Raw genomic sequence first — 136,582 nt, forward strand, 5'->3', positions numbered from 1 at the left:
TTCCATTGTAATCATTCATTCGATCATTTAGATTTATATCAAGGAATTTCGTTCCACTAAACTATTGGGAATGGGAAGAAAAGATAAATTTTTTTAATGGGACAAATTCTTTATTCTTTAAAACAGGAGGCACGTCCTGATACTTTCAATGTCTAGGCTCAGAAAAATATTTTCACCGAAAAAAAAGAAGTATATAATATATAAGCGGGAAAATCGCGAGTGGAGGGGAAAAATTGTTCGGGGGTGGGGCATATTTTGGGTATTGTAATATTCGAAAAATTTTTTCGCTCTTTTTTGTCAGCGTTTGTGTCCACATCTGCTTCATTTTTGTTCAGTCAATGTCATTTGTTCAGATCTCATTATGTAAATTTATTTGAAATGGCGATGATAAAAACATCTTGGGGAAAAGGAGTATAATTGACGTCCGGTTAGAAGCTATTCATTAACGAGAAAGTTGCATACTTTCATCCAGTCATATTCAAAAATAAATATCATAGCCGTCAGACACTTGTCTATTTTTACTACTGCGATCGGGCATTCACTTCCGCGAGGGGAAAAAAAAAATCGCACACGCCGGCGAGTTGGAGATTCAGTGGAACAGTGAAATGACCACTAAAACTGTAATTGATTGCAGGATTGCAGATCACTCGTCATAAAGACATTGAAATATGGGTCATTTTACGACGCACTGGCGTCCCATTCCTGAGCTGTGATCAGCCCAATGATTCCTTTGCAGTTTTAGACATTTAATAATTCGGTATGAACCATTTTTACGAGTTTATTAGTTTAGAGATACCTGAGGGGACATTTTTTTTTCCAGAACTCCACAGTGATTATTCACACAGGTAGAACGGTAGGTAGAAATTTTATTGTAGGCCCCATTTATTATAATTTCAAACGTTTCTGGGTTAGTCCTTTTCCCGAAATACACAATGACTCGCTATAATAAAATCTCGTAAAAACAAACTTGAAATACCGATTATTGGTTTTATAGGAGACAATATACTAAACCGAAGACGTTTTATATGCACAACTGAACTTCTAATTAAGTCCTGTTCTACTTCCACATCAGACGATGCCTGGAATAAAGAGTGATAGAGTCACAATGACCGTAAGAACGGTAGAGTGACATTTCAATTTGTTGTAAAAAATTGACGTCCATTTATCTAAAAACAATATTACAATTTCTCTCCCACTCCACATTCCGTTTAACATTAATTACAAATTTTTTGTTCATGTCACTCATTGGATGTAGAAGTTACTCTTTGAATTTTCCCTTGCAATTCGAAAACCCACTTACATCACTCCCTGACCCGCGACTCTCAGCTTTCGAAATGGTTTTCCCTCACAAGTATAAAAATTGCAGAATCGAAAAGCCATACGTGGTTACTATGACTCATCGAAAACTTGTCACGCGTAATGCATCCACGTCAGCCAACTTTCTACGATGATTCCTCTGAGTCTAGCCAGGGTGAAGGCAATGCACAAATCCCCACAATATCATGGTGAATCAATATCTCCACATTGAGCATGATTTTTCACCTCGTTCATGCCTGACTCCCGTAGATTTCCCCGAGCTGCTATCTGCCCTGAGAAGCCGCTCATTAACTAATCGCCACCGTCTTGTTTCAGTGAACCTATGTCGACGCTGATACTTGCGTAATCACCTGCTAAATTCCTGGTGCAATGCCGGAAAAATCGTCTGACCGTAACATGCAGTCCAATTGAAAGAGAGTGAAAATTCCATGAGTTCCCTGATGCAAATGATGATATTATTCATTCAATTACACTAAATCAGCTTTCAATTTTTCATTTCAAGGAAAAATTAATTTCCCTATCCCAGCAAATGGCGTTTCCCTCGCCCCTCATAAATACCGAAATTATCAAAAATAACGCGTACCAGACCAGTCGTAAATAATTCACTGTACTATTTATCGTTCATACGTGATGTAGCAAAAGGGTTGTTTCAATGAGCGCGAAACCGCGGAGTGTGCGTCAGCAGTAATTTAGCTAGATCGAGGAACAAGTGTCAGATGATAAGACAAACTCCAAGATTTGCCAAATGGATGCCAATTTGTCCCTCAAAAGACGGGACACCGTGCGAACTCTTATTTAATCCAGTCATTACTCTGGAGGGAATTAGTCGCCCGCAATTAGTCCCCCCAACGAGACGATGAGTCCCTTCGGTGCGGTCCTTAGTCCCTCTCAACCTAATCCAACATTATTTTAGGTTTACGATCACCCTATTCACCTCCTGCTGGGACACAACTATATCTCTCTCCCCTCCATTTCCACAATCTCCGTATCTGGTGTTATTGACCAACCAAACTCACACTCCGGTGAATGAACTCAGACGACAACCGCGGCCTTGCAGATAATAGGTTAAAGAAAGGAAAGATAAGAATGAGATTGAAGGTTTTTTTCCATTTCATCACTTCAAGTTCATAATGTCAATGCGCAGAAGGCGGCATATCTCTCCAAAGGCTTTTTTTATGATTAGGCGGAATAGATTTGATACATTAATTCCTATCGCTCCGTCACGCTGAGAAATAAAATTGTAGTGGATTGAAAGCGTACGTTCTCGATTGGAATTTGCAAGGAATTTGTTTTCGACAGAAATCCACCTCATGCTTGAATCAATATTTTCACGAAATTGCCAATTCATGAAAATAACCATTCGTTTGCCCCTCAAAAATTGTATTCGCAATCGATTATTGAATCGATTTTAATGAACGTAATATGTAATAAGTAATGAATGAATATTTTAATAAATGACTGTAGTAATTTCGGACTGGAATGACGAAAAAAGAAGATTGATTGATGATCAATCGCGTAAATACTTGATCGACGCTATTTTTCGTACTGTAAAATGGTCATTGTACTATAACTGACGTTGACATAATTCCCACGGAATTTCAATAGTAAAATTCCTGGAAATTTGGAAACTCGAGAGTGATAAAAGTTTCGAAGGAATGTCCATAAATTTGAAGTGAAAAATGTTGAACAAACTGTGTGCATCTTGTTGCCTGTTTGCCTATTCATCCGTAATAAAACATCAAACTATGGACGCAGATGCCTTATTAACGGTGTAATTACCTCCCACCCACCCCATAAATTCCGAATAAACTAAAATACCAGAGTAAAAATGTCCGTACCTGCTTTTCTCAGTCTTGGTACACACAGCACACATCTTTAATACATATAAAATCCAGAGGGGGATAAGGAGACACGCCGGCTACGGCGATTCGAACGATACAAATAAAGCACAGTGGCTTCTTCCTGAACGGGGGCTTCTCCCTTGAACCAACGAGTAAACTCATGTGCACCGCATATTCCCCATGTGTACTTGGTAGTTTGTCGTTCTTACGTCGACTCTCTGTACTCTCTCGCTCACGGCTACGACGCCGTGTTACTGGGATAAAAGGTGAATGTACTCACGTTAATTCCCCACCGCCTCCTTCTCTCCTCCATTTGCTCTCCGTTTTGCTCAAGTTTCTTCTCTTTCTTCTCCCAGGCACTAGTTTTAGATACAGCATCAATCGGCCGTTCCAGCGATGGCGCTACGACGGAATCCAGAAATGAAGGTCAATATCATAAAAAAAAATTAAAAGAACAGATGAATCTCCTGGTTTCATCCTCACTTTGTTCGATTTCGTGAAAGAAAATGGGATTCAAGGAGCAATTTTATTTCACTTTACACGGTGGGAAAGTTACGGTTGAAATTGAAATTTAAAGTTAAGAAACTTGACATTTTTAACAATGTACTCACTTCTTCACCATTTTTTTTTTAATTTTGAAGATAAATTTTGAAACTGGATTTATATTGTAATTGAGAATTCAAATGAATTTGTGATTGAAAGTTCAAGAAATTTTTAATCTTGTATCCGCTTCTAATACGCCCCTCAAAAGTTTTCATCTCATTATAATTTTTTGAGTTTTGTTGCACCATTAACATAATTCAAAGGCATAAATTTCATCTCGAAGTTATTTAAAGAAATAAAATTCAGGTATTCAATAAAGAATGTATCAGGTTTTTTTTTTACTGATGCACGGGACATTTTTCCACTCAATCAAGTGATTCTCATACATTTTTCATTAATAAAATGTTGTATTCTGTGAACTTTAGATAAATGAGGTATTATATGATGTTGAATTAAATTTTCTTGATGCATTACGTTGAGATGATGAATTGCTGATTTTTTCGAGGCTATTTGCATTGTCTCTCGTAACCGGAGGAGAAAGACATCTAATCACATTTCGATGGTGAAGCACGCGACATTTCCTTGGTACTGTGATTTATGGTGAGAGAGTAATTTCCGAGGTACTTGGCACACCTTTAATTACTTCCTCACCGGAGGAGAGGAAGCACGTGACATCACATTCTTCGTTAATTCGTCGATGAATGGAGGAAAGGGGGATCCAGAGGAATGTACCGGGTATCGATTTTTCTTTGACCTTTTTTTTTTAAATCTTTTGAATATGTTTTTGAATTTTTTATTAAGTTTTTTATGGTCCTGACGAAACACTGACGATGGTGCAAGCATTCTCCGGGGTTTACGCAACCGGCAAGACTCGATTTCTGGGGATCTTCACAGCCAGAGTAATCTCTGTTGGACTACAGCATTATTGCCTCACGCAGTGCCTCTGAAACATAATCCAACGAGCCACAGGGATTATAAACACGATCCGATGCAAGGGCCGATTTCTAATTAAAACCAGAATGAAGTTCTCAGTATCTTCCGTTCCATCATCGACTGATAAGAACTGTTACCACAAATTAATTCAGTCCCGATCAAACTGCAAGTCAGATCGCCAGGAGTAAAAAGAGTTGATTAAAAAAATAAATTATCGTGAGAATTCTGAAATCTCCCTCTGCGGATGATATTCAATTGCCAACTGCGCAAGTAATTTTAATTATGAAGATCAGACCTGTTTCAGTGGAACGCTCTATCAATCATTGATTTTTTCCCTTACTTCGGAATGATAAATTCAAATGATGAGGCTTTGAAGGATTGGTTATTCATTACTCACCGATTGTTGATCAATCATCAATAATTAACAGTTCTCGCTGTATCTTTGAGCTTGAGCTTTGTAATTAATGTCGGTGCCTCTTTTTCTCTCGTGTGGGTCAATTAGAATATAGAATGTCACGAAATTATGACGCAAGTCGGGAAATCAGAGAGTAGATTAGGAAGACGGAGAGAATTCGGAGATATTTAAAATAAAAGAAAATGAATAACAGATAAGAAGGAAATTTCTGGAACGCGAACAGGAGGTCGTGTCACTGGGATTACAACTTGACGCCAGTATAATAAAATTACATCATATTGGGGAACAAACTGTTCGAGGGCATTCAAGTATGAAAGGTAAGGCAACAAGTGAAAAATTTTAAGTGAAAAATTTTATTGAAAAATTTTGATAAATTTTGAAAATTTTTTGTTTTTACAAAAAAATTTTTTGTTATTACTTGATGAATTAATTCAGTCTCTTGTAAATACTAATTATCAATTATTTTTTGTGAGGCGTCTGTTTTAGGGAATAGGGGAAGAACGAATGTCTCTCTGCAGCGTATTGAATAAAGCGGAATAGAGGGTTAAAATAATGTCGTTTCAGTTTCAGTTGTTCATCGATTTAGTTATTGAAAATATCCACTAATGAACAACACGACAAGGAAACGCTGTGACAAGGGTGCAACTGTCGAGAGTACAAGGCGAAAATGTATCATAGCAAACAAGAATAAGGAAGAGACAACTCTGTAGAGGCCAATTGTACCAAGACCGTGCGTGTGGCAGAACTTTAACATTGCATTTTCTCCTCTCTTTTTCTCCACCTCCACCTCTTCATCTCCCGTGTGTATATACCCTGACCTAACCACTTCGTCTTCTTCCTCTCAACCGTCTACGGTATTATACGTGATCTAACGCCAACTCCGTAAATGAAATCGCACGTCATCCATAATTAAACGGTGGAAAAGAAAAAAAAAACCTCAGAAAAATAGCCTGAAAGATTGAATAAAACAGTGTAAGAATGAAAAAAAAATCTCAACCAGTAGCTGGACCTATTGACGGTCTCTCATATTATAACATTGTAATTTATGGCGAATTACCGTCGTAACCTGCACCTATATTTTTTATCCAATTTTTCATCTCCCTCAATCTCAATCATATCTTTCATTCGTGTTCAACAGTCAATTAACCACTGAGTATTAATCGCCTGTTATGAATTAATTCATGCCTCGATGAAAATGCCGAACGAGAGGTTATATGTTCACCATTTAGCATCGATGATTGCGATAGGTCGGCTACAAACTCGATACTTTATATTCCAAGGACTCGGAGCGCTACGAAAATGCCCGGATACATAATACATTTTTGCCATTTTTTTTTTCTCCTCTGCCCCCCTCGCACTTTTTATGCTGAAAGGGGCGTGGGTGTACCCCTGACACTCACACTCCCAGCAGAATGGACAGACAATGGTGATATAATAGGTACATATGTGTCTCTCTCTCGGTGAATCCTTTTATCTCTGTTTCACGTAGCTTGTACAACCCTCCACACACCGCGCCTTTATCTTTCTCTTCCTCAATGTATATATCCTCTCAGGTTTGCCAGCCAGGAGGGGGGGTGATGGGGGCCTGAGGCCCAGGGGGGCCCCACGATTGAAGAAAGACGCGGTGTTGAGCGCGAAAAGTCGGTACTGAGCTACAACGCAACCAACGAGAGCAAGACTCTAGGTCGGACGTTCACCCTGACAATTCCGCTGACAACTCTGGGGACATTGTCTCTGCCCAATTGTAGTAATGTCACGAAATAATCCAATGAATTTAATAACAACACTTACAGATTGTATCATTTAACAGATTTATTAACACAATTTACTTTAATAAATTCGCTGACTTGTCTCGATGCAATTAGGATGTATTTTGCAGGATTCTCTTTATTTATTTTATATAAATAGATTCGTGGGTATTCGTCTTATAGAATGATATCAGAATGAAGTATCAAGGTAAAGTGGAATAATACTATCAATTAATTTAATTTCCACTCTTTATTCGATTTTAACTCGGATTGTTTGAGATTAACTTCAGAAAAAGGAGAACCAGTACCCTGGGACCATTTAATGCGCATCTTCTCATCGTGCTTTGTCTCAAACTTTGTGTGGACTATTATGTATTACTGTTGCGTGAGCCTGAATAAAAGTTCGATAAAAAAAAAAACTTTGTGGGTTCTCTGTGGGCCCCCTGACTGTATCCGCAAGGAACGGGGGCCTTGGTTAAAAATCCATCGGACCATATTTCAGGGCTACGAGGATGAAGAGGCCTATGCTCATGGAATTTTGATTCGGTGCTAGATTTTTTTTTTCTTTCGCTAGTGGAGTAGCCAGAATAGGGTCCTCCGACACTGGTAGCAATTTATTCAAATTAAAACGATAATTTTATTTCATTTCTCAAGGCTATGGGTTTTGAGGTGATTTAAGACGCGTCTGATTGTTGACGTTATGCAGTACAAGGAGAGACAGACAACTCGACGAGAAAATAATTTCGGAATTGACTGAAAAATCAAAGTGCCACCATCAAAATCCTGGGTTAAGGTGATATGCGATAATTCTTCATTTGAAATTCAGAATAAATTGTGTCGTTGCAGAATTGAAGCCGAAGTTCCTGAATTATCAATGTTCATAAAATATGAAGTTTTGGGGCGTTGGGGAGTCATCATCGTTAAAAACGAGAGGATATTCAGGGAGGGCTGGTGAAACCAGTTGCAGAGGTATCTCTCTTTTTTTTTTTCAAAAAATAAAAAAAAAGCTTGAAACGAAATTAGCACTCATTTGCGAAAGCTGTTGAACTCAGACTGAACCCAGTGCGACTGGTATAAATAAGTACCTAAACCAGTCGAGTTAATAATTCCGAGGATTATTGTTAGTCCGGCATAACTCTGATATCGATAATGCCCATCTCATCAGGCATTCATTGATTCTAAATGATTTTTTCATGATAAACTGAGGAATGCAATTGTGAGATATTGCGGTGGCCAACGAAATAGTCGAGCGAGTTGAGAGAACTGTGAGCCTTGGTAGAAGCGCCGGTGAATAAGCAACGATAAGTAGGTAGGTGGGTAGGTAGGTAGGTAGGCAGATAGGCATATAGTATATACATATATATACCCGTATATATAGTAGAAAAGTTTGGTTCGGTATCGTGAGGAGTCACTCGTTAGGTTAGGTGCGTTGACCTGACGCGATGTTGAGGAGCGTCAAGATACCGATACAATCATATGATTGGTGAATTTTTTTTTTTTCCCCTCTAACGATATGACGAATCATCACAAATGAAACAAATTGATATCAATCATCGACAACTCACTATCTATTTTATTAATGAATAATCATTTTCATTGCTTAAATTACAATAATTCTGGGGTATTCGAGTGCCTTTCAAGCGTTAAAACATTATTTATATCTAGTCTTCAGAGATCACTGATCTTTTAATCCATAAAAAATGGAGGAAAAAATAATCATCGTATCCTGCCAATGACGATAAATCATACCCACGATCAAGGCCAACATCCTGCCCGACCCGAGTGTGGAGAGTCATCCCTGACTTTCTCGCGATTAGTACCTATACAGGCGTAAATATTTTTCTCCCTCATTTGCACTCATTTTTTTTATTCTTTTTTCGTTTCACATGTTTTTTCTTTCTGAGGTCTGGAGAAATCGCAGGAAGTGGAGATAGTGGGTGAAATGTCGGTGCAATTTACTGGCAATCGAATTTACGATGGGTAAAAATGGAAAATAGGAAAAAAATAGGGAGACTCTCGCGTAGATTTCTCGGCCGTTTCACTTTCCCATCAGTCGGTGTCAATGAAAAATCAGGGGAGAGAATCATTCCACAGGTCCAAGGTATAAATGGCACATTAATATAGTGAGAAAAAAGACGAGGGTGATGGAGACGGTGTCGCCTTGGGGGAAAGTGAAATCAGTGTTTTCTCGTGGTAAAACACACCTATTCGTTCTACTCCCCGGTCCTAATGCAAGTACATCTTACTGCACTTTCATTTAATTTCCCTTTTCCCCTCATTCCTTTTATTTTTCCACACCGACATCATAAAAAATCCATTCATTACGTTCAACTCAGCAATAAACTGAAAAGTATCTTTTATTATGCGTAATCATGACAAATTGTGATCGGTATCCGCTTCATATGACTCCAATACCTCATACAACAATCATCTAAAAGTATTAAGTATAATTATTATCGCCGTCTCTTTGTAGTATGCAAAATCATTTTTTACTACTGCTCTAATATGCAATGATTGACTAATAAATTCATCTCCTTATCATTATTCTTGTTCACAATGCTAATGATTGAATAAATTATTCATCTTTTGATAATAAAAATGACAGGACAAGAAGTGATGGAGGAAATACGTACGTGCTCTGCCGCACGTCTAACGACTTGTCCATTTATTTTCTCATGTAAGTCCCACTGCGGCGATGGCTCGTATTTTCACGAGAGTGAAAGACCCAACGAAAGTTTTTCCCCCATTAAACAAAAGCGAATTCAACCACACGTAGCGAGTAAAATGTATGGTAAGGTTGGAAAAAATAAAGGAGAGAGAGGGTCGAGGGCATTATCGAGGTCTGGAGCGAAACTGGCACAGTGTCAAGGTGTGCCACAGAGCGTTCAACCATTCACGACGTTCCGCCAATATTCCAATCCCAGTTAAACCCATACTTTCACGACTATTTTCCATCTATTTCTCCTACTTAAGTTTTTCCCTCTGGGAACATAAACCAAAAACGGAGATAGTTATAGCATAAGTGACTAATGCGTCGCGACCGACTTGTCGCGGATAGCATTTGCTGACTAATAATAGTACATCCGGAGAGAAAGGCGGGGAAAACCGGAAAAAATAAAAGGACAAGTCGGACATACTGCCGTTTTTTCTCCCTCATTTTCTTGTCAACGCACTTCAAACTGATTTTTATCGTTTTAGTGGTTACACTGGAAAATTGCGGGCAATTACTGTTTTTTTTATGTTAAAGCTGTGCAATGATGGAATCAGGATTATCAATTGGCGACTTTTTTTCGAAATTATATTTTATTTTTTTAAGAATAGCTATCATCAGTATTCGCGAAAGCGTCAATCATTCGCGTCATCGCCTTCGCTTGATTTATCATGACTGCGTGAAATCGAAAAAACATTCTTAAGAAAGTCCACATAAATTTTTATTTCCGAGTGTTTCCAAAAATTTTTCCAAAAATGGGAGATAAATAATATCCATCATAATTTGAATATTCATCTGCGCGAATGGAAAATAAAAAATCAACCCCAATCCTGATTCCGAGTTTACATAGCAAAACGAATGAATTATCTCACATTTCACATCGCTAATTGCCTGAATTAGCGATCGAGAGGGCAGAAATGGTTGATTAACTCGAGGAAAACGAGAATAATCCAAATAAATCCGGGGACAATTGGAGGGGAATAAATACATGACGGGGACTAGTACCGATCTCCATAACTCGGAAGACACCCAGTATCTTCCTCACATCTCACTCCATGATTCTTCATTCCATCGTGTTATCGGTCCCAGGTGGTGGGCACACGTGCGCACATACTCGTCTTTTATTATTTTCGACTTAACCGTCCAGAGCATTTAACGAATGCACGCACGTAAGTTACCGCTTGCACGCAATGTGTACATATACATAACGAAACTATAGGTTCAATTGGTTTTTTTCGGGCAGTGGCCGGGAAGTGGAGTTGGGAAGGAGGAGCTCTTTGAGGAGTCGAGTGGTAACAAACCAGGTTCCCAAATAATATTCAGCTGGGGTATTTCGACAGTCGATGTGCCAGTGTCATTAACCCCAGCCGTGACAACGGAAATCAATTGTCCTTACTGTTAGGAGTCACGAAGGTGAGAATCGAAAAATGAATAGAGGCGATACTGTTTAAAATAGAGGAGATGTCAGGTTTCCATTTAGAAAAAAAAAATTTTTTTTTTCTCTATTCTTCATCTAGCGGTCGCCAATTGGGCGTTGCCGTGTGCTCCGTACACCTCGTGCACATAAACTCAAGCCACGATTGAACCTGGAATGCCACGTGGGACACACTTCACTTCCCACATCTTTCTCTTTTACTGTTTCACTCTTTCTTCCTTTCAACGTCATTTCGTCATTGCCCATTGGATCCCTTCTTTCTCCGTAATTCTTTTTACGACTCCAGAGAGAAAGAGGACAGTTTGAATAGAGAGTGGAGATATGCGCCTCCACGATAGCCAATGCCTTTCAAAAAAAAATGAGGTACACGTGGATGCCCTCCTAGGGACGTGCTGCAATAGTCCCTTTGGGAATGGCCTCCCCGGTACTTGACTCTGTTACTCAACACTGTTAGAAATTTCTTGAAAGTTCAGTCACACCCGTCTGACTCTTCAATTATGTCAGTTTGAATTCTCTTTTAATTCAAAACGTACACTCAATGCAACATTTTACTTAAAAGATTCAAGATAACTGGCTTCATATTGAATGATCATTGATTTGCGATGGAAACTATTGTTTAATTTTCCAAAATTTCAATTGAAATTTCAAGGAAAAAAACTTGCAATTTCTTCAATATTCTGGTAATTCTCAATTTTTTAATTCATATGGCACTGAACAATTGAAATTGTTCAATTCAAAGAACTTTGCGTTCTTGTATATTGCAGAAATTGACCGATCCGTTAATGAGGAAATCGCATATCACCTTATCGTTATCAAAAATCTCAAGTTTTTTCAGTTAAAACCCATCGAGGAGACTGCTCCTCTTTAACTCGGAAATTTTAATAATTTCGTTGACTCGAGTCTTTTTTTATCAATCTTGGTTTAGGAATAGAACTGAAATGATTGAATTGAAAATAAACGTTATAAATTCCCGGGGCGATAAAACTCGATGGAGAAAAAAAAAATCGCGATTATTTTGCATAATTTCGAGTTCTGACGTAGGTGTGAGTGTTAGAAGTGAGCGTTGGCAAGCTATATAAATTTGCTGACTGAATACGAAATTTGAATTTGGCAATTCCGGGTTGAAGGAGAATTCTCTGTCTTTCTTGCACTCATGAGGATGTCCGCCAGGAAGGTGACTTTGGCACGTCAAGTAATTCTCTCACCACCCACCGAGCAAATACCCGGAGCGTTAGAACTTCCCTGACCTTGAGTATTCCCCATTCCGCTAAAAAAGATATTTTGCATACCTGTCATCCCTCTTGGTATAGCACACACCCATCATTAGACTCGGAATAGACTTTAGCGAGCCTGATTTACATCTACCTTCGGACCAACCGAAAGAACTCTGAAATTTATGGTCAAATAGGAGAGTTGCATGGACCAACCTTTCTCAAAAATTCTCTTCATGCATTCAACGTATTCTTATTCCTGCTCTTTATCCTGGCCTCTGCATTCGACAAGTTTCTCGATTTTCCGGCACTGGTCCCAAGATCATGAGCCTTTTTTCCAAACCTCGGAAAACCTGTTGACGTGAATTGGTTTAATTCTAGTCCCTTGTGATTCAAGATAGTCTCGATAATTTTTTAAATGTTTCCATACTAACCATCTCCCTGGGACAAGTCATTCCCAAAAAATCTCATGCCATAAAAGTCCAACGGAATGTTACTTCACATCTTGATGGCATGTAATCCAATAGGCGCGCTGGGGTTATTATAACATGAACCCGTACCGAGGGAAAAATAAATTTCCAGGATAAAGTCTATTCTTACAATAAATCTTGCTCTAAAGATTGAGGCCAATCGGTCCATTCTTGTCAGAAGAATTATTCTCCGAATATGTCACCCGAGTTTAGTACAATCAACGTTTTACGACTTTTTTTCGAAATGGAAAAGATTTTCCGGGATTATTTCTCCGAAAATGAATACCTCCCAAAGTTCACTTTTGGAATTTCTTACTGGGGAAGATAGATACGTCAAAAGCAATTAACGATAAAGGAAGTCAATATTCTTAAAATGACCAAAATTCCATGAATTTCCAATTGAAATTGGATTCAAACTCGTATAATTGAAAATTCAGACGATTTTATGGATAGGGTTATAATTTATAGATTATTTACTAGCAGCCTCTTCGGAATCCAATCGAGAAGATCCCGCCAAGAATGATCTTGATCTCAGAAGTGGATTGTTTTTACCAGAGCGATTCATAGCTCTTTCTTTATGGGTTTGCGGTACTGAGCCCAAGTATTACGCTCACTATAATACGTTGTTATCGATTCCTGTGATTGGAGAGTGATATCCATAAAAAAATAGAATGCTCAACGGTTTCCGAAAAATGCAACTGTTTTCGTTTAGAGAACTGACCGTTGGCGAAAATGTGCGAATTCTAGTCAACCCCTTTGAACTGAAATCGTCGACTCAAGAATATCCCAAGTTTATGCAGCACTTCATGAAGCATCGAACCTCTTGAGAACTGGGTCTCTTCCTGGGAGTCTCGTGATCCCCACCGGCATCTTCTCGCATTTGCACTTGGTAACCATCAGACTCTTCGATACCCTGGAAGAATTACAAATGCTTTTTTCTTTTTTCATTTCACGGTTGCTCCTTTCCCGAGTGGAATATACGAGGAACAACCATCGCCGGTCATGGTTAACTGTATTTTGACTTTGTGGCCTGAATTGCGGTAACACGGTAACTGGCTGTGCGACACCCTGAGTAACGGACCTCATGGATACTCTCCTCCCCCTTCTGAGAATATCCTCTCTTCCAGAAACCAAAGACACATATGTACACATGCACTCAGTTCTTAAAAGGACAACGACAGTCAATTGGTATCGGGATTAGCCCGATAGATAATAAAATTCTCTTGTAATTTTCAGCAATGCAACTTCACTCAGGGGAATACACAACAAGAGCAATAGTCCTTGATATCATAAGACATGCCCATTTTCCTGAATGAATAAGTAATACACATCAATATTGAACCAACATTGAACCAACATTGAACCAATCTTGAGCCAACAATCGTTCCTTCCGAAGGAACAGCCAAAAATACAACTTCTCCTTTCTCTTCAGACTAGACAACAATCATATAACTTGCTGGTCAGTGTATATATTACTTAATTGCACAGTAACAGAATGCAGAATGAATTTTATGTCGATGTGTGGTGAAATCAAAAATCCTTTTACTTTAAATTTCAAGAGCAATTTTCTGCGAGTGTATGAAGAGTTCATCTAAATTCAGCGTGTGGTCAGGCACATTAAAAAAAAATATCAAGTCTCACTAGCACTTAGCATTACCCAAAGTTCACGACGGTATGAACCCACAAGGACAACTATCCAATTTAAATTCGTAATTTGTGCACGACATCCTCCATATTGATCAATATTTTAATTACTCAATTTCTCATGATAAATCAGCAACTAAATTATCAAAACTACTCTCGAAATTTCAAATAAGAGAATTTTAATTTTTCTACAATCCAAAATAGACAGGAGATTAATTCCCATTTTTTGCGTAACAATCAGATAATTTCTTTCAATATTCAACGACATTCTAATTTCCAAGTTCATAGGATAACAGAAATGCGTGGTAATAATGAAAATTCAAAAAATTAATGAACAAATTAATAAACTGGAACATGAACCAATCAATTTGAATTCCCCAATTTTAAAATAAGATTTGAAATTCTGGCTGTCCTTGAGGTATATATAGACGTTCACCATAAATATCGAGACGATGAAGAAAAAAATGTAATGAGCAATATAATTTTAAATTAAAAAATGGCGGACGACATTGAGATAATTGTGAATTTATTGAAAATTGAAAAAATTTCTTGGAGTGGAACGGCCACGGATCGTTGAGAAGGATGCATGTACTTCATAATTTGCTCACTTGTTCTTTTTATTCTATGCAGCAATGAGTAAAGTTGGTACACCAGTGGCCTATATAACGGCGTAAAAGATACACGCGAAGCACTGGTGGTTTAACACCGTAGTTTTCTCGCATCTCGTCCGGTGGTTCACGTTGCAGGAGTGTATATATACAATATATAGGTACTGTTAGGTAATGTTGCCCAACAACTGCACTCTGGGTCTCAGGAGGAGACGGGAACATGGGGAACGATGAGAGGTGCAAGGGGAGATGAGCAAAGGAGAATGAAATGAGGACGAAAACGGTAAGAGGCAAGAGGGAAAAAGGGTTACATCCCGACGTGAGATATATTTACTTTCCTCCATCGTTTGACGTGCACAAGCTCAGGACCTTGGGATTTAACCCACTGATGTGGCTTAGGATCTCTCTGCTCAGAACTACATCTTCCTCAGCTTTACAGAGATAACTATGCTATATATAAAAGCCCTTCCCTCGAGAGTTCATCGATACAATGTCATTCATTGAATTGGTATTTATTTCATATGATCATAGATAGAATTTTAGGCAGTGAAATTGAATCCCGGATGAAACAATTCTACTTATTTGCGAAAGAGTCATTTTCCATCCCTAAAAAACCTAGATCGGCATTTCGGGGTGTAAGAGAGAAAACATTTTTTTTTGTATAGTCGAAATTGAATATTCGATTTTGATGAAATAAATTATTATCATCATACTCACTTTTCTTAACCCAATCACTCAATGGAGATACATCCGTTTACTCAGTTTTTGCGAGCACCATTTCTCCTTGAATGAGGCTCGCAGTTCACAGCCTCTCACAATTATCTATTCCCGGTTCAAGCAGCATTGAGAGAATTTCTATTTGCCCAACTTTTTTTTTAATATTTTGTTTTCATTCTGGAAGTGGATCCGCTCCTTCCGCCCATTGTGATGCCCTTCAACGAGAGACAAGGATCTGAAGCAGGAGGAGAATCACGTGCGAGGGCACGCGACACGTGACTCAATGATTCACAGTCGAGAACTCAAAGAAATTCACGATGGAAGCGGCATTTTCTGTTGTAATAAATACCTGACAGTTACCCCTTTTTTATCCTGAGAGAAAGGGTCCACCTCCTTGATCACTTAACCCTTTCTCCTCTATTCCACCTTCTACGCCTCTTTCCTGTCACGGCAGCTGGCACCGAGATAACCCTTCGCCACAGCCACGAAAAATCAGACTATCCGCTCGCCGAATGGAGGAATCATCAGTTTCTCAAATTCCATCATCACTGCATTTCCGGAAAAAAAAAACTGGATGGAGCGTGTGGCATCATCGTTATGACATCTGCAGCGTGCCAAACGGGAAATGAATAAAAAAAATCAAGAGTCCATCGGCGGTATGTGCCGCCCTTTTTTTAACAATCTATATCGATTTCTTCCGGGAAATCGAGATTTATTCTGTTGATTTTTTTACAAAACCGTACCCCGGAAGTTCCCGCGAACACGTAATGGGTCCTTAGGTCCTTGAAGGATCGAAATACCATTTTTTATCCCTCGTCCAGGGCCACATGTCGATCAGCCTGTCAATATATTCAGAATGTAAAAAAAAAAATAAGATCGACGCGTGCCCCGTGATTTTAACCGGAAAATTCTCAATCCCATTGTCGCTTCTCATTTATTCAAGCATAATGCCATCCAAAAGAGGTATCGAATGACGGTTTATCCACGCGTATTGCCCATTCTCATGGAAATGGACAAGCGGCATCAAAAGGTGTGCGGAAAAAAAAAGAGATTGAAGAATAAAAAAATGCAGATGTCCAAGATGGACATGAAGGGTTTTGCCGTCCGCTTACTGAATGAAACAAGTTAACAATGGGAAGGAGTTGGTTTTTGTGGTTGAGAGTGGGCAGTGTCCAGAGGCAGTTGGAAAAGTCTTTGACCAAGGAAAAATGTTCTTTTAATTGGCAATTAGTTGCACGAAATCGACTCTCAGCTGTTCGGGAGGACTTCATGGGTGATCGGCGGTAGGACATCGTCAGAGGGCACCCGGGGCGCGCGGACAATTTCAATGGAAAAGGAGCAGATCCCGGTTGTGTCCGGTTTATAATCCTCAGGACTGGACACGTGTAAGTGTCAAGAGGTTCTTTGAGGGATCAGTACCATTTGTGAATGAAATATGACGGATGACTGCCATTTTTCATTCTATAATTTGACGGACTACCGTTCGTTCGCTCGCTACACTTTTTTTCCACCACTGGATTCACCCGGGGATCAGCTCCTCCGTCATATCCGATTTTTTTTTTGTTCATTTTCTTTTTTGTTTCAGGGATTATTATCATTGGATGTTTCGAGAACAGTTATGTGGAAGTCTGGGTCACGAGGCGTGGCTTTGAAAGGAGCGATAGGGACACCGTCAACTGTCCCATAGAACGACAGTCCCATTGGCCAAGAAACGTTTGCACTTGTGCACAGCACCGCTAGAATAATTATGTACTGAACACTTGCATTTCTTGGTGGTATACAGCCATGGTGTTGGTACCTTCTACGTAGTCAAGCATCTAATCGTATTGATGGCATGCATTTTATTCCGTCACCGTAGTATGAGAGACGCACAACCCTTCGTGCATCAACAAAAACCCATTGCGTGATCTGTCAATCGTAAATTCTTTTACTGTGTTTTATATACTCGTTTTCACTTCACTTCCTTTCAACATTGCTACTAGAAGTAAACGATCATTGAATTTCGATTGAATGGGATTTGGGTGAACGATGAAAATTTTATTCGGGTTAGTGGAGTACGTGATTTCAGTAATTTGTTAGTACTGAGTCAACAACAGAGAGTTTCAGAAAGTTTTCATTCGATTTGAGGGAAAGATTCGAGAAATTTCCACTGCTGCACGTTATTTGGAAAATATTCCAGCCGTTGAACAACAGAAGAACTTCCTTTAATTTACTTTGTCTTTTTTCACTAATTGTCTTCAAAAGCAAAATATTTTCTTCATCCACAATATATTTAATTTTTGTCTATAATTTTATAAAAATTTCAGCATGAATCAATCCGTCATATTCCATTCCTCTAAGAAGCGAAAACAAAAAAATAAATAAATAAAAAAGGGTAAGTTGATCAGTTTCAATATTTCCACTCGGAAATTATGGACTCGAAATGTTTCCTGCTGAATAAATCACCAATTAATCACAAGGCCCTGAGTTTGTAATTTTGGGTTACTGGGGAGTATGAAAACTGAAAACAACCCAAGATAATCTTCCCGAGATTTCCTAGAAGTATGACGAAGCCTCCGAAGAGGTGATTGCACAATACAAAGATCCAAGAGAGAGAAAGAGGGAGAGAGAGAAAGATAAAAAAAACATTGGAGTCCAGTTATAACCACTGGTCACTGACACGAATAATAGCAAAATCCCTGAAGAAGAGGTTCAACATGAAAGACGTTGGGAGCCTAATGCCCCAGTAACCATCTCACCATGATTCGCCTTGAATTAGCAATTCAAATAATTAACCATCCACCTCGAAAAGCTCCGGTGGCTTCTCCCGATGATAATTCGTTGTTTTCTCGAGAGAAGATAGGAGTGAGGGGAATTATTGGAGGAAAAGTAGGTAGACTGTAGGTGTAGCTGCTGTTATCTAGGATGCGCGTGTATATTCACATCTAGGGAACCTTAGATGGTAAGAGGAGTGAGAGATGCTGGGATGGGGATGTTAAACAGCTTGTTGTGTATGTATCCTCACGTTGGAAACAAATGGCGAACGGTTATACATACAGCGATGACTTTTTGACCTAAATTCTTCAACAACGTGCTGATGCCTCGCGTCACGACTCGATGGAGGCCTTGACCATGGCTTCACTCATGTGCCCATTGGACAATCAACCTGGGGCTATTTAAAAGCATACATGCACCACAGGAAATCGAGATTGTTGTTAGCACCTTCGTGTTGATTTTATGTTTCTCAGTCCGAGACTTGGAGATGTCCGAGTGCCTTTTACTGTTTGATTGTTTGGCTGTTGCTTCCCGCACGGAAGACACTACATATAAATGGAATAAATATTCATTATACGGATACATTCCGGCAAGAAATGCAGTATCGCATATAATTACCCGCATATATATATATATATATATATATACTTTTCCCTCCGGTTTTGCAGGCAATTCGGTGATGCATCTCAATATAATTCGGCAATGATTATTTTCCTCTGAGAAAGTCGTGAAATCAGTGGAATCTGTCACCTATTTATTTCGTATAGATTATGATCATATTATTCAAGCTATTATATTTTTTGATATAATAATATATTTACGTACGGAAATATTATTTACATAGCATATATCGCTGTATATATAGAATTGTGTGAAAAATACATTGCATGTGTAAAATGAGTCATAGATCATCATGATATCGTCAAATATTTTCTTCTAAGAGAAAACTCTTGTTTTTCGCTAGCAAAAGCTTTTAAAAGATTATATAATTGTTTCTCTAATCTTTAATACGCGCGTGAAAATTTCTTCTTCAAGTTCTTCAAAAAATGGAATCAAAGCGATCCTCGTGCCGATTGTACGGCGTGAATAGACGCATCCTGACGTAATTCAATCCCTCGTAATTGAATACCCGGGGGTAAAGAAGGAGGAGAGATGCAAATAGAGAGAGATCTCCAGTATTTGGAGACATGGAAAGTTAAAAAAATGGCACACATAGGGGCGTTTTTGGACAGTCGGACCGAACGTGAGTTTTTTTCCGACTGCATTCGAACAAATACATTACCTTTTTTTTAAAAGCGGCGCTCGGCGTGGGGCCCACTCGAGAAAAAAAATATGTAACGGTATCGTGGATTCACGGGAAGATACAGGGGAAGGGCCCAAAACGTGCGCCGAATTTTTTCCATTTTTTTCCCGGCACTTTGTCAATATCGGGGGTGAAATATCGAATTTGATGGGGTATTTTTCGGGAATAACGAAGGGAAAGTACAGATTTTCTCGGAAGAATGTTGCGGGTTTTGTTTCGGGGAGATGGATGAAGTGAAACGGTGGAAGTGATGGGGATAAGAGAGTGAAGAGTCGATTCTATTCTTCGGGCTTGGAACGTGACGCGAAAGCAAAAAATCACAGGCGCCTTCTCACGCATCTCATTGTGTGCATTTTGCAAGTAGAAAAAAAGTATTTTAAATGGAAACTCTCGCTTTGTTTACGGTGTCTGTTGGCAATTCTAAATCTATCCTAAATATTTATTTCCATTACTGCTATTCATTTTTATCATTGCCCTATGGGTAACGAGAAAAGAAATAATAGATCTAAACAACTGTTTTTTTAAACGGTCATTGAAATTACTATCTGATATAATTTCCACATCGATCCCTTTAAAAATTTTAGACTTTTGTTTAACAAATTATTACTCAAGAATAAATCAGCAATTGTTCAAACTTTCAATTTTAATAAGATATGTAAACCAATTAAACAGTCGGGAGTGTATTTACTCAAGTTTGTTAATTTTTATTGATTTTCAGGGATTCGTTGGAAAAGTAGATAATATTTTATAATTATAGTAACGAATTTATTTTCTAAGTGGAGTTCACATCTGGGAAAAGGCCGGCAATTCATGCATACTGTGGGATCCCGAGAGGAAAAAAAAAATGGTCAAGATTCTCTCGCCCTCTCGCCTGGTGCAATTGGACGAGACACTTCCGGGTCCGATCGAGATGGCGCCCTCCACGCGATCTGAATTTACGATGGAGTTGTGGAGAAGTCCTCATGTTCATCCCCCCCGATCCTCACCGCTTCCATGAAAATTTCCCCTTCGTAGTCACCTGGAAAAGAAGAAAAATCATCAGAATTCAACTCGACTTCCAAATAATTAAAACAAGATCATTCCTGGAGATATTGAATGACCGTGGGAAATTGAGTGAAAAAGACATTGGTGGTTTCGATCCAGAAGTTGTGAGTGCACATCTCAGCTGGTCTCGGAGAAGAGTACGGACCCCCCTCTCATCACGAGTCAGCTGACTCCTTATATTCTCATAGCCCCCAAGGAAGAGAGACGCGGGTCAACTCTTCCTCCCACTCTCATTTCATCTTGCCTTCCCTTTCCTCCCTGGGATTTCAAAGGCAGCGAAGAGTCTCTTCGCCTTTCTTGAAGCATCGAACCGAGAGAGGGCCGTGGATGTGCCCTGGTGGAAAAAGCGTTTCCAATTCTACTGGCATCCGGTGAGTTTGTAATTTATCCACCAGCCATCCCATCTTCATCATTTTTTCCCCCTCCTCCACCACCTACCCAAACCCGCCATTTTGTCGGTTTTTCCATTTTCTCAGCAGTAGAAAACCAGTGGAACGCATGAGACACCTCTTGCTCACTATTGTGTCTCTAATCTTCTCTATCGATTATTCCATCGACTTTTGCATAGTTCAACGTAATCGGGCCACTGACGAATCCACTGTTTACCAAATCTCTATTATACGAGTCAGAAAAAATCATCGCAATACCCGAAAGAAAATCTAACGGTTGACATGAGATTGCAAATGACAGCAGAGTATTCTCATGTACTCTTACGTGACGCCTCGTAACCGCAGACTCTTGACCGATCATGGCCCCAAGTTATCCTCATTCACAGAAAGCCGTCGACTTTTCACTGGTTACCACAAATTTACAATTTTAATTCAACGGACTCACATGCTCGTAACACGTTTTTATAAACAATCTATTACGCCTGTCGGTGATTGAGAATTCAGGATCATTTTTTCTTGAATTGAATCTTCGTAAGACGATTTTTTTTTTCAATCCTCTCGAAGCGTTATGTACGAGTTTTACTACCGAGTAGAACGACTTCACGTGAGCCAATTTTATGTAAAAAGTTTCCACCATTTTTTTAGCTCATTGCATTTTTTTTCATTCTTGTTATCTACGGGGCATCATCACTCTTGTAATTTTATTTTCATGTTTAATTGTAAATCTAGATTGAATACTCGTATTCAAAAGGTGCATTTTTCGATTGATTAGGTTTTATAATTAAGTTCAATGAGGGAAGCTCCGGAAAAATTGCAGAAAATCTTCAGAATTGGAAAACTACAATACCACCACGTAAATTTTCCTAGTGACATTCTCATTGAAGATTCAAATATCTCCCTATGCATCGCATAAAAAAATTCAAAATTCCCTAAAAAATAATATATATTCCCTAATCGACGATAAGAAAATACAAGACACTGAATTTTCCGGGTTTTTTTTTTTCGAGTTGATCAAACAGGCACCCCTGAAAATTTCGATGAGACATCAGGACTGAAACGTCTAAAATCATAGAACTGACCGGTATTATCCATATTTTCCATAATTTTTCCCTGGAGATGGCCACCGGGACGCTGGGAATAGTCAATTAAAAAGATCCACAGACAGAAGCTGAAGGAGGAGGTCGGTGGGAGGTGGAGGGCCGGTTGCGAGAGGAGCGGAGCAACCGAAGCAACATCCACCGTCAAAAAGGTGAGGTGGATAGAGAGAGAGAGAGAGAGGTGGCAACGCGAATGAAGGGAGGGAGGGGCAAGGTGGGAGGTGGTAGAGGACGAAGAAAGAGGAGGTAAAGTTGGTATCGCGGATGGCGATGGCAGAGTCAATGTCCTAGCGCTCGCACTGGGTCACGGCGAGTTGCGGCCAACGACCCAACGGGCTTCTCTTTGCTTTGCACAGTGGAGCTTCTCTCGGTATACCCACTGCATATACTGGGTGCTCGATAGTACACCCGACGTGGCTCATCACCAGAAATACAACAATTAATGATGAATCATGAAAAATCATCCTCACCCCCCGTATGACCAGCCCTCTGCCCCTCACTGCTGATAAATTCCTGAGGACCATCGAGGATTAATCACAAGTGTGAGAAACTCCCCGTGAAATACTCGAATTTCTCCCCCCTCCAAAAATAATTGCGATGAGCGAGAAAATTCACCCAGCAATTTGCATCGAATTCGAATTCGATGCTCACCAAATGAGCTACAATGCCAGAGAGGGTTGGTCCCAACGTCTGAATTCTCCGAAGAGTTAACGGGCCCAATCCTGGAGATGTGAGGTAAAAGGACGAGAGGAGTAAGAGAAACGAGAATGAGAGCTCGAATTGGGGGATTGTATGTACGTGTGGGCTGGGTGTGGGGTAAGGGGAGTTGAGAAGATGGGAACAAGGAAGGAGACCCTCGGGGTGTATTCACCGATGGTTATAGTCATCGACTGGTCTGCTATCTCTTGAGTCGACCGAAATTATACCGTGACCCAAGAACGTCAAGTTTAACCGTTATATCCTTGTTAAATCCTTTGATTTGTGCGGCCCAATTTTGTTTCCTTCTTTTCCTCCCTTTGTACCACCACTGCATGATATCTCGCCGCCCACACGTTCTGGCTCTATCAGGATACGTGCGACTTGTTTACGATCATCAATTTTAGTGGTGCGATACCTCGTACCATCGGGGCACTGCCCCGCGGTTAAAGCCACGACCCATCACATCGCCCAATGAAAATATCGACGGCAGTCGTTATTGGGTAACGCCGGTGAAGCCAACGAAAAATTCAAATGCACTTGTGATCCGACGCAACACACGCGCCTACTTGGACTTTCACTTCCTTCCTTTCCCCCTCGGTCGCATAGACACACTACTTTTCCTTTCAGGCCCTTGACTGGTGCCCCCCGACCATGCCCATGTCGAAGCGCCATCAAACTAAAACCCGGCTCTTCGCCTTCGTACTTAACCAGACGCTATGGCGCGCCACCACACCACCATTCTTCCCTCTATTCCCTATTTTTTTTTTTTACCACCTCTCGCATTACACCGACTTATCAATGTCAAGTTCATCGTACTACATTCAACCTCATCTCTGTAAACATTCTCCCACCGTGGATTTTTAAAAAAATATCTCATGGAAACAGGTAATTTTATACCACCATAAATTTCACCTGGAAAGATAAAAATGTGCAAAATGTCCATTTAACCAGCCCCAAGGGGCTGACTAAATTTAAACTTATTGTGTGTAACATTGAAATTCCATGAGCGTGTTTACTCAATCCTCAAATATCTGGTTTAGCGTGCATGTAGACGCGTGGATGCCTGGTGGCTAGGTTGTGCCAGCCCCCAAGTGCCGGCAGTAACCGCAGTACACCAGAAGCTAACACATACATACAGGCACATAGGGACATACACACATATACAGCATTGGTTGAGTACAGAGTGAAGAAGAGGAGAACGAGAGAAGTCCGACGACTGCATCATCGAGTTCACTAACGAGAGAAAGAGAGTTGGAGGATGAGGTGGTGAGGGGATGAGGGGATGAGGCGATGAGGAGATGAGGAGATGAGGTGATGAGGGGATGAGGGGGTAAGCCGGCAGGGGGATGCCGGGGGGCTTGAAGAGCGGGCAAAAAAGGAGGAGAGAGAAACAGCCGTGGAGTAAAAACGAAGGAGAACGAGAAAGAGATGATGCAGTTGTGCGTTTGCAAGGAAGGCGGAAGGAGGAACAGCGAGGGAACCGGTCCCGGTCACTGGGCCACCAGCCGGCCGTCGAACCCGCGCCACACTGTCCCTTCTCTTCGCCCTCCCCCTCACCCTCGCCCACCTCCTCGCCATCCTTACCAACCCGACACGTCTCCTACCAACCCCACCCGCCCGCCAACTTTTCCTCCTCCTTTTTTTCCCTTCTTCACCTTTCCTTCTTTCTTTCTTTCCATCTTCTTGTTTTTCTCCACCTCAACCAACCCCCCCATCTCCCTCCTACCCTGCCCGAGCGCCCGACCGCCCGCCCGCCCCCCACAACTCTTTTATAAACATCTTCTGTTTTTATTTTCTCATTTTTCCTTATTTTTATTTCACCATCATCGTCTTCCTTCACTTCTTATTCGCGTTCTTATACGCGACCCCGTGCGCCACGGCAAATAACTCACTCGCAAATTCATCTCAATGGTATCACGCATTATTCCATATTGGGATGGGCTTGAATTAATGCGTGAGATAGGGCGATGGGGGGACAATGGAGGGGGGGTAAGTTGTGGTGGTAAAGGGACTGTGCCATTCTTGAGTCGAGGAAGTATGACCTCGTGGAAAACGATACGCGTTCGCGCGAGGGCGATGTTTGATGGGACAAGGGGTACACGGGAGGGGAATTGCTAGAGAGGAATTACGATGATGGTGTTTGTGGTAGTTGGTACTCGGGATGTTTGATGGTGGTTGTGGTTGTATGACGGTGGTGTAAGGGGGCGGCTCAATGGGTTCCGGGGCGCGTGAACTTTGCCGCGAGAAATGCGCGAGAATTTCCGCGCGGATGTTTGTCGTCAGAGTGGGAGGGGGAGTGAGCAGTGTTGCCGGATTATGAACTACCGAATTGAGGGGAAAAAGTTGTTAATGGAAGTGAGTACGGGTTTGACAAGCTGGAGTAGTTGCGATAAGGCTAATTAAGGTGGGTAAGTGGACGGGGAATTTATGATAATGGATTATCAATATTTAACGTCGGGTTTCTCTCGCTTCTCTCTAGGCGAGATTTTTCAACATTCATGGTCTTTTTCAATTGCAGAGCTTTCAGCTTAAATGAAAAAACATCGGTCTTTCAAAAATAAAATATTTAATAATAAAATTTTTTGCAAAATTTGCGTCATTTTTTCATGTTTGTTTCTAAACGCTTTTTTTTATAACGATGTACTTCATCTTAGATTGGACTTTTCAAGGAGTTCGATAATTTGTTAAGCGTGAAAATATTTTGAATTGGTAGCATGAATTCATCAGAATTCATTAGATTTTCATCGTACACCACCAAATTGCGATACGCGGAATGCGGAAATCGAAGACCGGTAGAAGCCAATTGAATCGCCATTATTCTGAGGTCTGGTTTACAGTTGTGTAATATTTATTTGAGATTCGCCAGTGGCTTTCTACTGTATCGACTGATGCTGTAAAATATGAGTTGCCGACAGCTCGACTTTCGCCTATCTACCCATAGTAGTTCAGAGATTTTCAACTTACTTATCATCGGTAAGAGATCGCTGGATCCATCAAGAATGATTTACCGATTTATTTATACTTCGAGGCACGGAAAAGAGTCAGGGGCAGATGGCGTCGTTTTGCATTTCTTGGTTGGAAAATTTAAATCAAAGAGGATTGACTAAAGTAGAGGCTCAGTTCTGGGGGTGGAGTGACCCCAGCGGCATCGTAGTACTGCACCCCAAGAGATTCTAGGTTTTCATGAGAGATCCCCTTATATTAAATTCCCCCTAAATTAAAAGAGCAAGAAGTTTTTCATCTGGTTTCGACTCCAATTAATCGATCCTCCTTAAATACTCGATTATCACATTCATTCGGAAAATTTGAATTTCCCCGAACGGCATAATGGCATTTCCGTTTCGTCTTACGGTTTCGCACTTACGCCCATTCCCGATATTTCTAGATTGATTTCCTTTTCTCTTTTTTGATTCTCTCATATCAATAAATTAATAAACAATAACCCAGTCAAACTTCATCGAAATTGTTTATGATTTACTTATAAAATCGTGTTTATTAACAAATGCAGAGCAGAATAAATAATAACAATAGTGCCAAGGAATAGACTGAGCCGAAGTCCAATTAATTCATAATTACTCAATAAATACAAATAATGATGGTACCTCAATCAACAGAGGGAAGACATTGAACTGTACAATAGCTTAAGTCACCCGGATGAATCTTCATAAAAAAAAAATAGTGAAATCGATTCCAGATATTTCGCTCGCTCGGATGCGTCGAGTGTTTTGAATAATTTATCTGAAATTATTTGGCGTGCGTATCTTTGGCCGAGCCGATTCTGCTCCACAGAATTACGACCCTGAAAAAGGAAAATCGGTATTGAATTTATCCCATTATTTATTAATCTCGTAAATTATCAATTGCTTAATCACTGAATACCTGAGCTACTTGATGACGATGACGATGGAGCTGCGGGTGCACCATACGAATTGGATGAGCTTCCACTTGCGCTGTTGGATGAATAATAATTATAGGCGAGATTCTGGGCATCTGAGGGAGTCCAGACCCTAGAGTAAGGGCCATTCCCATCCCAGGTATTAATGGGTTCATATCCAGAAGTGGTTGTTGGCACTGGAGGTGCGCCGTAAGCACTGACAGGAGCAGGTTCCATCGACATTCCTATTTTAATCATTAAGAGTAATAATCACTGGTAACAATCGTTAAGCAGATAAAAATGTTGACGTACCCATGGGAGGGGCCATTCCACCCTTCTTGAAGAACTGGAGGGCAACAAATCCCACGACCACAAGCAGCGCGAGTTTCGACAGGATCAGAGCCTTCATGGCTTTCAATCCAATGAGAGCCACGAATATCGGCATCAGTGCTTTCAGCTTTAATTTCAAAAGCACCAGAAACGGCAGCAGCAGCTTCTTCTTCAGGAGTCCTCTCGCCTGGCCAGTGGCTGCCTCGCTGTTCTTGAACTCAAAATCAAGATCTGCGAGACTGCGGCTCGGTCTGTACTTGAGTTTAGCATCGACAAATGGCAAATTAACGCCATAATCGAAGCTCTTCAGGTACTTGACACACCTCACGACAAGCGCTTCGTCAATGGTCTCCAATGAGCGAGCTTCTGTGCTTGTGCCCAATTTGACATCAAGATAGCTAAGCACCTCGTGCTTCATACACGAGGCCCAGGACTCAGCTCCGATGCACTCGTTGAAGGATTTGGCGAGGAAGTCTTGTGATGCCGATGCACAACATACAACTGCAGTGATACAAATCACGTGGAACAAACGCATGTTTATGGTACTTTGGTGTCGTTATTGATTATTGAACTTTGTTGATTGAATGATCGAGGAAAATTCGACGTCAATCAGGTGTCTCCGTAACGGTGGCACACAATCGGCGATCGAACTGCTACTGACGGAGGAGTGGCCCGCCCCTTTTATTTAATTTCTACCGGTGGATCTATGTTATTCGGTCGTGCATGCCTCGAATTAACGATTCGAAGGAAAATTATTCAAATTTACATGGCACAGAGGGCGACGATCCGTCAGTCGCTCGGGTCTTTGGAAGCGATACGTATAACTTCGGCTTATGGTACGTTGTGGCATGCGCCAACGGAAAACGGAACTTGTCCATGATGGTATGTGTTGGTTTTATTTGCGCCTCGTGTATGCTAACGATCATGTTAATTCAGAGATTGTCATCGCTGTGATGCATGTGTTGTTAATGAGGTTTTTTTTTGACAAATTTCACCAGGTACGAGGGTTTCATTTGGGACTCGGGTGTGGCCGGACCAAATCAGCATCGATTTCACTGTCATTCTTGCGTGGATTATCAAGGCGGAGAAAATTTTATGGAGGAATTCGCACAATAAAATTATCCATTACTTGCGAGAAACATTTTCTCTTCCTCGCCAAATAAATTTCTGCGAAAAATACACATATATACATATGTGACAGGAGAATTCCCGAGAATTCAGAATTTCTTCCAAGTGTGAAATATTGCGCGTGAAAATGCAAGTGCTTATATTTTTGTTATCATTTTAAATGCTCTCTCTGATCCTATGCTGACTGTGAATTTTTTCTTCATCATAATGATCTAGTCGAGTCGTATTTCTTGGCCAGGGCGGATGGTTCATGGATCTGTGAGCAAGTGTACTTCTGTAATGGACAAAATTAAATCCCGTGAAGTCACTGAAAAACGGTATAATTTTGGGGTATGAAGAATACACAGCAGAACAATTCTCAATTGGACTCAACGGAAATTATTATGTCGCATGCCCGGTTTTCAAGACAAATATCCTGTGTGTCCTCATTAGCTGAAATACCTTAAAAAAAAAACCATAAAAAGGCAATAAAAAACCATTAATAAAAAATTTAAAAAATCTAGTTAAGCTGTCATGATGGAAGAATTCAGTACAAAAATACAATTAAAATACATATTTAGCCTTTTCTTTTTCTAATAAAGTTCATGAAAAACCACGATTTTTATTACGCCCACCGATTTTTCCTATCGTAATAAATCAATCATTTAAAAAAGTAATTATAATTATGAATTCCTTCAATATTCCTGAAATCATTATTCCTATGATTTTTTTTAGAACGCAATCAGTCCTGATAATCATTTTTCTTGTCTGAACAAATATAATTTAATGTTTATATATATTTAAAGAATGAGTGTGACAACTCTGATTTGAATACACGGTACGTAAAAATGTGTAATTCACGCATTAGCCATGGGAGAAAAACAAACGTGACAATAATTGCCCATTGTTTTCTCAACGAGAAACCGTCATATCTACACCGGTTAACGGTAATTTATTTATTCTCCAATGACTCAGGATGACATCGCTCCCAACAATTCATTCAGTTCGGAGTGTTTTCACGGGTCGCAGAGTCTAGTGGACAGCACTTGAATTACGCTCTTCATTTAAATAACCGCCACTTGTCGACCACAAAATCCTTTTCACGTTATTCACATGTGAAATTACCCTATGCTTTCATGAAAGCATAAATCAACGAGTCTCATCACTTGAGAGAAGCCTGAAATTTCGCTTTAACTTATCTCTTTCTCTTCACCATCATTATTATTGCCCCAAAGAGAAAAAAATCCATGAATTAATGATAATGATGAGAGTCTCGATTGGAATACAAAATATTAAGAATGCAGCAATAATTTATTAAATAATACATAAGCGGAAATTATTTTACAAAAGTGTCTCTAGTCAGAATATCGTAGGACCGAGTGTTTTAATAAATTGAGAGCCTATTCTGCTGGTGCATAAGCTGAGTAAGCCATGCGCTGAGCACTTGCGACAGGCTGCACATCCTGGAAGGATCTGTACTGTGCAGCTTGATATTCCCAAGGACCATGAGCAGCAATCGGTGCAGCATGACTGTCAGCAGCGATTTTCTTGCAGAGCTGGAAGATGGCAAGACCCACAGAGACGACGAAACTGAAGAATGAGAGCTGAAGGGCATTCCAGGCCTTGAGCCCAAGAACACCGATAGCGAGGGGGATGAGGGTCATCGCCTTCAGCAGGACGAACACGAGGATGGGGATGATGACCTTCTTGAGTTTGGATTTACGTGCCTCCTCGACAGCGCGTCCCTGGCCGAACTTGACGTTGAATGAGATCTGATCGTCCTCGATATTTCTTGCACTCACTTTGACAGCTGATTCCAGGGGGAGCTTGAAGGTGACGTCGTGAGAGATCAGGTAGTTCTGGACGGTATCCAGGAAGGAAGCCTCGCTGCGGGCGTCTGTCTCTTCGACAGGTTGGGAGTTTCGGGTGACTTCAACGCTGTCGGATACCTGGAATAATTCGAAGATCATTGAGATAATTTAAATGATTGAATTGGAGGGATTGACGAGTTGATTGAGAGCTGTACCTTGAAGTTGTCCTTACGGAAGATCTGATCCAGCAAGTTGAGGACCTTGAACTTCATGCAAGCCATTTCATCATTCTTCTGGGCGCACTCGCTTTTGGTTTGTTCCATAATCGAATCCATGTTGTTACCCTTCCAAGCCTCTGGCTTTGCTGGCTGAGCTGCAGCCAGAGCCAAGATTGCCATGCACACCACAAAGTACTTCATGATTGATCGGTCAAGTGATCGAGTAATCCCCACTGGGTTTATCGTGTCTCGTTGCTGAAGGCGACGATTATTGAAGAAGTTACTTCCACAACTGATGACTGCTCATCGGTTCATGTGTCTATTTATACGGGGGCCCTCTTCTGCACTTGTACATCGGGTTGATATCCCCTACCTCTAGTCAACCGGACGAATTTTCTTTTCGTTCAGTATGGTCTTCGATTATCGAGGTCTCCAGCCTATCGTGGGGTGACTACTGATGAGATTCGTTGAGGTATGAGGTACCATGTGTCGTGATGGTCTCGTGCGACAACCCTACTTTGATATACTGTTGGAAAATTACACCTGAAGTTTCAAGTAAAAAATTTGGAAATTTTTGACGAACACAAAGTCATAGGAAATTTCTGTCGAATCGTTAATTGACGATTTATTTAATTTTTTTATATAAGTATGCATTTTCAGATCGACATGACACTGAAAATTAAATGTTAAAATGTTAATGTTAAAACGTCTAGCGATAATTTCCCAAAGTTTTAATTAATCGCAAATTCAATTCTACGGAAATAACACGGAAGTTCTAGATTTACGGAGACCTGAAATGCTGCAAACTCCGCAACTTACCCGATGTTCCATTGAAATATAAATATGTGTTTTAAACTCGATTGAGAATTGTTTATTAGTTTTCATTTATTATTTTTCTTATAGCATTGAAACCAAATGGTCGATTCCTGCAACCGCTACACAATATATTCCTTCGGTGCCATTTCTTTGAAATAATCCACACAATATCGTAATCTTTACCATAAAAGGATTTTCAAATATTTTATAAATTTTCTCCGTCCCAATATTCGCCTTAAAAGACCCAATCGTCTTTGCCATCTGTTTACAAAATACCTCTCCCCTCTCATAATGATTGTATCTGGCTCTTTCGAACATAATCATTTGGCATAATCAATTGCTCCACTTATCCACATAAAACGTCCATTAAATATCCAATTTCAAGTGTCACCTCACGTGTATTCATAAGCGGAAGCAAATTCCATTCCACTCTCAAAAGGTCTACCCTTTTTCCCGACACTGGTATGTCACGGATCATAAATTCAATGCACGATTGTCACCGCTACTTCCAGCCAATGTGTACAAGTGAATCCATTAATGCCTGCCACTGGGTTAATTCATCCCTTGTTAAACAATATCATTGTCTACGCTTGTAATAACGCTGCATGCGAATCTCGTTTGAAATTTCTCGAGCGAAAGCAATGACGAGGTGAATACAATCATTCAGCACTCTTTCCGTTATTGACGTCTACTTTTAGCCTTTCTATCCATAACAATACCTCTGAAAACACTGGATTTCGGGGTCGCATATTTGCATAATGTATTTATTTTATGTGGCATACTGAATCCATTATTTTAAAACAGAAATTTCAAGTTTCTCGGCGTCTACATGAGATGCATCGGGAATCATCGAAAGTTTCATGGTCATGGGGAGAATGAGAAATTAATGAAAATTAGGTAATCAGGTATCTGGATCAACCGGAGAATTTTTCCTTTCTTCCATATACACATTTTCCTCCTCGAATTCCAAGGATAAACCCAAAGAATATTTTAATCAGCATCAATTCGCAGTCGTTATTCCATTTCGATTGTTCCTTCGACCACAATGGAACCTTTTAATCGATTCATGACAAAGATTGAGAAATGCCACAAAAATAATTAAAAAGATTCTATGAAAATTCATTTATTTAACATTAATTCAATAAGTTATCGAACGACAATAAATATTAAACAGTTAAGATGTCCTTAGGTAATGGATTCTATTTTCTGTAGCCGCGGTAAGGTCCATTGGCTGCAGCATCCCAGTGAGGGGCGGCGTGTTCCACAGGGGGATGTCCATAATGAACTACTTCATACGCAACTTTGGGTTTGGTAAGCTTGAAAATTAACATGGCTCCACTGAGGACCATGGAGAGGAGACCCAGAGTGAGGGCCTTCCACGTTTTTAAGGCGATGAGGGCGAGGGCGAGGGGTACCAGCGCTGTTGCCTTGAATTTCAGACCCAGGAGGAAGGGAATCATGACTTTCTTCACGAATCCACGTCCTGCAAGTAATAAAATTAATTAATCAGGATTACGAATTTATAAGAACTCCATGAAAGCAGACTGAGACTCACCCTGTCCACTGGAGTTGTCTGAGAGGGGAATGCTCAAGGTCTTCGGCACAGATTCGACTAGAGACCTTGGAACGATGTTTGATCCTGCAATCGCTTCCGGAAGTTTCGCTTCCAGCGTGTGACTTGCTAGGTATGAGTCTAGCTTCTCCAGCATCAATGAACGGAGAAGTTCTTTTCTGTCGGGATCAACTCCCTCGTACTGGGAATAGTCTTCACTGTCGAAAGACATTTGCCGGGCACGAATCACCGAGAGGTCCTCAGTTATGGGTACTCTCTCTTGTTTGATGACGTCGCTCAGGTACGCCAGGACCTTTGGCTTGACACATGATAGCATTGACTCACTGTCCACACACCTGTCGAGGAATTTTATACGATTGAGTTGACGTCATTAATCAGGATTGATCGAGGCTTGCAATACTTGGTTTACCTGTAGTAAATCTTCTGTAGCACCTCAGCTGTCGTGCTGATCTCTTGTGCACTCACACCCATGACCAGAAGGGCCAGTGATACCACTATCAGGGACCTCATGATGATTACGTTCAATCGATTTGCCTGACCAAACACCGAATGCTCACTTGTACCTCGACTACTCGGTTTTATAGCCGATGGAAGCTACGTACGTGCTCGGAATTCTCTTCAGGGTACGTGATACTGACGTGAATGAAAGAAGAAAGCACCTTTATCTAGGGTGACAATGTTCTGAACAATTTTTTTCATTCTCAAATCATCGTGGATTCGAAAAATATCTAATAAAATTGCATGACTGCTTCTGCAGTCTCAATGAAAATTGGACGAACTGATCTTGAACTTTAACGGGATTTTGAGGAGGTGAAAAGCCAGAAAATGAAACCAAAAACGTGACTTGAACTTTTACTTTTTGCGGTAAAAATAAAATTTCACTTGTGGCTAACAGTACTCGTAGGTCCTTTCTTCTAGCTTTTGTTGCGTTTTAATGACATCTGCGAAAATCTGCGTCATGATATGGAAAATTGTTTTTCAATATATTAAGTACAAATGTAACGGCTACGGCTACATGTGTGCAAGAGCGAAAATAAATTATGAGGAGAAGAATAATTGCAGAAATATGTAAGCAGCAGTTATTGAGCAAATTCATGATGATTTCGACCTTGAGTTTTTTCAGAATATCATTCGCGTAAGGAAGCAAAAACTCGAAAAAATGGATAGCTCACTATTGCGCCTATTCACTAGTAAATTATTAATTCATCAATTTAGCAAAACATAAAGATAGCCTATAGACATTCCACTAAGTTACTGCTCTCATAAATTTCTAATGGATCATAAGCTATCAAGATTAGCGTCATTTACAGATAATTATGTCTTCCATGGAACCAAGAGAACTTGTGAAAGATGGAACCATCGGTTTCAGCTATAATTTAAAAATTTCACGATGCAACGACCAAAGTAGAGAATATAATTGGATGTATTACAATTTTAGTACTTAAATATTTCCAAGTGAGGTGCGTAAGTTTCTAGCGGTACCCGACGTAAACAAGTAAGCAGGTTATTGCTGAGAATCTGTATAATTAATAAGCCTGTTGGGACTCTCCAGAATCACCTGACATCCTTCGCCAAATTAATGGTATGCGATATTATTATTATTATTATTATCGGCATTCACAGCGTAACAGAATAAGAAGGAAGTGTGTGGGTTATATAATCAAGAGTTCCAGTGTTTTAGTCCTGCCTTCAATGAGACCAGTTTGCAGAAATCAAAAATCGCATAGATTTCTTATTTTTTTTGGGTATAATAAACTTGTTGAAAGAAAAAAATTCCCAAATGTTACAAATTTTTTCTTTTCTAACATTTTAATTTTTTGTTCTCTGTGTAATCTAATGTTTTCTCCTTTTCTCATTAGTTATTGAAAAAACGCGGAAGAACTTGTGTCAGGAAATTTTTCTGGGAATAATCAGTGGAATATGTTTCGTGAAAATATAAAAATGTATGAATTTTCGACATTGGAAAATAGAACAAGCGGTAAATCCGTTTTTCAATTCTTTTTATTAACGTATTACTCAACAAGTAATAAATACATTCTTTCTTACATTTTTTAATACCTAAGCTCTTATCGATCTTTGGGTATGGCACCCCGAGTACGTACTAATAAATAAATTACAATAAATGAAATCAAGAAGAGCGCCCATCATAAAATAAATACATCACTTACACTCACACCCATTATCAATAAACTTTCTCAATTTGAGAAAAATGTAATCGCCCAACAACTCAAATCGCTCTGAAATTCTCAGTAATTGTCAAAAATTTAATTACTCACCGGCTGCAATGGTAAGTTGCGGGAACTCATGGGAGAGGGAACAATTGAAAAGAGTAATTACATTGAGCTATTACGTTATGACTATACAGTTTAAGCAACATTAGCAGAGCCGCATCGAGTAACAAAATTATTTGACTTCACAGCGATTTCTGGTACCGTTACAAATGTCATTGACAGGTAACAGATCACCTAAAGGAATACCGAAAACCACATTAATCATACCGTTGATTGTTCATTGACATGAGTTCATCTCAAATGAAAAATTATCTAGCCTATCCTATGTTTATTGACAAGTGTAGGTTTTGATGCAATCACCACCTTCCTGTCCGAAGCTGGCAGCGGTGATATATTTGTGGAAGCGTTGACTCGCCTCAGTTCCACTCCGTTTGAGCTCTCTCGGGTCCCTGGAGCAAAATCACAGAATAATACTGATTAAATTGAAGAATTGATCGACAATGGGCAAAAAACGCCACAAAAAGGCCACCAAAAGGTGCGTTAAAAAAATATTCCTCTGAAAAGCTAAACTAGAATCAGCTGGCCCAGATAAAGTTAATCCACAAGAGCATAAAATAGTTTTTCATTTGAAAAGGACAGTCAACTAGAAACGAAACGAACGAGAAAAATGCAGGTGGAAAGGGAAGAGAGTTGCGACGAAAATAAGAACGGAAGAAGTTCAAACATGCCGGCACAATGACCCGATTGTTGTAATTCGGTGCGCTCGGCCACTGGCCACTGGCCACTAGCCACCTTTCTCCTTATGATCCAGAATGATTGTACCTTTCTCACCCACAAAACGTTTAGCACGTACCTCAGTATTTACACGTATGGCGTTAGCCTAATGGTTACGTACTGTTATTCATTAGTGTCTAGTTCATTCACGTACCTGGACAGCACATTGGAGACGAGATTGCTATGCGGTGAATAGAGCGATGGGTTTTTGTACATGCTGCAGATGAGTCTCTCTCGGCAAGACTCTTCGACGAAACCACCTTGGATAAATATTTCCTCGAGCTTTTGCAGAATTGGCCCGTAAAAAGTGTCATCGTGGAGAACGAGATTGCTGGCATGACCAAGTGAGGACGATGGATTTTTTGCAACCACCTGTTGTATTACCCGTTGCGTCTTTGTCACCGAGGTTGGTTGGACGTAAACAGGATTAATCGGCGCTGGGCTTGATTTTGATGTGGATGAGGACACACTTATGGGTGTCTGCTGGAGATAAGAATTGGCAAGTTGAACTTGCGGGAAAGGAGATGACGATGTCTGGGAGGACACACGACGCTGAAATTTATGATCGTCGAGGTAGCCGTTGTAAGCCAACAATTGTCCGTGGGTTGGATAATTCGTCGGTTTCTCCTGATAGGACAGTCCATTTGGTTTGAGAGGTGATGAGTACTGTGGGGCACTGAAAGTCGGTGCGTAAGATGCTGGTGGAAGAGCCGGTGGTACCGGTGGTACCGGTGCAACTGGTCGAATATTTGAATTGTCGTACGGCTCGCCAAATGAATCGATTCCCCATTCCTTCAATTCCTCCATATCCTTTCGCAGTTGAATGTGTGGATGTGCGTAATCGTAACCATCGAACTCTTCTTCATGGTGCGATGGGTGATGCGAGTGATGGTCGAAGATTGGAACTGCTGCCGGTACTGGCACAGGAACTGGAACGTGATGATGATGATGGGCAATCTGAAAGAGAAAACGTATCGTGAGTAGATGTATTGCGGGGAAGGAAAGACAGCCATTGATTGGATAATACCTGGTGATGATGGTGGTGGTGGTACTTTGAATGGGAGCTGTAGTAGCTGGAGCAGAGCTTGAAGACGTGGGCGAAAGCCGGTACGAGGAATAAGAGAAGTTTTAGGAATATCTTCTTTGCTGTACCAACGCCGAACAGGAATGGGATGATGAACATAAACTTGACCTTGATCAACTTTATTATCAGGATCAATGCTAGAAAACTCATCAATAACCGGTTCTGGATGAATTTACCTGTAAAGAGCATACATTCGATCAAAATCATATAATTATTCAAATGAATTGCATCTAATTACGAGAGGTTCCTTCATGGCTTACGAATTTTCTTGAAGAAGAGCCTTCCCTCCTCCTCGACACCGTTTTTTCCAAAATCAATTCTAACCAGTGCCCCGCTCTCATCGATCTCCTTTGGACTGATTGTAATCCTCGAATTATCGAAAAAAAATTCGGGCAGTTGGAGCTCGTAATTCCTGGTCGCTAAGAACTTAACTGTTTTATCTCTGAGTGCCGATGTGATTTCCTCAAGTGGGCTCATTTTTTCTGTATACAGGTTCTCATTCGGGTCACTGGCCTTTCGATCATGTTTTTGATCCCTACCCCTTCTCCCCGTATCCACAATATTCTCATCAACATCGTCTTGACAATTTTTCGTACAAGCTCCATAATCAAGCCTATTTTTCCTGAGTATTAATCCACTGAAAACCGTGATATTGTCACGTTCCGCAAATGCATTGTCAAGGTATGAGTATGCATTTTTCTGAAGGCAGGAGAATGACATCTTGCCCCGGCAATCCCTCAATATACCACTCCATAATTCATTACCAGCAGCACTTGCCGTTAGATTTCCAATGGCCAAGTACTTGGCGTACCCAGCAATTTTCGAAAAACTCGAAAAGCTGAGTGAATTTGCACTACCGATTATAAAAGATAAGATGAATAAAACGATGATTCTGGAAAACATCATTCTACTTCAGTAACCACGATGGCAAAAAAAAAAGGAACACTTGGTGTCAAAGATTCAACGACCTTCTCTCGACTATTTTATGTATTCTGTCCCAACCTCGCGTGTACCCGTTTCCCTTCCTCCTCCACAATCACCTGTCCCTCTTCAAACAATGTCCATATATTCCCCACCTCACAACCACAAAATTCCACCAAAAACCTGGCGGAAGCTGTTCGATGACCGTCACAGAGGGGCACGAGGGTCCAAGCAGCGACGTGTTCCCCTATCCCACTTACAGTTGTCCCCGGGTCTCATTTCTGGCCCTGAAGAACACCACCTCTTCCACCTCTTCCAACTCTTTCACCTGTTACATTACTTTCAAACATTCATTCACACCCACCAATCAACACCCGCGTGCACACCGTGTATCCACTTGTGTCCTTTATACTATTCAACCAGAACAAGCGTAATAATCAAACGTCTCAACAAATGATCATTTGTTGAGAAAACGGATAATTCAGAGATGCGTTCACCGCGATCTCTCGTTTAAAACTAACCCGGTACCTCTCTGGTCTCCCTGGTTTCGATTCTCGCCGGTTCCAAGTGTGTCAAAGGCCCTCCTACTCCAGCGCAACCGAACCCCGTGGAAGGTCATTATCTTGTACTCCAGCCTAGAAGAGTGAATGGATTTTGTCCCATGTCACAAATTTATTCGATTCCCCAAATCATTTCAGCGATGATCAATGAAATTTGGACATGATATGGGCTCTATTTGGAATTAAAACAGCAACTTCCGACGTAAAAATTCTACAAAGCAAGGCCGTTGGTTCCTCCTGGCTGCGCATCGCTTCGTACAAGACCCACCAGCTCCTCTGGACCGTTGCAATATGCTCAAACGCCGAGAAGACGTGAGTCGAAACAATCTGGGGATGAGGGAATCATGCATCACCGGAAATGGTTATGCCGGGGGTATCTGGATCACATCATCTTCGGGGAATTGATCCCAATCATTCCAATGTCAGGGGAGAGGCATTTAGCCTGAGATTATGTGGGATCTCGTCATGGGCGGATTATCTGCCGAGGCAGCGGGCAAAACTGGTTGAGATAAACTTGCAGTAGCACTTGTTTATTTTTTCTGAAATTACTCATGGCATTTTTTCTGTCAGTCAATTACTCTTAATTCGTGCGGTTTATTTATTTATTGGTTGGATGTTTTTTAAATTCCACTCGATGGGATTATAATTGTGGGAATCGCTGGTTGAGGGTAGGGAACTGTCGTGGATGACTAGACTCGACTATGGGAATCTCTTCATGAATTCTTTCGGAATTCCGAATAAATGATTCCAAATCCTTGGATTCGGAATCTGTCAACAGATTCAGCGAAAAAGTAGTAGAGTTATCAATTGAAATTCTCCAGAAATGCAGTCGATTTTTTTACGGAATTCGTTAAGTATTTCTATGAAATATATTCGTGCGTGCATAATTCTCTGCACGAGCTCCCCAAAACAGTATCTAACATATTTGTCTCTCGTGTTTAACCCACGATATTGTTTATAATACACTTGATGATTCCCATGAGTTGAGTCTTTTAAAATATACCTGAGGTCTTCAATACATCTCCAAAACCCGTTAATCCACTGGGAAAGATCAACAGCCGTGGAAGAAAAAAAAGAAAAATTGCGCAGACTTCCCTGTAGCTGATGGTAAGTAATGTTATTCCTTTGAGATTGAGATGCGTCTGTCAATCATCTCATTAGAACGAATACTTAAGAACAGGTGAGTTGCACGTTGCATGGCAAAATCGCCAACACGGGAATTGAAATGTCCGAGTATTTCTGAAGGACCTAAACAAAACAGTCCATTTGCATAACACATTTATTACTCATTAACAGATACATAAAAACAAGTGTGACTAAATTTTGTCAATACATGAACAGGCACGTTTTATTTTCATCAATCCCCACGACTGTACAATTTCTTAAATATACTGTTAGAAATGACATAGTATGAGTCATGCACATAAAGTTTTATAATTTATATGCCTATTTGATTTTTAAAGGTGCACGTCACATTTATTTCTGGATTTTCAACCCTTTAAATTTCTTATTTTCCTGCTTAACAATTCCATTGAATGTGGTTGAATTTTTCTTCTGGATGACCAAGAGATGATGTTCGGTCGTTTACAATATTTACGGGATGGAGAGAGCTTGCTAATGGCGTAAATATTGAAATGAAGTTCCAAGTGGTGTTCCGTAATTGGTGAGTTCTTTCTAATATTCATACGCCAAACTAAAAGTATGCGGATTTCTGACTTTCGACGAATTGTCATGTTGTGAAGTTAAGAGGTTGGGCGGGCCAATACTGAATTCCATTGACCTAGAAAATGAAGCCGTCTTCGTTGTGTTGCGTGACCGATTTACGCGGACAATTCAATGTAAAAGCGACATTGAAAAGCTAATTGAGGTGATTTCAATTAACATGATTTTTATATTAAATTACTGATTAATTAGTACAGCGATGATTCAATTCATTCATCATAGAGTTTATAAAAAATTGATTAAAGCTCGACAAACCGGTTGTTAATGATCTCATGTAAATTTCATAGCGTCATATACCCAATGAAGATGCATTCCGGCCTACAACAACTTTTTCCGAACGTATTTATTCCAGAAATAGGAGGGGATGCAGTGGCATGACTTGCGGTATGAGCACTGACGGTAACTTCCGGTCTTTTCCGGTCTTCTCTAGATACTCAGTTTGTCCTAAGAAAGTGAATTAACGTTTTTTAACCGTTGTAATTATTTAAAAAATTGACTGACAACCGGTTAGATTACCTGGTCTTCAGTTTTGCAGAAGTACCGATGAGGTAAAGCTGAAAAATTTCACATCGTGAAAAGTCTCCTAGCTTTATTTATACTTCAATAAAATTGCTGAAGACCGTTCAGGTGAACTTGTTGTCGACGGATTTTTGAAAGTGAATTGACATAAAGTCTCGGTGAGTACCTATTTCTGTAACGTCCTTCTCGCATTCTTGTTGCATTAGCTGATCAAAAGCTTTCTCCTGCAATTGTTAATCGGAGTGATTGTTCGCTGTACGAGGATTTTACGTAAACGAATCAGTGGGTTGGATAACGGTCAACGTATTACTGCGTCAACGAAAACTTGGTGTGTACGATGTTTGAGATTATTGAAAAGGTGCCAAACCGAGACGGAACTTTGGTGGAGAATTGGTGGGCAAGACCAAGTGTGAGTGACCTGCTTTCGGTGACCGGTCTAATCATTTTTTTTTTTGTTGTGTTATTTTGGTGGATAACTCTAGCTTTGTTCAGATCTCATTAACTTTGGTGATGAAGCTCGATGGTCACATCGGGGATGAGAACTGCTATTGTCATTTATTATCGTGATTTTGATGTTGGAGGGCAACAACGAATCTGTGATAATGCAGGGCTGTAAAACAACAGCAAGTGAACTTGCATATTTTGACATCATTACCATATAATGCGAGATCGTCCCAGTAATTTATAATGTGCATGTGTTTTCCTCGGATCTGGACCAATCAGTATAATCAGACTATTTATTCATAGTCCTGAATAATTTCTGGTGTTGTCCGCCAAATATTTCCTTGTTTTACCATGTACAAACCGAATTTCGGTGAATGGACGGTCAATTAATTATAAAAATTTAATTTCCGAAAAAGTCACTTTCCCCACCTAAAAAATTGTAGATCGACTGCGGCGGCGAAAAAAATTATGCTTTCGTATTCTATCCATCTTTGGGGATTATTATCTTTTTATTTCTCATTCATAAAAATTTTGAAAATGCGATCTCAGAAAATTTCATACAGAATGGCAACGAAATGGGTGAGAACCAAATAAAAATTCCACTAAAAATTGAGTGAAATTATCCAAGAAATTTATTAGGCTTTTCATGTGAATTCCTTCGTGCGTGCCACAGTACATTTTTCATAGTTTACGATCCATTTTTCTCAGTACATTGACTGGACTTTCAGGACCTGCGTATGCATCGTATGCATTGACATTCAATGTAGGTCGAGCAGTGCGTGGTAGGGCACGCCGTAGGAGGCAACTCAAGTTCAAAAAATAAAGTGAGAGAATGAGACAGATAAATTGGCTCAACTGCCACCGTTTACATAGAGTTGAAACCGTTATATAAACGGCGAATTCAATCCACACCGGTGCTAGATCGTTGTGGTTCGTGAGAGTTTTTACGCTTGTTGGTTTTTTCATAATTGTATGGTTGAGTGGTTTGAATCCCAAAGACTGCATGATCCACCCATATATCAATCGTTGTTAACAACCTCGGATAATTTGTCAACTGATGGTAAAACAGGCTTCGATCGATATATCATTGATCATTCGCCTGCTGGGGAGTTCTTCACCGATCGAAATGCTCGGTGAAGAGGTTGAAAGCAAAACGTGCAGGTGGCTTCAAAATTTATGACAAAAAAAGATAAATAATTTATTATCAGTGCAAAGAGTTTGGATAAAATACATCTTTCATGGAGTCTAATAACAATTACAATTTATTCATTTTTTTTCGTTAACGGTATTACCCTCCTGGCCACTATCGGTCCTATAGTATCCCAAATGCGATCGGTAGCTTCATAATTCGACCAATTGTCAGCATAAACAACTTTAGGTTCAGTAATTTTATTGTCAATATCCCCGATAAAATTCAGCTTGCGATCCACCCGCGGATTGATATTCTGATAATCAGAGTTGGAAATATCCGCCGTCTCCACAACTTCGCCGATTCGTTGACCCTCTGGCTGATAACTGGTCATCCAATTGTGATCAATAAACTTTTCCTGAACCTCCGGTTGGCTGGTGATCCTCGACGTGTTAACGATCTGTGAAGGACGATTGGATAACTGTTCCGTATTTGGTGTGATAGATATTCCATTGCCGAAGCTGCGTCCCCATCCGCCACCACCACCCTGTGAGTTAAAATCATATCCACCCCCGCCACCGCCGCCGCCACCGGTCGGTGGCGGTGCTCCATAACTAGTTGGTGGAGGTGCCCCATAGCTAGAAGATGGGGGTGCACTGTAGCTAGAAGACGGGGATGGTGATCCTCCGCCGCACCCTCCACCGCCTCCACCGCCTCCTCCTCCACATCCTCCACCACTTGATTTCGTTAAAAGCACGATCTCCTTTAATTGTCCTTGTGTGGATATCATGACAAATAATTAGTCAACAGCCAGTTTATCCGAGTTAGTGTTTTGTTTGCGTGATAATTACTAATATTTACCACCACCCCCACCGCCTCCGTATCCGCCTCCGCCGCCATATCCACCGCCACCTCCACCCTTCTTACTGTTCATCAGATGCATTATCATCATTCCTTTCGTTATCATCATCGACACCGCTGCCATCATCAGTCCCTTCATGGACATCAATCCAATCAATCCTGGGGAAAATTCATTACTCAATGTTTTTTTATCCATCGTAAGGACGCTTCACAAACGGAGATTTCAGCAGTTACGAAATTATTTATAAATCGTTGCAATAGCGAAGAAGTAATGAAATTACGTCAAATGCAAAAAAATTAATTGAAATCTCTTCCCAATTACTTCGCTACTAATGAAAAATATGTTTACCCATCATTTTCATCTTAGCAGCCATGACCATGCACATCATCATCTTTTTGCATCCTTTGCCGCCGCCCTTACCACCACCGCCACCTTTCCCCCCTCGTCCTAGAGATAATCCCATAATTATTAATCCAACACCACAACTCTGAAATCAAGTATTTGCAAATCCCCTACCTTCAACCGCTCCTCTGTCCTCATACATTACTTCAATCTGATTCATCTCCCGTTTACCATTGCCCTTGGGAAGGCTGATCCTGAGCGCAAAGCTGTCGAAGAAGTCATCTATACTCTGATCAACCTTCTTGACAGGATCCAGAGACCTCTCGTCCCACCTCTCCTCCGGCAAAGACCGCACTTTGACAAGCTTCACACTCTTCCCATACAAATTAATCTTCTCCAGACTCGACATAGCGATGATGTACCTAGCCATCCTATCCCGTATGCACACAGCCGAGAAGTCCAGAATACACTGGCCAATATCCCGAACGGGAAACGCTGGAAAATGATCGTCTTCATCACTGATCGAGTTGTTCACTGCCGGCACCACTCTAAGATCGAGCTTTACTCCGTTCTTCCAGTAGTCAAATATTTTCCTATCGTGCTTTCCCCGATCTTCATAAGGCTCGATATCTGGATCGAAGTCCTGGAGCGACTGCACCGAATTCTTCGATTTGAAAAATCTAAATGCACTGGCTGACGCACTAAGTGCCATGATAATCACAAAACATCTCGACACCCTGGGACACGCAGAGAAGGAAAACACCACCATGACGAGTTGGTGTACTCAGTCAGGTAAACAGCTACTGTCTCCAAGTCTTTCGAAATCTGATGGTTTTATATACGACGAAAATCATGTCACTGTAATTGACAGGCTTTTCTGTTTTGATCTCATCACGATTGTCATCATTTCAGTTCTATTGTTTCATCCATCTGCGATAATGAATGGTTAAGTACATAATATTGGTAACCGCAAAACAGTCCACTTGGCCTTTGAGCCCCCGGTGTCTTCAATAGAAGATGGTTAGATGAGTAACTGTTGTTCCTGGCCTCAATACCTACTGAGTTTCGCTTTGAACCATTTGCATTGATAAGAAAATTGTGATGCACCCTCCGAAGTGCGTCGGCAATTGCCGACTGATCACTGAAAAACTTCGGTACATTGTTGTGCATCTTTATGGCACTGCATAATTATCTCATGAATGTTTATAAACAACGGTATTCCGTATTGTACGCGTGATTGCTTCCAATCATGTGGAAAGTTTCGGGGAGATATTGTCTGAAGAAAGTTTATCTTACTGTTTACAAAAATATAATTTATTCATAATGTACATGCGAATAAATACACTAACGTGAAGAGAAAAAACTTCAGAATAAATATTGACTGATATGTTATGTGCTATATTCCAATCCTCTTATATCGATTCAAATCAATTCTGGAAATCCAAGACGATAGGAGAAAAATTGTCGGGAAAGATTAAGACAAATAAATAAGGAGATAGAAAGAAATCCGAGGGAGAGGTGATGGAGAATAATAGAAAGAAGAATAATGTTTTCGAAAAAGGTGAAAAGTAGCACGCAATTGATTTGAATTTGAATTTGAATCTGAGCGATGGATCAGGCTAATGGCCTATTGGCAGAATCAAACAGCACGACGATCCCTCACATTTCCGTACTTCCGAATGCCCTCCTGGACGTTGGACTCAACGATATCCAGGGATCTCGCATATCCAGAGTGTCCATATCCATGTCCATGATGCTGTTCCTCACTGCTGTGCGTGTGGGAAGATGAGTAAACAGGCTTGCTGACAATTTCGTAAGTTGTTTTCTTTTCTCCACCACTTGTCAGTGATTTCAATCCAACAATAGCTGACAGCATGAGAGCCATCAGTCCTGTCATGAGAGCTTTACCCGCCAGCATGGCTAAAGCACCAAATCCAAGAGCTCCCAGAGTTCCCTTCATCATCATGAGCCCAGCAGCAAGGGCGCCCATATTACCATTCTTCTTCCTTCGACCTGCAAGAAGCATTCACCATGTAACATGAATCGTTTTCTGTGAATCAATACCTAGGACGAATGAAGATAATAATTTACCTGTTTCGGCAGAAGAACTCCCGAACAATCCGAATTGCGAGAGGCTCTCCTCGTTGAAGTTCCTGGCAGCCTCGAATGTCTTGGGATCAAAGAGCTTGATAGAAATAAAATGACTATTCAAGTAGCTTCCAATCTTGTGCAGCACGTATGCATCCAGCCGCTTGTCAACATCATTGGGAAATTCTCGGGCGAGATTGGCGACAAGATCCGAAGCCGGCACGTCCGTAGTGTTCTCCTTGATAACGGAGACCCCCGGGAGTATCCCGATGTCCTTCTGCTCGGACAACTTGTCAACGAACGAGACAACGTCCAGTTTGAGGCACGTGACACTGTAGGACTTGCTGCAGTCCTTGTTCATGGTTTCCTCCAGGGTCTTCGGAGCTTGGTCAAACGACTGCCTCGAGGCTCGCTGTTCAATTTCACCATTAACACATCCTGATAGCAACAGGAAAGCGATCAGCACCAACAGGGGTGACCGGATTGTTATGCGATCCGTCATCTTTTCTCGATGATCGATTGGAATCGCGAGTCACGTGGGTCAAGATCGATTATTTAATGAAATTGTCCCGGCTTCAGGTATTATCGCGGATAACGACTAGCTGAGGCGTGGTTGCGCACTGAGCATATCTATGAAGAGTGCAGTATATATAGGAACAAGAGCAACCAGGTCCTTTTTTCTTTTTTATTTTCCTTTCGACGATCATACATTCTCCACAGAAGTTAGAACAGATGCCTCGCCTCTTCTTCTTGCAAATACCCCAGTATCTGACACTACTGTTGTCTTTCTCTTGCATTTGAAAGAGACCCCAAGTCCACAGCCACTCCTGAGTTCGGGTAGGGGATGTCAAATAGAGCGGAGAACACGAAACTCAGTCAAATTCGCAAAAACCCGGGCTCCTGCGTTGGTAGTTTTATCGGTGTTTTTTATAGCTTGAATTTTATTGTTCTCATGCTCCCGGTGGTTAACACGGAGATTCTCAGCGATGTTCCTCTTAGTGAGAAATTATCCATTGATCTTTCATTGTGGTAATTTTTTTTTACTGCCCCATGAATATCCGCTGAAGTCGGATGAATTCTCGAAGTGGATCAAAATTATGGTTTAAATGGCACCTAGACGGCTGATCTCATTTCACTCCGTTACTTTCATTTTCTCCATTCTCCAATGGAACCGTCATTATGAAAAGCTATCAAATACTAAGTCAACAAAGGAATAAAATTCCTACTGAAAAAATGGAAATTCCAATCAAATTTTACCTGGGATGCTCTACTTTCAGAGTGAAGCGAAACTTTTCTGTGATACATTTGAAATTCTTGGAGAACGCGTGACAAAAGATTTGTCTCAGGACGTCATATCTCATGTCGAAACTGCAAATTCAGGTGCAATCATCCGTAAATGTGAGAAGAAAGTCGGGATAGATGAAATTATACATTAGCTCTATATCAATTTCGTGGTGTATCATAATTATCGTCGTCCGATTCTCATAATTTAATAAGTACCGACATGTCCACTTAGCGAGATCATAACGTCAACTCAGTGGAAAGTAAAGAGATCATTCAAATGGATTTTCTACGCGTGGGGAGTTGTAAGTACGCGCTGATGGTAAATCATGTTTAATGAGAAGTTTCATGGAGTCGGTAGTGTGTTGAAAAGACATTTGTGGACTATTGTAACAGTTAACTCAATTATCCTCTTCCTGGGATTGTTTCCACCCGGTATTCCCCACTAGTGTCACCGTCCTTTCCCTAATGATGGGCGAAAGGAGAGCGACTGCTTCATTTCGAGAACTTCATGAAGTTTCGGCGATTTTTGAAACGGAAATTGAATTGACTGAAGAATTCTCACTCTCAGACATGAAAAAAAAACCCAAGACTGAAGGAAAAATGAACAATCAAATGGCTAGTGAGTTTATCAACCGAGAGCATCGACTTCATGCTCGTTTGAACATCCCGATCGGTCATACCATCGATATATTAAAAATCGTTAAACTAGGTCCAGATGGAGAACGTCTGCAGCTAATCGGAATTTTATCCTTTCTATTCACTACAGAATATTGAATAATCCCGTGAATCTGTCAAAGTAACTCCTCGGTCATATAATATACTCAGTATGTCAGACATGCCTGTCAGGTAATTGCAGATGCTGTTAATGAACCCGTCAAAAATCGCGTGAATCCGTTGGGAACGAGCTGCATTCTTAGCCTCCGGATGAAGTGCTCCAGGAGTTATTCCGATGGAATTTCAGGGATAATTTCGTTTGGTAGTAAATCTTGTTTGAGTACCGCTCATAATTCCCATTCCTCCGACTGTTCGAAGTTGAAACGCAAATCTTTTCCGAGAAATTGTTTTCATAAAGGTCATATCACAGTATATAGTGATATTAAAATGGATTAAGAAAATTATTAAGAGCTATTGGAAGGTCGTCTTCTTCATGGCAACCTCAAGTTTCGGATGGCATTTGGACGGAGCCAGGGGTTGTTGCATGAGTATTGATCGAATGAAAATTCAATGAAAATGTTCATGGTCATCTAAATGAGCTTGAGCGAACTCAAAGTGAGAGTTCAATATTCAGCAGCAAGACCTTGATGAAACTCGCCGTTAAGTGGCGTCTGCTTCCGCATTATGGTTCTCTATATATCCACAAGAAAGAGAAGTCCCCTACCACAAAACCTTGCGGATCAACGTGGAATTCACAAACCATGCCGTTATATGAAGTTCCCCACCTTGGCCTTCGCGCCAAGTGGCGCAGGTAATTGTCCGGTGTGGAGGGGCCGAGGCAATGACACACTGACCTTCATGCCATTGAAAAAGGAGGGAAAAGAAAAAAAAAAGCACGAGTGGGGAGTGAAAGAGCACCCGGAGGCTATTGAAAGGAAGGCCAATGGCAGTGTCGAGGCTATCCCCTCTGCTGCTCCAGTGACCTAGCTTCTCTCCGCATTCTCCTCCATTTCCTCCATTCTCTCCTCGTGTGCTCCCACTCCAATCACCACTTATATCCCACCCATGTATCAGAAGTATTCAGGTTATTGGCCCCTTCCAGAGCCCGGCGGAATGAGGATCTTCGGAGTCTCGAAAAAATTCCAAAAGGGAAGACCAAAAATATCGACTTTCTTCCCATCAATTCAGCCGACACGTGTTGACACGTGTCTTCAACAACAGGATTTATTTGACGACATTTTCTCAATAAATAAGGAATAAATACAGAGTTTATGCGGAATTTGGCTAATTGTTTAGGGTAAGTCCTGGTAGGGGTATGGGGCGTCGTTGAACTCTGGGGACCAGCCTCGGTAGGGCTGATTGACCTCCTCCTGTGATCTGTGCCAATGATCGTGATGAATTTCCGGTTTTACGATGCCGTAGCTCACCCTTGCTGCGGGATAGGGTGGCGGTGTCAGGATGGCCTTCAGGGCTACTGCTCCGGACAGGAACAGGGCTGCCAAACCTGCTCCGAGACCCTTCAGCCCGATCAGGGCAATCATTGTGATGACAATCGGCAGGATTATCAAGGCCTTCAACTTCAAGGCCAGGAGAACCGGCAGGAGCATCCTCTTCAGCTTGGTTCTTGCTGGAAAGAGCAGTTTCGGGGGATTAAAGTTAAAGTGTAGGTGTAGGATCAATAGAGGAATTTAGGGTCATCCCAATTTTATTTGAGAATTTTTTCTAATTTGATGGGTTTCAGTGGTTTGGAAATATTTTACGGGATTGACGGGCTTAATTGATCTCGAATAATATTCATGAGCCTCACGTTCTGGAACCTACTTTCTTCAATCGACCTGACACTCTCGTTCAAGGTGACCCATCCCCTCTATTCGAATATTTCGTTGTTTTTCATGAAACGGTCGTCCCACAAACCCAGAATCTCTACTATCTCTGTCGATCCTATGGCAGTCATCATGTCCCGATTGTTCCCCTTCACTCGACGTTAGAACCGGGAACATGTGATAATCCATGAATCCGGAAATTAATTGATTTTTTATTTGGGATTGAAATCTTGAATTCAAAGGACGATGAAATGATTCTGCAATGAGCTCATCCAGTGGAGCGGCTAATTTTTTTTTTGGGGGGATTTTTGATTAATTTTTTTGGGAGAAATTCAAATTTTAGCAATTCGTGAGATTTTTCAGATGCGCACACTTGGGAAAGGGACTGCGGTTACAACCGGTTAACCCACTTCCTCACCAATGTGAGAATCGAGTTGACGACCCACTTGGTGCTCATTGGTGGTCGGTTGGTGAGACTCGTTACTATAAAATTTGCTTCGACCCTGGCTCGATCATTGCACGCTGCGAAGTCCGACGCACTGCTGTACTGACGCATGATCTTTTTTGATACAGAATTCCGGGATTTTCCAGCTTTTCACGAATGTCTATCTAAGTATCTTCTACTTGATTACTGCTTGGTATCTCGTTAATCCATTTGTACTCAAAGTCTGACTTTTCCAATAGTTTTCCACTTGATTATATTCCACTGGGGACATTTCAGATGGATTTTATCAGTTATTAATCCATATATTTTTTCGAGGCAAAACTATTATTTCTTTTTTTTTAAATATTTATAACATAATATTTGTAAATTATTGTATATAAAAAAAAGCGAAATTGGATGCCTAACAAAAATTTCCTTTTCTCTGCCTTTCATTTTTCAATTTTTTATTTATTAATGAAATGAGGAAAAAATCGCCCAGCTCTCATAAATTACTTATTTCCACTGAAAGCCTCAGATCGATTTTAAATTTGAAAAAAATACTTGAAAAATAACTTTCTCCATGTCACTATTTACCGAAGTGTTAATTATTTCCAATTCCCGAGTCGTTAAAGACAGACTCAAATTCCATAGCTGCAGCCATCTTCACTTTCCGATCTCCTAATCCTCAATTATCCTGATCATACACGAGAGCAATACTCCTTAAATTCTAAATTAAAATCAGACCTGAGGAAAAAGCGGCTCATCAACACGAAACCGTCAAACTTCCCAGAAACCACTTATTTCAGCTACAGAAAATTGCATCGAATCTACCCATCCCAATTAACTCTCTCAATAATTGCTCATCAGTCAATACGACATAAGTAGAACTCATTTCTAAAAAAATTTCACTCACCTTCGGAAGCCCCATACGTCAATCCCCTCAACTCAATATCAATTTCCTTCTGTCCAATTGCTCTTCCCAGAAAGTCAGCAGGGGATCCATCACTGGGAAGACTGATCCGAATTTTTCTGGAACTAAGAAATTGATCGATGCTGGCCACCAGAGGATCCTCTCCAGGAAGAGACCGCTGATCTCCAGCATCCTGGAGCTTCTCCAGAGTGACGATATCCCCATAAATTCTCAAGCTATGAGTTTTCTTCAACTCCTCCATCTTCTTCATCATCATCTTCTCCACATCCTCCCCCTGACCGGCAGGATTACCGCAAACCAGTGCCAACAAGCATAAAAATATCACAATCCTCGTCATGCTATCAACGATAAATCCACGTCTCTCCGTCAATCTTCCACTGGACGAAATAACTTTTCGACTGTTTTTGCCCCTGTTAATTTTTTACTTTTATATCAAGCGCAGCTTTGCATGGTGGGGTGGGCCCAGGTGAACCATTTGGCAAAGAAACATGTCGCTCACGTCAGGAATTACAATTCCTCATTCCTCACCGTATACCAATGGCAATGCATTACAATGCGTTTGACTCCCTGTGCGTGACATTCTTCCTCTTTTCATGTTCAAAAACGAGAACAAACCGGAGGACTGATTTTCCTTTTATTGGCAATCACTTTCGACCCTTCGGTGCAACGAGCTTTAAACATCTCTTCAAACAGCTCTCAATTAATGCAACGGCCACGCCTTACCCAACTTCCCTTTCACCGGATCGAATCTAATACTCCAAGAATTTTCATCTTCTGCGGTTGGTAAAATAACATGTGTATTTAAATAATCTTTTGTCAAAGCCAAGGAGGTCGTCTCTTCATGATGTCTCATAGTCACGTGTCAGCTTGGCTACCGAGAAACGATTGTTCCCTGCATAGAGACAAATTCATGTTCCATTTTCTGTCTCTGCAGTATTAAAACACGTGTGTTGTTTTACCTGGCGACAATGCGCATTGATAAACACACATCGTACTTTTTTTTTTCTCTCTTTCGTGTGGACAGTACAACTGGAAACAGGTACCGGCGGTATTGGCTTTCAGGTGAGAATTAGTTTTCCATGTCTGTCGTGACACAGTACGGCATGCAAAACTTATGCCCTGAATCTTCTTCTGTAGTTATATTGGCCAGTCTCGTTAGACTCATGTCAGGGAAGTCATAGTAAAGACCAATTGGTGGAGATTTTTTTTTTACACTTGGGAGGGGCCAATTTCTAATTTGATTAATGGAACTAGGTAGTTTCGGTTGGAATCCACTCCCACTGAATACTCTAATAAATTATTCAAACCTTCTTCGGGATTTTAGTTAATCATTTGAGCGTCGAATCGAAATTTTGAGTATCCAATTGGATCGCTCTCAATTTTATTCAATAATATTATTACCCCTCAAAATATTATAATGTGAATATATTATTTCGCGAAAATATTAGTCCGAAAAATGTTACAAGTCAAGATATTAAATTAAGGATTATGATATAAATTGTTTATTGCGCAGAAGTATTATTCTGGGAAAATATTGTTGCCGTCAATTATTTTTGAAGCGATTGTTTTTCGCTGGATTCAATTCGTCATTCGGTCTGTGATGTGGAGTATCTTCGAGGCATCAGTCTTCACGTTATTTTGCGATTTGAAATATTGAAAAATTATTGGTGCATTGAGGGAGTTATAGCGAGGAAAGTTCGGAGGTAATTGACAATAATATATCGAATATGGGAATTTATTGTTTTTTCGTTGTTATTGTAATGTTTCGAAATAATTTATTTCGTTTAAATATTTTTTTGTTGGGATTTATTGAGGTAATATTTTAAGCTATGTTATTTTGATAGGTAACCGTAATTGGTTGCTAGGAGTATGTCGATATTTTCAAACACTGACAAGACTATTTTGTATGAAATAATTTATTTGATGGCAATAATTTATCTACAGAAAAAATCCACACAAATCTTCAGTATAAATAAATATACTCATAAATACTAATGCTAGCAGTCGTGAAGGTGTGTCAAGTAGACCTGCACCTGCGTAAGATCTTTTCTCCTCACGCAATGATTCCCTCGAGATTTTGTCTGGATATCGTTTTTACGGGTGCATAAAAATGAATTCAGTCGGTCTCAGTGGGGATTTGTGCTGAGTATGCGAGATGCTGAGCGGTTTTGCCATCGTCGAAGCTCCTCTTGTAGTATCCCTGCTGGGGCTGTTGTGCAGCACCTGAGGACCAACCCTGAGAGCCAGCGGAGCTGTCATAGTAACCTGAAGCGGGCTGGAGGTTCTTGAAGAAGTTGGAGGCACCTAAACCACTGACAGAACTTGCACCACTGCCGAAGAGCCTCTGGAAGGCGAGAATTCCAGCGATCAGGAGAGCGATTTTGCCAACGACGAGAGCCTTGAGGACGAGAAGGCCGAGTCCACCGAAGAGAATTGGCATCAGGGCGAAGATCTTGAGACCAGCAGCGGCGACCATGGGGAGGATGAGCTTCTTTATCTTGGCGCGACCTGTAAAAATATCTATAATAAATATCACGAAAGAACTTGAAAAATAATCAACACCTAAAAAATCAACGAAAAAAATTGTCTCCTGACTCAAGATAAACATTCACAAATTTTTTCACAGCATCGAGAAACTTCTTATCTCTTTAAATACAAGTTGTTTGGGGGTGGAATTGATTGTTGAGAAAGTGAGAAACAAATCCATCAGAAACCGGGAATCTCGATAAAAAAAAAATGAAACCATCACGTTTGAGAACGAGTTAACGATGAGTTGGTCAGTGAAAGTCACGGAATCACGTCAATCCGCGTCTTTCAAAGCCACGCTGCAACGAGCAGAAGCAATCACGCAACAATTATGTAATTTTATTGAATCGAAGAATGAAGTTTAATGAATGAAGTGTTATTACCTTCGGTGAGGGCACGAGACATGGATTCCTCTGGCATGTTGATCTTGAGGCTGTGGCTCTTGAGGAAGGACACGGCCGATTCGTAAATCATGGACACTATTTTCATTGTTCTGTCCGAGGATTCACGAGGAAGTTCGTTGAGGATTTCGGTCTCGGTCTTCAGGGCTTTTCCAGAGCGCTCCACTGAAGACAAGGCAACAGAATTAGTAAAGCATTTGTGTACTTCCAACTGATAATTATCACCGAAACGGCTGATTTATTTTGTGGATGCATTGAGAATGAATAATATCCACTAATTAAATTTATAATACCAAGCAAATTCTAGTGAGGCAAGAAATTAAAAGCAGAGAAGTAATTTCACAGAGATTCCGTTGTCTCAAGTGTTTTCAATTGGGGGAATAATTTTTCTTTTTCAATGTGGAATAATTTAGTCACTTACTCGGTGTATCGCGGATGAAAGTTATTCCCGAAAACAGTTGGATGTCACTGGATCTGGCAGCTCTGGCAAGAGCATTGTTGGCTTTGACAGCGAGACAACTGAAGACGGAATCCTCCATCTCCAAGCAGTCCAAATTACCAGTGTTACCTGGCATTGGTACAGCCATTGCGGAGGCAACGAAAAGCCCGAGTATCACGAATTTATTCATGTTGATTACGACTTTTTCTTCTCACAGGAGAAAATCACTGGAGCTACTATAGCACTGGGTCCAACTGTGTCCGGAAAATTTTCGGAGTTGAATGTGACTTGGCCCTCTCAAGCATGAATCTTTATACTCCAACCTGGGCGTCTCCCACCCCATAGTCAAACCTAACGACGTCGTCTCATCTCCACCCATGTACACACAGCGTATTCTCTTCGTCACACATACGCATCTCAGCTAAAACTTTCGTCGATAATTTTTTAGACAAACCAGTGCTAAGCGACGCTCATTGGGCGAGGCCCATCGCCTCCTACTTCTTGTGGTCTTCGGTTTTTTTCGTGCTGGCATTAGATTAGGACTTGTATTTGGGTCAGGGTGAGAGGATTCGTTAGAGGAATCGTCGGAATGATTTCGGGTTTGGGCCCGATGCATCTTTAATTGTTAATTTAGATAAGTTTAGATAATTTCAGATAAGTTCCTGCATTTTTCATTTCCCCTGGGGATGTTCATTAATTCGGAATGAGTGATTCAAATTATATTTCCTGGTCTTAAATTAACCGTTTGGTACATGCGAGTAAATAATAAATTCATTTTGGTGAGAAGAAAGAATCTCGGGAGAATTCATGAGTCAGGATGGAATGAATATTGTTCTTGTAAATGTGTTCTTGTAAAACGGTATTGAATGAATGAACCTCCGCACTAAGATGTTAACGACTTCGTGAAGATGTCATATGGTAAGCCAATGATCTCTCACTCGGTTTTCCGTCGATTGGGGTTTATGCTATGCATATTCAAGTAAACGTTTACATACTCTAGGATATGAGTTGAGACTACAAGTTTTCTTCCTCCAAGATGGAGACAAATCACGGTCTTCTCTGTTATTCTTTTCTTACCTCGTGACCCCTTTACGCGGGCTATTATCCATATCTGTTTTTTCCGGTTAAATTTCGGGCAACAAATGGAAGAGAAGAAAGTTCATGGAAATTCTTATGTATCAATTGAGAATAGAGAACGATTCATTTTCCCAGTAAACATATTCTGGGAGGATTTTTCAAGAGAAATGTGGCATTAACTTTCAGTTTTTCTCCTGTATTTTCCATTTGAATCTTAAAAAATCGAGGGAAAGTTCTCTAATAATTTGAATAGACTAATTTGTGTAAAATAATAATCCTTTCGGTTCTCTCCATTTTTTATTTTCACTTTCTAACAACAATTTCGAGACCATTCTGAATAAATTGAAGATTTATTGAATTATTGGAGAGCGAACGGATTCCTTAAAAACTTTGATGGAAATCTGTCGAATGAATCAGTTAGGTCTTAAACATTTTACGATTTCTCTCTGGAAATCTCAATAGGCATCCACTGAAGGTGTTGTTAAGAATGATTTTTTGATGGTCATAGTCGGGATCAATGGATCCCAAAAAATTACCTAGGATTTGTGCCAGGTAGAAATATCCCTTGTGCATCGTGACTGCAGTGTTACAAAGCCGCTCGCCTTGACCCAGAGAAAGGCAACCAGTGGAATATATAGATTACACCACTGTCGGACATTCTTATATAATTCATTGCATTCCTATGCACTTCCTGATTATGCACTTACGATTTATCCTGAACTCCCGAAAAACCTCCAGTAACAATTACGTGGTGCGAGAAGGAAAAAATTTCAAGAGAACTATCAAAAAAAGAATTTATTTTTTAATATAATCCATGCAGCTGAAATTGCCCCAAGTCCCAATATCGTTCTAATATTTTCACATAATTTTTTCATGACGATCTAAATATTTTTCTAACGGTTTTAAAAAAATTCCTTTCTTATTAAATTCTATGAAAATTGGTGGTGAACGATTTCTCATTGATAATTATGTGAATTGTTCGACAATTTCTGCTGGATATTTATATCTGTGGGATAATTTTTTAAGTGTGAACAATGCTTGTCGAAAAAATTATGGAAATCAGTGAAGATTGAATTTAATACTAATTTGCGTTTTCAGTATGGAGAGATATAATTGGACGATCCATTGTGTTTCATTGTATCTGTTTTCATATTCAATAGGGACACCTCATATTTATATTTAACGGTACACGTAGGTACGAATTTAATTCTAGGTCGTATGATGAATTGTAAAATAAAATCACTTCCTCTTTCATCCACATCATTGAATCATGGGACTGGAATTTTCAATCGCTTCTTTTTCGGTTAGAATTTCTCCTCGGAGTGACGCAAGTGCGATTGAACAGATCTCAGAAAATGGAAAGTATGCCCAGAAATATTTCCATTTACCTAGATAATGGAAGGACTTTTGTAAATATATCCGAATATGTGTGACGTGAAGTTAAAAATTTGGCACGTGTTAAACGGAGAAATTTCTCTCGTCAAATTTTACGAGGGGCAAAATCTATCATCTTTTTATACTATCGGAGTTGTTTGAGAATTTAGACGTTTAAAAATTTTCTATTTTTCGTCACGTGCGAATAAATAAATTGAAAAATGCCACAATATTTTTCACTGCATTCCTTAAACATGGAATAGACGCTTTGATAGAAGGTGAAAAATTCTTTCTCACCGGAAATGATTTTCATCAAATGAGAAGTGAATCAACTTCTTCGAAATAGAAATGTTTTAGAGCATGGGGCCAAGAAGGGAAAGTAAGGACCTTGTTAAAAAGTCGTTGGGCCATTGACCCGAATATGCTGAGGGTTTGATGGAGTCTGTCGACTTTGAGATTCCCAATGTATCATTGACCTCAATCACGAATCCCTTTAACCTGTTTCTCTCCGCGAGAAACCATTTGCCTAAAAAACTTGAAACGAATAGGAATGAGAATGATGATATTCTATCCATCCAAATGGAAGTGACACCAAAAAAAAAGGATCAGACACTTGAGATGATGAAATCATGCGTTATCAATGTTCCGTCCCTCTTTAATCCGAATTCCCAGATTGTCGACTTTCCCGACAAAATGGCGACCGGATGGACGCGAAAAAATATACCATTTTCACATTCACTGACTTCCAAAATATCTTGATCGCGCTATAATTCTCCTGCATTTTTAATAAGTATTGGCTGAAAATATATGAGGGAACTTTAAATTGGGTGATTCTAGAAGTCCTCTAAAATACGCGATGAACTTTCTCTGGCGTTCCCCCTTACATAACATTGACGAGGCACAAGTTAACATCAGTGAACTCCCAGACAGGTTCAAGTTCTCTGAGATATGAGCGGAGAAAAGTTTCTTCCAACTGTTTGAACACATGATGGAAAGTATAACAAAATGCGTTACTTTCCAATAATAATTTATCCCATTTGGAGGTAGAATTTTTCCAGTTACTCGATTATTCACAGATAAACCGATCCAAAGGTAAATTGTACATTTTGATTGATCGATGATTCTGATTAATGATGACGACAAAATAATCTCTTGCATTAAATCATTCACTGCGTAGGTGGTTTAGAAGGAGAGAAACTTTGATTCAGTTTAACGATATGAAAATAATGACCAGATTAATAATTTTCATTTTGATTCATTGATGAAAATAAAACTACAAAGAGAAAGGCCACAAACTGACGTGGCTCTGCATCCAGATTCATTCACAACCAACCGATTATCAGACATTAAACCAGTCTGCCCTTTCTTTTCCAAAGAGAAAGTTAATGCATCGAATTTGGTGAAGAAAAAACTCGAAAATAAAAATCTACAGTCCTGAAATCTCGTGGTAGATCTTTATTATCTCCGAGTATTGTCATATTTATCCCGATAGTACTTGTAAGGATCAGCTGGCTCATACGGATTTTCTTCCTCCATCAAGTCCTTTCTCTTGTACTTGCTGTAACCAGTGGGTCCAGTGCTGAAAGCGGCAGGAAGTGAAAATCCCGCAATGAGACGCCTGAGGCCCATTATCGCAGTGAGAATAAGACTGAGAAGACTGAGCATGAAGGACCCACCACTGAGTAGAGCCAGGCCCTTCAAAGCCACCGGAATAATAATAGATTTAATCAGCAGCCACCCAAACAGCAGAGGAATCACGTACTTATTCTGCCTGTGCTTGCCCTTCTTTTTCTTCTTCTTACCTGCAACACAATTTAATCTCAAAGATGATTCTCCCCATTCCCCACATCAAACAACAAATACATACACCAAGACATACATAAAGATCTTCCATCCCTTGCAGTGGACTCCACCGGAGATGACATGGGGACAATAGTAGCAACAGCATTTGAAATCTCCTTGGCTATCGCCAAACCACTCGCCTCTGGTCCCGATATTCCCTGATCTATCACATTATCAACACCATCTGGAGCCGTTATCATAGATTCTTCACATCTCCCCCAATTGAACAACAACAGAATCACCCAATAAATAATCAATAGAGCACGCAACATTTTTCAATATTTTTTCACGTGGCATCCCAACGTAGACTCACTGCAAACTCATCTTCTCCAGTTTGCAACCCTTCGTTTATATAGTCGCCCATCCGAAATGAAGCAAAAGGGGGAGAAGAGTTCATCTAATACAGCACTGATGCATGAAGAAACTTGCATTGTACCGTTTCATCTATTCCAACAAATGCATCCATCGATCGGTGAAAATTTTGTGATGCGAAGTATTAAATTTGAGTCGAGCGTGTCCGTTTGTAGTGAATTGTACCGACGGTTTCGTGAGATGGTGTCATAATAATGACTCATTTCTGCTTTTTTCATTTCACACTCGAATAAAATCAGTTGACAAATAGTGTTTAGGCATTGCCTGAGGAATGCAATCAGTGAACATTAACAAACACCATTGAAGACGTCTATTCTCAAGGGAAAATATCTCGATTATCGTGGCCATTCGCTCTGTAAATTAATGCGGTAAATCAAAGGAACGGATAGGACAAATATTACAGGGACATTGCCCGAGGATTTCAATCACTGAGAATCATCAGATCCAGTTGAAGTAATTGGAAATACCATTCCCACGGAGGAATATTTCGATAATCATGGGCATTCGCAGAGATATAATTTTCTTGTTCTGTCAATTAATGTGGCACGGTTCAACGAACCAGGATAATGATGAATATCAAAGGAATGAGCATAGGGATTATAAAAAAAATGAATTCCACTCTATTGGAGATAGAGGCTACGTATTTCGCAAATGGCCAGGGCTATTAACATATCGAGGACAAGAATTCCATTAGAATTTGCATAAAAATATCCATTCTCCGAGGACCCGTAAATCCGAAATTCTTTCTAATCCCAAAATAAATCTGGAGAGTGAAAAAATGGTGTTTATACGGTTTCATCTCGGATTTCGTGCATCACTATTAAATCTTGACTGTGAAAAAATGCATAACCGCGTAACCGCAACGAAACCCGTAATGACGATGATAGTCACTACCACAAACTTCGACCTCATGCTCGAGTTCTCCCAACCGTCGGCTCACTAATTGTTTCCAAATTCTCATTATTATTACAAGAATCTTCACCTCATCTATCACAGTTTCCCAAGAGAATAACTGTGAACTTGAGAGCGTTGCAATGTAGATTACGTCTGGAAAAGTGTCGAGTTTCCGGAGGAGAAGAACCACCTGAACCAGAAAACCCCTTCCGTGTCCCTGAAGCTGCCTCACCAGCCAGCAACGTATGCCATATGGTATCTGCAAGTAATGCAAAAAAATGCAAGAAGATCCATTGAAAAAATATGAGCGTCATGACGTGCTGAGTGCAATTGATTGAAATATCGATGGAATTGTTCCGAATATCTCTTCACCATAACCGAAGTAAGATGGTGTTTCTTCTGACCCACTGCGAGAGCCCGATAAAAATGTTATAATAACTTTTTCACTGAACCATGATTTTCATATTCGACCGCAACAAGCCAGGACGTCCCATTCGGATATAAACGACAGAGTAATATCCTCCGGTTATGGTGCCTATAAGACGCTTCGCATCCTTCCCCCGTTATCACAGTACTTACTACACGCATATTCTGTCCCAGCTAATTTTCCACGGACTGCCAATTTCTGTAGCAACTGAAGCATATCTCGTCATAGTGCCCAAGACCCATCATGTTTCCTAGTGAGAATCGCGACCGGATCGGTTAGTTCCTGGTCGTTCGTCGCGCTGTTCGTTAGCTCACCGGCATTGATCGTGAATATTAAAGACAAGGCTGTCTGATTCGGTGAACTCGTTCAACTCACTCAACCAAGTGTTGTTAATCTGTCATTGAATTGTTCTCTCATTTCCCCATCGGTTATTCTCTCCGGGATTCAAGGACAATGAGAAGCCAGCAACGAAATTGAGATGTTCTGATCGTCGAGACCCTGAATGAAGACGTTCCCGTTGCACCTTTCACACTGATTAATGGCGGCAAATCGATTATCGTCGTGACAGACTGATCATGACGGTTCTTATTGATAAATAGACATTCGAACTCGGGTTCGCTTTGGTTTACGCTACCAGATTATTCCAATATCTGTGTATATTCATATTGGCGAGTGTACGATGAACACCGGTGTGATTCTAGTCGTGATTGTGATGATGCTGACGTGCCTGGTCATGACTAATGGTGGCAATCAGGATGCTGAGAGAAAGGTCAATCGATTAGGTGCTCACAAGCTACCGGTCAAGATCAGAGGGACAACAGTTCGCTCAATTACCAAAGTGCACAAATCCGGGACGAAACCTTCTCGAAAGAATCAAACTGCTTCGGTGAACACCACCAATATCTCAGATTCAGAGGATGGGAATTTTTTCCAGCTACTCAAACAAGCCGAATTGAGGGGTAACTACTGAATTATAACGATACGTTGTTTATTTTTTATTGTGAATATCATTAAATGGTCGATGATGATTTTCAGGACGACCGAAAAAAAGTAAGAAGATGAAGCGCGCCCTGATGGCTCTCCTCCTGGCCTACAAACTCAAATTTGCAGCCCTCATCCCAGCTGTCATCGGGGGTTTGATACTGCTGGTGATGACAACTGGTCTCGCAGGATTCTTCTTCGCTCTCTTCGCTGCTGTGCTAGGACTCAAAAGCACCTGAGACTTAACGGATATTAATTGAAGGAAGATGATGGAATAATAATCGATGAAGATTGAAATACATTCATTATTTTATTTTACCTCGACGACTCGCGTCCAATTACATAAGTTAAAGATAAATAAATACATAATTAATAAATATCTGAATGTTAAGGCTGCTCATGGCGCCTCGTTTTCTTCTCATTAAATGGACTTATAAGTCAATCCGATTATAAATCAGACGTTTTACGTTATAACCTGGAGATTTTTTACTTCTCTCCATAAAATACTATCAAACTATTTCATCGTGGTGAGTAAAGATAACATGTAAGAATCAAAGTTCAGTAATGCATATGTACTATCGTGCAACAGCTGTGCAATAAGTGTGTCATTGGACTCGCTCGACACATAACGATCGATGTTGCAGGTAAAACGGAATCCAGTTCCGGTTTGCGGGAAATTTCAGCAAAGCATGCATGATACAATACCGCTTTACATAGAAGAGAGATAAAAAAAAATGATAGAAAACAAGGAAAACGATTACACATATACACACGAGTGATTGATTTATCGTATCGTGGAGCAACGACTTTGCGAAAATCTCCGGCAATATTTTCCACGCACAACTATTGCAGTAGGTATGTACCACATGACTCATGGTAATATTAACGAGAAAAAAAAAAGCACCGCTACCAAAGAGATGAAAGGTTAGTGTTTTTTTATCCCCTCTATTATCTATGTAACCGTTCACGCAGAAACAACAACTGGCCCTCGGCGAGATCCCTGAGGCCCACACGTTTATCCATCCGTTACGTCGTGTCAAGCGTCAAATAAATAGAATTTTGCATCTCCCTCTGTGTTCTTGAAGAGATTGAACTACAGCTGTGACTTCTGACCGCTGTAAGCGAGATTCTGCGCGTACTCGTGGGTGGCATTGTCGTTCTGGACCGCTGGCACATTTTTCAGACTCCTGTCCCATCCACCACCACCACCACCACCACCGCTCTGCCATCCTCCGTGGGAGTCATGGCCACCCCCTTGCTTCTGACTCAACAATTTCTTCAGCCCAATGATCATGGACAACACGAGTGCAATCTTGCTGATAATGAGGGCTTTGCCAGCCAGAAGGAATAGGACACCCATAGCTATCGGCACAAGTGCAGCCATCTTCATGGTCAAGCCCATCATCATCATGCCCATCATCTTCTTCATCTTTCCGCGTCCCTCCTCCACGCTTCGTTTCAGCTCACCCGACGATGTCTTTGGCAATCTTATCTGGATGTTGAAGCCATTCATGAGATTGGAGATTCTGTCCAAGAGGATGTCATTGAGTGTATCCTCTCTGGAGACACCGGCACGTCCGAGATTCTCAACATCACCAGACTGCGGATAGGTGTAATTCACTCCAGGTACTTTAACGAGCTCCAAATTATCGAATAATGGAAGATTATCGATTCTGCCCAATCTCTCGAAGAAGGAGATTGCCTTCTTCTTGAGACACGGTGAGACACCACCATTTCGCTGCTGGCACTCCTCGTATACCCGGTACAACGATCTGTATCCCTTATCGAAGATTGTCTCCTCGAGGGATGATGCACGGGCCAGGGTGATCGATCCACTGATCGACAGTAGCAGCACAACACACTTGATATTCATTATCAATAACTTTTAATGGCTTGAATGAGATCCAAGAGTAATGTCCAATGGACCGATGCACTCGACAACTGAGGCAGCACTAACCACCTGGATAATCCTCTAGTGGTTGACTGGCATCAGGATGTTGCTGGATGGCTCCTATATACCTAGAAGGATGCCACCAGTGGCAGGGCGCAGGGATATTGGTGTGAGAAAGAGCGGGTGTACACTTATTTCCCACGTGTTTTGTTAGGAGGAACGAGAGGGAGATGGTATCCGCTATCAACATCCGCATAGGTTTTACCTTGTCGACGAATCAACAGTTGGCTGTTTGGATGGTGCTTGAAAGGTGTGCAGCTGAGGGAGGGGAATAAAATTGCGGAATAGAGGGAGATAGATGAATCAGGAAGAGCGATGAATAAAGATGCATCGCATTCTCATGAGAGTATGTGACCTTTCTGACCCAGAGACCCACTCGGATTAAGCCCATCTTCTTTGTAACTTGGGGATCGTACGTCAAGCTGGAGGGGATAATGCTCGGCAAAAATGAAGGGACCTTGGCAACGACAGGTACTCGGTGTTAAAGTAGTAAAGGAGAAAACGAGGGGAGGCTGGGGCCCATTGATGTCAAAGAGGAAGACGACCAATTGAATTGCGATTCAACCGAGCGATGCATCAAGGCTCTTGGGCCCACGTACAACGAGATATCCCATTGGCGAATAGTCTGTGGCACCGTGACCCCACAACAGCTGACCTTTGGGCTACACAGGGAATCAGAAACTAGACCACTCGTGTCTGTTACTCTCTTCTTCAGTAGGAAGATTCTAGCGAACTGCCGATTCTGTCGGGATTGTAGCTTGTGGGTAAGAGTGTACATTTTACGTGCATTCCTCGTTAATCAATCTAGGAGAACCTTTTTACCTCGGAAATTCTTGCGGGAGCTTTAATCAGTGATCCCATGCTTGTCTCGGCGTAATTGGATGAGTATTGGAGAACGGGATCACTTCTGGATTTAATCGCCTTTGCGATATGACGTTTATTGTTTCATGGGAGATTCAGGAAAAGTTCAGGTGCACTCTGGGAATTTATATTGAGTGATGGACGATTATCATGAATGCAAAGATTTTCATGCAAATAGAGTAGAAATTTGTTGGAACGGTAGAAGGCAGGAAGGAAGGCGGGAGTTTAATTAGTGTAATCTACATTTACATTAAATGACTTTCTGTTCGGAATTGAAATTGAACTTTAATTGCGCAGAAATGCTCTTTAAAAAGATAATAAATGTTAAAACACATTCAACTCCGGAGTTACGGGAAAGATACGTCATTTAATTCAATATTCGCCACCGTGTATTTCAGCATCAATTAATGCAGTACCTTTTACCCGAGAGTCCAAGTTATTTAAATGCATTAATATCGCGTGCTCGTGTCTCTCATTATCCCTCTCTCTGTACTTCATGTGCGGCAGGTACCCAGTGACCGAGACTAAACGAGCGCAGAGTTCTACGAGTCATAGTTGCATCTCAGGATGAATATGGGAGAATGAAGATGATGCACCCTGGGACTAGTGGTTCGATGTTTTTATCTACCGCCTCGATGCTTATTTACTCTCCGTACGATCGAGGTTAAAGCGCATCTCTAATGCCTGACGACAAGAACGCACCAAATGGTCCAATCACGCGCGCAATGTGTACACCAATGCAAGTAACAATCCCTGCGCTCTTCTCACCTACTTTGTGCGCATTATCCCATGGAATAGCGATATAGAATTGAACCACCGGGACATGGAAGCCAATGCTGGTAACCATTAACACCAGCGTGCCACATCCGCGAGGTGCCACTATGCAATATACGATGAATTGAAGAGAATTATTCTTCGATATTCACTTGGATAACGGAGTCGAGGATATTGTCCTCATTGAGCACAATAAACACCTCTTGTCGACGTGTTCATCTGTAAACAATCTACACGCACATACAAATTAACGAACAATTTCCCGAGAATTTTCAGGATACACCATTTTCACTGGTTTTGGATGTAAGAATCCAGAGAATTCCAAGTCGTTTTATTCTTTTTCAATTACAGGAATTTTCGGTTTAAAATAACAGGAACACAAATATTCTATAATTAACGTGAATTTCCAAACGAAAATGAGTGTTCACGGTGGAATTCCCGGGAATTTTTGAAGACTAGCTGATTATCCGCAGAATTTCAATGTGAATTTTCTGCGGTGAATGAATAACTAAAAAAGAAAATTTTTCTGTACAGAGAATCTCCGAAAATAAATACCAAACAGTAAAATGCAGGATCGGCATTTTACCAGCTACTTATAAAAATAATTCTATATACAGTTATAGACTTAAGGTCCTCAATAGGAATGGAAAAAAATTAACTAGCAGTTAAAATAAATTGGATAAATTATGTGCCTTCATAATCGTGTCATACGTACCTGCGTACACAATTTTTATGGCGGTTTACAGCTGCAGTGTAACATACGTATGAAAATAACAGGGTAAATGTTATTGATAGATCTGGTGAGGCCGGAGAATTCCAGAGGATATGGATATGCATTACCTAAAGCATCTGATGCATTTTGTTTATGCAAATGTACATCATATCTGTCATTTTCCCTCTCATAAGTTAGAACTCATATCCACCTTTCCAATAGTCATGAAATGCTCGATCGTCCTCGTGGCCCACAAAATCCCGCGAAAATATCCAATGTTCTTTTTTAGACCTCATTATCCACTTTCTGCACTCGTCAGTCGATCTCGTGGGAGGACAAATACTCGTATTTTCTTGCCAGAGACAGATTGTGGAAATTCATTGTTCCAAGAAATTGTCAACTCGCCCCAGGAAACACTCGCGTGTACGACACATCGCGCCTCGTTTCCCTTGTACTCTCGTTCAAGTGCCGATAAAACACTTCCTCACCTCCAGAAAAAATGACGCTAAAATAAATATGACGCGAAAAAATACTGGAATTTTTGGAAATTTCTCAGCGTTTTTGAAAATTTCTTGTAGTGCACTGTAAATTATGTGAGACAAGAATTCTGAATTTATGAATTAAGATTATATTATAGGAAGGAATTTTTTTCCAAAATCAAATACTCGGTTTATAAATAAAAAAAAATTTAAAAACAATTCTAATCTCCAGAAACCGATCTAGGATGAATTGAATGGAATTTCTCACCGCAACGAAGCTATCGGTAAATACCAGATAATTTTAGAGCACTCGGATATTACTTTTAATGTGTTAGTAGTAGAAGTATCTTAAGTTATGTATCTGAATTTTCCGTTAGCTGATTCCTGAATTTCAAGGAATCCATAAACCATCTACCCATGTACGGCAATTCACAGTTTTTCATCTGCTCTTCCCGTAATGACGCGACCATTCATGACAAGTAATTCTCGAATCTTAGAACTAATATAATCACCGTTAAATAACCAATAATTAAAATGTAATTAATGCATAAGTCTTGAAATAGGCCGCCCCGATTACGCGCTACACCCGCGAAATTCCTGTCAACCAAATTGATCAACGAATCGCTTTTTTCCAGATATTCCGAGATCTCTCGATTGATGATATTAATTATTATGTGCATGAGCTTTCTTTAATAGAATCATCTAGCCCTGCAAAAAAAAGCCACGCAACAACCCAAATCTCCTTTCACGGATTTCCCTCTAGCAATTCCCATAAATTCCCCACTTCCATTAATAACTTCCGAGAATTCCTAGAAACTGCAAGGGATAATTCCCACTACAAAACCATAACAATTCTCGCGTTTTGCTTTCCTTCGAATTAATTTATGATGATCACCAACAAAACGAAGACCGATAGACACTGAACCAGTAAAACCTCTCGTTCCAGTGATACAGATGTCCATTCGTAATGTGGAACAAGTATCACTTAATATTGGACTCGTTGAAAGAAAAAAAAAAACTCACCCAGTAAACAAAATGAAGCTCTTCCCACATCGCGAAGCAACTACTCCGAATACAATAATAAGTATGTGAATCTATACTAGCTAGTGTTTATACGCGGTATCAAAGCGGAAGTAATGAGCAACGAAGCAATGATTACGTGTTTAATGCATCCATAGGTGCATTCACGCTCTGTATGGTGTAACAAGAGTTCTCGGGCACTTGTAAATAATTACTCCTGGGATCTTTATAAAAATGGTGAGGCTGACTTATCAGACGGTCAGTCTTTGTCGAACATGCTTGGACGGCTCTTCGTTATCGCGTTCATCATCATCGAGCTCAATGTCGTTATCAATACGGCGGAGCCAAGGTATCGGCGATATCCGAGATCATTGGTCGATGATAATAGAGTGACAATTAATTGTGGTAGTCATGCAGAGTCACCAGAGTGTCGTTCGGAAAAAAATACATCGTTAATCGGAGAACACGACGTGCAGAAAATTCAGGAGGAAGAGAAATCGTGGAACTTTGCGGATTTGTTTGATGATGCTATCGGTGATGAAGGTAGGAGCTACCAGAATCTACTTCTATCAGGGATACAGTGAAAGCCATCGAAAGAAAATGTCTTCTCTGCACTTATAAGTTTAATTTATTCGAGATTTAGGTTGATTGTACGCATTAGAATGCATTTGATGCTTCTGTTCTTATTGTCTTCTTATTGTAATCCAGTGGTGAGCACCTGCACTTGATTCTGTTGTATTTGTCACAGTGGTTTGTTTGTTTTAGCTCGTGGTAAGAAGGGGAAGAAGAAGGGAATGGGAAAATACATTATCGTCATGGCTGGAGCGGCTAAGGCCACGCTGATGTATGTGATGATACACGCGGTTGCCCTGCTTGCTGGAAAAGCACTGATTGTTGCCAAGGTTGCCCTAGCCTTGGCTGCTGCTATTGCATTGAAAAAGGCACTAGGTAATGTACCGGTATTGAGCCGCGAATCTCCTTGTCAAATTGTTTATTTTCCTTTGATATTTCCTAGCAACAATTCAATACTTCATTCATATTCGATTCAAAGGGAGTGTAAAGAAATTATTTGTTGAATTGGCTGAAGGACTTGAAATTAATTTGAGGGTTTACGTGATTTCTTAATTGTCTGTCTCTGCTAGAACACAACGATAAGACGTCAGTGGAGATAATCAAACATCCTCAGCACAGTTATCACCAAACCCACAGCTCTAGTGTGGATTATGATCATGGGGGAGGATACGAAGGACATCGACGAAGAAGATTTGCACGATGATAATCACTTCATAAATACCCCGAGCACTGTACTGTACAATTTTCATATCTCCATGTTAATTTGCTATTATAATTTATTACTATACAAATAAAAATGTATTCATTCAATAACGATCAATCTCCATTCATCCATGAGAATCCTCGGATAAGGTGAACGAATCGAAATAAGACATAAATTCAAAACTCCCGTTTACTCATGTTCTCCTCATGCTGAACTAATGGAAATACTCTTCATCACTTATTGAATGACAGTTCAAAAATTGGATAATTTCCCCACAATTTGGCTACAAATTAATCAGAGTCCAGTCTGACCCCATGACCCCCATAAATCTCTACAAGGGTTTACACATTGGTGAAAGTTTCGCGGAATTGAACTCACGACTATTATATAAATATGGAGGGAATTCAATTAAACCCTTAACGAGTATCTGACAAAAAAAAATAGAAGCTGCGATTCTTGAAGCGTCGAGCCATTACGGTATTCATCAAAGAAGAGGAATTAAAATCAACCACATAAGTTTCCATTACGTATTTAATGACAGAATAAATAAATAAATAAATACATGAATTAAACATTGATTGAGCATCATTTCTGTGGAATCATGATGAGACTCAGCGACTTGGCGTGGAGGGCACTGAATTAATGGACCTCTGCCAGCCGCCGTATCCACCACCGCTGAATCCTCCATGCGGTTCTGAGGCGGTCGCGTAGATGACTTCATGACCTCCCCCGCTACTTGATACAAGCTTCTTCAATCCGATAATGGCGCTCAACACGAGAGCAATCTTGGCTGTTAGCAGAGCAGTACCCGCTAGGAAAGCAATCTTGCCAAACGCCAGCTGCGCCATTACACCTGCAAATAAACCAATTAAATCATGGTCCAAATGGTTGCTGGTTCATAAAGCATTGTGCTTACCTGCCATAGCAAGACCTCCCATCATGAGAGCACCTCCCATACCACCCTTGTCCTTCTTCTTGCGCCCTTGAATGGCATCTCCAGGAATAGTGAGCTTGATGCTTCTCGAGGACAAGTAGTCATTGAACTTCCTCTCCAGCTGTTCATCCAAACTGAGAGCCGTGGTATTTTCACTGGCGGATCTTTGCTCCCTGGCCACAGCCGGATCTCTAGCAATGGACACGTAGTCGTTGACAACATAAACCGAATCATCCTTGACAGCCTGACTGAGGACATCAATAGCCCTTCGCTTGAAGCAGTCGAAGGTGTTCTTCTCGTTGGTACATCTCTCGAAGAATTTGGTGTAATCAGCCCTGGCAACGGCAACCAGTATCGCCAATAAAGCAATCCACAGTAATCCAATATCCCTCATATCAACGACCTCAAGGTAATCCGTACAACTCAACCACAAACAATGCTTCTTACGACTGCCAGATCTGTTAACGTACTAACCAGATCACTCCGTTACCACAAGTCTTTTATACCTGATATAAACCGAGGTATCCTTCCTACCACCTGCCTTCCTTTTTCAGTAATTTTTTTCCTCCGCGTATGGAACAACAGTATGCCCATTCTGATGACGCTCAATGTACATGACTATTCCCTACCTCTTTCTTCGTACACCACGCGCTGTTTAACGCCTCGGCGATGCCTCGGCGAGAGCACACCTCAACCAAAACAATGTCGTACAGGCTCTCGAGCAAGTATCCCTCTGACCCCCTTGTCCAACCATCCTTGAATATTGCCTCATTCGCGCGCCAAAGCGTTTCATATGCGGTTAACGCTTTTTGGAACAGGACGATTAGGTCGAGTGAGTCTTCTGGACTTGTACCACCTCTCCAAAACCTTTTGTCTTCCAATCGTACTTCATCCTCGAGACTATTATCCCTTTTGTTCTTATCCCATTAATTCTTCACATTCTACGATTCTTCATTCGTAATTGCGCATTCCATTGTCCTCCATTCGAAACAATCATGAGGGTATAAATTAGCGAGTTCTTTTGTGCTGATCAATTATCAGAAATCAGGATAGATTTAGCAGGGTGGTTACCAAATGTTCCGTTAGGATAGATAATTGCACCTCATGAGAAAATTGAAGGCATCGTTTGTTGATCAATTCTCAAGTTTTGTGGAACAAATTTCCGAAATTACCGTTGGAAAGTAATGGTAGAGGGTCATTCCCATGGAATGATACCCTTAGCATATTCATTAGCCTAATGGTTAGGCAGATTCACATGCTTCCCGGACATGGGGCTATGTACATGCTATATATTATACACTGGCTAAAAGTAACACTGCCATAGCTGTGCATTCACCATCCGTACATACTTTGTACAATTGGTTACAGTTAGTCGGGCCGGAAGAGCCGAGGACAGCGGTGTTCTTTAGCGAAAGCAGGATCTTGCGGTGTTGAGGATGTAGGCCCATGAAAACGATAGTGAACAGGAGAACCAATATCACTGGCTATGAAATTGCATTTCTTGTGGAGCTAGAAACGTGTTAAATCTGTCCCAATTTTTATCAATCTGCATTCTAAAAAATCACAAATTGGATTACCACCGGGGAATTGTGGAGAGAATGTGATCAAATCGCTCATTGAGACGGCATAATTAGACGGGAAAAATCTAGTTTTATTCAATTCTTTATTTTCATTGTCTCGCTGTCTGTCATGGTGGCTAGATTCAGTACACAATTATAAAGGTGATTACAATAATCTTAAATTGAATACTATAATTGGGGAGTTGAGTTTTATAAATAGATTGATTTAAAAAATCACCAATGGGTAAACAGCTCAATCGCTAAATTATACAGAAATATCCCGAAAATCGACAGCCTCGATACACGGAGAGAAAAAGTTCAATAAAAAATACGCGAAAGTTCTGTAATCTGCGAGTTGAAATAAAAGTCATCATTGGAATGATGGTTTCAATTTTTTTCTCCGTGCATCAAACTGTTTTACGGGGAATGGCAGTCGCCCGTTAATTTTTGTCATTTGATTTTCCCGTGTTTTCAATGCCGCGTGGCCCAGATGAAATTCTTGCCACTTCGGGGGGAATTGCTCGGTTCATCGTCAGCGGTATCAACCTCTGGATCATATACATTGACGACCTCCCTGATGACATGCTGGTTGTATCCCCCGTAGTCCGTTCTGTAGGGTCTGTATCCAAATTGATGACCACCATGACCAAACCCAGGATGATGATTGCCACCGTATCCATGCTGCGCTAATACGGGACTTCCGCCGAAACCGGCGAACCCCGGGGAAGACACCAGTGAATTCCATCCAAGAAGTCCGCTCAGCAGCAGAGCTACTTTAGTCAGCAGCAGGGCCTTCTTGGTGACAACGAGAAGTATCCCAAATACAAGGGGAATTAGGGAGGCCAGGCTGAACTTGAAACCGAGGAGAAAGGGGAGCACCAAACTCCTCACCAGCATTCTCCCTGTAATGTGAACAAGCGGTACAGGTGAGACACGGAAGTTTGTTCACCTGGCCATGGCCTTGAACGTGGTGCCAACTCGTGGAAGACCTCTCAATCCCACAGACCTTGACACCAACTCACTGGGAAAGTCTAGAGTCATTTTGTCTTATCGACTGAGGCGCAGTGTTTCACCATTTTCCAGCAGAGGTTTATCATGAAATTTGAATTCTAGATCTAGGAGAGAGTGGAGAGAGTGGAGAGGCTGTTTCTCTCGGGTCATTTGTAATTGTTTAATTGGACGTTGAGACTAATGATGAGTGAAATATGAGAAATAAATGTTTCGGTTGTGTAACATTGGATGGCCAGGTTGATGATAAAAATTTATAATTCTACCTGTTCCGAGTTGTCTATCCGTATGTCCTCCATATCTCTCGTCAACCACAAATTCCAAGACCCCATTTCCATCCAACATCGGGCCAACCCTCATCTGAAGACCCGGATAAATACTGGCCATATCCCACTTTAAATTTCTCCTCTCCATCAGTCTGGCTGCCGCCTTGACAACATTCCCAAAATCCTTGGGGTCATAATCAAGATCCAGGAGATCTCTTCCCTCACCATCACTCCGTTCCAATTTAACATTTCCAAAATCCAAATGATTGTGATCGTTCAATGTACTCAGTACACTGAGACTACCCCGATTAAAGCACTCGAATGTTCCTTTTTTATTTTTTGCAATGCACTTGGCGAATACATCGGTGAAACTTGCTGGGTTTTCGGGTTCGAGGTCAGGCTCGTTTACTCCGTCTTTCGGCTCCAGCATGACCGTAATACCAGTCGAGAGGTAAATAAGAAAGAGAAAATCACGGAATTGGCGCTTCATTTTTTCCCCCCACTGGTCCAATTTCGTTTATCCGCTGACGCGGTTTTAACTTTGATTTTTATTCCAAGACCCCGAACTTATGCGAGGACAAGACTCTAACGAACTGTCGACCCTACAATCCGCTCGAGGTATCTATATAGCTTTCGCAAAATTCACACACCAGAGAACAATCGGTTTCACCCGGCAGATCTTTTCATCATCACAGCGAAAGTGTACCTCACACATATCAAAGCCTTTGTTTGGTACCGAGGGGACCCCTGACTTTCGTACCGATACACCGGATGCACTTGACGGAGAAGATCTCTTCCTGCATTACCCTCGTTACAATAAAAACAAATTTCAGCAAAAAAATCCAACGGCACACGGAATTAGTCTCGCCACGATAATGAGGAGCCCAATTGATCCCTCCACATGCTCATGTCAAACCTAAGTGAAAGAAGACAACTCCAAGAGTCATCTGAGAGGTGAAAGGCAACAAGATTGATTCGCATGTTCAATAAAAATTATTTATTCATAAATAACAAATATATAAGTTACATGGTGATTCGACTGATTCGGCCGATATAAATAATTAATCATTGGGCAAATGGAATAAAGATAAAACTGTTACGTGCGAGATACTGACTAAGAGTCTCTCGGTAATTGAGCAATGGATCGAGCAATGTCGTCTTCAAGGAAAATGTGAAAGCAGTCGGGATCCAGTGCCAAGTCATTTGTTACCCCGAGGACCCCGGGGATTGTACGGGATGATCCTGGTAAATTCGATGATGATGATACCATGATATCCATGATGGTGATACCAGAGACGCCTGGCGTTAGCGTCCACGTTTAGGAGTTGCGGTCAAGCGTCAGTCAAGGGTCAGTCAAGGATTGGTCAAGATTCGACGTCAAGTCGCGTTGTCGTCAAGAGGAAACTTATCGAGTCTACTGTCCGTCTGGGCGATGAAAACATGGCACGTCGTCAGCAGGACGATAAAGCCCGCGCCTGTCTGGGATCTCGTGGGTTCCTCGTCCCCTGGTCCTCCAATTCGTCTATACTGGCTTTCTGTAGTTCGTCTTGTCATTTTGTTTTGCCACAGTGAGTGATACTGAAGTTGAGCGTTAATATAACGATTTGAAGAGACTTCTTCTCAAAATAAAATTATTAAAATTAATTAGCTGGCTTGTAAGCGCTGTAAGCGAGCTCTGCACCAGTTGCTGATCGTCCCCAGTGGCCGTCGTGATGCTCATCGTGGTGGGGCGGATGGGCAACAACTTCATAGCTCTGGCCGTGGCTCTTGGCGGCCAACAGCTTCTGGATTGCGATTATGACGGAGATGATGAGAGCGATCTTGCCGATGACGAGGGCCTTGAAGGCGAGAAGAGCGAGACCACCGAGGAGAATTGGGATGAGAGCAATGGCCTTGAGTTTCAGGAGAAGGAAGAGTGGGGTCAGAGTCTTGATGATCTTCTTCTTCTTGCCACGGGCTAAAAATTCCCACAAATGTCGTTAAAGTTTTGAACAAGTGGATTTGTTCTTTGTCTTGTATTCTTCTTACAGTCTTTCGAGGATATTTACCTTCGTCGAATGAGCGGGAGACCTCTTCGGGCATGCTGAGCTCAACGGTGTGAGTCGACAGGAACTTTCCGGCTCTCTCGATGAGGGCCTCATCAACAGCGGCTTCACGAGCAGCAACATCCGTTGGCAAACTGGCTTCAACATCATTCAACGACCTTGCATTGTCAGCGCGACTGTAAATTACAAGATATTCATGATTTATCCATCGCACCATCAATATCACCAATTTATCAATGTGAACGTATTCATTCATATACTCAAGTACCGTTACCGCGAGTATCGTATTACTACATTACTACATCGTAGAAATAACCACGTGCTCGGTAACTCCAGCCAGACTCACATAATTATCAAATCAGCAATGACACAATACATTATCATCATGCTAAACAAGAACTGGCAATGACCCCCCAAATTTCACACAATTACCAATCATTCCACCGATTATTTCACTTTCTCATTTCCCATTAATTGAATGAGGATAGGTAAGAATAAAAAATTACCTGCTCTTGGCCTCATCAGTCTGCACGATCTTCAAGCCATCGACGACAGAAATGTCAGCGGACCTGGCAGCACGATCAACGAAACGCAGTGCCTTTATCTTGAGACAAACAGCAAGGTCGGCTTCAGCAGAGCACGACGCGTAAACATCGAGTGCCTCCTCAATGAGGGATTTTCCCTGTGCCGATTCCTGTGCTGGTGCAGCAAATGCAACCGCCCCAATCAACGCAATAACAGCCACGTATTTGAACATGTTTAATGAATAATCAGTTTATCTTCAACAGGAACAACTTCACTTCAATATAATCCCGTATTAAACCGGATATTAAACAGTTGTTATCAAACTTCGATGAGTTTCCCCTCGATTTGAACTGTTTGAACTGCTTGACCGACGCCGATCGTATCGAAACTGACCAAAAGAATCACGATGCTGCCTTTTATCCTCGACGCGAACTGGGTCCGCGTACGTTTTTGAAATTTTGATGGCCCCCACCACGAGGTATCTTTGGGTCTCCTTTGTTCGTGGCCACACACACCCGATATTCACACACGGTTGTCCACTCCGTGGCTGCCCCTCTCGACCCGTTCCTCACCTCACCATATTTGTTTCCCCCCGAGGTATATGTGGGACCGCACCAGGCGTTTCGGTCCCCTCTGCACACTGCCGACTCCCACCCCCTCCACCTCATATTTTTTTTTTCTCTACGTATTGGCTATAACTGCTGTCCCATGGGCCTGTCATTCCCTCATTTGTGTCGTGTGTACACGATTCAAGTAGTTGTCCTCATCACCCCGCACCTCCAACAACCTATCCAGCAAATTTCATGCACAAGTTGTACCTCCTAGCGTGCATTATCCAAGCCTTTTTTCTCTTTCTCAGATTTTTTTTTTTCTTTTATACTCGACTCGCTCATTCCGCGAATGAGCTGTCCCTCTGGGTGATTATATGCTAATACAGGTGGGAACTCGTCGGCGGATGGGTCAAAAGCACTGAGTGAATCAGGTCCTTGGCCTTACGATTCACTTCCGGTGAAAATGAATGTCGAGGAAAGTCGGAATTGTCAGATGGGGATTTATTGAGAGTGTCATCGGTATTTGGTCCGCAGTTTAATTTGAGAATCGCTTGATTCTGGTCTGTGAAACGGTTATCCGGGGGAAGGGGGGAAGGAGGGGGGCGGGCAAGGGGGCGGTGGATTTTTGGGTGAAGATGTGTCTTTGATTTTACAGTTATAGGAGAGATGAGATGGAGAGAAGTGGGTAAACCGTAAAATTTGTGTCGCCTATGACTGGATGGTGTGGGCATGTGAATAAATTATTGGTCTTAAATTCCACGGGAGAATCGGCAGCAGAGGGGGCCGTTGTGTCCTCGAAAAATGAATATAACTTATCGGGATTATCCGTGGAATTCTCGGATGCTTCATGAATGGCGAATTCATTCATCTTTCTTCACGAGATATCGCCGTTTCGTTTGATTCCTTCGGGTGCTATTTTCACTCGCACCTGGTGCGATAAAGATCGAAAGGGTATGTACAATTCAAAGTGACAATCTCACTTGTATCGATATGTGGATGGATATTAATTAATGGATTTATGTGTACAGAGGTTGTAAAGTATCTTGGAGGGACGTTTAACGGTTTTTATGGAATGTACGAGCTGAGACGAGTGTTGGGAGTGAGCCAGACCCTCCTCGATGAAGACGGCCGCGCCTCCTGTTGACCCCGAACTGCGTTGCTCTTGCCTAGAGCGAGAAAGAGCCGAAAAAAGAGAGTAAAGTCTTTGAGAGGTGAAAAAAAAATGTATGACGAGGGGGAAAAGAGAAAAATCTGAGGAAGAAAAAATGCCCCGCGGATGAGGCGACGAACTTTCTCCGGTTCTGTCCCAATCAGCTCAGGCTCCCGTGTCAAGCCACCAGGTCAATGGTCAAATGTACGTCTGCCTAAATCATCCTCTCCACGTCTTCTCCACTTCGCAACTCAATTTCCCGGAATTTTCCAAAAAAGAACACATTAAATCGATTAGAAAGGCTGGGGGGTTAATTTTCCGGGGAGCATATGCAATATTATAGTAAAATTCAATTCAGTTTGGTGCGATTTTTCAAGTAAAACGGAATTTTTCTCCGTCTCTCTAAAATCGGTAAAAAAATGAGGGAACGACTCACGTAAAAATGTACTAAAAAATAACTCGGACAATTCACTTCTCTTAACACACTTTTTTCGCAAAAACTCACAAATATCACCCGTTTGTTGAAAATTACGTTCCAATTGGGTAGAGTGGATGGAATTGCGCATACTCATCTTACGCATCATAATTGCTCTCGATTTTTCCTATAAATGATTGAAATAAAAATTTCATCTCAGAATTATGTGAGTTGTCACATCATTCTCTCTCAATTTTCTTTTCGCAGACCGAAAAATCGGAAAGCTACCCACTCACTTTATCTCCATCTTCTTCTTCAGCCTGTAACTCAGTGTCATTGAAAAAAAACTAACAGTTAAAAAAAACCGCTAACTGACCGATAATCTCAGAATATAATTGCATTTTTTGATAATTTTTTATTGCACTCCCTCGTATATATAGTAATTGAGACGTAATTACGAAGCATCTGCAACATTGACAAAACGACTGTACAATGTAAATGGGATAATAACCATCTGGTTATCGATAACGACTCGTCGTAAATTAAAAAAAAAAGTTTGGTGTGTCCTCTCGAGTAATTTACCCCAGAACACACTTATTCCTGGCTGAACCGGCGCTGGGCCAATAAAAGGGGAAAAAAAAGAAATGAAAATTCCAACGATCCAGACATTAAAAAATGTATCGTACGAAAAATTCGTGAGTAGTCACTCGGGCCACACGTGAGGAAAAAATGCCGACTGGACTTTCTCCGAGGGGCCTATCAAATTCCTCCCCCCGGAGGCCATTCATAACTGAAAAAAAAAATGCCCACTTCTCTCCCCCTGAAGACGAACCCCTGGAATAATTACTCATCAAGGGGAAATGGTCCGAATTATGGCAGACTGGAGACATGAGTTGAACTCTGGAATTGCGTTTGTGGTATCACAGGGGAGAAGTGGTTGGTAATGGAACACTTTCCTCCGACGTCGGCGAGAGTGAACTCGCGGGAGGATCGAGGTCAGGTCAAGGCCCCCGTCCAACCGTACAGACTCCATTGCGCCGGGAGAAGTTACAACCTGGCCATTCTCTCTCTCCTCCCCTAATTGCCGGGCATTTTTTTTTTTCGTCGTTGCCTCTTCATCATCGGGATTACTCCTGCCCCAGTGTCCCACAAAGTGAGAACAAAAAATCATAACCCGTGAGAAAATATCAACGAAATATTCCCGCTGGAAATTATCAGAATCATAATTACTCATACATTGTTATCACTATAAGCAACAACCTCAGGAGTTAAGATGATAATTCTCTAAAATTGAGATGTGTCTCTTTGAGAAATTACTAAATGAAAAAGAAGTTCGTGGAATACAGACGTTACGAGATGTTACCAGACGTTGCCGGCCGTTGCTTCCTGGTGGGATGTGGATGGAGATCGGAGATTAGATTTGAGATTAGATTTTTAATGGGTTTTATATTGGAGTTATAAATTCAGTTTGTATTGGAGATATTGAGAAATACATTTACGGCTCTTCTCAGAAATGTATACACTGAGGGAAAAGTACGTCCAGAATATAGAGTAAAGGACAAACAAGCGTGAAAGAAAGAGAGAGAATCTCAAATAATGGACTTTGTTAGACGGGTCAACAGTGAAAACCCTTCAGTTTTAGTTATAGTCGTAAAAGAGATTTCGTAAGAGAAAGATATACTTCCTGTGTACATACATACTAAAATAACATTGAATATAATAAATAAGAAAATATATTGTCGTCTTATATTTGAGTATTTTCTCATCTAACCCGCCACTTTAATATTTATTTAGAGAAGCCGTTGTCAATAATCGCTGTAATTATGTTGGATTCTGAAATCCGTGAAGGATGACTGGTGGAATGAGTGGTCAGATGGAGAAGTGCGACGAGGAAGGCGGCAGTGGAAGCCCTCATGAAGAGACGTCGGCAGGAGAGCCGAATCCTCCCAACATGAGGTGCACGGATGCTGGCCTGTTCACGGCCTGGTTTACTTCCACGTACGTGAGCCACTGCCGTGTCACACGCACCTCAAACCACTGAAACCCACACACAGGAAGAAAATTTTTTTTTCCCCTCTCCATCCAATACCACGACAACATTCGCCGATGTATTTTCACAGGGAACGAGCGACGAGGATAGGTGAAATGAACGCGTAAGGTGCGTGAGCTGGGTCTCATACGTACATTTTATTTCGTACTTGTTTCGTGATCGTTTACTTTTATGTAGGTAAAACTGCCGGACGTAACGTCGACGATTGCTCCCGTGGCCTGCATCTCAGCCTTGAGTCGTGGAGAAAAGAAAAATCATGAATACTTCCTTGACCTGGTGAAATGGTTTATTAATTATTCAGCATTAGAATCTGCGTCATCGAGAAGTGATGGTGGTTCTATTAGTTTGAGAGGTCCTGGTACTTTCGACTTGAATCCAATGGCGAATACAGACGGCCACGTAGACGTCGGTCAGGCTCCAATTATTCACTCCCCACTTTTATCACAATATCCTTCACTGTCTCTACCTTACGCTCGTTTCACTTCTCGCATGATCGCGAAAGCCCGTTAGTCCAAGCACGTGTCCCGTAATTCCCTAGATTTGGCTTCTCTTCGGTTGATTAATTTTTTATTTTAACATTTTCACTGATTTTTTTTTTTTCTCTATTCGGAAATTTCAGAGCCGGAGAACCGGAGGATCGACTAAAGACTGATTAGAGGATTGTTTGAAGATGGGAGAATAATTTTCGGATAAATACACACAGAAGTTCATCTTATCATTTATTAGTCTCATTTTTGTCTTTCGTGTTTTCCTTCTTCTTGAATTCAAAGTAATTTCGTTTCTATAAATATACATTTCTTTTTTCTCGTAAATTTTGTCGACGTGATGCGACTTACAATATTACATTTGTGGTACAAATAAATACTGTGGGATGATAACGATCTGTGCAGATGATGAGGTAAGGCGAGAGAAGAGGATGGAGAATAGAATGAGAAAATGTAGATGATGGGAGTGAGAGGAGAAGATGAAGTAATAAATAGGAGATGAGCAGTGCTCAGTGCCATTAGTAATGATGAAGAGGAGAAATTCGAGTCTAAATCCGCGAGAGAAACAGCTGAAGATATTTGAATCACAGTGCAGCGATGTGGATGAGTTTGGAGGGCCCATCCAAGTTGGAAAATCAAAGGTAATCAATGAGGGTATCAATGAGACAGGTGGGAGAGAGGATTTAAATAAGTGAAAGAATGAGAGGGACTGATTGATATTATTGGCTCCAGACTTTAGTCCAAGGAGTTTACGAGGTGCTAACAGGTTTGTAAGCTGAGTAGGCGAGCTCCTGACCAGCCCTCGCCCACCCACTGCCCCCATGTCCACCGACCTGTACGACCTCGTGTCCGTGGTCGTGACTGGATACGAGTTTCTTGAGTCCAATGATCGAGGCGAGTACCAGAGCTAGTTTGGAGACAATGAGAGCTTTTCCAGCTAGAAGAGCGAGTGCACCCAGGGCGAGAGGTACCAGAGTACCTCCGATGAGAAGGGGAATCGCCATGAGACCACCCATGCCCTTCTTCTTCTTGCCTCGAGCTGAATAATCGAGTGAGAAATTTATAAGTCGGATGTAAATGTAAATGTCGGGTTCGTTTAAATTCTCAGCTTCATGTGGACTTACCTTCCTCAGTGAGACTCCTGGACAGCTCCTCGACATTTGGTAGCTTGAGCTTGAGTGTATGACTCTGGAAGAACCTGAGGAATTTGTCGAAGATCATGGTGTTGAGGGCGTCCTCCTTGTCCTCAAGGGATCTCGGTAAATTCGCCTCAATCTCCTGCGGTGTCTTTGGTGTTTCCTCCTTCTCCTGTATGTTCTCATCCTTGACAACAGTCACACCCTCAGCGATATTCAACTGCGCACTCCTCGATACTCGATCCATAGCCGTCAACAGTCTCAGCTTGAGGCATGAGCTCAGCTCAGCACCCGAGCAATCCTTGTACATCTGGTAAACATACCGCAACTCTCCGAATATACCATTGGATGATCTACCACTCTGATCATCAATTGTGTTGGCTTTTGTCTCCGTCGATCTTGCCGAAGCAACACCGACCAACAGCAGAGCCATGCAAACGTAACGGTGGGCGAATATCATCTTTATCTTCCTCTTAATTCCCTGTTGAATCAACAAAATAACTGTTATTAAACTTACGTCAAAGAGAATATGAATTATACCCAATTCACACTGTCCAGGATTACAAAAGTTAATGATATACCCGAGACTTGATATTAACGCGATGTAGACATCTAAACCGTTATTAAACCATTCGTAGCGTCAAACCGGATTATAATCACGACATGCCATTGCCAAATGACGACTAGGTCAGTCCCCAGGGAGATTCATGAAATATCATCGGCCGTTCCAAATGGGTCATTAGATTTTCTCGATAATCTCAATCAATCACAAATCAACAAGTGAACAAATCCGATAGAAAAATAAATGAACAAATAAATACGTCAGAGTCCAAGAATGAAATCACAACACGATACTCTCATATCGACTCGATCAATCATCAACAATCATTCTTTTTAGCCGAGATTATGAAAAATGAATAGAGTGAATTGCCCGAATTGGAATAAAAAAACTCGTCGGTAATTTCAATACTTGAGAGAAATATTAGCAAGATGCGTTACCCTCGAGAACACTCTACGTGGACTGTACGTAACGGAAGCCCTGCCCTAGCTCTATATATCTGGTCAGGTGTACCACAGAGCAAGACGCCGTACTCGGGGATATTGCCCCCTCCCACTTTGTTACCTTGGTGCGCCCCCCAACGATTTTCATACCAGCATCATAGCCAATGTGTAGCGTGTTGTTTTTAAATGCGTTGTAAACGACAAACAACCACCGGTGCGAGGTGAGACGAGACGGAGGTACCACATTCGACCATTTCAATCGTCTGCAACACCTAACCAATGTGGGGAAAACTCATACATCCAGTTGGTATCACCTTGTACATCGAAACTTCTAGTTCACCCAATTTTCCTATTAATCTCCCCCTCTTTCCTTTAACACCACGATTGCAGTGATCCTGGTTTTATCCACCGGGGGATTCTCCATCAGCTCCAATCCGATCAGTGGTGGACATCAGCTTCTCTAGTATACCTGCTTCACTCGCTCCTCCCATCTCCTCATTTACCCCACATTACTTAATTACTTATTTTTTTTCTCAACCATTTCTGCAGATTCATTCTGATGCACTTGGAGCCAATGCCTGACCTTTTCTCACATTCTTCTCTCGTTGCAATTATCAACGGTGCGGCATATTTTTTTATTTCGTTTTATGAGCGAGGTGTGAATGGAGAAAGGAGTGGATTTACGATTGCTTTCTAGGACCAAAGGGTAGTGTCAAATGGCTCTGATCAGTGAATTCCAGTTCATTCGGATTTGTGGATCACGTGCAGTTGGGTAGATTTGATTAATGGATTTTAATTATGCGGTTGGGTGGCGGGCGGATGGAATTGGAGGAGTTTGTGAGAAAAAATTTGCAAATAGCTTCTCTTTCACGGCCTTGCTTCCTTTTGCCAATGGGTTTTCATGGTACTGTGGGCTCGCCTACGGATCTCTGTGGCATATTAACTGGGTCACACCAAGTGAAAACCCTGGCTATGTACATGGATACCGTAGTTGTACCGGGTTTCATTCTTTGGAGAGGGGGTGGAGCGAGGGGGGAGGGGGAGAAAGGGGCAGCTTTGAAAATAGTAGATTAGCACAGTTTTCCCTCCCACCCTTTGTAGCGTTTTATCATCATTCGTATGCGGTGTGTGTAATTTTTTTCGTTCTCCTTGGTGCCCCTTTTTATTTTCATGCCCAAGACTCTCTTTTGTGTCGGCGGGGAAGGCACCGGGTTACTAATACCAGGTCTTCAGGGTTTTGATGGAGAGAATGAAGAAGAGAATAAAAAAAAACGCTGCCGGAACTCGCACGAATGGCATATGCACTCCCTCGCGCTCCAAACGATTTCCCGTACGTGATCTCGTGAAAATGATCTTGTACCGAGTATCGGGCGAAAGCGACGAGTTATTCCGGGTACGAGATGCGCAAGTTTTCAAATTGGTGGTTTTTGGGTTAGTGTTAGACGCACTTCCGGTTCCCAGTCGTTATTATTTTTATCGCGGTGAATTCATCGTTTCTAGGTGAATCCTTCTTGTCATTCTGGCGATGAAATCTTGAGAATTATTCAGCGGGATATCAGAGCGAAGAGAATTAAAAATTCTTCTCGGTTCTTTTTTTCACCAACTTTTTGTCGTAGACTCGAGATTGGTTTTTTATCTGGAGCAATTGGTGGGTCAGATCGAAAAAACTGTATCGCTTTTACTCGTTCAACTTTTGATATTAAAATTATCGAAAAAAAAAAAAAAATGGATTCGGATGAATCTTCATTGAGGTCGCCCCTGATTTCCGTTTCACAAATTTCACGAATATTCAATTCCACGGGCGTCCCGTTTTTTACCTCATTTCTTCGGCTCTTTTTTCATTCTCTTTTCTTTTCTTAACCGATAACGATCGTGTCCAGAAGATCAACCATGTGAATCGATCGCTCCAGGCGCACTCCCCGCATATTCTCAGAATTTATTTATTTATTTTTTTCAAATGTTTCTCCGAGATTAAGGCTTCAAAGGAAATGATCCAGCAGACGCCGTGAATAGATGATTTATCTCTACAAATTTTATTTCTACGAGCGGTGATAAAACTAAACGCGGCTATATCCTCAACGATATCACCGTTTAACTTTCTTTCGCAGATGTTGGATTTTCACTTGGCATATTAAACAATTCCGGACGTCAGCACAATTGATTTAACCTCCTCCTTTCCCCACCGACAATCGCCAGATGCCAGAATGAAGTACCAAATGAGTAATATAATCGAGTGAGGAGATATCGATGAGATTTAAGAAAAAGTGTGCCACTGAAAAGCGTGATGTATCCATATGGAAGACGTCCCCACAGTGCGGAACAGACGTGCCCATGACACGCGCTGTTTTTCCCCTTTTTTAAATAATTTTATGGCCTCCCTTTTCTCTCTCCGCATGAGTATTCCCATCAACAATATCCAGGTGGTCATTCAAATAACCGTGAACCCATTGAATGTTCATTTGTCCATCGAGCTTAATCTACCGTGAGGCAAACGAACAAGCGCTTCATTATCACCGAGAAAAACTAAGAAATCCACGAACAAAAACTGCTAATTACACCTCAAGGCATTGTCCGCTGTTTGCGTTCGCGTATCGCAGATGTATTTCAGCGAATTCGTGTGAACCACTGTAGGACCTCTTCTCATATCCCCCGAAAAAGCCCTGGGAACCGCTACAAAATTGTGTTGCGTTGCATAACGGTAAATGACATTATCTCCAGAGATTCGCAGGTATGCGAGAAATAAGGTTGTGCTTACGATACATCGAATTTATTCAGGCGTTATTTAAAGTAACACTGGGTGCTACCTACGGATTTTTCAATCTCCACTGGCTGGTAAATACATCCGGTGAAATAGTCGTTTGGTTACTTTCCTACCCCACGCGAATTCCTTTCGGATTCACACCAGTCACCGTGTCAATTGCATACCTGAAGTGATTTTTAACATTGCTGTAACTGATAATAGGAGTCGTCAAACGGAACCCCACGGCGTGACGAAGACTCGGTGGTTTAAGGTCGAATAAACAGGAAGTTGTCTCGACGTGCTATTTCGATAAGTTTGATGGGTTTCATGGAAATATAATTATACTGTTATAATTTACGCTCCTTTACTCACTTACATTTTCTTTGGAACGAGACAGATTTGCTCGTTCATTATTTTATTACAAAATATAAAACAGGGGAACGATGGGGAACAGTCAGTGACAGACACATGGGATGGATAAAACGATACACAATAAATATTGTTGTTTGATTTAAGACGTAATAAATAACGAGGTGTTCGTCTTACAAGACACATGACGAGTATTTTCGAAGGTACAAGGTGAATGCACGAATTGGAAAGGGAAAATAGCGGAGAATGATATTCGGGCATTCAAAGGACTCGAGCAGTGAAAGGAGGGGATAGAATGGAGTGATAGAATGAGAGGTGAAAATGCTGGAGAATAAATAAGAAATAGCCGAAGAGAGGAGAAAGCGAAGAGTCAGATGAGAGAGGAGATTGAGGGAATTGGTCAATTATCTTATTAAATTCGGTGGATAGTCGTTGTGGAGATCTAGCTCAAGCCTGAGCGGGAATTTGTCCACGGTATGCCATTTGTTGGGCATCCTGGGGCAGACTCCTGGCCCATCCATGTCCACTGGATCCAGCTCCACCTCCGTAACCACCAAAGTCACCAGCACCACCACCGAATCCACCACCACCGTGACCATCATCGTGGCTGACTGTGTGACTGCTGCTGCTGCTGTGGTGTGGGTGGGCAACGACTTCATATGTCACGTGCTTTTGCTGTCCACCGAGGAGCTTCTTAAGGCCGATGATAGCGGAGATAACGAGGGCAATTTTGCCGACTAGAAGTGCCTTTCCGGCGATCAGTGCTATCGCACCAAGGGCTAGGGGAAGTAGGGCTGCGGCTTTGAGGGCCAATGCCATCATCATGGGCCCCATGAGCTTCTGAGCCTTCTCTGTAATCATCAATGTGTCATTAGGGTCAATAATCTTCATGTCTGACTCGATGAATCGTGATTTTAGCGCAACACATTCCTGGTGGATAATAGCAACTCATGAAGATTGGATTTGAACACAAACTCCACGCATCCGTCATGTTAATCACAATCATTAATTCAGGTATTCGCTAATGTGGAATAGGGGAAGGTCAAGGCAGAGTGCCCTCTCGTGATCTTGCCGAAGAAAGTGTGTCAAAAATGTCGGCCCCCGGGCTCTATCCTCCTCCCCGTCAATTATTCCATCGGCAATACCTATATTCCCTCTCACAATCTACCAATGAATCATGGGGGCTCTATCACGTTTATAGTAAATTGACGCGTGTGATCGTGGCTGGTGTGCATGGATTCAGTGTAATGAAATAAAAGAATAAAATGAGAAAAATGAAAACCAGTTTTGTGAGTGGGTCAACGGCTCTTGGCTGAGTGCCCAAGCCCCTCACCGCGGGGATCAGACTTCCACATGCTGGTGTCATTATTATCTAGTTGCCATTGGCAATGACGAAGTCCACACTTGCTGTCTTATTTCTCCCTCCCTTTACTGTTGCCGCCCCGGAATCGAGGTGAATGAGGAAACCAGGCAACCCATACCCAACCATCTGATCCTTAATACATGAAGACCGTATGTAGTACGGTGCATCGTTTATTTATGGGCTTCCCGGATAATTGCACGAGTCGACGCCGTTTCACTGCGCTGTGCAAATGCCAAATGAGGCGAGTGATAATTCGTGGGCATTCTTGAAGACTTGTGAAAAATTAACCGTCGAGATAATGAATAGGAAAGTCGCCTAATTAATGCCTTCCGAGATTTATCTTTTTGTCAATGAGAGTAATGGGAAATTTTCTGAGCTGTTGGTTAAGCCTCGTTAAGACCAATACTAACTCTTTTTGCCACGACCCTCGACAACACTGTCACTGATGTCCTCCAGGCTGCGTCCAGCTGACTCAACAGCTCCAAGGATATCAGTGCCCTTGAGATCAACTTTGATGGAGTGTGTCCTGAGGAATCTGCCGAGACGGTCGAAGATCAGACTGTCCACATCAGTGGAATCGATGGACCTGGTTAAATTAAATTGAATTATATTTTATGACGTGGTAATTGTCTTATTTTGGATGGATCTCTCTCAAGATATTGAGGAGCGTTTGAAGGGATGGTATGTACCTTGGTGCACCTTCCTCAGCTGTTGAAGTCTTGACGACGGTGATGCCCTCGGACAACGTGATATCCTCCTTATCAGCGAGCATCTTGTCGACAAACGAGAAGACCTTGTACTTGATACAGCTGACAGACTCCTTCTTCAAACAGTCTGAGTAGATAGTAGCCATGAGGTCATTTTCACCAGTATTTTTTTCGCTAGCTGGCAGTGCTAATGCAGCTGATACCAGCATCGCCCACAGGATTGTCACAAACATCTTCATCCTCGCTTAGTTTATCAATTTTCAAAATCTTCCACCACACAAATTTTGTTGATTAAACTGTAACGAGCTCAGCTGACTCCTTAATCAGTATCAATTAATACTATCCACGAGCGCGAATGATGCGTGGAGAACACGTGACGTTGACGATGTATAGAACTTGTATGTTGCATCTAAAAGAGGTTTGCTTTGCTTTTATACTGATGCGGACGAGGGGATTCATGCGGGGCAACAGTGGCGGCACAGTTTGGGGATCCACACAGTGGTGGTTTGCCTTCTTTTTACCTCTCTCTCCACCTCCTCAACAACTTCCCCTTGTCTTCTCCTTCACCCAAACAGTCGCACTATCTTTGAGCTTGTAACCATCCACAGCGATGCCTCTCCTTTTCCCCCCGTCGTTCAACTGCACCAACACAGGAATATCCACAGCCTGGTCATCCCTATCACCATTGCCTCCCTCTCCTCCTCCCGGTTAATCTCATCCATACACGACCTGCTATCTCCGGCGTCATGAAGAGAGAGGTGACGAGTTGACCTGGCCCTTTCTACTTTTGACCTCCTGGAGGCACTGCATTCAACTCAATCTCCAGGAAATTCTCTTGCTTTATTATGAAGTAATGGAACTACAACTAGCAATTCATATTACTGTTTTCATCAATTAGTGAGTGGCCAGAGGCACCTCAGTATGGAATAGAGTCATTTTACAATTCGACTGTTGTCCAAACTGATGAGACAAAAATTTTTATGCCAAAAACAATTACAGACATTAGGGCCTGTAGCTTCTCAGCATCAGGTGTCATCATCATTATGACCATGAGACTCTTCGCCAACGCCGTTGAGACCTACTTTAGCAGCCACTAAATATTGGTCAGGAAGACAGCGGGGAAGGCATGACGAGAATTGAGCGGTTTGATGGAGGTGAAGAAGGGAGAGTATCATCTCTCGGTTTTCTCGTCCATCGATTCGATTGTCCGTCACGATCGTTGATTTTTATTGTCCATGCGTTCGCTGTTGTGAGTCTGTGTGTGCATTTAGCCTCGAATCATGCGGTTTGTTCTTGTTCGATCATGAGACCAGGCACCGACTCTGATGAATTGTTCAGGCGCTCCCTTTGTCGGTACCCCTTTGGTCGACTCGCTGCATTCAATGGGCGGATCTCTTTCTCCAACATTTTCGAGTGAAATTCTTCAGAACATTGTGCGTCACTCCCCAGAAGCCTTCAGCTGCGAATATCGAGGGATGGAATTACTAAGTAGATAATACTAGATGTCAGACTGGTGGTTTCTGTGCCAGATATTCTACAACTTTACTAATAACTGGTTAATGAAAATAGAAATAATCGGTCACCGATTACTGCATCCGGACGAGCATGAAACCGTTCTCCAATTGACCCTCATCGCCATTACGATGAAATCTTGGCAATCGTTTGATGAATCTTTTCAGTGTCGGATTAAGCTCATTGGGTCTAAACTCCTGGTTATCCTTTTATTTATCCATTATCATTTATATTGTAAAACATATGGCAGCACATTGGATTCTCATTTCTGGGTTAGCAACACGATTTCACGAAATTACGGAGGTATATTTATGATGAGTGATCGACCGATTTCAAGTGGATCCGACATGGAAAGCGTCAGACACTATTTCGATTCGCCGATTTAACCTAGAATCCAGCGATGAATTCTATATCGAAAAATTTTAGTTTTTTGCAAATTAATTTTTTTGGGAATTTCTGGAATACCGTAGGTGAGATTGACGTAAAAAAATATTCCCTTTTTAGGTTTTCTCGTTATTCAATTACTCGCAAATTCTTCTACGATCATGAGACTTGGTGAGACATTGAATAATAATAAAACTTAAAAACGGTATATTCCTTTACGTCAATTTTATCAACGGGTTCTCACAAATTTGTAAAAAAAAAACTTGAAAAATGAGAAGATATTCACAATAACTCCTTAAGTGATAGATCCCCACGATTTGTCCTCCATGGAATAATTAATCAAAAATTCATAATTCCGATGGATTTTGCAACTAAATTGTTGATCATCTAGTCGAAAACTCCAATAAATCCAATAAAAATAATAATAAAAATTTTTGTTGTCCCAAACCATTACAAAATATTGAGGTCTCATAAAAAGAAAATAATCATTCAATAGTACGTCCCTCTAAAAACAGGCCCAGTGACAATAAAAAATGAATAAAAATCACCAGAGTGACGTTGCTCTTCTTGGGATGCCAAACGCCTCGGAACAAACTTTCATGGCAACTCATTTCTAACAGGCCATTCAGGACGAACAATGGAAAGTCAACAGTGTCTTTTGAGATGTCTACGCCGACACGAAACGGTTTATTTCCTTCATCCCAATCGTGCGTTCGCACACAACTAACAATAAACCTAATTACCGTCAACCGTACTTAATTAGCGTTAGTTAGCGAATGGTGCACGATGTGTTGAATAGGGAGGAGGTGATGAATGAAAAAAAAAAAAATGAGCAACATCAGTCCTGAGGACCTCTTCACCGTTCTCCCTCCGATGAGAGCCCGAATAACCGGGCCACTCGCCTATTTATAACTGGGTCATTCGTACATGTATTTGTGCACACATACAATCTCTCTGGTTACATTCAACATGTAGCGGTGCTTCCTTTCGGAGGATTCAGAGAGAAGACCCCCGTCTGTGAAAACTTGGCTTTGGGGCAAATGTATCGGCCCTCTTCGTCTGACATTTGCCTGCATCCGCATTATTTCATTATTTCTTTCATCCTTCCTGTGGAGACCTGCTATCATTTTTCGGTGGAAATATTTCGTCATTTTTATAAAGAGAAACTGAACGAATCATCATTCTAAATTACGATTATATTGACTAACATCGGACTATTGTCATTGGACTGGAATTACGAGAATGTAGGGTGCAGTAAAAATATGTAGAAAATATGAATTGAGTCAAAATTGTTCTGCATTTAATGCAAAATCTTTTGACCTCTTTTTTCTTGTTTTCTTCTGCCTAGTGTTCTTATAATTATCAACCAATGACGGTCTGCTAAATTATCTAAGTGATAATCGAGTCTCAAAGGTTTAATTGCTCGGGTAATTTGGAGAAATTTATGTTTGGGGAAAATTATGAATGGAGATATTTTAATGATCGAATGGTGATATTCGAAGACGCGGACAAGTACGTTGAATAGATTTCATATCGAAGAACCGCTATTGATAGATATGAGTGATTTCACTGACGCCTTCGTGTCTCTTGGGACAAAACCAGAATTTCAACACCAAACTACTCGCCCAAAAAGATTGATCAATGGGAACAACTCGTAGGTCGGCGGTATAATTACGCTATTAATTACACGGTCATTTGACTGATACCAGTTGCTCCTGATTCGCTGGGAGATAACGGTTTTCCGTTATTGTTTTCAGAGGTCTGTGTGGGTGTAGGAGACATGTTTCTAAGGCCTCGGAAAATGGAAGGGAATAAATCTATTGTTGGTACGACTAATTGCGGTCTCTCAAGAGCTCAATGAATTATTCTATTTATATTCAGATAGATGGATATAGAATTAATTGCAATTACAAAACGATAAATTACCGTTAAAAAATCGTCATGAAAATCTGATCAAATTTCTCATGATAGCAAGCAACAAAAATATTCAGTGTACATTAATTGTTCGATATTGATACTAGAAGGAAAACCAGTTGATCTAATTTAATCTTTTGATAAAATCTCAGTGAAACTTTTTATTAACAATTTATTATTTCTTGATCGTAATAGATAACTACGGGAAACCCATCAATAAACTCGATCTTATTTCAAAAAAATATTTATGATAAAATAATAACAACTATAAATGAAGGGGTTTTCATACGGTAAAATGAAATTAAGGAGTCATAATTTTTTTTTCTCGTATATATATTTTTTTTTGATTCCCCCATTGATTTATTCCTTACATTAATCACGATCATGATCCCCTCCCGAATTACAACCCAACATTGTTAATCTGTTTGTTGTCCAAACAAATAGTCATAATAATAACCCGCATTAGGTGGGTTTTCAGTAAGAATTCTAGATCCGGTTGAAATCCTGACGTATGCAAATCAGTGACATGGAAAGTTACTTAGTCAACAATTTTCTACATTGCATTTTTCTTATCGGCAGATGCAACTTTCATTTTTTTTCATTGGATGTATGGATGGTGATAATGACGAGGGTACCTTATGAATAATTTATCAAATAATTTTTGGCGGTGGTGGGTGGGTGGGGGAGGGAGAGTTGCGCGTGGATGTTCTTACCGCAAACGAAAGTACCAGCGCTCTTCCTTTCAAAGTAACTAGCCAGACATTTTTTTTTTGTCTCTTTTCAATCCGCTGAACCGACAAACCAACCTTCAACGTCCTTTCCGCGGCACTCGGCTCCTTCCGACCACGTTTCCGTCTTTCTTTTTGCCATTACGATGATCGTGTGTGTTTATGTATGGAGGTTGTTACTGTCCCAGTCAAAGAAAGGGGGAGAAAACGTAACGAGGCGTGAAAATTGCACTCAACTCACTCTCGTACAAACTTGGCCACTCCCTCTCGTCCAACATTGCGCCAGTCACAAAACACTCTGCACTCTGAATTTTAACGCTATTCCACTCCCAACATCATCTCAATTTTTTAATGCACCACCTTCAATTGTATTTTAATGGAAAATCTTCACTTATTAATAAAGCGCATGTTCCGGAAAATTCGAATGTAATTAACGTCAACTTAAATTGTCTTCTTAGAGTCAATTTTCTGATTAGTTAACCACGGTTAGTCGCCATATTTAAGTACGGACTGAACGCGCCCGTTGACCGCGATTTAATCTGACTTTAATTTCAACTAATCGGAGCTCTTTGCCAGAAGTTAACTTTAACTTAATCAAAAGTTAATCCGGGTTAACTTAACCAGGAAACCTGATTAATTCGGGGGTTTTTTTAATTCACTAATTTCATTGATTAATTTTAGGATTTCTTTGAATTCTACAAAGTAGGAACGAATTCCGAGATATTAACAAATTTTTCTTCTGTGCACTTCCGGTAAATGTTGGAGAAAATGAAGAACGAGGAAAAATTCGCTGCGGTGGAAAAATTGATGAGTTTTAAATTAGTTATGCAGAATGGGAGCAGATATTAATTTTGTAATGATTCTATGGGTCATTTGCAAAAAGTAGGTCTACACTTTTCTGGAGTTTCAGAATTTTATTATTAACATTTTTATAACAAAATTTACGCAGTAGCACGCAGGAATGTCAAATAATTTCCTTTATAAATTCATTCTGATCGAAATTCTACACCTTGTATTAGTTAGAATAAAATCAAAAAGAGGATTGGACTAGAGTATGAATAACGGTTTTGTTCCCATCGAGTGGGTCAGCAAATTTAATCTATCGGATTGTGGAATTATGGCCTACGAAATTATGTTCGCCAATTTTTAAAGGAATTATGAAATGACCCGTGAAATTATGATCGTCCGATGAAAAATATTGCGGAGGTGTGTCTGTTTCGAAAATAGAGAGAAACATTCACTCAGATTTGAGGATACAAAACTGGAATGAGGAGATGCTCCTACTTAAAGCTCCATCAATTATTGTTAATCAATCAATCCATAATTGCAATCGTCGGTAATCGTCTGGAAGTGATTCGATTGGAGAAATGCAATTTTTCGAATTTTTTTCAGGTTCATGGATGTTTAGCGAAGATTATTCTTCTCTCATTGTTGATTCAGGTACATTTTTTTATCGTTCAGGCAGACGTGAAAGAAGAATAACCATCAACGCAGCCGCAAGTGCTCGACCCGATTCCGAATGATTGAAGAGACAAGCCCCATAGCTAGTGGAGAAGGAGTTTGTCCGGATCTGGAATCGCAAAGTGCACTTTCCCCCTTGGCTTTGCAATACCACAGAGACAAATGTTGTCTTCAACAGGTACGCTCTTCCGTACAGGTGGATTGCGTAGACCGGTAATACCTTGAAGGTCTCGGCGTTCAAGTTCGTGACAATGATCTTGAATTTGCTGGAGACACGCGAGATAAAAATTCCGGAATTAAGTAATTCCCTTGTACGAATGCCACGATTTCGTCACATTTTTTTTTCTTCTATTTCTCTCATTGAATAGATCTCATTGTTTACAGATTTTCTGCGCCATTTTCGCAATAATTCGCGTTTTATTTTAATTTTTTTTAAACTTTTAAAACGAATCACAGAGGAAATCTCCGAAATTTCGTCAGTCGTTAATTAATGGGAAAACGCAAAAACGTTATATTTTTTCACGTCAGTTTTGTCACGGCTTCGAACATCCTTAATTGGCGAAACTTTGGCAAATTTTGAGATAAAATCATTTTTTTTTATCGTTTGAATTGCCTCCCTGTTAATCAACCATAAATCATCTCCTAAAATATTCAAATTAATTCACTCCCGAACTGCTCAGAATTAAAAACGGTATCCGTCATAAAAAATCCCAGGCATAATTACTAGAAATTCCTTGAAATTCGTCCTACTGGCCCCATATCAATGGTCATTTCTGTTGACACATCATCTCCTGTGTCACTTAAAGTACAACGAAGTTGTTCCGATCCAAGTGCCAGTTTGGAATTCAAGTTTTCTCAACGATACACGCGATGTCACGGTATAACGGGCTCAGTACGATCGAAATTCTGTATGAATAAATATCTACACTCACAAAAAAAAAAAAGAAAAACAAACTCCATGCGATGTTCCAAGAAATGCGAGAAAGTCACGTCAATTTGCCGGGAATGCGATCCCCGGGGAACTCAAAACTGGGACAATCGTTTTTTTTGTTAATATCTCCTGGTTTTTTAGGGACTCGTGCATCGCCTCCCAATCACCTCTCCCCCCTCCATCCCAATTTCACCCAATTAAATTTCTCACAAGATCAAAACTGAAAACAGCGACAAAAAAATATCACGAAAAGCATGTAATGGAAAATTTTGTATTTCAATTCTTCTTTTTCATCCATAATGAATCTAGAGACATGAAAAAGTGATTCCCTTGATTAATTACAAGTGAATTCGCAAGTGTTACAAAACTATGAAGAGAAAATGACAGAGTAATTACTATTTAACAAAAGTTGGCAGAGTGAAATGCGCGGAGTGCGCGTCGTCGACAGAGAGAGGCAGATGCTTAAAATATACATTTGTTTTCATGTAGAAAAATACAAAAATTGTCAAATATATATAATAATATATATACATTGAGCCATTGATAATTGGTCAAGGCCATTCTTACAAACAACGATAAATAAAAAAATAAATAAATCCCCATGGACTGCGGGGAATTTCGCTACATGCCCAGGCGAACATTTGGCTTCATCTTGGATTCAACGAATGCCGATGGAGCGTTAAATATTATCGTAGGTGTAATTATTTGGCAGCTGTTGGTGTTTTTGCGCTAGATTTCAGTGGTGATAGCCGGAGAATGCCTGGCTCTGAGCAGATGCGTATCCGGCGTGTCCATCCTCCCAACCACCACCGCTGGACCATCCACCAGATGAAGCAGGTGCTGACCATCCACCGCTGTTACCATTGCTCCAGCCACCAGCATTGTATCCAGTGACGTCGTGGGAGGCGCCCTTAGACCACAGTGACCTCAGTCCAACGAAAGCCGAGAAGATGATGGAGAGCACTGAGGCAATCAGAGCCTTCTTGGCGAGAAGGGCAATTCCGAAGTAGGCGAGAGTCGCCAGAACACCGATTTTCACTTTAGCGGCGATCAGGAGAGGGAGGATTTGCTTAATGAGCTTCTTCTTTCCACGACCTGAGAACAATTCAAACTCGTCATTTATTTTTGGAAATTTACCTGTGATGTACTAATTTCAAGACATCCATATGGCAATTGAAAATATTGATATTTTTTCAAATATTTCTTTCCAACGAACAATGATAATGAGCGAAGGTTACTTTAATTATTGATTGAGCTTGTTTTAATCTCGATAATTAAATATTCATAATAAAAAAATCCAGACTAATAAACAGTCGGATTGACCCATTTCGTTAAGCTATTTCAAAGACAGGTCGATCTTTACCTTCAAAAATCTCGCTGGTGGCATCAGCGGCCTGCTGCACTTCCTGGGGAACTGAGGCAACCATGGCGCGTGCAGACTCACCCATTTTCTGAACAGCTGGGGCGAAGTTGATCTGGAAACGCAGTAAATACGTGAAATTGAAAAATCCATTCGATCTCTTCCACCAAGAGATTGAATTTCGAGTGAACTTACCCTCAAACTGCGACCAGTCAGGAAATCGCTGACCTCTTCTCCAACGAAATTCTCGAGTGCGCTCTGCCTGTCAGCGACATTGGATGCAGCTTCGATCTCCTGATCGTAAAACACTTCATTACCAGTTCTAGAGCCCCTGTCTGCACTCTTAACCAAGGAGAGACCGTTAACGATCTCCAGGTTGTCTTTGCCGAAGAAATTTTTGGCATGCCTGTAGAGGCTCTTCTGGACGCAGGAGATACTGTCCTGTCGCAAGCACTCGGTGATATCCTGGCCGCTGATAGCGACCACTGCCATCGATAGACACACGATTGTCAAGAACGATTTCATTTTCACGTTTTGTGTATCTCCAAACTAAATAGCCAGTCAACTTGGAATAATCTCGGTTGAGAACACGCGAATTGATGATGAATCTCTTGAGATTGTTGTCGCGTTGTCTTGTAACACTTGCTCACACGTGGTGAAAATTTCGTGTGGTCCATCCGACAAGCTCTTTACCTTATATACCTTTATATTTGGCGTTTCTCCCACCACCTTTGCCAGGCGAGGTCCCCACCCCGGGTCCGAGGATCCACATGTGTTATTTTTTTTCTCCTCTTTCTATTTGCGTATGCGTTTGTGTGGGTATGAGTTATTTGTCGTGTGGTCGTGTACATTGTCCCGCGGTTCGAACGCACGAGCCCGAAAGTTTATTCACTAATGGGACAACACCATGAAGTAGAATTCCCACCTCTAGGTCGACCCTGGCCACCACCCAAACCCCAGGAACATGGCAAATAGCCGCACCTCCTTCCACCGCCTCCTTCTATTTTTTACATTTTTATTTCATTATTTCAATCCATCGTACCCTCAGTTTTTCGAATTTCTCGAAATTCATCAAAATGCCAACTCTAACGGATCACATTTTTTGTTAATGCGTGGCACTTCGAAATAGAAAAAGATTATCTGTTTTACTCGTGACACGGAATTTGAGGTACAGTTAATCCCGTGGGTTTTATTCTAATTTCATTTATTTCGAGGAATTGATGATTATCGTGGGTTTATCGCTCGTCCAAATATCTGACTTTTAGGCTCCCGTCGGGAAAAAATGAGAACAAAATTCATAAAGGAGGGGAGAGATTTGTTTTGACCCCTTTTGCCTCACTCTCTCGAACGGATCATTAAATTAAAGTATATTAATACACGAGGACATTTTTAAGATGAAATTTCGATCACGAAATCGCAATCTCCATCGATTTTTTTAATTGTTAATTAATATTCCATACAGCAGTCAGATACATGCCGATAATTAATACATATCCCACATATATACCGTTTTCCGTGGGGGTGGATAAAATAGAATAAATGTTTTTTTCATCGGGATTAGTTTTTTGAAAATATCTTGGAATTGAGAGAAGATGCTGATATTTCCATGAATATCTTTTTTGTAGCTGATTTTTAGTTCTACAAACAATATATAAGCATAAATATTGCTATCTCGCTTAAATACTGAGATATCAGCTGAAGAAAAGGGTGGAAAAAAAAACACTTGGAATTTGCCACTTTGTTGAAGAAATCAGTTTCAATGATTTTCTCCGTTTGCTTCTCCACTCGGATGCTCTTTTAATAATTCTTATTTGTGTATGTTCTAGATACATCCGATAAATAGTGACGGTAATTGCTCTTTAGGGTGATTGCAGGGTCATTGTCAGTGTCGCGGGCGTTGTGTAAAAAAAAAGATAACGTGCGTCATAAAAAGTGAAAGTCATGGAATGGTATAACTATTCTGGGCACGAGCGTGTGGGGCACAGTAATACCCCTTCTACTATCCCTCTGGTTGAAATAAAAATTGTTTTTGATGGTTACGAGTAATTTAATCGTCGTTCACTTTCTATCATGCGTTCATCCACAGAATCGACAATTGGCTGAGGTGGAGTCCCAAAATTTACGTGAAAATAATATAAAAATTTGGAGAGTACGAAATAAAAAATGGCGATTGCAAAAATGAAGAACAGTTGGCTGAGATATAATTGCCGAACGGTGTAGCTCTTTGCAATTATCAACCACTTTCCCCACTTTCTGGCTAGCCCATAATGCACTTATCCACTTTCCGCCCCGGCGCAACCGCAGAACCGGAAAAATTGATTGGTAACTCAGTAGGTGACCGGATGTACCAAAGACAGATATCGTTGCATGAATGAAATTAAGCAAGTGCTAAATTGTATTTGATCGGCTCCGAGGAGATCCCGGATCCGACCTTCGTTGTTCCACTTATTTCACCACTTTCTACTCTGACCCATGCCACTGTCTTCCCTCTTTCTCCTTGCACCAAAGCCCGCCCCTATCATTATCTCGCTTTTCGTTTCGTTTTCTCAGTGAGAAAGGGCTCCATTATAAGTCATTGCAATGAAATCGACTGGTAAAAGTAAAATTAATTCACCAAGTAATCGTAATAATTTGGCTGCACGTCAAAATCCATGAATTATTAAAAACTTTAAGATTTTCGAATTTTTCCGATTCATTCCCACTCGCACGGGCCATTAAAACACATTTCATTTATTATTCTTGTTATTCTTATACATCGACCCTAATACGTCATTTACAGAAATATATGATAATATTATACCAATTCTGGGTAATCGGTTTAAACTATTAAATTTTTATTTCAAAAGTGAGGAAATCAAAATATCTATTTTATTCCACTGTGAGAGTAATGCTCGTTAATTATTTATGAGTATAATAAAATTATTACGAGAGAAGCATTTCCTGGGATTGACAATCAAGTTAAACATGTGAATGATTTTTTCAGATACAATTTATGTGATAAAATGTAGAGAGGAGTGTCTTATTTAATTTCATCTGTTGAAGAGTTATTAATAACTAATTATATTTATTTGTTATAGAAAATGAAGGGTTTCAGTAACTTTTTCAGGAAAATGGTGGATTTCATTTTTTCGTTGGCTTCAACCTCACGGAAAATGTCATGAGGTCATTAAATTCAGAACGTGCGAAATGATAAGTAATCGCGTGATTACAGTAGATTTACAGGAATTTTCAATTGCTCCTGGAAATATCTGAGATGAGAAAATAGGAAGAGCAAGTGGGCTAAACAATAGATTCACCTCACGTCTCTCGCTTTTCCTTAAAAATCAGTGGTACACGGAAAAGCCATCAGTATTCCCGGGAAGCAAGCACGTGACATTGTCACGCCATTAAAGGAAGTCACGTCAAGAATATTTTACGGCAAATTATGAAGGAGACCATGAAGATTGCGGCTCTTTAAAGGTTCTCCAGTTCAGTCACCGGTCAGATCTCCAGGATTTGGCGGCACATTCCAGTTCGAAATCCAAATTTCTACTCATGACAGATGTGTTCAAAAGAATTCTTCCAGAATTTGAAACGTAATGTCTTCTTTCTTCTATCCTGTAAATTCTGCGATTTCCACTACGATACGACGAAAAAATTTCTCAAACGAAAAATGATTCTGATAGCCACAGTTGAGCTTTTTTTTTTTAATTGAAAAAATATTAATATTATTATTATAGAACGGATATTAATGAATGAAGAATTTTATAATCATGTGACATTCAAGGAATGATCAATGAATTTGCATGAATGAAGATGGGTAGATCAATTCCCGCAGTTCATTCATTACCAGGGACCCATGAAGTGCGACAATGCTCAAACCATAATGTAAATTTTCAATGCTGTGATTGCAGTGGAGGGCCATTCTCGTCTGTGCGTCGCTCACTCCGCGTCTCCTCGTTTTATGATATTCGAAACGTAAAAAAGGAAGCGAGTGGAATTCGTGTCAGTGGGTCTCGGTCTCTGTCAGGGTTCCTGTAGCAGCTTGGTTGGTCAGAGGAAGGAGGTAAAAGGAAAGGTCTCAAGACAGTGTTGGTATCACCGAGGTAGGAGAAAAGGGGGCCCCAGCTACTTTTTAGTGGTCACCACTCTCCACACCATCGATTCCGGATGCAGTTACCAGAGAAATTTCATCGATAACACACTCGACTTCGAAATCACATTATCACTCAAAAAAATTCACAAAAAATTCTATTTCTCCGTCCAATATCAATCCACAAACGACTTCTCAATCAACATTCATTTCTGAAATCATAAAAACATTTATGTCTCTCATATAAATAATCTACAGATGGAAAAAATGAGTTACAAAATATCACAAATGATTCTCAATTGAAGAGAGGACACTCTAGGTGCTTATTTTAGGCACTCGAGGAACTGATAAAGACGGAACTGAAAATTTGCGATTAAAAAAGAAGGCAAATTGCGTGTCAAGGTCGTTGAATTGATTTCCTGTAGATTTATCGTGTGTACTACTTACTACTTGATTCAGTGTAGGTGAGATGTAGATTGTGGGGAGCAGATGCGAGGCAACAGGTCGGTGTCCCACTTTCCTCATTGGTCAGTATCTCCCCTACTGTCTTTATCCTGCATCTCACCTTTCCTCTCTCTTTTCCAATCCAATACAAACCCAGAAGACTCGTGTTAACATCGATGTTATGCGATGCTACACCGGACATGACTCCGATTTCGATGATCTCAATTATTATTATTTTTTTTTTTCAAAAGAAAGCGTCAATTAACTCAGCCCTTGGTTCATCACATTCGTTAAAATCTATATTTATTCAGGATCGGAGGATTTAATAAATAGACACAAGAGATAAAAAAGTTGAATTAACTATTTTAAAATTAGGCGTTTGGTGTCACTGATGGATGTCACGAGTCGCGAGTGTTCCACGTGATTTTTTAATCACTGGAAACTCTTGTTATCGTCAGGTTGATACGGGGGTTGCTGATAGATAAGCGTAGCCTTTGTACGGCCAGAACTCTGGATCATCGGTACTCCTTTTTGTGTGATGCCCATGACCACTGCTGACTTCCTGGGCATAAACAACGTGATGTCCACCGTCGGAGCTACCGGAGCTTGAGAATTTCTTAGCTGCCACGATCAGTGACAACATCAGGGCTAGGGATGACACCATCAGTGCTTTCATGGCTAGAAGACCAAGTGCACCAAAACCCATGGCACCCAACATTTTCCCTAGAAAGGTATTTCAGTTAATATATCCATCTCTCAAATTCTCTCGATACACATCAGAATTTTCCTGTCTCTCCCATAAAACTGTCAGCATTCCCAAAATAATTGTCAAATCCCGAAACATTATATCAAATAAATGAGAATTTTCTCTTCTCTGTCAAAGTTAATGGGAATCACTCGAAGGTCATTTTTTGACAGTTTGAATCGACAATTTGGATCAATCCAAATACAATCCGGGGTAAGTCACGCAATAATGAAAATACTTTTGAAATTCGTGTACTGAGGCATGAATTCACGAGTAGTACGGTTGCCAATTAGAAATACAGTGTACTCACCCATCATCAAAGCAAGAATTAGGAAGCTATTATTATTTCCCTTTTTGCCACCTCCAAGTCCAAGTCCACCGTTGCCACGTCTGCTACTGGGTAAACTCTCCTTGACAACATTTTCAAAATTATCCGGCAGCAAGCAAGGGAGTTTCACCCTGAGTTCCCTACCCTCCAAAAACCCGAACATGGAGTTCTTCATGGTTCTGGCCCTCTTGTCGCGATCGTTAGGCTGAATAATACTGATTCCATCGGTGATTTGAATGCGTGGTGCGTGTGCAGCCCTCTCCAACAGCTGCTGAATAACACGCTTGACAATTCTGACACCATGACAAGATATCGAGATGTTCTTAGGATCCTCCACCGAGCAAACCATGGGTATTCCCTTCCACGGATCCTTCGCATATTCCTTATCATCCTGCCGATAGCTCTCGCCAGAAATCACTAAAATCATAGCACAACAACACCACCAGATGAACGACATTCTTCTTCGTTATCAGGAGTATCCACTGATGATCGACAGCCTCAGCAGGACTAACCGTCGTCCTCACCAGCTCCTTGCCATTTATACAGATTGCACGAGTCATTTTGTACCTTAGAAATAACAACAAATCCAATACTACCAGAAACAAAAAGCGGCATGAATGGTTTTATCTTTCAGTGGCAACAAAGGCAATCCCCTGTTTTTCGCTATACAAGTGGATGGAATGGTAAAACTGTTTCACTCCACCCAAGGCCACATTTATTTTTCATTTTTATCCCCCCATTGGAGTGTTCTAGAGCGTTACACTTGGACGGTGGATCAGTACTGGTTACAAAGTCATTCCATTATTTAGTACAGTACTTCCGATATTTACGTACAACTTTTATGGGAAAAAAATGAGCCAACGGCGTCGTTATCCTCACTCATTCGCAACACAAATCCCAGGGATTGGGAGTGGCGAAGGAGTGCAATCGTTTCCAACGTCTGGGAATTGCAAATCCAAAAATATTTCGTGGGATACATAAATGGGCGATATCAATAGTTGAATTTTAGATGTGTGATATTGAATTTGATTATTGGTGGAAGTTGGATTATCGATTCACGGGAAAATTCTCGATGAAATGGAGAGAGACGGGAAAGATCGAGTTACTGAATCTAGTACATCTCCGTAGAGGCCTTTCTCTTCTGTTCCACTTCTCTCCTGAATATTTCTGCTGCATTTTAACCCTTCTTCAAGGTGATGGTCTGAACGGAGGGGATGGGTATAACTAGAGCTAGATTACGATATTGCAGGACTATTTCCAGCAGAACTGGCTAGATCAATCGATCTCAGCAAATCAGACCGTTCATTCATTCATGGATCAGTTCAATTACCAAAATAAATAAATCAATGAACGATTCAACCAATTTAATGGATGAAAATGATCAAAGACTATCGAAACAAAATTATCAAGTGTTAATAAATGGTAATGATTAATGAAAATTCGGAAGGCTAGTTCCTCATCATATCCAGCGGTGAGAGTATGGAGATGAAAATGCACTGGAGATCCGTGAGAAACCGAAAATCGCTATTCACCTGTGCCAAAAGCGGAATGAAACAGGAGAATGAGAATAATTAATTGTCATCAGGAATCAATGTTTCTTCAGCTTCAGCTACCTCCAATGGTGAAAGCTGTAACGCGTACGTTATTGGGACCGGATCCTCCACTTATTTGAAATAAACACAAGCAGAATCATTAATAAATAAAAGGAATAGTACTTCTAACTGCTTTAAAGCGAAGAGACGAGATCAGAAGTTTATCCCCTGGTGAGAATTCGGGTGGGGTAACGGTAATGAACACTTGATGAGTCATAACGATCAATGATGATTCTAATAAAATAACTGAAGGTAAATATATCGTTTCAATTCCAGAAATCAATCTCTCATCCAATCCTCCAATCTCCCAATCCACAGTTTCATCAATTAATTTTTTGATCGTGGAATTAAAAATTCCAATTATTGATGTTGGGATTAATAAGAAATTGATGAGTCAGCTATAAAAAAGTCAGCGTTAAAAAAAAACAGTAATAAATACATTTATTTCACACATAAATCCGTGACAACAGTTATTATACAATTTCCTTTCTCCCAGACAAACAACAGTAAGTAGGAGCTTGGAGCTGATAAACAAACATCAATAAATTAATGATAATCGTTAAGTAATAACCAACAATGATAGGGGAGAGGAAGTTATACGACGAGACCTTATTAAATGAGCTAATGATAAGTAATTAACGCCCCTGGTAACTCGTCCCGTCATTAACTGTCCGATCATGAGAATGAGAATAATAAATGTCAAATAAATAATAATTCTGTCTTGTGGTGATGATTATAATGAGTACGAAAATTCAGCTACTGTATCAGTCTAAGATTGGTAATTAGTGAGCAGTCCAGTGGGTTCACGTCATTTAACGTCGATGATAGAAAATGAGTCGAATGAGAAAAAAGGGAGACAAGGGAGACCAGAAATACAAGAAAGACAGGAAAGACAAGAAATAAAAGAAATAAAAGAAATAAAAGAAATAAGAGAAGGAAAAGTACAGATGGAATGACCATGAAGAGAAATGAGAAATGGAAAAACCAAAATGAGAAGTGAAATAATCATGGGAAAGTAGGCGGTGTCTAAGTGCTCATCGGCTCCAGACACGCACCTCCTTTTGTACGCATCCGTAATTCTAATACCGCTTTTAGCGCCGTCCGTTATCTAGTCCGTCCTCTATCACGTCGAGTGCATTAAAATCTACGGAAAAAATGAAAATGTGTACCCGTTGTTTTAACGTCTGTTAGTGACCATGTCCGTTTGCGTCCTTGTGTGGTCATTTGTGCTTGAGAATACCAGGGCTCTGGATACAATAATAAAAAATATGACGGAATGATGATGATGATTTGATTCATGATAGTGTTTCATGATTGTGTCCATGATTGGATCCACGATTGCGAGAGATCGCTTGAGCTTCAGAGTTGATCCTCAGACGCTTTTTTAATTAATATCGGTCGAGGATCGATGAAAAGTCGTTGATTCTCGGTTGATGGTTGTGATGGTGGTGAGTCTGGGGGGATGATTCAGACTGATGGAACGTGAGCTGAATAGGCTAGTTCTTGGCCTGTGCGTTGCTGATCTGGTATTGCCTGACTGTGGAAATTTCTTGCCCAACCACTTGAGTAGCTGTCACCGCCGTGACCGTGATCTGCGCTGTAGGAATGACTGGAGGAGTGATGGGGATGTGCCACCACCTCGTAGGTAACATGTTTCTGGTGTGAGAAGAGCTTCTTCAGACCGATTATACTCGCCAGAAGAAGTGCTATTTTCGAGAGGAGAAGGGCCTTGCCAACGAGGAGAGCCAGACCCTTGAACGCTAGGGCACCTACCAGACCGATCTTGAGGACTGCTGCCGCAAGAAACGGTCCCATGTTGTTCTTCTTTCCACGTCCTGTGATCGATCAATTTGGGTCAATTAATTTGTAATTCATGGTCTGATTCGTGGATTTGATTTGTTTCATGGGATCGGGATGAATCGCTTGCTCCGATAGTTTTCGTGATATGGGAGCAATCGATTTGATCGAGAGAATTCTCTTTACGTGCCTCAATAACCAGTGGGACAGAACGGATTCTTTAGTGTTTGAAAAATACTTTGAGATTCAGATCTAATCGGGTGGAGTCTCCGAATTGAAATTAGGGAGATTTTTTTTTATTTTTAATTTGGAAATTTTTTGGCTATAAGCGAAGAACTTTTTACCTTCAGCAACGGGGCTCTCAGATCTTTCGATGGACAGACCGAGATTCAGGGAGCCAGTCTCATCCTCGGATGCTGACACAACAACATCATCTTCAGGGAGTACTCTCCACTTGATGCTCCTGGACTTCATGAAGGCCAATACCTTGCTGGACACCAAGTCCATGAACTCGGAGTCCTCGTCATTGCTCCTACCAGACTCGTACGCAACAACCTCCTCAGTCGCTTGACTCGTCTTTTTTATCTCAATGTCATCCGTCAACTCAATGGACACCTTCTTCATGAGTTTGTTCATGTATGTGACGAGTTTGAGCATAACGCAGCTGCTGATGTCATTCTGAGAGCACTTGTTGTTGAGCTTTCGCATGAGTTCCTCCTCGTGTTTAGCTCGTTCAGTTAGGATCACAGTTTGCTGCTCAACAACACCGATTTTCTCGATTTTATCGAGTGGACTGGCAAGGGCAGCACTCACTGCACCGATGACCAATAGCACCAGAGCAACCTTCATGGTTCTAATCTATAAAAAATAATTAGACTTACTAGAATATTCCATAGAATAATCAAAACAAATAGCCCCACGCAATTACAACAGAAAAAATCCAGAACCGAATTGCCAATTGATCATGTTCAACTGAATTGAATTCATGTTCAAATGGACTTGACATGATTCGAAGAAAGCTGAGCTCAAAAATCGGTGGAAGTTTGAAAGATGGATTAATAATTTGGTGAGATGAGTCAAATGTGCCAATAAATGATTAACCAACATCTCACCTCTAATACCGAATCCTTAATCCCTCTCACGTGTCCACCGCTGAATTTCTCCGAATGCACACCAAAAAAAAAGGTGTCACGTGCCCTTATTCCCGTGGGTTGTTAGTACGAGCGATGCAAGGCTTCTGAACCTGCGTCTTGCCCCGGCCACTTTATATACGTAGATGCTCGCTTAGTAGATTACAAGTCGGTGTAACCACCTCCCTGGATTATTTCTCTCGTCCCATGGTACGTTGCACAGTGTGTGGAAGGAAACACCCGAACGCGAGCAAAGTGAGTGAGAGAACCTGGCATTGAAATAAGCCATCAAGAGCAATCCACCACCGATGCCTTCCAGAAGAGGATGGAGCGAGAAAGCTCGTATTTAGTTGGGAACAAACCTGGGGAGATGGTCGAGAGGGGAGATATCAAAGTGGGAAGGGAGTTTGAGGTGTTTCCTCCTTCTTAAACTGGTTAACCGATGCTTTTCCGTATTTCTTGCGGAAAATATTTTCCACCGCCAATTCACTCCCACCTCCGCAACGAGTCAACCGTGATGCACATCCTCCTCATGTACTCGTGTACTTTTGTTGTTATGAGAAGAAAAAATAGAAGATGCGTTTGAGAGAATCTATAATTCATACGTGACTATTCCCCGTGAATCAGCCCCATGGTGCGAGATGAGAACAGCACGAGAACGGTGTCACGTATGTAGAGCAACCATACGCCATCCATCCCGGTTTATCATATCTTCTCTCTTCATTTCATGACCATCTTGCACTCCACATTAATTGTAATGCATTCATTGCAGGTCTTACGGGGGTCCCTGTAAATCATTCATTAATCATCTCTTTTATGGCTCGCCCAATTTTTTCAGATGTGCCAATTTTTTCACACGCTTGATATTTTGGCTTGAAAAATTTGCAGTTTTTCACAACGACAATCTGACAGGAGATTTTTGGAGAATTATTCACCGATCACTCGGTTAATGTCGCAAAAGTTATTATTCTCCATTTTTACATCCTTATAGCAATAAAAACCTGCGAAAATGGGGGAAATTCCGGTATTCATTCCCTCAATTTTCAATCTGCAGTTGAATCTCGTTGGAGTCGCACCTCTCCACAATTTCTGTCTTCACGTATCTTTCGGTTCACTGATTATAATACCCTCGGGCTACGGGATGTAATCCATTGTTCTCTCCTATTCGAATTTGCAATGAAAAATTAAATTTGCGGTTGGATACAGTCGAATTTTCCAAATTCGCATTCATTACAAAATAAATTATAATTCCATTGAGTTGTACGTACAATTTAATGTTTTCAATTAATTTCGTTTACTGTTTAATTAATTTTTTTTTTAATTGTAGGATTGTAAGGGGATTAAGCGGATTTAGTCAGACTTAAGGGGCGAAGTCTCCATTGAAGCGTTACTTGAAATTTCACCCCATTGTTTACGGCTTGAATGACCTCCGAGGCGGAGTAGTACTCTCACCGTTTTCCATAGTAAGGAAAAGGAAATAAAACAAGAAGCAAAACGATATAAATACGAAATCCAGAGCAATCCGACTTTCCAGAGCGCAGCAGTGGCCGGAAGGTCAGATTAACGTGAGACTCCCGGGATTTTACCTTCTCCGGGGTCTTGATGAATGTCGACATTTTATTTTCATTCTTTTGCCGTTCACATATGAAACTTAATTGACAGTAATTCGTGCTCGCGGGGGGGGAGGGAATGAGTTTTTCTCGGAAATGGAGTGAAATTAGATCAATTTCGCGCATCATTTTGGTGGTTTAATCATTCACCGTTACGTTTAATTCTCTCGATTTCATCACTGTAAGTCGAAAAATGGAAATGGAGGCAAACAAAATTTTCCAACTTTCATTCAAACCGCGGACGTCAGCAAAAAAAATATGATAACGGCTCTTGCGTCTTTGGTTTTATTTTTTTTGTGGTATCGAAGTTAATTAATGGATTAATTCAGATGATTTACGAGTATTTTTAGTGATTGCACTGTGCAATTTTTTTGTGGTAGAAGAATTTCGGGAGATTCGAACAATCATTTTTTCAATTATGAAAAGTGTGCGAGCGGTGAAAGAAGGGAAATTATGCCCTGGATTGTTTTCGATTTCCAAATCATTGCGGAGTCTTTCATTATCTAGTGTAAAATTGGACTCGATTGAAAATTTCAGGGTTCAATAACAGATACATCAACGAGAATTTCAGGAAATAAAAAATGGTCCACTCTAGATTGATGGGATGAATGGCTCCCCACCAAAACGCTTCCTCAAGCCAAAAAATGTAAAAAATGTAAAAAATGTAAAAAATGTAAAAAATATAAAAAATGTAAAAAATGTAAAAAATGTAAAAAATGTCCATTAAAATTTGTATGGATTCCACAATTAAAAGTTTACGACATTTTGAGAAAAAAAAACAACAAAAATGGCCAATTGAATGGTCAATGGCTCAATTATTTATTCCTTAAAAATACCGTATAATTTGACATTTGAACGGTGAAAACTTATCGAGAAAACCTATCGCTCGATTTGTTTCTCGCGATGATTCGATATTTTCGATATGCGTATCGGAATCCCGACAAGTATAAACGCAAATTGACAGCAAAAAAAAAATGGATGTTGATGGCAATGGCGGCTTACCGCTTCCGGTCTTCTCGTAGTAACGAGGGCACTTGGTCAACGGGTTCGCAGTTCCGTCCGATTCTCAGGACTGCGAGTGAGAACTTATTCGACCGGTTTTGGTACACGTACATATCCTCATACCTTAATCGTTATTTTTTGTCCCAGGGAGAGAGGCACCTCTTGAACGTATTTAATCCAATAATTCGTCGAGGATTCTGCCCTCGGTTTTCTAAGCAAAGAATAAACGCAAAAATTGAGAAAGAAAAAAAAAAGAAAGACATGTTCACCATTTTTATCATGCAATTGATATCTCACGCGAGGTAGAGCGCGTGGGAGATCTTTACGAGCGACATTAGTAGCCCAGTGATGTTAGAAATTGTTCAGGAAATGATACTCCGGGAATAATAAGGGAATTAATAAACATAAGTAAACATCGGCTAATTGGTGGATTGTAATGGAGCTCAGCCACTGGTGGAGTTTTATCAATCGCTCCAGATAAACATGCTACCGTGAATTTTTTTTTTCATCGCCTCGGTTATTGCGCTCTCCCCAATGCCTTAATAATTCATTTCGTTTATGGAAAGATCATACTTTCTAATTTCATGTTAATTCGGATAATTAATATATCTATTTTGCAACATGGCGTGACTGGTTTGCGTCGTTAGTACAGGATTTCTTAAAATATCAGTCACAATGTCATGGAATTTCCATTAAAAACGCTCTCTAAAATTCGCGTTCATCTTGAAAGTCCAAGAAAATTGTTTTTTTTTTTGGATTGAAACATTGCTTACAAATGAAAACGAGTTCGTTGACAATTTCGAGCAATAACTGACGGGTTGGAAATGTTTTCTTTTTTTTCAGTGCAATTGCGAGTGATTAGTCATTTTTCCGCGGGAATGGAAGATTATGTCTTTGAATGGATTAACACTTGGCGGAAAGGAGAAGTCGCGGAAATTATTCCTGAGCACTTGTAAACACAGAACTTGAAGCAACGAAATGCACCAGTCGGCCGTGACCCTCTTTATCGCATACCTTCCGGCTCTGGCGATCATGGCACACCTTCCAACTTATAACGCGACGGGTTGATCTTAATCGCGAGTGAAAATAGCACGAGATTCCGAGAGGACGTGAAAAACCAGAAGTAGAACCGCGGAAATCTTCCCACTCTATCGATCAATTTTCATTTATTTTATTGAAGAATTCCTCCTAATTACGCGAAAGAAAAATTCAGGAAAAAAAAACTAAATCTCCGTTTCCCTTTAAAAAAAAAAGATGTAATGCTTCTTGTCAGCTTTTTCCCACTAGTATATCAAATTTCCCAATAGTGGAAATTCCCGAAAAAACTCGAGAGTCGAAAAAAAAAATTCGCTCAAAAATCCTAGATTGAGGCTAGACTTGAGGCTCTGACGAAAAGTGATTTTTCATAAAATCGTAGAAATATTTTCATGAACCGATTGTGTAATTCGACTCAAATGAAAAATTGTTCATTTTTGAACAATAATCCATTTCCATAATTTCTTCATAATTTCTTCATAATTTCCCTTAAACATAATGGTATGATTCAAGTAAAAAGCCAGTTATATTACCAGAAAAACAAACCATTTATTACGACTGCTGCATATTTACTGAAACTCATACATCATCCTGATGAAGGATGCTATTATTCATGGCAATCAGAATGAAGCGCAATGGAGGTGTGTCAAGATGGTGGAGCTGGAAGGTATTCAGAAAGAGGGTCAATTGTTGATTTTTCACATCGGTATTTACAAGTGCTTCGGAAGGAGCGGTTGCATTAAACGAGAGAGATTTGTAATGTATCCATTGTTTATTAAATTTTATTGCCCGCCGGCACTTAACTACCTCTCAAATTCTTTTATTTCGTTCTAAATGACCGAATACAGCCGATTCAGAAATTATAAAACTAGAATCCAGAACAAAAGAGTAATAATCAATCCCATTACTTTTATCTTCATCCTCATTATTTATATTTCGAATAATAAAAATTAAAGTTTTGTAAGAAAGTGGTAAAAAGAGGTGAGTCAGCTCAACTGAATTTTCCAGCAATATTTCCGAAATTCACGGAGATCGCAATTTTGTAAATTATCTTTTTTACCGCTCTGAATTACCGCCTTGAGAAAGGTTTTAACGAAAAATCCTCCATCTTTCTTAGTTTTAAAGATATACGCGGAAAATACACGAGCTCATCCCCTTTAGCACTTCATCGCAGAATTTCTTAATAATAGTGCGTCCAATGGGACTCAATTAATTATTCTAATATTGTCTATTACATTCCCAGCAATTACATCACAATAAAATCGTGATTCTACGGTTTCTCACAGCCGACGGTATATTTCCAACCGCGATATAATTTGAATGTCTCATTTTCCCTTTCTCCAGACGATTCTCTATTTCTTTCTCTCCATGCTCATTCCGCGTGAAATTTCTCCCGTTAAACAGATACACAGAGTGGAATCTGTACAAAAAATGCCCTAAGAGACAGTAATCTCGCGATTTATTATTCGCAAAAAAGATTTGCGCAGAGAATGAAAAAAAATGCAGACATAAATGACCGGACGGTTTCGTAAAATTTCTCTCACTAGGCTCACACATATGGGGCTATATACTATCATTTGACATACAAAATCTAAATATTCAAAGAATCTTAAATATCTAAAAAAATTGCCCATAATTTATGTTTTTTTCTTTAATTAAATTCAATTGATAAATACAACAGTTTGTTCTTATTTTAGACAAATCATTATTTATTAAAATATTATATAATATTATTTAATTTTTTTTAAAGAGAATAGTGAATCGAGAAAAATCCACTTGCCACTCAGAGGAAAAACAGAACTCTCAAAATCTAAAAAAACATCGAAGTAAAAAAAATCATTCTCCTCGTTCTTAAATCAGGACGCTGAGAAATTTGTTGAAATTATTTCTTTATTTTAAAATTCTTTAACAAAATCTAATTTAGTCATCAACAACATTATATAAAATTAAGAAATACAAAGTACAATACTGCTTAATTACAACTATTTACATCACTGGCTTGAATACTTACAAGAAATAATTATCATGAATTCAGGGTACTGAGGTAAAACATGAATAAGCGAATATCGCAATCCAAAAAATATGTACAAAAGGACAAGTGCTTCATACAAAAACCTCAATATTACTCCTGATAATGCTTCCACCCCTGATAAGCAAGATCCTGGCCGTACGAGGCCCCATCGTTTTGGTAACTATTGTGATAACCGTTATCCTGATAACTCGAGTGCTCTGCCGGATATCCTTGATTATTTGATTCCTTGTAATGCGGGAAAGCCAGACCACTCTGCGTGTAAACAGGCGGCTGATAATTATTCATTATTGGCTTACAAAATTTGAAGAATGCGATGAGCCCTGGTATCACGATTGCCATGAAGCCCAGGAATTTTTTGAACGACGCCAGGCCCAGGATCAGGGGCAGAAACAGGAGGAGTTTCAGTTTGAACAGCTTCAAGATTATTAACATCGGGATCAAGAGCTTCTTCAGGCGCTTCCGAGCTGACAACAATTCAAATAATATTTCAATTAAACTCTAAAGTGATGTAATTTTTATCTGTTTACCTTCTCCAAATTTTTCTCATATGTATTCCTATAAATATTCCATATATATAAATAAATCTATGGATGTATATATATATGTGTGTCTATATTAAATAAATTAATACATAAATTTACATACATATATGTAAAAAATTGGATTCAATGCATGAAATCAGCGAATATTTTCCTCTTAGAGAAAGTCATTTATTTTTCTTCTAAGAAAATCCATTATATAATTTTTCTTCTAATCTGCCACCTCAAGAGCGTGTAATGCACACTGTAAATTTTCTAGTACTTACAGAAGAGAGTATCTTTCTTATTCTCAAGGATATCGATCTCATCAGCAATTTCATCCAAAAATCTCGGAGCGTAAACCTCGTTTTCTCCAGTCACCCAGGATGGTATATTCACCTCGATGGCAACAGTCTTAACAAACCTCTCGGCTTTTCGTGCAGCAAACTTCACCAGCTGATCCCAATCAGACTCACCCGACCTGGAGTAGAGAAACAAGATTGTTATTAACGCGTCATAAACCGGTGGCTCATTGTCTGGTTTGGGTTTTATAGGATTTAAATATCCACCTTGGGGAGCTCGAGTACTCGTACGGTTGACGAGCGACCTCCTGGACCACATCTCTCCCCATCCTCACGAATTTTACCTGTTCGGTGAATGAGTATTCGGGCTGATCGAAGAACTCAGAGAAAGAGCCAAGTGCTCGGGATTTGAAGCACTCGGCGAGATCGCCATTCAGACAAGCCTGATTGATCCTCGCAAGGTAGGGATCAACATGCTGACCTGTTCCAAGACCTATCCAGTCCAGAAGATCCTTACCTTGACGAGTCCTGTTCCTTTCAGGGCCTCCGCCCGATAGCTTACCGTCTTGCAAATTCCCGGACTCTTCTGTAATATCTCATATTGATTTATTATTCAAAATTTTATCAAGTGTCTCAATCAAAATAATGAATTGACTTCTACAGAGATTGCCTCAGTTATTGATCACCGGGAATCTCGAGATAAATGTAATTCAAGTAGAAATGTAAGGAAGGGTTTCTACGATAAGGATGCGAATTCCCTGAGGTAATTGTTCTTGAAGAAGATTTCAAGATCTTTTCTATCGGCAAAGAAGAAACTTCCTCTTCATCTCCAGTGACTGGTAAACTTGACTTCGAAGCCTTTTCGATGCGGTGAAAGGAACTTACCATGATTTCCAACGGGACCTTCCTCAAAGGTAACAGCTCCTGCCGATGCTATTACCGATAGAGTGAGGACGTGAATCCAATTCCATCCTGATGGTCGCATGGCCGATTAGCTGTCCACCTGCTCACCTGTGGTAATTCCCTTGACAAATTGAATTTTCTCAATTAACTTTAACCCATTCTCTGACGTGCCTGATAAAAACAGGTCCTGAGAGCCATTAAAACACTGCTATCAACCGCCTCAACTCAATCTAACTCGCGCTCGCAACAAAATGACACAATTTTCAATAATTATCATCAAAGGGTTCATGCCCCGGCCTGAAATCAGGTGAAAGTAGATTTTACCTGAATCACCCATAATTCCTGTCCCGAAATTATTATATTAGTGGGGTAAATACTCGGAATAATAAAAATGATCAATTGAAACTGACAGTACGATCTCATTCTTATCTGTCACTTGGAATTAATGAGAGTACTCACGTATAGGTGATTCAAATGCAGTCCACCATGGCTATTTAATAAACCGTAACCTCAGCGTCTACTCGACTATTGCATTTCGACGAATTTTTCATTCATAAAGGTACCACAGTCCCCAAAAAAAAATTAAATCTTGAAACGGTGCACTCATTCGACTCGAATCGGCGCTCACGCGCACCTGAGACCAACTACCGGTCGAGTTGAATACAGACACGCAGTGGTGTATCAAAATGCCGTTATCTTCTTGGACCAATGAGAATTCACGGTGCGTCTCCGTTGGCACTTTGAATTACAAATACATAATCGTTCAAGAATTTAGGTGAATTTTCTATTGTCAGCTGCCAGGTGGTCATCGAACGTTAACTAATCGCGCCATATATCAATGATATCATTTTTTCCCATTTTTTCATCCGAATGAAACCACTGCAATCGTTGAATCTTAACTTTTGAATTTTTTGTGTTATGTCAACCCATGCTACCCCGAAAAGTGCAAAAATGCAATGTTTTTTTGCATATGGCAACTTTGAGAAATTTCATCTTCGATTAGGCGGTAATGAATACTGGAAATTAAATAATTTTCTTTTCTCATCTTTTAGTATTCGTGAGTCCTACCGATATTGATGAAAATTGGATTTGTTTATTAATTTCTTCAATTTTTGAGTTTAAGAAATCGATTTTTTACGATTTTTGAACAAAAAATATTTTGAAACACTTCAGTGATGACAAAAAATTTATTTTAATGCCTTGCCGACCGAGTTTGGAAATGGAAATAATAGCAATAACCGTTACATCGATATATAGAGAAGACTGGCCGAAATTCGGACTTTGGAGATATTTGAAGTCGAAGCCTCTCGCGGGATGTTCTACTTCAATCGAATTTCGTTAGAGTTTAAAATAATAATTTCAATGCTATACTGTTGAAATAAGGAGTGATTACCATAGCTCTATATATTGATATAATTTCTCGAATTACCAATTATGTAGTAAATTTAAACATGTCTTTTTTCAAAATTTTCTGTCCCACATTTCCGCCGAATAGTTGTTTCGAGAAAAGAAAACAAATCCTAATTTACTAATTTAGAAATACATACTGGGACATTTTACTCTGACACAGTGAAATCCACTTCAGTGGCAAGTAAAAATTCCACACACACTCAACAACATCTAATGTATGTCAGATTCCGAACAGGTTCTTCACTGACCAATCTATTCCAGAAATTTTCCGTGGGAATCGTAACGTCAATTCAATGCACACAAAAAAAAATTCTTTCAAAACCAAATTAACATGTAGCTGTCGATTTATTTTCATCACAACCAAAAAATCGTCAGAGAAATTCAGATACACGTAGAACAAGCCCGTTGCTTATGAAATCCAAAAAATTCAAGAGGTATTAATTAAAATTTCCGGAAATTTGGCATGACTGAAATTCTCCGCGACAATTGTCTGCAGGGGTTTCATCTTCATGAAGAAATGACAGTATAAATTGGTTTCCTCAGCTGGCACTTACCTGAATAAAACAGTGGAGTTAAAAATACTATCGGACTGATATATCGAAGACCTCGAATAGCCACGAACTCAAAAGGGTTTGACAACTCACGAGTATAGAACGAAACATTTTATATCCTCGTCCTGCTATTACAGGAGAAAGACGGCGTGGGCGAATTGCGAAAGCCAACCACGTAAGACGCGCCGAGAGATGGGAAATGGAAAACAATAAACAGAAAAAAAAAATAGAGAGTGAAAGTAATTCTCAGGATGTGGTACCGGAACTCAGTGGTACAGAAGGTCAGAGGGGATCTGGGTAAGAAGTAAAATCAGGATCTCCAGTGTCAATGACATTGCAGCAAGAGCAACCTGCGTCAGAGGTTCTTGTATAATTTCTTCGCAGCGTTTCACAGAATGTAAAAACCCTCTTTCACTTATTCCGAATCACCGGCGCACCAGAACAATAAGAAAATTGCAACTGCAGACGAATGAGAGTGAGCTTGTCTCAGTCTGCACTGAATCCCCCGAGTATCACCACAGGACCTAAATAAAATGAATAACCGACTCCCAGCGTAAAAGAAAAGTCGAACGCACATACTCGGTTCCACTCGTTTTAATCCAATTAAATAATTCAAGAAATTAAATAAATTATCTATCCTTATCACTATTAAGTTTGTTCCAAGTTTATGTGTAGTGTGTGGGGAATCATTCAATCAAATTCGTGAGAGGACCTCGCAGTCCAAAAACGATCCAAGAACAATGAGCATCAATTAGAAAATGTATGTCTGGTACTCGAGGATGACAGCGACTGGTGAACAAATAAACTTTCATCTTCTTGTCGTCCTACAGTCACCACGCAATCATCACCAATAATTCCCCAATAATTCTTCTCGTTAACGGTTGCCCAAGGGTCGCCAGTAATCACCGACTTTCGATTCTGGGAATAGAAAAGTCACCTGGGACGACCAGAAAAAAACGCGTGAAGGGACCAACAGCTGTTCAATCCTCTTCAGTGTGATCTATCAGCATTTCCTCAAAGTCCATTCATCAATCCACATTTCACTATTAATTGAACATCAACAGTCTGATACTTGACAGTAAAAAAAAATTTACAATTTCCTCGCGTGCACGAGTTTGTCGATATCCTGATAAGTAGCTAGCATCGCCTGATTCTGCCTGAGACTGGGATCATCTCTCGCTATATCACAACCGGAGTAAGCTTTCTCACACTTTATACCGTCCTGTCCGTCCTTGGCAGCCTTCATGTATTTGAAGAAGCGCAGGACATCTGGGTTGTCAGTGCTTGGTCTTCTCAGCTCGTTCAATTCCCTCGACAATTGCGCAGACACTAAATTTGAATACGGCGCGTACCTTGCTGGACTCCTGTACATCGCACAAACTGCATACTCACGGCAGGATTCGGTCGTATAACCCAAACGTGAAAATACAGCGTCTAAACGAGACAGCAGTGGCGAGTAGAATGGGTCATAGTTCGTCAACAGTAACGAACTCGTTGGTATCTCATGGAAGACCTGTGGAGGAAAATAACGGGTCATGTGGCGTTTTCACACGGTAAAATCATCCTTTTTTCATCAAATTGCACTTCCTTCGAGGACAACTTTTTTAGTCTCAGATGGCGACGCGATTGCAAGTTGTTAGAGAAATTATTTGAAAGTACTTTGGCTTTTTCTACGCTCGAATCAGTCGCTGCTTGGTCGTTCCAACGAACTATACTTTCATTTGGGTTTAGGAATTGTACTCCTGGAACACCCGTTTCCGCGAGTTTTTCATCAATTTTTTTGGTAGCTCACCAGTTTTTAAATATAAATTATCGGATGTATTCTTTCGATCCAGTCATTTCCATCTTTTTTGTAGTATCAAATTTTTATTGGTAAAACGCAATTAGAAATTTAGAAATTCGAATCTGATTCTTCGTCTTGAATTGTTAGGAAATATTTTAAAAAGTTAACAACCGAAAAACAAAACGTATTTTCACGAAGAAAATTTATAACAGAATTGTGAAATGATCACTGATTTCATTTCATTTAAATCATTTAAGTCCAATTCGAGTCAATAGAAAATTTGAAAAATTTCAAGTGATGATGACGTAAAATAATTCCATAATTCCTTCAAATATTTTGGCACAAAGGCAAAAATTACCTTAAAGTCCTGAGTCTTGGATAATCCATTAGTGGCAACATGCCTGGTATAATATCGATCATTAAATCCATTCGCTCCGGCATATCTAGAGTCGACATATGACAACCTGGAATCAGGTTTAGGTGATGGTTGCATAAGCATTCCCTCATCGTACATAGCAGAAGCCGGTAGTGTCCCCAACGGTTGCTTCATCATATAATCATCCCGGTAAAGATCGGAATTATCCTTGAACTCGAAATTCTCTTCAGGCTGTGCTGCACCACCTGAGCCTTGGGCAAATGAAGTAAGACCTACTGAGCGTTAATTACAATAATACACTTCCTTGAGGACAGCAAACCGGTAAAGGAATACTCACCTTTTCCAACAATTTTACCGATACTCCCGATGATACTTGGAAGGAAGAGGGCGACCAACATTGTTTTAATTATTTGTACACCGATGAACAACGGTATCATGAGTTTCTTCAGGCCGAATGCTAAAAAACCAAGTCCGAAGCCAGTTAAAAAGGGATTCTGTCCATTAGCTGTAGCTGAAAGCAAAAGGGTACCAGGCGCGAATTAAAGCAGATGGTTAGCCCAAGCGAATGCAGAAATCGGCTAGTTAATATCCATTGTATCGGCTACGGTCGTCCCCAAGGCTTCACCGGATCACCTATCTAGAAGAAAGCTCAAGAAAAGAGAAGATATTTCATGCGTTTTCATTCAGCACCGATTTGAGTCTTTCAAATGCCCTCTGTAATGCATCGGCAATTAGTTTCAATTCTACTTTGTGAATTCAAGCATCTCATGCAAAATATCTGAAAAGGCAAATCTCAAAATCAACTCAGTGTAACTCGCTAGACTGAAAAAGAAAAGGCTGATAACAGGCACAGGCTGCAAACCGTGCATTAATTTTGGAAGAAAGCATCCGCTCGAGCATCAGAGCATCATCCCCAAGCAATCATTTACCTCCGAAGAACATTCTGCTCTCTGCCGTGGGCATTAAGTCCTTATCAAGGTTGATCCTCATCACATGGCTCTTGGCGTACCTGTGAACCTTCTCCAACAGGCCCTCGTTCTCGTAAACAGGTGTCGTCACATCAGTTCTCACCACCTGAATGGCCTCAGTGACATTCACTGTAGTTCTCGCTGACATATCGTCAATCAGAGATGACAACTTTCTTTCGAGGCAATCTATCGATATCGAGTTTTGGCACTTGCTCCTTCGTTTGACAGAACTGTCCACCTGCGTTTCCATTTCGGATATCTTTTTGGAGTCCATGTAGATCATCTCTGAGACATCCAAATCGAGTTTAGAAGGCTTGTCTTGGATGCTGTGAGGGTGAGGTGTCGAATCCCTCTCGTCGTTAATCACTTCGTTGTTTAGGGGCACTTCATTGCTCTCAGTTTCATTCAACAACGTACGCTCTTTCCTGATACCCTCGACTCCGGACAAGGACCACACAATTGTCATGAGCACTAGACAATAGCTAGCGTGCACACTCAGCTGTCCCATTATCATTGTTACTAATTTTCTTCGCTTTCGTTGGAATTTTCCAATTATTAACTCATTCGTGGATTCAACTATTTTCAATCACTCGTCGGGATCATACTGACGATCGCTCTGCGTCACCTGCATTGTTTAAAAAAAATTCAGTTAACATATCAGTTTGAGGTGAATGAGATTAAATTTGAAGTAAAGAAAAAAATCATCACAAGTCTCAGAGGCAACTTAATTATCCTAATTAATTCTCTTGTCACTCTGCGTTGACAGGAAAACCTGGACCCAATTATCAGATAACTATTGAGTATAGTATAATTTTTTTATTTAAATAACCACGAGAAAATCCACATATTTCTAATGTAATTGTTTATATTAATTTACATGCAGCAGGTAAAATTAGGTGGTACAAGTAATTTTCTTAATTAATTCCGTTAACGATTGCGAAATTTCCTGGAGTTCCAGAGAAATTCTTGATGATAAAAATTTTCAAGACGTCTATTGAGAATATAATCCCAAAATTTCCAAAATTGGAAAGTTGTTGTGATGATAATTTCGACGTGCACTGAACACTGCGGATATGAATATTTATATCAGAAGTGTTGAAGTGAGTCTCGAATGAATAGAACAGCCGGCTCCATCGGCATTTACTCACTCAGCCACAGCAAAACTAATGGTAATTAATCCTTTCATTTAGGGAGAATGTTTCCAGGAGGAACGTATCGATTATCAGTTAAAAAAATCGGGTTAACGATTACCGTAACGAATTACCGAAATTACCCTACATTTGTAATTTCATTTGAACGAAAAACCGGACCTTGCTAATTCATGAGTTTGAATCGCGATCGTGGAAATATAATCCCGGGTCATTCACCGCAGCCTCAAGGACACTTGCTGGATAAAAAAATGAATTACTTACGATCGTACTGATAGTATTCCTCTCATAAATCCAACAGAAGAGATCCTCCGTAAGAGTAAGTAATAAGTAAATGTAGAGAAGAATCTCCGGAGACTTTGTTTTTGGTAATGGTGGGATTATGATTTTTTATTTAACAATTAAACGGAAAACCGTGGGAGCGGTTTTGAGGCACGTACGAAGGCCGGCACAGTACTGGCGAGCGTTGCTGGAGGAATCGGTTGAAGCAAACCGATCTGGGTTACCCGGCCATCCGTCTGTACGTCCTCTGCTCCACGTTCATTCGGTATGCCTTCCCCAAAGCCTTCCTTCCTTTTCCCTCACTCAACATCAAGAACACCAACAATTTATCCCACCTCGCTTCGCCGTTCATTCTACACATCACCGAACATTCTCGTTTTACAATTCCTATTTTTTATCATTATAATATCGTCCACCAAAATTTACCATCTTCGATAACACTTTGCAATCTCCAGTGAAGTGGTAACGGCTTTTTGCTAACATCCCCGAAGGGAACAGGAATTCATATCTTTTTAAAGATCTTCCAATGCAATTATTGTATTTACTTGCAGCAAGTAAATTAAGTGGGAATACATTATTTTTTTCTCAGTCCATATATATTTTTGATGGAATGAATTCCGTAGGGAAATTTACTGCGAGAGAATTACGTCAATTACTAATTTCAAATTTATTGCATGAAGGAGACAATAAAATTTGTTGTTAATACTGAAAGATGTGATTAAAGCAGAGATTATTGTTTACGTTCGCGATTTATCCGCTATTTATCATGGAGGATGAGTTAAAGTTCAAGAAAATCATCGGTTTGAGCGCGACAATTTTTTTTTCCGTTGTTTACAAGAAATTAATGAGGAACAATGACAACAGATGTTCTTAAAACCCGTGGTCATTATTGAATAATCAATGCATTCCGTAAATGGACTGTCTTTTTAAAGGAGTTATTACCGATATCCTCTCTTTTTCCAGTTTTTTACAAATTATTTCTACGTTTTTTTCCTGCGTTCTAGTAAACGTTTGCAATAATTCCCAAACCTTTATAAAAAATGTAGGAAAATATACGCACGACGATAAAAATTCGTGACTCATTGAATAATGGTAAAAGCGATATATTTTTCACGTCAATCCGATTGCCGGTTCTCAATATATTAATTAAATTAATAGGAAAAATGAGGAATTATCGGCAATAACTCCTTAAGTATTGCATAAATGGGGTGAAGTCCCTAATCACTAAAACCTCCTTACAACACACCAACAACCTGCGACAATAATCAAGTACTGTTTTTCCGATGAATAAGGTTTTTCGATGTGAAAAAAAAATACGTCGTACACACGATCGGAGGAGCAATGGACGCGTGACGCACACTTGTCGCAGGCGATCGCACCCATCGCGATATAGTCATATAGACCTGATACCCGTTACATTAATGCGACTTATTTTTATTTTTATTTTTTCTATTCAACATTTTTTCTTCGTTTTTCCCTCTAGCCGTAACGCACTGTCTCGTAACGGTCGAATCGTGCAAGTTCAGGAAGTTGTATCATTATTTCGATTCGACTACTTTATTCCCATTCACCATGTGATTCCAGGGATTTGGGGATGTGATTACCGGTCAAATATAACAAATTTTTTTCAAGGCCCTCGTTAAATGTAACGGGGGGATCGGCGATGCGTAATAAATTCAGTTTAAGGCAGTAAACCTACTTGATTAATTTAATCTTTTGATAGATTCGCACCAAGTTAATAATACCAGTAAAAAAATCCATAAATATATTATTCAAAACATAATTATATAGATTTAAAACCCAAAAATGAATTGTTCAATTATAAAAATAATTGTTTAAAAATATTTTCGTAATCTCAATATCTGAAATAAATAACTAGTTGTTTTACACAAATTTGTTTAATGCAGTATTTAGCACTGATTGCATACGTATTCGCGACTAATAGTTAATTTAATTTGTTAATTTAAAAATATATTCTTTTGATTCACTGAGTGTTTTCTCAGTGTGGACGGGCCATGGAAATCGATAATTTTTACTTTATTTTTTTTTTTGGTTTGGGTCGAGGTGGGTGAATGCGGAGAACGAAATTGTATGGCGCAGGTCCAAATCTGTCAGTGGGTCAGTCGCACGAGGCCATTGGACTCTCTGCCTATGTCCACCAATGCAAACGACCTTGAGGAGAGGATCGTCCCGGAAATTGGGTCGCTCGTGTCCTTGGTTTCGAAGGGTTCAATGAGTTGGAGGCAAATATCACCGGGGAACATGTAGAGCAGGAGCTGGAATTCGAGGCGGATGTTGATGGGAGCTAGGTCAAGTGACGTAGGTATTCTGTTATGTTTGCTAGGACTTTCGTTTTGAATTTCGTCGGTTCCGTCTCCTCAAGAAATTTTAAAATTTAATTATACTCTAATGATAATAATTCACATGGTGTCATTTAAAAATAAAAGAAATCATTTTGTGATGAAAAGAACCGCCCAATATATCTCAAATCCCAAAATGTATTTTAATGAAACAGTTCAACTTTTTGAATGAGTTTTTCATGCGTCAGCCGTTTCCGGTTGATAGTCGGTCAAAAAACGAGTGAAAGACCATTTTCACAGTAATTATTCGTCTCATTATCGGCAATTTGAAGAAAATATCAGACATTACAACATTTTAAGTATCTTTATTAAATTCTTATCTACATGAAAGATCATTCGAAGAACATATTACCCTGTTTAACTATTGAAACGAACATAAAAATAATCCTTAATCTGATTTCTTAATTAGTAGCTTCAGAATTCACTCCATTCTAGGACCAGTGAATGTAAATATAATTTCCCTAATTTCCCCCATGACAGGTGAAGGCTATTGAGTTCATTCAATTCGATTCATTCGTTGATCACTCGTTCTTACAACAAAATTCCAAAATTGATAACGCCTTGCACGTGCATTTTTATTTATAAATCCCCTCGGAGGAAAATCCATATTTCATGGGCCACATCAATTAATTTTGAGACACATGTCTCAAGTGTAAATTTCTCGCATAAAAATACATGAAACATATATTTTTACACGACAATGAGCCAATTGCGATTTCAAAGATACTTTTTTCGTAAGGAGGGTTGCAAAGTAAATCAGACTTATGTCTCCTGGTTATCATCGCTGTCTGTAGTAGGCAGGTGCATAAGCTGGTGATGGATATCCCGGATATGGATATCCCACGTTCAAGTCGTTCCTGTGAGCCCAACCAGATTCATCATGTCCGAAACCTTAAAAATCCACTCTAAATTAGCCTTCTCTCTCTGTACAGTACGAAAAATATTAATTACCTGTTGGATAATCCACTGGGGCCTCGGCCGCGGCATTCGCCCAGACGTGGTACGACGTCGGTGGATGCTGAGCGACTTTGCAGATTTTCAGCCTGGAGAGGATCCCAGGAACGAACAGTCCCCCAATCACTATCAGTTTCTTTATCATGTGAACGCCAAAAGCTATCGGAATCAGCATCATCTTGAGTTTCATGAGATTCAAGAGAATCAAAATCGGCAGAATTATCGACTTCTTCTTCTTGAAGAGTCTCGAGCTCTCTAAAATACAAATATAACAAATAAAAAACAATAAACATATGCCAACAAATTGCCAGAATGAACTCTTTTTGATTGCATAATATATCAATTAGCATAATTAAGCTGTAAATCATGAAGAATTATTTAATTAGACACAACAAATGAAATTTTTGATAATTACGAATTCATAGTTTTTTTGTTGAATTTTGAAGATTAACCTTTTCGAGAGATTTGACTTTATATTTAGTGAAACCCAATAATTTGAGGATTCTGATGCAATGGTTACTGGAACTTCAATAATTTTTTTTATATGAATGATGGCGTGTTTTGTACTGCACTTGACCCTCAACTGGAAAACTATTATCACGTGTTACACTGGCTATGCGAAACCTCTAGTGTCGCAGTTTTTTCCTAGATTCCACGGGAGAAAGGCTATTTGGTTCCTACATTTACAGACGCCAGGTAAAAAAGATCGTGATGCATGAGTGGAGTTGGATTTTTCAGGTGAAAAATTGTTTGGGTCTTCGATAAGTAAATAGGGGACTCTTGAGAGGAATTATCTTGAGTCAAGATAATTGCAACAAATACCGGTCAATAAAAAAGAATTAATGACAAATCTTCGCGGCTAATAGCTGATGTTTGAGGAAAAAATTAAGTAATGATGTAATTAATGAGTGGAGTTCTCCCTCTGGACTGACATTCCCTAGTTTATTCGTTGCACTAATAGGAAAACGAGTCTGAATAATTTGAAATGAATATTCTGATTTATTTGTAGGATGTTTGGGGTTTTGGCTTTTCAAGATTTGCATGGCAAATCCAAAAACCAAACATTTTGGATACCTGGTTGCCCCCTCTGGAGACTAACCATCTCGTCCTCATCCATGATGAGCGGTCCATTGGCAAAACCTCTCGAGTTTTCTGGTGGTGGTTGAAACGTGTAAACAATCGCTCTTCTAGTCACGAGATCCTCAGCGATATGTTTTATGAAACTCAGAGTCTCAGCAATTCCGAATCTGAGATCCCTGGGCTTCGGAAAGTCCGGCAGGACAGAATCCCTCGTCACCGCTGGTATTCGTATCACCTTGAACGGTCCAAAGCTCAACTCCTGGAGGAAAGAGAAACTTCAAAAAGGATCGTGAAAAAATTACGCTCTAACTAGGAAAGAGAAACGAGAAAAATCTTACAGGAAGAATCACTTTTATTCCGGAATGTCATCAATTTTTTGATTACATTTTTCTACCAATAATTTTGATTATTTTACAGCTTTATTCGAAGTTCAAGGAATTTTGGAATTCAAGATTCAAAGTCCCATGCAAAAGCCCATGGGAATTGTAAATTAACGATGAGTTTAATTATCTAATTAATAATTATATAATTTACTGCGGAATTTTCATGTAAACTTCGAGACTCGTGATTTCTTCCCTAAAAAGTCGAGTTGAATGCCAATCTTTTAACAATAACTTGCTGAAGACTCCGTAGAATTGTGATATTTTTCCAACAGGATTGAGAAAGGGAAATGAAAATTCCTCGGTGTAGAAAATAAAAGAATGCACAACAAAAAACCGCGGGACAATTACCTTTTCCCGAACGACTTCGTGAAGCCACCTGACCACCCGGTACTTGCCACAAACCACAACATCTCTCTTGATGATACAATCTCGTCTGCATCGGTCAACAAAATCCCTAGGTGTTGTGTCATTGGCAAATTTTCCCTCAGTGGGTCTAGTGCACAGAATAAAAAAAATCACGCATTTCAGAATATTCCCCACCACATCATCACTTCTAACAAAATCACGATTGTTCCTCCTTGTGGATTGGCAATTCCTCGTCATCTCCAATGAGCCCAGTCCCCAAAAGGTGAACGATTTCAAAACAAAAAATTATGACAGACTCCAAGTGTCATAATCCTCTAATCCACAACTGTAATTATGGACTCATTGCGTGGAGCTAATTGAAGTATCGATTCCTTCCGGTTCTTCGTCACCTGAAGGATACAAAAGTCAGCCCAATCTGATTACGGATAATTAACCCGACAATTGGATGTGATGTAATTGCTTGAGGAAATGGAGATGAGATGAATGCGGATGATGGTAAATTCACAAGCTCACTAGTCGTTGTTAGAAGATATCCTGTCCATATATACCATCGGCATATAGGTCGGTGGGGGTAACGGTTCGCGTTGCTTAGATCGTGTCCTGCAGAAAACACGAACAAGAATGCCTGATGCACTCCAGCAGCCAACTGCTCAGAAAGTATCGTTGAATCTACTATATATTATCCGTTCATTTATGTCCTCTCGCAAATTCAATCCATCAGTCGTGATAAAACACCAATTTTATATCCTTCATTCAGCAAAACTACTTAATGAGTGGACACCGAGATCTCATTTACAACAAAAGCTCATTCAATTGATATGTCTTCACAAACGACAAATTAAACTTATCAGTGGTAATAAAAATTGTAGTTTATTTTATTTCAATCATGGAAATATTGACAGAAAATTACTGGCTAAATAATAGACAAAAAATCGAGAAGTCAATCCATCGGTGGTGATAAAAGTTCAGTTTTATATCTTCCATTCAGTAAAACTACTTAATAAGTGGACACTGAGATCTCATTTACAATAAAACTTTATTGAATTAACTCTCAGTTGTTCGTAGAACTGAATAAAAGTTATCAATAGTCATAAAAATTTTATTGTACGTCTTCCACAAATTCAAAAATTGGCAGAAAAACATAGACTGAATAATACATATAATATATAATAGCAATAAATAACGGAATTAACACGTTACAATGAAATTGGATTATTATTTTTATTTTCATAAACCGATTCCTAGTATAAATACCAACGACTGACTACAGTCTTCTTTTTTTTTTTACCAATAGCTGTAGTAATTCATTGCTAATAAATGTTCTATACGTGCGTTGAATCTCGAGGGGATTGTTGAATTTTTTGTATTCAATATCCGGGTCAATAGAATGAACCACGAATCCTCATTCTACCAACATTACTAATGCGTCGGTGTTGTCGGTTACAAGAAAAGGGGACACTGCAACCTTTAAGTGGAAAGAAAAATCCAGGAATTGCGATAAGGCTCTTCCATCCAGTGATGATACGGCTATGAGATTCGGAAAATTAATTAAGCGAATTTTATTGTCGTGGGTCAGGATTTAAATAGCAATGGCAGGGGCATTCTCCTGGCTAGACCGGTTTCGTAAACAAATGGGGCTTATGTCATTCAGAGCTGCTCCATGGCAGAATTTATTTTCTATTCCTGAAGAGGAAAGGCAATTGTCCAGTTAATTGTTCAGCACGTACATCGAATCATGGACTCGGTTTCTTTAATTGAGAGCCATCTGAGATTTTTATTTTATTTTTAGTCGTCATTACGAAAAAAACCTGATTAATTGGTGTGCCGATGTCTTTTCATTTTTTATATATTTTTTTTGTAAATCTCTGGGAAACATCGGATTAGATGGACATGAAAAAATATACGGTTTTTAGGTTTTATTATTAGAATTTAAGTGAACTCTATCGGAGTTTTTCGCCGACTCTATTCAAATACTCGATAGAAAATGCGCATGAAAATCACATGAAGAACGCCACATCACCGCAAATTAATATCAACAAAGCGGTATTTGTCAGTATAAAAATGTCAACCCAATGACATAATGACCGTTTGAGATTCTGGATTCTCACGCTCATGAAAAAACTTCCATAAAAAAAATCAGCGGCTCCTAAAAATGAGACTAACTGTAATGACAATTACAAGAAAATCCAAATCCCAAAAAAAAAAAACAAAAATACGTAACGTATATGTTTTGTATTTATATTTTGTTATAAATTATGAAAAATAAACGGGATTAGCCGTTATATATATATCTTTAATTTATATCGTTTTTAATGGGAATCGAGACGATGAGGAAGAAGTAGTAGAACCTTGTCTTCTCGAAGCATGAAGTTTGCGATGCATTTATCTAGAAAAGCGGGAAATTTGTTAGAGTCAATGATCAAGTTGCCCAGAGGATGAGGATGTTGAGCAGTTGCGACCAGTTGTACATTAATTCTCGTTTTCCTTTTTTATTTCTTCTGTGTCGTCTCCGCAACTTCTCCACTTCTTCGTGACACAGTTTGTTAACACGGGAATATTAATCGATGATTCCATCGTACGTGATCCCGATACCTCAATACCTATGGCAATGCACTTTAAATAACCGGAAGTTTTTCTTATGCGTTAATCGACAAGTTTTTTTCAGATTCTTACGCGATTGCTCCAGAAAGCCCGATGGATTAAAAAAATACAAACAATTAATCACATACGGGGATGATTTATCTTTCACCGGCAATCGAGTCTTGAGTCAAAGGTTGCATAACAGAATACCAGACAAACGTTAGATAATTTTTTATCGATAAGCTCACTAGCGAAATAATTTATCCATCGGGAAATTGTGTCAGCAGGTGCGGCACAAAAGTACATCCAATAAAATGCATACGATTGCATCCTTTGAGTGCATACAAGTCACCTTGAACTTGAATAAACAAGAGTGAAATAAAACTAGTTACATTCAGCGGCTGATGATTCCAATGTGTTCACCTCGTTCCTTTAATTATTATTTTCGAATCTGTCTCAAAAAGGGGGTAATTGAGTTCATAATTGAACGGATAAATATGTGCAGAGATAATTCAGTGAAATTATTTATAGTTTCATCGTAAAACCTTATTTTATTAAAATATCATAAATTTGAGGTGTCGGGAATCTTATTGAAAAATCTTGAGAAAATTAGAAAAACATGTTTTTAAAATTCGTTTGTGAGTTGCTCTTACTCAGGATTGGCAATAATTCCTTTAGGTTTTTCCTCCTCCCAGACATTCTCGGCGGGAGTTTCAACTTGTGGCGCCATAAGTGGGTCAGTCAGGGCCTCATTTATGATCAATGCTAAATGGATAAGTGAAGAGTGAGATGAAAATCACCATTGCGGTCTGGCTGACAAGCATTTAGCATATCAGCTTGATCATTACTCGCTATGAATATCCCTAATATTCCGGGATTAAATTCCTGGGAGAATTTTCAGGTGTTTGCAGAATTGCTGGATTAACGATTGGTGACTTTGAAAGCCACAATGTTGATAGACCGCCATTACTGACGAATTTAAATTCCTAATCATATCTTAAGTAACGGACATTTCGGATTTCGTCTGGGAAATTGATTTGGAACGTGTGAATAATTGCGTTAGAATGTTCTCAGACGTGACGGGAAAATTGCATGATCCTGACGAAGAGACTCCTAGTGAAAACCAGAATCGACTTCTATGGCCAATAATAATAATATTTAATTGATGTCTTCGATTTCAGCTTCAGGGAATTGTTGCGGTTTCAAGTCGCACATACGCACGCGATTTGTTCATCGAGATGAATAAATAAATGAAAGGCTTTAATTGCGTTAAAAAATTAGAACTGTAAATAACTAGAAGGCAGAACCAACGAATTATATTTTTCTTCATTGCATCCTGATCTTTTTATGAATTTAAAACGCTCCAAGGATTTACAATTTTCTCAACTCGAAGGAAACGGAAATAATAGCGAGAGAAAAAAACTTGATTTATGATTGATTTCTTCGATTCCTGGTGAAGAAAGTATTACAAGTTCAGGGGTATCAAGAGACCGCATTCCAAAGTTGTCATCAACGTTAGGATATTTATTTCATTGCCGCCGATTTTCCCCAGGAATTTAACACTTCGTTAGTTGCACCTTCGGCAATAAATGCGCTCTATCAAATTTTTTCGAGAAACCATTTTCAGAAAAAATGTTCCTCAAATATAATCAAAGCCAAACGATGTGTAATAGTAATATAACTACTTGACTAAAAAGAGAATCCTTATCGGAGGCTGCGATCGCACCAACAAATTATAACTACAATTGACTAACTGCAAAAATATCGGCCTTGAAAAAATGCATTTGTCCTATTTTTCCACTTCACAACAGAATTATCAGATTGCCGACTAAAAATTGTGTAATCTGAATCAATTGATTGTAAAATTCGATTGAACAAGAAAATCTCCATCAATGGACGAAAACTGGTGGATATCCAGGTAAAATATCCGGTAAATATAATACATCGATAAATTTCCGAGTTATCAATTTTTTTTTGAATTTAGAAAGCCCCATCTTGTGGCTATATCGAAAAGCATATGAAATATCTGAGCGCCCCGGCGCTACCAGGAATTGAAGCAAAATCGAGAAAAGTGCGCACGCACCAAAGCCAATCTCGAGGGATCAATGTAAAACGTACATGAGCTTATGTATGTGTTAGACGGGTTTCGCACATTAATACATTGACTGGAGTGTGATTATAACTTTCCTCTACTTGGAGTTGGGTGGGAGACAGTACACAAGACATTGAGCGCGCGTAAGTGTTTACGGGCCGGTGTCAGTGGAATATAAAATAAAAAAAAACATTTTATAACGATTTACAATTTTTTGGCATATACTGGTGCGTATTGGGGTGTAATTTTCTGGTGGAATTGACTGGTAGTCTACGAAAAAAGGGACAGGGATAACGATGTCCATTTCGAAAGATGGAAGGATTGACATTGACAAGCCCAGATGGGACCAGACTACTTACCTTGGACGAGCCAAACACTTTCTTAATCTCACTAACCCATTGAATGTATTCGCCAGTGAAGAGGAACTACAGCGTTCCCATGACATCGTCTCCAAGTACAGGTAATTATTGAGAGAATGGATCTCGTTAGGGGTGACCGGTGTCTAAGGGGAGTAGCGAAATATTCGGGGAGACATTTTCTGCGTTCAATTTTTATTTTTATTCGGGCCCATGGTCCTTCAGCTAGTTTCACACGAGGTTTTAAATTCATATGGAATGGGTTTGGTGAACGAAGTTCTAAATTGTATGGGTGTACTGCGTTTTTTATTTTTAAATAATCTGTTTTGAAAATTCAGGAGCACCGCCTCGTTTTCGTTAGCCGAAAGTGGAAGCGGTGGGACAGTTTTCCCGTTAAAGTTTCTGGTTTTGTTTTTTTAACGTCGCCCGGATAAAAAGTTCATTGAATGACCCCGGGAATTTATTCTGCTCAATTTAAAATACTATATTATTGAGAGTTCAGAGGAGCAATCGATCCGGCGAGTGAACGGCCTCGATATTACGAAATTCTGAGAGATGACGTGACGCAGTTTCGTGGTTGCGAAGTGGAAAAGAGGGATGGGTTTTTTGGAAATATCTCTGAAATTAATGATGATAGCAAAATTTTTGTAATAACCTTTTTTGTAGCTACTGGTCATCTCGACAAAAAAGGTTCCAATGAAAAAAATGTTATCTCCCTTTTTGTTGGAGATATTAGCAAAAAGCTCTGGGGAGAACTCAAATCTAAGGACTTCGTGGGAAAAATCGTTACGATTATGTAAGAGGAATTGAAGTTGTGAAATTTATTTGCAGGAAGGGCGAGACCTTGGAGCACTTGAAGATAAGTGAAGATGATTTGTGGAGGAATAAATATCTGTATGATAGTGCATACCATCCGGACACAGGTGAGAAAATGCTCATCATCGGGCGGATGAGCGCGCAGGTGCCCATGAACATGATCATCACTGGAGCTATGATGACGTTTTACAAGTACGTATTCCTACGGTCTGACAAATAGATAGTTGGGTGTCACTCCTGGCGTACTTTAATTTGCTTACGGCAATTGATGAGTTCGTGAGGAGATAAAGTTTGACCGCAATTCGTGACCCTAGCTTGCTCTTGTGGTCTTGAAATATATGAAAATTTTGTCGCTCCACTTTAAATTCCTCGGCAACGCATTCAGCGGACTTTTCTTTTAGAGAAAACTATTTGGTTTGAAATGAGAAAATGATTTTTTCTCATTATCTCTTCCACTTGCTGCTCTCAGTTTTTTTTTGTATAAATATGAAATTTTCACATGGACGTCACAAATTTTCGGTAAACACGTAAGAATTTCTCTAAACAACATTCATCTGCGCAATTTTCTACAAATAAATTGTTTATTTCCGCTTGAACCAGCATTTCGGTTCCTGTGATTCATCACTTTCATTTAGTCTTTGTCGTCAGGCAAAAATAGAAACAAGATTAATAGAGACGATTGAACAGAGACTTGTGCCCCGATTTAGCGTGTTCCATAATTTAAATATTTATAATGCATTTATCGTCGTTTTTCAAAGAGATGTAGTTCAGATAATTATAAATTTAAATAGACCCAATGCCATATCCCCTTTCCTTTTGCAAATGCAAACATCAAATATTACGTTAAAATATCTGTACGCGTAGAGTATATTTCAAGATTATTTAAAATGTACAAAAAATAGGAAAAAAACAATGCTCCATTGTTTTGTTAAGTTCTATTATTTACTCATAAAAAAAAAATGTTTTTATAATATTTGAGGAAATTTTCGATTTGTCATAATGTAATTCCGTTGGAAAATTGTACAGCTAAAAAATATAATTGAACCCGAGCCGAAGTTCTGGCTATATTAAAAGCTAACTCTCAACTTTAGGTCAACGCCGGCGGTAGTATTTTGGCAATGGTGTAACCAGTCGTTCAATGCAATCGTCAATTATACAAATCGCAGTGGCTCGAGTCCAATTCCAACGGAGACTCTCGTGAAGAGCTACATCGGGGCAGTCACGGGTGCTGTAACAACAGCATTAACATTAAATCGTCTTGCTGCAAGAGGACCACCGTTAGCCGGTCGTCTGGTGCCCCTTGCCGCTGTGGCAGCTGCCAATTGTGTTAACATTCCATTAATGAGAATTACAGAATTGAAGGATGGAATTGATCTTTATAATGAGAAGGGAGAGAAGGTTGGCAACAGTCCCAAAGCGGCCAGAGAGGCAATAGCCTCTGTTACCGTCTCCAGAATCCTCATGGCCTCTCCCAGTATGAGTAAGTAGTATAATCAAATTATTATTAATGCTCTCAGGCTCGGTGAAATCCCGGTTTAGCAGAGTCGCAGATATTTCATGGACTCCTGCGCTATCGTACTCCAAATATGCTCATGGACTGATAAGATAATTACGAATCTCTTTCGTCATTTATTATTTCGTCATAGCTCAACATTATTTCAGAGTGAAACACCGAGAAAACAGTCATAAACACGTGCCTTCATATCAACAATTAAATAATAAATTCGGAATAACTCTCATGAGTCGTTTCTCATTTCAGTTTTATCTCCCATATTAATGACATCCCTGGAGCGTCGGAATCTCCTGGCAAACGCAAAATGGGCAGCAATGCCAATTCAACTGGCGGTCTGTGGAGTTTGCCTGACATTTGCAACACCCCTGTGTTGTGCTTTATTCGCCCAACAGGTACCAATCTCCATAGACCGCCTTGAGCCCGAAGTGAAAGAGCAAATTCTCTCTCGTCATCCCAAAGCCAACACTCTCATCTACAACAAAGGCCTATAAAACGATTTTATTATTGAAAAAAATGCATTTATATGTACTCAAACAGGCACTGCCTCACTGTTGACTCATGAATCCGCCCACCAGTCCAATTATTTTTGCCATCTTTGTGGTGCGGATGCATAAACAAGAACGAAACATTTAGATGAATTATCAGATTTGTGAATGTTGTTGGGTAAGAAGATACTTCTAGGTTTGATTGAGTGCAGTTTAATCTCAATTGTGAATCTCTTTGGAATTATATTTGGGCATCAGTGTAATGACGTATGATCTGGTGTGGTTGACCCGTATGACAACGCTACAAGACACCCACATGACTTGGGTAGAAACACAGACAATAACAATAAGTAAATAAAAAATATCGTTATGAATCAAGATGAATTTTGTTATTCAAGTGAACCTCTATCCCCATTTTTTCAGTGTAGAACAGTTAGTCTTAGAGGTACCTGAGGAGACGGAAACCTCAATAATTTATAGCTGAATGTTATGGAACCTCTGGGAATAATAAACCAACGAATCTCACAGTCCTTTTTATGAAGGAAGTAGATTTATCTGATGGGTCTCTTAATGATAGACTACATTTTGTATGCAAGTCGTCGGTTTTGCCATATCACTGGTTGCTGTAACTATAAATTATGGAGATACATTGGTAGAATATTCTATGATTCTCCTTATGCGGAGTAAAAATGTAAGGTAAATATCCATAAAGAGAGGAGAGGAGAGGAGAGGCGCACACTGGCCGTTCATGGTGAAATGTTTGTCATTAACAAATAAAAACGTCAAGAGTGTCAACGAAAAATCCTTTACTCAAATGATCTTAACAAATCTTCCCAGATTCTTCCATTGCTTTTAAATTACCACGGTCTGAGCTCTTCCTTATAGATCTTAATTGGCACCGAGGGTTTCCTGATGCAATCCAGATTAGTATTGAAAGCGGAATGAGTGAGGCGTTCTTCTTTAACGAAGACTATCTGGCCATCAGGGTCGTAGTATTTAATGGGACGAGGTGGTTTTATTTTCCTACCGAAACGACCAGTTTTCCTCTGCCAGAGACCACTCCTGGGTCGATTTCCCAGTTCTCTGTTCTTCTGGGCACTGCCAATGGGCGTTTCCCCATGGAGAATATTAGACACTCGTCCCACACAAGCGAGACATGTGTGGAAAAGACTGACAAGTCTCTTGCTGGGCAGCTGAACAATTACACGATCATGGCCATCCTTTCGGATGATCGTGCCTGAGGTACCAGCAGCGTTGATCAAGGTTCCCCCCTTTTCTGGGTACTTCTCAATGTTATAAACATTGGTGCCTACTGAAAGCGCCCCCAGGGGATAAGCATCACCCTCGAATGCTCGCACTGGTATTCGTGGAATTGCCCGAGATGTCTTGATTATCTGGCCTGGCTTCATATTCTCAGAGGCCAGGTAATACTTTATCTCCGAACCATGACCCACTAGGGCTATGTTAGCTGTCCTGCACCCGTCCTCCAATATTTCCAGGACTCGTTCTTCCTTTGGGGGGACATTTATGTCAGTTGGACCATCACGCTTCCATTGTATCCAGTGGTATTTGTGCTTTATTCCACCACCAATACCCTTTGCCACGACTCTACCTGGTTCATAAAATGTAGTTGTATATTCACTGTGTTCGCAAATAATTCATAAATTATCGTGAAAATCCATGTCATTCATTCGCCGGATGTCTGCGTAACGATTTATGTCGTGGAATCGAGAATATTGACAAATAAAGATTTACCAGTGATGGGGTCCCTCCCGGCGAGATTCGTAACCTCCAAGGGCTCCACTGTGTATTCATCTTTGAAATGAACGAATCTGCGATATGCTTTTCCATTAATCCCTGGTTTTGGTTTTTCAATAAGTCTCCAGGACTTCGTCCCTCGAGACTGCTGTACTTGACAGATTGCTGGCGAATTCAAGAGAAATAAGTCCGAAAGGTTCTTGGTGAAGATATTACGCAGCACAGTGCACATCGCCATGTTTTTTCCGACTGGAAAAATTCCAATTCTGTCGGTAAAACAACAAATCTACAAGTGCTTTGAAAAAGAGTTCTTTTACTCATAACAGCCGTCCGCGCACAAGTAATTAAATTCAACTGTAATTATGATTTCCCAATTAAATGGATTTTTTAGTGAAAATTCTGAGTTTATTATCATAACCGCACAATACAGGGAGGTGAGGATATTTATTGTATAACGAAAATGTTTATAACATTTGGGAAAAAATACGAAATGAATACGTATTCTCGCTTCAATGATTGTTAATTAAGAATGAGATATCGAATGAATCCAATTGAACGCATGATCATTATATTTCAGAATACATGTCACTTACGTCTACAATCAACTATCATCCTCCTCACATTTGCAATTTTTCCAAAATTTCAAAGCTTCCAAAATGTATTCAATAATTTAAACGTTGCTCTTTAATAATTTAGTTTCGATTAATTAATGAATGAGTAGAATTGACAATTCCTTGGAATTGGTAGTGTGATGTCAAGTTTATCGATTGCACGAATAGAGTTTTAATCGAGTGAAATTATTGATTGACTATGGCAGGGGGTAAAATGAGAGTGAAACGATGATGATGAAAAATATTAAATCACTTAATGTGATATTATGTGCTTATGTGTCATGATTGACTAAAATTAATTCCCTCTGCAGATTTTCACAGCTTGCATTTACCATAACTGCCCTAAAACTTTACAATTTCGTAGTTTTTTTTTAAATAACGAAGAATGTACAATTACCTAAGCAAAATTCGTAAATCACCGTTTTTTCATCAACTTTGTGGAGAAATTATTGATTATTATAAAATTGATGAAAAAATTAAAAAATTGAAATTACCCTATATTTTTTTTACAAACTCCCTATTACTCATTTTGAATTATTCAATTGAATCTCTGGAATTTTCACTCATTGAATTCAGCCACAATGTTAAACACAGAAAAACCATTCAGATGTGACAGTAATTAGCAATGCATTGCTAGACAAATTGGCAATATTACGTTTTAATGAACTTCAATTGAATTTTTAAAAGTTCATCCCCTTTACAATCACCAGAATGATCATTCATACACAATAAGTACTCCAAGAACAAACATTTCACAGGATTTTTCGCAATTCATCTTTGTTTATCATTTTTGACTATAAATTAATTACATAAAAAATGTTTCTTTCTTATTTATGTTATAACTTACTATAATACATCTACTATCATTAAGTGCCAGCTCATCTCAAAATTCATCATCAATAATTTTTTTTTCTTATTTTCTATTCAATTATTCCCTTGAAATATCTAGTCCATTTATGTTATTACAATTCTGTGGCGTCACTGTTCTCAAGTCTTCTATGATTCTCGTCGTTTTATCAGTTTCAATTTTCTCATTCACCCTTCAACAGCAGCTGTAGGAAAATGGTCGGTCAACTTCTCACGTGTCATAGAGCGCAGAAGAATTTTCCAAAAATAAGTAAGTGAATCCTTTTTAATTAAGACAACTCAAATTGTCGTGCATCCATAGGATGCGTGAATACCCACTTTTTGCCTTTTATCTCTTTTTTTGCCTTATTTGTTACACTTTTTTTCATTAATCTTTTGGTGATGTAGGTTTTTAGCTCTTCTACTTCTCTTCCAACAGCTCTGGAGCAATTTGGTTGTGATGAATTCTATCTTCTTGCTGAGACGCTTCCAGTGCACACTTACAACTCGTATTGTTACAATCCTTTCATACGCATCCGTGAACACATTGAATTCACGCACTAACCATTTATCTGCGGAGAATAATCACAGAATAAATAACTTTCAATTGCGGTGTCAGTGAAGAAGTAAGACAAGAGCAACTCGTAATTTTAATTTTCATTGACTTACAGGTGTATCACAATAGAGGAATTTTTATTTTGATACGTCACTCGAACGCTGAAAAATCGATAAAACAAAATAATGAAAATTGGATAAGCCAAATATCCAACAGTCAAATCAATCGGAATACTCACGAGAAGGAGATCTGGTGTCGACTTGGCTGGGAACTGTCGTGGGTACAACCTGTGAATTTCCCTCAGTTCCCTTGGAGTCGTTGCAGTTGAGGAAATCCCATATGAGTATCGTGTCGTCGTGAGACGAAGAGACAATCTGAAACTCGTCGAACTGCAAGCGGAAGACCCGTCCAGTGTGCTCCTGATATTGAAGAAAAAGAGAATAAAAAATTAGAGGATAAGCATCACTGAAACTGAATTAGGAATTTTCCCGGATTTTTTTTACTGCCGAAAAAGAAAATTCACTGGGGAAAATTAAAGCCACATTCCATGATCTCTCTAAATAAATCAATCAAATTAGATATACAAAATCAAAACGAAATCTCCTATTGATCTTTCCCATTTCCCATTTCTGATTACTTAATGGTCTGCAGTAAAAATTGTGCAAGAACCAAAATGGCTTCATTTATTGGCTTCAGTAATTTTCACGTCGAAGAGGGGGAAATTCATTTATACAATTCAATATCTACCACCAGTGTTCGCAGGCAGAGAGTACTGGCAAGTGCTCGAGGATCCAGTGCTGCCACCAAGTCCCACACCTTAATTTTCCTGCAAGTCATCAATAAATCAATAACAATTCAAATAACTCCATTAAATCAGTAACAAAGTGGTAGAGAGAAAGAGTGAGATAATTCAAACTTTACAAATCCTTTAAATATCGATTGACCTGAAAAACTATGGATTTTAGGAAGAAATACCAAAAGATCTTTTTTTTTTAAAATTCCATGAACTGAAAAAAAGTTCTTTGGAGGTCTCTCCTCGAATCCGTAGATTTCGAGATAAATCGATAATTCATGAAAAATATAATATTTGATTTATCGCACTTTAGCACTGGACTCTTGCGAATAATTCGTAGTATATTCACGAGAATGATAGAATCAATGAAAACCGAAAATAATAAATAGTATAGCCCACCCATCGTAAGCCCCGCTAACAATGTGCTTCCTATCGAATCTGATACACCGTACAAGCTCCTCGTGTCCCTCGAGTACCCGTAAACACGCACCGCACTCAACGTCCCACAGTCTTATTGTATTATCGCTGCTACCACTAACCACCAAACGATCTCTGTATTGTAAACACGCAATACCACGTTTATGTCCATTTAGAGTTCGGACGAA

General features: G+C 40.1%; 24 protein-coding genes across 30 annotated transcripts in view; 3 read left to right on the forward strand and 21 right to left on the reverse strand.

Moving 5' to 3' along the window:
- Positions 1-26,414: 26,414 nt before the first annotated feature.
- Positions 26,415-27,719, reverse strand: Osi20 (DUF1676 domain-containing protein Osi20). Its single transcript, XM_011316059.1, has 3 exons — positions 27,065-27,719; positions 26,758-26,997; positions 26,415-26,677 (listed from the first exon to the last, which is right to left on the reverse strand). The coding sequence occupies exons 1-3, from the start codon at positions 27,615-27,617 to the stop codon at positions 26,670-26,672; spliced, it is 801 nt and encodes a 266-aa protein (XP_011314361.1). The 5' UTR covers positions 27,618-27,719; the 3' UTR covers positions 26,415-26,669.
- A 1,762-nt stretch (positions 27,720-29,481) lies between these two features.
- Positions 29,482-30,496, reverse strand: Osi19 (DUF1676 domain-containing protein Osi19). Its single transcript, XM_011316072.1, has 2 exons — positions 30,216-30,496; positions 29,482-30,138 (listed from the first exon to the last, which is right to left on the reverse strand). Exons 1-2 carry the CDS (start codon positions 30,417-30,419, stop codon positions 29,590-29,592), a joined length of 753 nt encoding a protein of 250 aa, XP_011314374.1. The 5' UTR covers positions 30,420-30,496; the 3' UTR covers positions 29,482-29,589.
- Positions 30,497-32,233: 1,737 nt separating this feature from the next.
- Positions 32,234-33,189, reverse strand: Osi18 (DUF1676 domain-containing protein Osi18). The gene is made up of 3 exons (XM_011316084.1): positions 33,017-33,189; positions 32,590-32,942; positions 32,234-32,517 (listed from the first exon to the last, which is right to left on the reverse strand). The coding sequence occupies exons 1-3, from the start codon at positions 33,115-33,117 to the stop codon at positions 32,234-32,236; spliced, it is 738 nt and encodes a 245-aa protein (XP_011314386.1). The 5' UTR covers positions 33,118-33,189.
- Positions 33,190-34,651: 1,462 nt separating this feature from the next.
- Positions 34,652-38,111, reverse strand: Osi17 (DUF1676 domain-containing protein Osi17). The gene is made up of 4 exons (XM_011316100.1): positions 36,957-38,111; positions 36,640-36,872; positions 35,767-36,569; positions 34,652-35,287 (listed from the first exon to the last, which is right to left on the reverse strand). The coding sequence occupies exons 1-4, from the start codon at positions 37,600-37,602 to the stop codon at positions 35,167-35,169; spliced, it is 1,803 nt and encodes a 600-aa protein (XP_011314402.1). The 5' UTR covers positions 37,603-38,111; the 3' UTR covers positions 34,652-35,166.
- A 6,382-nt stretch (positions 38,112-44,493) lies between these two features.
- Positions 44,494-45,892, reverse strand: Osi16 (DUF1676 domain-containing protein Osi16). The gene is made up of 2 exons (XM_011316112.1): positions 45,287-45,892; positions 44,494-45,208 (listed from the first exon to the last, which is right to left on the reverse strand). The coding sequence occupies exons 1-2, from the start codon at positions 45,783-45,785 to the stop codon at positions 44,835-44,837; spliced, it is 873 nt and encodes a 290-aa protein (XP_011314414.1). The 5' UTR covers positions 45,786-45,892; the 3' UTR covers positions 44,494-44,834.
- Positions 45,893-48,449: 2,557 nt separating this feature from the next.
- Positions 48,450-50,769, reverse strand: Osi15 (DUF1676 domain-containing protein Osi15). The gene is made up of 2 exons (XM_011316123.1): positions 50,382-50,769; positions 48,450-48,848 (listed from the first exon to the last, which is right to left on the reverse strand). Exons 1-2 carry the CDS (start codon positions 50,734-50,736, stop codon positions 48,514-48,516), a joined length of 690 nt encoding a protein of 229 aa, XP_011314425.1. The 5' UTR covers positions 50,737-50,769; the 3' UTR covers positions 48,450-48,513.
- Positions 50,770-52,331: 1,562 nt separating this feature from the next.
- Osi14 (DUF1676 domain-containing protein Osi14) lies at positions 52,332-54,028 on the reverse strand. Its single transcript, XM_011316135.1, has 3 exons — positions 53,748-54,028; positions 53,309-53,491; positions 52,332-52,907 (listed from the first exon to the last, which is right to left on the reverse strand). Exons 1-3 carry the CDS (start codon positions 53,953-53,955, stop codon positions 52,516-52,518), a joined length of 783 nt encoding a protein of 260 aa, XP_011314437.1. The 5' UTR covers positions 53,956-54,028; the 3' UTR covers positions 52,332-52,515.
- Positions 54,029-60,045: 6,017 nt separating this feature from the next.
- Positions 60,046-61,467, forward strand: LOC105273620 (uncharacterized). Its single transcript, XM_011316157.1, has 2 exons — positions 60,046-60,710; positions 60,787-61,467. The coding sequence occupies exons 1-2, from the start codon at positions 60,431-60,433 to the stop codon at positions 60,969-60,971; spliced, it is 465 nt and encodes a 154-aa protein (XP_011314459.1). The 5' UTR covers positions 60,046-60,430; the 3' UTR covers positions 60,972-61,467.
- On the reverse strand, positions 61,024-62,711 carry Osi12 (DUF1676 domain-containing protein Osi12). The gene has a single exon (XM_011316146.1). It carries the CDS (start codon positions 62,603-62,605, stop codon positions 61,826-61,828), a length of 780 nt encoding a protein of 259 aa, XP_011314448.1. The 5' UTR covers positions 62,606-62,711; the 3' UTR covers positions 61,024-61,825.
- Positions 62,712-66,791: 4,080 nt separating this feature from the next.
- On the forward strand, positions 66,792-67,901 carry LOC105273626 (uncharacterized). Its single transcript, XM_011316170.1, has 3 exons — positions 66,792-67,072; positions 67,295-67,477; positions 67,672-67,901. The coding sequence occupies exons 1-3, from the start codon at positions 66,805-66,807 to the stop codon at positions 67,803-67,805; spliced, it is 585 nt and encodes a 194-aa protein (XP_011314472.1). The 5' UTR covers positions 66,792-66,804; the 3' UTR covers positions 67,806-67,901.
- Positions 67,902-68,318: 417 nt separating this feature from the next.
- On the reverse strand, positions 68,319-69,231 carry LOC105273632 (uncharacterized). The gene is made up of 2 exons (XM_011316183.1): positions 68,722-69,231; positions 68,319-68,658 (listed from the first exon to the last, which is right to left on the reverse strand). Exons 1-2 carry the CDS (start codon positions 69,131-69,133, stop codon positions 68,417-68,419), a joined length of 654 nt encoding a protein of 217 aa, XP_011314485.1. The 5' UTR covers positions 69,134-69,231; the 3' UTR covers positions 68,319-68,416.
- Positions 69,232-70,404: 1,173 nt separating this feature from the next.
- On the reverse strand, positions 70,405-72,167 carry Osi10a (Osiris 10a). Its single transcript, XM_011316196.1, has 2 exons — positions 71,573-72,167; positions 70,405-71,200 (listed from the first exon to the last, which is right to left on the reverse strand). Exons 1-2 carry the CDS (start codon positions 72,060-72,062, stop codon positions 70,770-70,772), a joined length of 921 nt encoding a protein of 306 aa, XP_011314498.1. The 5' UTR covers positions 72,063-72,167; the 3' UTR covers positions 70,405-70,769.
- A 387-nt stretch (positions 72,168-72,554) lies between these two features.
- Osi9 (DUF1676 domain-containing protein Osi9) lies at positions 72,555-74,544 on the reverse strand. Its single transcript, XM_011316206.1, has 3 exons — positions 74,124-74,544; positions 73,621-73,793; positions 72,555-73,529 (listed from the first exon to the last, which is right to left on the reverse strand). The coding sequence occupies exons 1-3, from the start codon at positions 74,372-74,374 to the stop codon at positions 73,213-73,215; spliced, it is 741 nt and encodes a 246-aa protein (XP_011314508.1). The 5' UTR covers positions 74,375-74,544; the 3' UTR covers positions 72,555-73,212.
- Positions 74,545-79,010: 4,466 nt separating this feature from the next.
- Osi8 (Osiris 8) lies at positions 79,011-81,058 on the reverse strand. 2 transcript variants are annotated; one of them, XM_011316229.1, is made up of 3 exons: positions 80,900-81,058; positions 79,918-80,410; positions 79,011-79,832 (listed from the first exon to the last, which is right to left on the reverse strand). In XM_011316229.1, the coding sequence occupies exons 2-3, from the start codon at positions 80,387-80,389 to the stop codon at positions 79,543-79,545; spliced, it is 762 nt and encodes a 253-aa protein (XP_011314531.1). In that variant the 5' UTR covers positions 80,390-80,410; positions 80,900-81,058; the 3' UTR covers positions 79,011-79,542. The 2 variants fall into 2 exon arrangements, with proteins under 2 accessions (XP_011314531.1, XP_011314521.1); XM_011316219.1 differs by having other exon boundaries at positions 80,929-81,057.
- Positions 81,059-84,018: 2,960 nt separating this feature from the next.
- LOC105273666 (uncharacterized) lies at positions 84,019-86,529 on the reverse strand. The gene is made up of 3 exons (XM_011316240.1): positions 86,093-86,529; positions 85,814-85,989; positions 84,019-84,891 (listed from the first exon to the last, which is right to left on the reverse strand). Exons 1-3 carry the CDS (start codon positions 86,347-86,349, stop codon positions 84,488-84,490), a joined length of 837 nt encoding a protein of 278 aa, XP_011314542.1. The 5' UTR covers positions 86,350-86,529; the 3' UTR covers positions 84,019-84,487.
- A 6,768-nt stretch (positions 86,530-93,297) lies between these two features.
- Osi6 (DUF1676 domain-containing protein Osi6) lies at positions 93,298-95,066 on the reverse strand. The gene is made up of 3 exons (XM_011316253.1): positions 94,596-95,066; positions 94,404-94,515; positions 93,298-94,135 (listed from the first exon to the last, which is right to left on the reverse strand). Exons 1-3 carry the CDS (start codon positions 94,923-94,925, stop codon positions 93,777-93,779), a joined length of 801 nt encoding a protein of 266 aa, XP_011314555.1. The 5' UTR covers positions 94,926-95,066; the 3' UTR covers positions 93,298-93,776.
- Positions 95,067-99,211: 4,145 nt separating this feature from the next.
- On the reverse strand, positions 99,212-100,486 carry LOC105273684 (uncharacterized). Its single transcript, XM_011316265.1, has 2 exons — positions 99,972-100,486; positions 99,212-99,639 (listed from the first exon to the last, which is right to left on the reverse strand). Exons 1-2 carry the CDS (start codon positions 100,444-100,446, stop codon positions 99,371-99,373), a joined length of 744 nt encoding a protein of 247 aa, XP_011314567.1. The 5' UTR covers positions 100,447-100,486; the 3' UTR covers positions 99,212-99,370.
- Positions 100,487-101,996: 1,510 nt separating this feature from the next.
- On the reverse strand, positions 101,997-104,711 carry Osi3 (Osiris 3). The gene is made up of 3 exons (XM_011316279.1): positions 104,491-104,711; positions 103,723-104,236; positions 101,997-103,416 (listed from the first exon to the last, which is right to left on the reverse strand). The coding sequence occupies exons 2-3, from the start codon at positions 104,225-104,227 to the stop codon at positions 103,049-103,051; spliced, it is 873 nt and encodes a 290-aa protein (XP_011314581.1). The 5' UTR covers positions 104,228-104,236; positions 104,491-104,711; the 3' UTR covers positions 101,997-103,048.
- A 5,234-nt stretch (positions 104,712-109,945) lies between these two features.
- On the reverse strand, positions 109,946-113,960 carry LOC105273698 (DUF1676 domain-containing protein Osi2). Of its 3 annotated transcripts, none has more exons than XM_011316289.1 (5): positions 113,875-113,960; positions 111,893-112,031; positions 111,275-111,602; positions 110,993-111,186; positions 109,946-110,651 (listed from the first exon to the last, which is right to left on the reverse strand). In XM_011316289.1, exons 2-5 carry the CDS (start codon positions 111,990-111,992, stop codon positions 110,278-110,280), a joined length of 996 nt encoding a protein of 331 aa, XP_011314591.1. In that variant the 5' UTR covers positions 111,993-112,031; positions 113,875-113,960; the 3' UTR covers positions 109,946-110,277. The 3 variants fall into 3 exon arrangements, with proteins under 3 accessions (XP_011314591.1, XP_011314597.1, XP_011314606.1); XM_011316295.1 differs by lacking the exon at positions 113,875-113,960 and adding an exon at positions 112,370-112,559; XM_011316304.1 differs by having other exon boundaries at positions 109,948-110,651; positions 111,275-111,593.
- Positions 113,961-114,455: 495 nt separating this feature from the next.
- Positions 114,456-118,683, reverse strand: Osi24 (Protein). 3 transcript variants are annotated; one of them, XM_011316334.1, is made up of 5 exons: positions 118,411-118,683; positions 116,960-117,623; positions 116,368-116,541; positions 116,013-116,275; positions 114,456-115,384 (listed from the first exon to the last, which is right to left on the reverse strand). In XM_011316334.1, exons 2-5 carry the CDS (start codon positions 117,510-117,512, stop codon positions 114,962-114,964), a joined length of 1,413 nt encoding a protein of 470 aa, XP_011314636.1. In that variant the 5' UTR covers positions 117,513-117,623; positions 118,411-118,683; the 3' UTR covers positions 114,456-114,961. The 3 variants fall into 3 exon arrangements, with proteins under 3 accessions (XP_011314636.1, XP_011314627.1, XP_011314619.1); XM_011316325.1 differs by having other exon boundaries at positions 116,013-116,281; XM_011316317.1 differs by having other exon boundaries at positions 116,013-116,302.
- A 2,412-nt stretch (positions 118,684-121,095) lies between these two features.
- Positions 121,096-124,132, reverse strand: LOC105273734 (uncharacterized). Of its 2 annotated transcripts, none has more exons than XM_011316350.1 (4): positions 123,554-124,132; positions 122,817-123,081; positions 121,740-121,997; positions 121,096-121,693 (listed from the first exon to the last, which is right to left on the reverse strand). In XM_011316350.1, the coding sequence occupies exons 1-4, from the start codon at positions 123,806-123,808 to the stop codon at positions 121,635-121,637; spliced, it is 837 nt and encodes a 278-aa protein (XP_011314652.1). In that variant the 5' UTR covers positions 123,809-124,132; the 3' UTR covers positions 121,096-121,634. The 2 variants fall into 2 exon arrangements, with proteins under 2 accessions (XP_011314652.1, XP_011314647.1); XM_011316345.1 differs by having other exon boundaries at positions 121,096-121,679; positions 123,554-124,128.
- Positions 124,133-128,335: 4,203 nt separating this feature from the next.
- Sfxn1-3 (Sideroflexin-1-3) lies at positions 128,336-132,140 on the forward strand. The gene is made up of 5 exons (XM_011316360.1): positions 128,336-128,703; positions 129,431-129,607; positions 130,507-130,895; positions 131,175-131,763; positions 131,837-132,140. Exons 1-4 carry the CDS (start codon positions 128,540-128,542, stop codon positions 131,417-131,419), a joined length of 975 nt encoding a protein of 324 aa, XP_011314662.1. The 5' UTR covers positions 128,336-128,539; the 3' UTR covers positions 131,420-131,763; positions 131,837-132,140.
- A 62-nt stretch (positions 132,141-132,202) lies between these two features.
- Positions 132,203-133,434, reverse strand: mRpL2 (mitochondrial ribosomal protein L2). The gene is made up of 2 exons (XM_011316367.1): positions 133,169-133,434; positions 132,203-133,025 (listed from the first exon to the last, which is right to left on the reverse strand). The coding sequence occupies exons 1-2, from the start codon at positions 133,407-133,409 to the stop codon at positions 132,271-132,273; spliced, it is 996 nt and encodes a 331-aa protein (XP_011314669.1). The 5' UTR covers positions 133,410-133,434; the 3' UTR covers positions 132,203-132,270.
- A 1,108-nt stretch (positions 133,435-134,542) lies between these two features.
- Positions 134,543-136,582, reverse strand: part of slmb (beta-transducin repeat containing E3 ubiquitin protein ligase slmb) — a 7,244-nt gene continuing 5,204 nt past the window's right edge. The window contains exons 4-8 of the mRNA XM_011316381.1: positions 136,377-136,582; positions 135,932-136,010; positions 135,423-135,603; positions 135,298-135,345; positions 134,543-135,200 (exon numbers count right to left, since the gene is read on the reverse strand). The exon at positions 136,377-136,582 is cut by the window's right edge and continues 168 nt beyond it. Of these exons, the coding sequence (XP_011314683.1) occupies positions 135,335-135,345; positions 135,423-135,603; positions 135,932-136,010; positions 136,377-136,582 (477 nt within the window). The 3' untranslated portion in view covers positions 134,543-135,200; positions 135,298-135,334. The remainder of the gene's footprint in view (positions 135,201-135,297; positions 135,346-135,422; positions 135,604-135,931; positions 136,011-136,376) is intronic.

This window comes from Fopius arisanus, unplaced genomic scaffold, assembly GCF_000806365.1.
Source record: "Fopius arisanus strain USDA-PBARC FA_bdor unplaced genomic scaffold, ASM80636v1 scaffold00001, whole genome shotgun sequence".
NCBI lineage: Eukaryota > Metazoa > Arthropoda > Insecta > Hymenoptera > Braconidae > Fopius > Fopius arisanus.

Bases quoted from the DNA above. Each gene is read 5' to 3' on its own strand.
- Osi20 (XM_011316059.1), bottom strand. From the start codon at position 27,617: ATGCGTTTGTTCCACGTGATTTGTATCACTGCAGTTGTATGTTGTGCA. The intron at 26,998-27,064 runs GTACGTCAACAT...TGATTAAAATAG, and splicing joins TGGAATGGCCCCTCCCATGG to GAATGTCGATGGAACCTGCT.
- Osi19 (XM_011316072.1), bottom strand. From the start codon at position 30,419: ATGAAGTACTTTGTGGTGTGCATGGCAATCTTGGCTCTGGCTGCAGCT. The intron at 30,139-30,215 runs GTACAGCTCTCA...GAATTATTCCAG, and splicing joins TCCGTAAGGACAACTTCAAG to GTATCCGACAGCGTTGAAGT.
- Osi18 (XM_011316084.1), bottom strand. From the start codon at position 33,117: ATGAGGTCCCTGATAGTGGTATCACTGGCCCTTCTGGTCATGGGTGTG. The intron at 32,943-33,016 runs GTAAACCAAGTA...ATTCCTCGACAG, and splicing joins CTACAGAAGATTTACTACAG to GTGTGTGGACAGTGAGTCAA. The intron at 32,518-32,589 runs GTGAGTCTCAGT...TATTACTTGCAG, and splicing joins AGACAACTCCAGTGGACAGG to GACGTGGATTCGTGAAGAAA.
- Osi17 (XM_011316100.1), bottom strand. From the start codon at position 37,602: ATGATGTTTTCCAGAATCATCGTTTTATTCATCTTATCTTTTATAATC. The intron at 36,570-36,639 runs GTATTATCCAAT...TTTCTCTTTCAG, and splicing joins ACCACCACCATCATCACCAG to ATTGCCCATCATCATCATCA. The intron at 35,288-35,766 runs GTACGTGAATGA...ATTTTGCTCCAG, and splicing joins GTCTCCAATGTGCTGTCCAG to GGACCCGAGAGAGCTCAAAC.
- Osi16 (XM_011316112.1), bottom strand. From the start codon at position 45,785: ATGACGGATCGCATAACAATCCGGTCACCCCTGTTGGTGCTGATCGCT. The intron at 45,209-45,286 runs GTAAATTATTAT...TGCTTCTTGCAG, and splicing joins GAGTTCTTCTGCCGAAACAG to GTCGAAGGAAGAAGAATGGT.
- Osi15 (XM_011316123.1), bottom strand. From the start codon at position 50,736: ATGACGAGGATTGTGATATTTTTATGCTTGTTGGCACTGGTTTGCGGT. The intron at 48,849-50,381 runs GTGAGTGAAATT...TGCTCTTTCCAG, and splicing joins GACGTATGGGGCTTCCGAAG to CAAGAACCAAGCTGAAGAGG.
- Osi14 (XM_011316135.1), bottom strand. From the start codon at position 53,955: ATGAATAAATTCGTGATACTCGGGCTTTTCGTTGCCTCCGCAATGGCT. The intron at 53,492-53,747 runs GTAAGTGACTAA...CCTTGTCTTCAG, and splicing joins TTTCATCCGCGATACACCGA to TGGAGCGCTCTGGAAAAGCC. The intron at 52,908-53,308 runs GTAATAACACTT...ATATTTTTACAG, and splicing joins GTCTCGTGCCCTCACCGAAG to GTCGCGCCAAGATAAAGAAG.
- LOC105273620 (XM_011316157.1), top strand. From the start codon at position 60,431: ATGAACACCGGTGTGATTCTAGTCGTGATTGTGATGATGCTGACGTGC. The intron at 60,711-60,786 runs GTAACTACTGAA...GATGATTTTCAG, and splicing joins CAAACAAGCCGAATTGAGGG to GACGACCGAAAAAAAGTAAG.
- Osi12 (XM_011316146.1), bottom strand. From the start codon at position 62,605: ATGAATATCAAGTGTGTTGTGCTGCTACTGTCGATCAGTGGATCGATC.
- LOC105273626 (XM_011316170.1), top strand. From the start codon at position 66,805: ATGCTTGGACGGCTCTTCGTTATCGCGTTCATCATCATCGAGCTCAAT. The intron at 67,073-67,294 runs GTAGGAGCTACC...TGTTTGTTTTAG, and splicing joins TGATGCTATCGGTGATGAAG to CTCGTGGTAAGAAGGGGAAG. The intron at 67,478-67,671 runs GTAATGTACCGG...TGTCTCTGCTAG, and splicing joins TGCATTGAAAAAGGCACTAG to AACACAACGATAAGACGTCA.
- LOC105273632 (XM_011316183.1), bottom strand. From the start codon at position 69,133: ATGAGGGATATTGGATTACTGTGGATTGCTTTATTGGCGATACTGGTT. The intron at 68,659-68,721 runs GTAAGCACAATG...GTTTATTTGCAG, and splicing joins GGGAGGTCTTGCTATGGCAG to GTGTAATGGCGCAGCTGGCG.
- Osi10a (XM_011316196.1), bottom strand. From the start codon at position 72,062: ATGAAGCGCCAATTCCGTGATTTTCTCTTTCTTATTTACCTCTCGACT. The intron at 71,201-71,572 runs GTAGAATTATAA...TTCACATTACAG, and splicing joins GGATAGACAACTCGGAACAG to GGAGAATGCTGGTGAGGAGT.
- Osi9 (XM_011316206.1), bottom strand. From the start codon at position 74,374: ATGTTCAAATACGTGGCTGTTATTGCGTTGATTGGGGCGGTTGCATTT. The intron at 73,794-74,123 runs GTAATTTTTTAT...TGTAATTTACAG, and splicing joins ACTGATGAGGCCAAGAGCAG to TCGCGCTGACAATGCAAGGT. The intron at 73,530-73,620 runs GTAAATATCCTC...GGGAATTTTTAG, and splicing joins CTCCCGCTCATTCGACGAAG to CCCGTGGCAAGAAGAAGAAG.
- Osi8 (XM_011316229.1), bottom strand. From the start codon at position 80,389: ATGATATTCGCCCACCGTTACGTTTGCATGGCTCTGCTGTTGGTCGGT. The intron at 79,833-79,917 runs GTAAGTCCACAT...TCGATTATTCAG, and splicing joins CAGGAGTCTCACTGAGGAAG to CTCGAGGCAAGAAGAAGAAG.
- LOC105273666 (XM_011316240.1), bottom strand. From the start codon at position 86,349: ATGAAGATGTTTGTGACAATCCTGTGGGCGATGCTGGTATCAGCTGCA. The intron at 85,990-86,092 runs GTACATACCATC...TAATTTAACCAG, and splicing joins GCTGAGGAAGGTGCACCAAG to GTCCATCGATTCCACTGATG. The intron at 84,892-85,813 runs GTTAGTATTGGT...TGATGATTACAG, and splicing joins CGAGGGTCGTGGCAAAAAGA to AGAAGGCTCAGAAGCTCATG.
- Osi6 (XM_011316253.1), bottom strand. From the start codon at position 94,925: ATGAAATCGTTCTTGACAATCGTGTGTCTATCGATGGCAGTGGTCGCT. The intron at 94,516-94,595 runs GTAAGTTCACTC...CTGCGTTTCCAG, and splicing joins TGACTGGTCGCAGTTTGAGG to ATCAACTTCGCCCCAGCTGT. The intron at 94,136-94,403 runs GTAAAGATCGAC...AATTGTTCTCAG, and splicing joins CACCAGCGAGATTTTTGAAG to GTCGTGGAAAGAAGAAGCTC.
- LOC105273684 (XM_011316265.1), bottom strand. From the start codon at position 100,446: ATGTCGTTCATCTGGTGGTGTTGTTGTGCTATGATTTTAGTGATTTCT. The intron at 99,640-99,971 runs GTGAGTACACTG...ATACCTTTCTAG, and splicing joins AATTCTTGCTTTGATGATGG to GGAAAATGTTGGGTGCCATG.
- Osi3 (XM_011316279.1), bottom strand. From the start codon at position 104,227: ATGAAGGTTGCTCTGGTGCTATTGGTCATCGGTGCAGTGAGTGCTGCC. The intron at 103,417-103,722 runs GTAAAAAGTTCT...GATCGATCACAG, and splicing joins TGAGAGCCCCGTTGCTGAAG to GACGTGGAAAGAAGAACAAC.
- LOC105273698 (XM_011316289.1), bottom strand. From the start codon at position 111,992: ATGCGACCATCAGGATGGAATTGGATTCACGTCCTCACTCTATCGGTA. The intron at 111,603-111,892 runs GTAAGTTCCTTT...AATCAATATGAG, and splicing joins AGGTCCCGTTGGAAATCATG to ATATTACAGAAGAGTCCGGG. The intron at 110,652-110,992 runs GTAAGTACTAGA...AATTGTTGTCAG, and splicing joins TAAGAAAGATACTCTCTTCT to CTCGGAAGCGCCTGAAGAAG.
- Osi24 (XM_011316317.1), bottom strand. From the start codon at position 117,512: ATGATAATGGGACAGCTGAGTGTGCACGCTAGCTATTGTCTAGTGCTC. The intron at 116,303-116,367 runs GTGAGTATTCCT...AACGCTCAGTAG, and splicing joins CGGTAAAATTGTTGGAAAAG to GTCTTACTTCATTTGCCCAA. The intron at 115,385-116,012 runs GTAATTTTTGCC...TTTCCTCCACAG, and splicing joins CCAAGACTCAGGACTTTAAG to GTCTTCCATGAGATACCAAC.
- LOC105273734 (XM_011316345.1), bottom strand. From the start codon at position 123,808: ATGACGAGGAATTGCCAATCCACAAGGAGGAACAATCGTGATTTTGTT. The intron at 121,998-122,816 runs GTATCCAAAATG...TTTGTATTTTAG, and splicing joins TCTCCAGAGGGGGCAACCAG to AGAGCTCGAGACTCTTCAAG. The intron at 121,680-121,739 runs GTAATTAATATT...TGGATTTTTAAG, and splicing joins CCCAGTGGATTATCCAACAG to GTTTCGGACATGATGAATCT.
- Sfxn1-3 (XM_011316360.1), top strand. From the start codon at position 128,540: ATGTCCATTTCGAAAGATGGAAGGATTGACATTGACAAGCCCAGATGG. The intron at 128,704-129,430 runs GTAATTATTGAG...ATTTATTTGCAG, and splicing joins GACATCGTCTCCAAGTACAG to GAAGGGCGAGACCTTGGAGC. The intron at 129,608-130,506 runs GTACGTATTCCT...TCTCAACTTTAG, and splicing joins GCTATGATGACGTTTTACAA to GTCAACGCCGGCGGTAGTAT.
- mRpL2 (XM_011316367.1), bottom strand. From the start codon at position 133,409: ATGGCGATGTGCACTGTGCTGCGTAATATCTTCACCAAGAACCTTTCG. The intron at 133,026-133,168 runs GTAAATCTTTAT...TTTATGAACCAG, and splicing joins CGGGAGGGACCCCATCACTG to GTAGAGTCGTGGCAAAGGGT.